The 144,179-nt window shown below is 40.7% G+C and overlaps 2 protein-coding genes and 1 long non-coding RNA gene across 6 annotated transcripts in view; 2 read left to right on the forward strand and 1 right to left on the reverse strand.

Annotated features, from left to right (window-relative positions):
• CCKAR (cholecystokinin A receptor) overlaps window positions 1-20,481 on the forward strand; it is a 24,738-nt gene extending 4,257 nt beyond the window's left edge. The window contains exons 2-6 of one of the 2 annotated variants that reach the window (XM_035553624.2): window positions 13,348-13,637; window positions 14,364-14,615; window positions 16,601-16,862; window positions 18,349-18,476; window positions 19,122-20,481. In XM_035553624.2, the coding sequence (XP_035409517.1) occupies window positions 13,517-13,637; window positions 14,364-14,615; window positions 16,601-16,862; window positions 18,349-18,476; window positions 19,122-19,645 (1,287 nt within the window). In that variant the 5' untranslated portion in view covers window positions 13,348-13,516 and the 3' untranslated portion in view covers window positions 19,646-20,481. Of the gene's footprint in view, window positions 1-12,343; window positions 13,638-14,363; window positions 14,616-16,600; window positions 16,863-18,348; window positions 18,477-19,121 lie in introns of those variants that run through there. The other variant, XM_035553615.2, reaches the window with a different exon arrangement.
• Window positions 20,482-38,068: 17,587 nt separating this feature from the next.
• On the reverse strand, window positions 38,069-94,335 carry RBPJ (recombination signal binding protein for immunoglobulin kappa J region). Of its 3 annotated transcripts, none has more exons than XM_035553646.2 (11): window positions 94,249-94,335; window positions 62,871-62,909; window positions 59,997-60,092; window positions 49,879-50,044; window positions 48,605-48,779; window positions 46,976-47,113; window positions 46,651-46,763; window positions 44,296-44,436; window positions 40,693-40,848; window positions 39,913-40,016; window positions 38,069-39,801 (listed from the first exon to the last, which is right to left on the reverse strand). In XM_035553646.2, the coding sequence occupies exons 1-11, from the start codon at window positions 94,266-94,268 to the stop codon at window positions 39,486-39,488; spliced, it is 1,464 nt and encodes a 487-aa protein (XP_035409539.1). In that variant the 5' UTR covers window positions 94,269-94,335; the 3' UTR covers window positions 38,069-39,485. The 3 variants fall into 3 exon arrangements, with proteins under 3 accessions (XP_035409539.1, XP_050566606.1, XP_035409532.1); XM_050710649.1 differs by lacking the exon at window positions 94,249-94,335 and adding an exon at window positions 70,258-70,348; XM_035553639.2 differs by lacking the exons at window positions 59,997-60,092; window positions 62,871-62,909; window positions 94,249-94,335 and adding exons at window positions 52,125-52,167; window positions 52,788-52,998.
• LOC118251503 (uncharacterized) lies at window positions 93,019-110,098 on the forward strand. The gene is made up of 3 exons (XR_004779835.2): window positions 93,019-93,393; window positions 109,103-109,145; window positions 109,224-110,098. It is a non-coding gene; the product is annotated as an uncharacterized LOC118251503 (long non-coding RNA).
• The last annotated feature ends 34,081 nt before the right edge of the window (window positions 110,099-144,179 follow it).

A 144,179-nucleotide genomic window follows, 5' to 3' on the forward strand; every position in this document is an offset into this window, starting at 1 on the left:
TATCTTCTTTCTATTTTTTTTAATTGTCATTAGGAAGGATTAGTAGGCTGATTGGTTTCCTTGTTCATTACATTTTCAAATAGAAGATTCAGAAGTAAATAAGCGAAGAAGACACAGAAGAGAAGAACTCCTGTAGGGTTTTCGTAATTCTTTCCTGATGGTTAGGGTTGGAAAATAACCAGATACAGTAACTGTTGAAAGCAGCACACTAAGTTGGGTCACAGGGATCCTCACTTCCATCTAGGAGTGTTCAGATATCCTTCACCTTGACTTCTGCTTCCTTAACTTGACATCTGTCCTGTTGAAAAGACAGCTAGAAGTGCCAGTAAGATAAACTACCCAGGGGAAATGCTGAATGGACTGAACATAGCAAGCAGAAACCTTCATAAGCTTCTCATAGTTCCATCACCACTGACGATGCTTTTCTGTCCTTGTATGGAAAAATGCTTTCTTCTATCGAAAGGGAGCACAGGGGATTCAATAAATATCTTAGCCAACTAAGGAATGGAGTCTCCTCTGATAGATCTCAGGCTGTGGCAGAGGCCTAAAGAATCCTATGCCAAAATACTTAGGATTGTCCTGTATTAGTCCAGAAGAGGTTAAGTCAAAATGTAAAACTGAGCCCTAACTTCTATACACAGCTGCTCCATTTATATATAGGAATAGATTTTAGCAGAAAATGGTCTGAGAAGTTTGAATACCAGAGCTGCCTGTTACAGGAATTGTTGGGCATGCACAAAACAGAAGTAAATGAATAGTTTTTACTGTGGAAATAAGTGCATAATAAGAATGTGCACAAGAATTCAAAGCAACAACTTGAAAAGAGTGGAACAAGGAGGTGGAAGAGCAAGCACACGCAAAATGCAGCTCTGAATGCATTTTACAGCATTCAGCACAAGCAAAACCAGGCAACTTGGTTTCAAATGAAGCTCTGCACATTGAAGGCAAAATGTTTTTAATATGCAAATGCAGTTTGGTTTTCTGTTTTGCATCATTTGTTAGAGCTTATTAAAGAAATCTTTCCAATGCACAATGGATTTGCTAAATTAAAAAAAATAATAATAAAAGAAATAAAGAAAAGAAAAAAAGAAAAAAGAAACAGAGGCACTATGTTAAAAAACAAAAAAAAAAGTGTTATTTTGTTAATCAGTGGGATACAAGACTGAATCTTGCAATCTATATTTCAACATATTCCCAGAAGCACTGGGAAGGAAACTAGAAGGCAGCCCTCCATAATGCTGAAGGGCTGAAGGAAGGTTGAAATTATTTGTATTCATAAGAAAGAGAGAGAGAAAGAGAGACAGAGAGACAGAGAGGAGAGAGAGAAAGAGAAAGAGAAAGAGAAAGAGAAAGAGAAAGAGAAAGAGAAAGAGAAAGAGAAAGAGAAAGAGAAAGAGAAAGAAAAAAAAGAAAGAAAAAGAAAAGAAAAAGAAAAAGAAAAAGAAAAAGAAAAAGAAAAAGAAAAAGAAAAAGAAAAAGAAAAAGAAAAAGAAAAAGAAAAAGAAAAAGAAAAAGAAAAAGAAAAAGAAAAAGAAAAAGAAAAAAGAAAAAAAGAAAAAAAAGAAAGAAAAAGAAAAAGAAAAAGAAAAAAGAAAAAAAGAAAAAGAAAAAGAAAAAGAAAAAGAAAAAGAAAAAGAAAAAGAAAAAGAAAAAGAAAAAGAAAAAGAAAAAGAAAAAGTGAAGATACAAGATATGAAACTGGTAAAACAATTCAGCAAAACTGTACAGATTTGCCCTAGCTGAGCTTGTCAGTTATTGCCATGAGTAGAGCAGTGTAAGAGCAGGAATACCTACTGTCAGAAGGATAACTGTGGTACATTAGACAGCTAAGGTAGAGAGTATTTTACAGCCAGATTTTCCCTGATCCAGCTCCAGGAGTCCACACCACTGATTGTCAAGAGCTTACCATAGTCCATCCTCCTCAGTGGGATGTCTCCCTACTCTCCCTAATTATTTTTATCATTAATTGCTTTTCTTCTTCATCAGAAGGATCCCTGCAGCCAACTTTCCTACCCACTGTTTACCAAAAGACATATTTTCCAGAGCAGATGGGACAAAAGGTGCTCCCCAGTTTGAATAAATATGTGGCTACACACTAGTGGCCAATGTGTATAATAATTTCTGGTCTTTGTCTGAAACTGCATGCAGGCTTGCAGCCACAGAGAGCTGCAGCAGGGTAAATTTCTGCTGGATAGTGTGTAGTATCAACCTAAAATATAGCAGAAAAAATCCTCATTGGGGTTGCTGAACAGCAGGAGGACCCACTCACGTATGAAGCTTTTCATTTAAGTTTAATTAGATGAATAATAAAGGCAGCATAATAAGGATTTAGATGAATGAGATGCCTTTCTCCCCACATATGTACTGACATGCAGAGAAATAATAACAGGAGAGGACACCAATTCTTTGAATGAAGCTACTTTCAAAAGGTAGTTAATATTTTTCCCCAAGTATATCTGTGAGGGTTTGCAACAAGAATATGAACGGGACAAAGACTTAAAATAGCCTACAGAGCAGGTATGGTAAGGGATTTGGAGAAGAAAATGACCCAGACATATTTACTACATCCCAAATCTGCTCTATGTAAATTTACATATTTGTGTATATTTTATAACCATATGCTCACTTAGAAAAACACTGGCCCTGTTATAGAGCGGTTTAGGGCACCAAAACCCCAAACCATCCATAACCATGCAATGGCTTTAAGTTTCCGTGGGCTCTAACTGTGACATGAGTTACTATTTTAAGATATATATATATGAAGTAGTACCTTATGCTGTAAGGTGCTACTGGCTTTCATAACTTTATACAAGCAGTGCAAATCTTGGAGGCCTAACTATTTGTTTCCTCATGAGAAGTGGAAGTAATATTTAGTAGCTGCTCAAGGTACTGATTGCAGCTCAGTTGCATGACCCAAGGGACAAACACTCAGGACTTTAGGTGCCATTTGCAAATTCAGAGTTTTGGTTAAGTTCATTTAAAGGAGAAGAAGATGCACACAGATAGAAAGGGCAATAGCTAAAGAATCACTCATGAGGGTGCATGGAATAGGAAACAGAGGAGGAGAAGTCATCACCATGTCACTAACTAGACCGGCCACCACATAATGAACAGGGTGATGGGGAAAAGAAGCAAGGAAAAATCCTGTTTTGTTTCTCACTCCCTTTTAGTATTTGGGGAAATGAAATTTTTGGACTTCTTGGTAAGTATGCAGGATTTCATCAAAGAAATATCAATTCATATTGCCAGTTTCTTCTCAAATGCCATTAAATCTGGAAGGCCTTGAATATTTAGTAACAGACCAGAAGTACAAAAGCTTCTAATCATTTTAGTTTGGATAATGTTGTATATAGCCTACGACCTACTCCTACTTAAAACAGAAAATCAAAATATATTCAGCAATTTGTATTATGATCTGATTTTTTTTAGAATTGATTTGAACATTTCCCACAGAATTAAATTTTAAATTTCCAGCATTCTCTATATAAGGTCTTTGTGAACAAGATTTTCCAGCATGAAACAGCTCATTTTAACAGCTAATGAAATATATGGTGCTTTCCTCTTTATTTTGCCACAGCATCTCCATTTGACAACTAACAACTTTTATGAGCAAACATTAAGAATTAAGTGAGGACTTTGGGGAGGTCTGACTTTACAAGATATAAACTTACAGCTGACATTTCTGGCTTTCTTCACTGAACTGCAAACAAAATTTAAAGAGATAAGATCACTGTAAGACTATGGTTTGAGCAAGACTATACTTCTGGTACCATCAGGTTTAAAAACACGGTGAGTGAGACTAGAATCTGGGAACATTTTACTAGCATATCACTTTATATGAATATTTTCGTATAAATATTTTAAAATCCTTTGCTTGTTTCCAGCAACTTCAATAAACAAAGCTTATAAAAATAACATACTGCCACAGATCTTTTTCTAATGGTTTCATCAGAAATACCTTTCCCACTCATTTTTTTTTTCATCTTCCCCATATTGCAGGATTGTAAAATGAATACTTTAAATTAAAGGCAAAATACCGAGGAGAAATTAGGTATCCAAGAAACAATGCAGTATCCACAATTCAAACTGTGACTGTTCTACGTTGCTTTGTCTATGCAAAGCACACTTAACACCAATGAAGGTGATTACAGGAAGGATGAAACCAGCACGCGTGCAATTGCATACATAAAATAATGACTTCAGACACAAAAAAGCATTAAAAGAAATCATCCACATTAGCTTGAAATACTCAAATGTTTGTAAAAGTAAAATTGACAGTACATCAAGTAAGTGTAAATTTTCCATATATAAGGATTACATCCCAAAAGTCCAACTTCCAATATGTTTGTCTGATTTATAAGCTGCTGGATATTTGGGGAATACCTAAGCATCCCAACTAACTGAGGATTTTGCTGTAGCAAAAAGTGAGTATAGAGGATTCTGGGCAGAATTTGTCCTTGGGCTTTTGCTTCTCTCCTCTTCTGAGAGTTGAATGTTCTCCTTGGCATCTTTAAAGCAGTTTTGTAATGTAAGCAAAGGCTGAACAATGAAAATTAATTTAAAACTTACATGCTTTCAGTCACATTAACTCCCTGCACAATGTAATATTGTATAAACATGGGAAAATAGTCCAAACTAACTACAGCAATTGTTCCTTGGAGTGTGTTTTCTTAAGAATTATATAGACAAAAGCATGGCAAGACCAATAATTCTCTCTTGTAACAGCCCATCTGTGATGCAACTCTGGAAATTACTATTTATTTTCAGTGTTTGAATAATATTTTGAAGTGACTCTCTATGGAAATATTATCAAATACACCCAGAGAAACTTAGTACAATGGTTGAAATAAATGCAAGTATTTGGCCTCACTATGACCTGCCTCTCTCTCAGTTTCTCAAAAAATGTGACTGACAGCTTTCTACATCCAGTTGTTGGACAGTGTTATATCTAACAAAGAAGTCAAAAATGCAAAGATAAGTTGGCTAATTTGCAAATAGATGTAAAAATTCCAGAAATTAAGACCAACAGCAGAACTTCAGCTGGTGCAAGCTGCCTTCCCTCTTAAAGGTCTTCCAGTACCCCCTCTTATTTGGTTCAGTAATTAGTGCTAATTGTCAGCTAGCAGAGTTCCAGTTATCTGAATTAAACAAACAAACAAACAAGCAAACAACGACAACAAAACCAAAAACAATGGCCTTGAGATTGTCACAGTAAAAGAACAAGAGTCAAAATATAAAATTGTATACAACAAAATACCTAAGAGTACCATGAGCCTAACATGACACCTTACTGTTACCCTAGGAGTCCAAGAACTTGAATGGGACCGTTATCTCACAGTCTAAGCGAGTACCTTCCAACCCTGCCATGCAAAATCATGATGATGGAAAAACAGCAAAATTCTAGCAATCACATAATCTTTTGTTTTTCTTTTTATTAGATCAAAATTCTACTTGGGTCAAGATCTTTCAGGGAGATTGCATTGTTTCTTTGCAGGGATTGCTGGTAGGGGTTATGTAGGGATATGTTGTAACCAGTGGTAATGGTAGAGAGGCCTGCTAAAGGAGGCATATTTTGCAGTATACCCTAAAATTTTCAGAGGACTGCTACTCATAGAAACCTTATGATTCTTACAAAAAATGTAGCTTTCAAAAACTGCTGTAGTTGATTAATGAATTCTTCTTCTTTAAGTGTATTTTTCAATATTCTTCCAATAGAAACAATATTTCTCTTGCTAACCATAGCTTAAATTCCCTTTAGCCAAGGGTTATATGATTCTTTGGGAATTTAGATGGCAATGAACAAATTCAAATAGTATTATCTTAAAGGTATTTATCATCTTTTACAGAAACTGATAGTCCTCCAAAATGTAGATGTCATATCAGATGTCATGAAACACAGAGTAACTTCTCTCCTGAGATAGTAAGACACACAAACTTTGTATTCTTAAGTTAGACCTCTGGCTTCAGACATAGCGGTACCAATTCACTTAATAATATATCACCTGACTTTCTCTATTTCCATTTTCATTTCATAACATCTCTGCTTTTCCGTACTAACCGTACAACCAATCCTTTAATAATTTTGTCAGTGTTGTGAACCTAACATCTCTTTAATTCTGCAGAAACTGAGAAATCTATTTGATCTTAACATCATGAGTATAGCATGGTTTCTTCTTAGAAGCACTTTCCTGTGCTTCATTTTTTTTCATCCCTAAATTGAAACTCATAGCATCCGTGGATAACGTAAGTAAATTCTTTCATATACTTCTTTGAGGTCTGCTAATGAACAGGACCAAGAGCAGAATAGTAGTGACTATTATGGACTTCATTTGAGTCCTAAAAAGAAAAGACTGTAGTTCTTGATTGTTACATATAGAGGTTTATTCAGCAATCTATTCAGAACAATTATACAATTATCTTGCAGATATCATGACCCATGGGTTTCACCCTTACATTGTTGCATTTGGATAAGTATTATATAAACTTGTCTTAATTGCAGTTATTCTGAAACCCTAGTAGGACTCAAGGGCAGATCACTTTGAAAAAAACAACTGAATGAAATACACTTAAAATAACTGTAATACACTTAAAATAGATGTGTTCCTGAGAATTTCACGTGTTCCTCAAAAGTGTGGCCTAATTCCAGTCTTCTTGTAGTTTATATCTGTATGAGTAATTCCACAGAATCAGTGGCCTTATGCCAGAATAACCCTGGCAACTGAGGACAGAAGTAGACCATGACTTTCCATATATATTTATTTTAATTCATTTATTTTATTTCATTTGCCAGGACAAAAAGGACCTGGCAACAAACTCAAAACTGTCTCTAGGTATGAGACAAGACAAATATAAGCTTTTCCAAATTCATTATTTTACAACTATTTTACAACTATTTTTTGTTTACATTTGTAACATTATTTACAACTATTTTAAATAGAAACTGGAGTTTCTATTTAAATTAAGTAAAGATCTTTGGCAAATTAATTACAAAAACAGAGCAGGTGCTTTTTCTTCAAGAAAAAGTATGAGGCAACTGTAAATTGATGTGGCTTGACTGTGGATGAGAAAAGTATTACACAAGTAGCATGAGAGAGCATGGTAACTTTTTTGGCTAGTAAGCTAGTGTTTTCATTTTTTGACATAACAGGGAAAAAAAAAAGACTAGGACTAGAATTAAAAAAAAAATTAGATCCTTTTGCTATCATGAGTTTTCAGACCCCCTCTTCTTTGAATACAGGAAAAAGTATTTTTGTCTATGTTTCTCTAAACTATCTGCAAAGGTACACTATGGTACAAAAATTATTAATTATCAAAGCCAATTTTATTAATAAATCAGTGTGGTAATAAGGCAACCCACTCAAAGGAAATTCTTGCCTAAAACTTCCAACATCCCAAATAATGGCATGATTAAGTTCAAGCAGGACAGCCATTTAATTTTTGTTTCTCCTAAATAATAAAATGACATCTATGATTAAGCAAGCATTCCATTAAAACAGTCTCCCTTTTTCTTTATCTTAAAGCTTGCAGGGAGACAATGAGAATGATAATGATCAGCATGAAAGGGAGTGATCTATCATCCAATTATCCAAAGATAGTAGAGAGAAATGTTGTTAAAAAAGCAACTCAGAACTGTCCAAACATTAAGATTATTGGCTGTATATTTGAGTAAATCTATGTGAAAAATGCCTAGAAAAACAAAACTCTTTGATCTTAGTTTGTCTCATGCAGAAATCCACTCCAAAAGGAAAGTCAAGAGTTCATAGCAAATTCTTACTCATTTAGTCTGGCAATTTAACCAGCAGATACTGAATCCAGCTCAGCCCAGGACCAGATGGTATTCATCCAGAAGTTCTAAAGGAAATAGTAAAATTATTAAACATGATGTGTATCCTCTTGCTTACAACTACATTGTCGCCAGAGAAAAAATTTTTGCAAATGTGATGCCAATGTTTAAACAGGGCTCCAGTGGAAACCCGAGTGATTAAGAGCCAGTCTGTAAAACTGGCATCCACAGGAGGAAAACTGGTGGGTACTGTAGAAACAGATAAAAATGTCTGGACACTTGGTCTACGCTTTTGTAGAAGAAAACCACACCTTGCAGATTTAGAGATCTGAAGTTGTGAACAAGATGATCCAGTTTGTTTAAACTGTGACTATGTAGTTGTTGGGATTTGCTTGAGACAGCAGTCCCTCACTTGTTCCACACTTGCTTTTGGCTGAAATTAATACCTCTGGAGTGAATCATGGCTCACTAGTTAACCCACAACCTTTCATGTCTCTGCCCTATCTGGTGCCTCTCACCATACCACCCTCCATTCATTTGCTCCCTGCACACTTTGCTACTATGACAAGAGGCTCCACAAAGCAGACTGCATCCAAAGCAGTTTGGTCCATTTAGCATTTCTGGTGACAACATGGAGCCTCCTGGCACGGCTTTAGGTCTTGTTGGCTTTAGGCCTCTTGGATGTGCTTAGGAAGCATGCCTTGACACTGTTAATGGGCCCGTTAAGGCCCAACCCCTGGACAGCTGGGGCTGATGCTCTGGGTTTACAGAGCTTCTTGTACTGAGCTGCAGCCCAGGCCAGGCTCAGCCAGCTGAGAGCACAGTGGTTAGTACTGCTGCTGCTGCTGCTGCTGCTGCTACTACTACTACTACTGGGGGGACTATGTAGTGATATGGACCACTGACAACCAGCTGCATACAGACTCCCATCGGTGAGGAGCATTATGCTAAGTCCTCTACAAGGGAAAAGTCTCTGACACTTCATCCTTTTCATCCTTTTCCATGTGGCGTTTTGTGGCAGGCTTTTTGTGCACAGCCTGGCACTGCCACCACTAGTGGGCTTGCATTGGCAGATAAGGGATGAAGCCATCCGCTCACACTGTAGTTCAGGACAATAAACCTGAAAGATGTCACCTAAACTTGCACATCCAGAAAAAAGAAGTTGCAATTCAAACATGGATCTGGATTTCTTGAGTTCGGGAGTTGTAGGTCCCTTATAACTCAGGATATTCTATGATTCCCCCCAAAAGGCACGCTTTCCTTAGGCTGGCAATCAGAATAAATTACTTGGCAGCCAAGTTCCTGACTCCCATGATCATCCTGTGGGGACACAGCCAATAAGCCATGAGTAACTAGTAATTCAGTGGTAGCTGTGCTGCTGAAGATCTTAATAACACATCAATGGCAGCCCCAACTTGTATGCATGCTTTGGGCTTCATGTTTTCTTTCCTCAGCATAGAGCATTGTTCCCTTGTGCTATGAGCATAACCCACATTACTGAGCTACTGTATCACTTCTCGGTTTGTGTCTTCATTGCTTCTCCAGCAGGAGCTTCCAAAGGGCTAGGATGGTTTAGCACATTCAGCAATCATTGTTCACTAACAGTCCTGGAAGACTTCTTTGGGATGAGGGAGCAAAGCTGGCATGGATTTGCATGCCAGAATTATGAGAGAATTAGGAGAATTATGGAAGTGGGAGTTCAGCAGCAATTAAAGAACATGGACAAATAGGAGACCATTGGTCTGAAACGAAACAGAGAACAACATCATTAAAAGATTAGAAATAAAAAGTAGGAATGAAAAGTAGGTGTGAAAAGCAATTATGAATGGAGCTTCACAGAAAGCTTTGCTACAGCTGTTCATCACTTTCATAAATGCAACACAACATGGGAAAAGGGGTGAGATAAAAGAGTTTGCTGATGCTAAATCATTCAAGGAGGGGAGAAGCGAAAGAGGACTTTGAAGAGTTGCAGAAAGCTCTTTCTGATAAAACAGGGTGAATAAAAATCACTGCCAAGTAGAAAACAATTATAATTTTTCATGAATAGAGTAGAGCTCTGAAATAGCTATTACTATGCAGAAAAGAGACTACTGAACTTACAGTAGATTCTTTCTTGAAAATGTCAGTTCAATTCTCAGTAGTCATAAGAAAGGCAAATAGGATTACAGGAACTATTAGGAAAGGAACAGAGGGAAAACAAAACAAAACAAAACAAAAACCACTAAAAGTCAATATGACATTATTTAAATCCTTGGTTCATCCTTATGTGATAACATCTGTGAAAGACTGTACATGAATTAGGAAAGGTTTAGACCTGGGCGACAGTGCTCATGTAAGGTGTGAAACAGCTCATTTACAAGGAATGAATAACTAACCTGATGTTCTTCAAACATGACAAAGTCATGACAGGTATGAAGAAGCTGCCTTCAGAATGATAGTTCACTGTCTGTCTTGGTACAGCACGGGACAATAACCTCAGTGCCATCTCCTCGATAGCACTTCATTTCTGGAAGAGCCCCCAGTGATTCCCCTAAATTTGTTTTCCCTCCTGATCACTAACTGTGTCTCCCACAGTGTCTCTGTAACTTCCCCCGTATCTCCATTCGCTCTGTCCCTTTCTTTTCAACTGAGTCCTGGAGCCCAGCAGATGATAAGTTCACAGTCTCAGTCTATATCTAACAACATAAATAAAAATTAATCTTTCTCTTTAGATATTGCTTCCACATGGTACAGGAATAACTTATCTACAACTCATCAGAACACCAGCAATTAACCCCCCACCCCAAAAGTACAGTGGTATAACCAGTGTAAAAGCTGTCGCTGAAAAATTAATGGAGAGAGAATCCAACCCCAAGCAGAAACGCATCTGGTAAAAAAGTAATCAAGGTAATTCTGCTAATACCAGTCAATACAAATGAAACTGAAAACACATCCAATCATTTCTCTAATGCAGATCTAATAGAAGGTGCCAGGAATACAGAAAGATCTCTCCCACATTAAGAATATGCCCAGAACAACAGTTTGACATCTTGCTTACAGAAGGACTCTAACTGCATTAGAGGTTATTTAATTCAGTAAAGGAATTGGTAAACACAATTACGAGCCTGTGGTTTGCAGCAGGTCAGACCATTATAATAATTGAAAATAATTATAATAGCTCCTTTTGACATGCAAAAGTCTCAAACCAAAAAAGTAAAGGTCAAAATCATTTTGATTGAATGTTCCTTTATGCCAGCTCTAAAATGTGAAGACTTTAGTGAACTGACTGGCATACAGATGCGGAAAGCAAGGTCAGTACCTCAAGTGCAAAGCAAACCTTAGAAAAGCAGACATATCTACAAAATTTGGGCTGAGATTGGCTTGTTGTTGATTTTTTTTCAACAGGAAGTAATTTTCAAAAGAAAGAGAAGTTGTTAACAGGAAGTTTTGGCAGGTCAGACTAGACTTTCTGCCTCTCACTCTTGCCTCTGAAGAAGAGTGAAAAAGCAATCTAAATTCAGCAGTTTTTTTTCCAAAAAGCATCTGTGACTTCCTGTAGATTACCCCCACTAAATCAGCACCTGTCTTGGCTGCCACTTCAGATGTTTGGGATGTTAAAATAATTTGAAATTGACAGAGAAGATGTTCAGGAAATATGGGAATAGTTCAAAATAAATACAAAACTAAAACTGAAAAAAAAATCTGTTTAATTAAATGTTAATTAAAATTAAATTAATTTGTCATGTAATAGAGTGGTTGATTATTAACATCCATCAATTTAGTCTTAAAAAAAAAAAAACATAAAAAAAAAAGCTGAATTAGGCAGCAAAGAGAAAATCTTTTTTTTCAGAGACATTGGTACCTAACACTCAAGCTTAATGGGTCAATCATTGTGAAAATGGAAACAAATTTCAACTTTTATTTCTTCAATATAGTTTTTTGAGATTCACAAGTAGAAAAATAAAACACATGTTATTCTGGATTAATTTCCTACCAGTATAATATAAATTTGAAACTGGAATTGAATTCTGCTGGATTGAATGTTTCTTTCCGATGAGACAGCTACACATCGTATACCCTGACATGCCAGCTTGGGTCTGTTTTATCTCGGTTAAAAAAAAAAAAGAGAGAGAGAGAAAGAGACCTCAAGAATAATATGTAAAATAAAATGAAATGTTATAATTAAGCTGCTAAAGAAAAGGGAACTTAGAAACTGGAACTTTTCAATCTACTCTCCCTTCCAGTCATGGCACTATAATTCAAGGTTGGAGAGACTGGAAAAGAAATCCAGGACTTCCAGTCTTTGTGTTATCAACGTTAAGAGGTCTGTGCCTATTATTAAGGACCTGAGATTTGAACTGTGAAATTTGTTTTCAATTGAGTAATAGCAGGGATTAATTTATATTATTAACGTACTTTTCCTTCCTTTCTTTCTTTCTTTCTTTCTTTCTTTCTTTCTTTCTTTCTCTCTCTCTCTCTCTCTTTTTCTTTCTTTCTCTTTCTTTCTTTTTCTTTCTTTCTTTTTCTTTTTCTTTCCTTCTTTCTTTCTTTTTCTTTCTTTCTTTCTTTCTTTCTTCCTTCCTTTCTTCCTTCCTTTCTTCCTTCCTTTCTTCCTTTCTTCCTTCCTTCCTTCCTTCCTTCCTTCCTTCCTTTCTTTCTCTCTCTCTTTCTTTCTTTCTTTCTTTCTTTCTTTCTTTCTTTCTTTCTTTTCCTTTTCTTTCTTTTTTTTCCCCTCCCCATAAACAAGTTGTATCCTGGAAGTCAAAAGCCCAGGACTTTGTGCAACACCAGAGAGGATGGTGTTTATGTATTCACAAAGCAGAACCCAGAAGAAAGGGCTTCTTTTAAGCAGTCAAGATTGCTGCATTTTCACTAATGCGTAACTAATGTGCAGTACTTTATCAGTTCATCAGGTTTACAAGTCATATACAAGTCTTTGCACTGAAAAATTGTCTAGGCTTCTGCTTATATGACCCAACAATCCTAGTGACATACTTTTCATAAGGCTTGATCCAGGAACACTGAAATTTGTGAGGCTTTCTGCGGCCTTACTGGGTTTTGGATCAGGCACATACAAAGCTTTGGTATGAAGTTAGCACTTCATTAAATGAGCTAGAAGTAGCAGCTCTTGTTTTCCTGAGTCAATTACATACCCAGTCTTCAGTTTGCTCTGAAAAATGTGAAGAAAGCAATCGCTTTCATGTAAGGCGTGCAAAATCTTCTTGATGTTTTTCCCTTCTGCGCCTTTTTATTCAGCTCCTCTGGCCATTTCAAATGTTGTTGGTTGAGAGACAGATTTATCACTCTCATCTCTCACTGGTTGTGATTTATTGGCTGTGGAACAGCAGCATCCCTCTGAGAAATATTGCAGAGATGTGAGCAGAAGCAACCTTGCAAGGGGTTAACGCTGTAATGTTTTTCTGGTCTGTTTATAATCCCAACAGTAGGCCAGTAGCAGAAGAGGGTGGATCTAAAAAAGTACAGGAGGGGATGTGTGCTTATGTGCATATGTGTGAATAGTGTCTGTGTGCATGCCCTGCTCTGCTAAACTGCCTCGCATGCCACTGACATAAATCTGTTTTCAGGCTGACCAGGGTGTTCCTGACAGATGGTTAAAGAGCTTACTTCTCGCACTGCCTCTCTGGTATTCCTCCTGAAGACTTCATTCAGAAAGATATTGTTTACTGAAAGAATGGGCAGATAGTTACAAGCCAGCCCTCTTCTTCCTAGAAGCTAACCTGTGGATCCTGAAGGATGGAAATAGTTGAAGCGAGCTTACTTGAGAACGGCACCAATATCACTGCTTTCCTGTGTGATATCCTCTTGGAAAATGACACTTTTTTCTGTGCGGATGATCCACCTTATTCTTCTAGAGGTATGTATAGAAAGTAAATCTTTTGGGCAGTTTTAATTCTAGCTGGAAGATAGAGAAACAGCCACATGAGGCTTTTGGGCAAGCAGGGAGGTGCAACATCAACTGGTTTTAGTATGGTTTAGTATGGTTTTCCAAGGTAAACCTCCAACCGGAACAAAATTCAGATAGAATGGAAAACTGACAGTAGCAATATTGGGTACAAAATGTAAACGGCTCTAGTAAGGATGTGGAGAAACACCGTTTTGACTCTTTGAGCAGTTCCATAGCAATGGAGTTATCTGATCTGATAGTGTGTATGAAAGTGCTTAAATATGAAATTATAACACCGTGAGGCTAGAAAAAAAATCATCCGTATATTAAAATGTTTTTGATTGCTGTATCATTTCTTACTTTTGCATAAAGGAGGGATTTCCATGGTGATTGAGCAGTGCACATAAAGTACTTTGAGCAAAACGTGCTTTTCAGAAGTTGTGTTTAATTCTCTAGGAGCACACTGTATTGCGTGTGTCCAATATTAATGTTATGCAACTCAGGTAGATCAAAATAAATTTAAGAGTTTCAGAACTTCTGCAGTTTTTATACTGATGTAAAGACATAAACCTCAGCAAAACTAGAAACTGACAGGCTTTTGAAAGGCTTTACCTTCTGATTAAAGAATGAATCAATATAATAGCCATCTGTGGTCTGTATACTTCATACCTGATTTTTCACTGTGACAATTTTCAGATTTGCACCAGATAATCCGGATTCTGCTGTACTGTTTGATATTTCTGCTCAGTGTTTTGGGGAACATTCTGGTAATCACAGTGCTGATACGAAACAAACGGATGAGAACAGTCACTAACACGTTTCTGCTGTCACTGGCTGTCAGCGACCTGATGCTCTGCCTCTTCTGCATGCCATTCACTCTCATTCCCAACCTGCTGAAAGATTTTATTTTCGGGAGTGCTGTTTGCAAAACTGCCACTTATTTCATGGGTAAGTCTTGGAAGTTTATACTTATTTTGAAGATAAACTAGTGAGATATGTGTGAGAAGGTCATTAAAGACCAGCGAATCGCTGTCTGTTTCCACCTGCCATTGAACGTTTACCAAAATCACCAAGAAATGACTTTGTAGGGCAAACCTTCACGGTTCTGGTTTCCTCAGCATGATCCAGCAAAACACAGAGGTACCCACTGAATTTTAACTACACAGAGAAGTGTTTTACAGGACTGGGTTAGGTGAGAAGCGTTTCGCATGATCAAGCTGTAACGAGGAACCTGGCACGTCTGCTTGCTTACCCATCACTGACAGAGCTATTTGCAGTATCTGGATCAGCCATCAGAAATGACAGGGCTGTACAATCTCACTGAAGGCATGTTTTGCCCACAGATTTTTTTGTAGCGGCTATACATGAAAAGGAAAAAAAAAAAAAAAGTCCAAAGCAGGTACCCTCTGCAGAGCTGGAAGTTAGAGCAAGGGCTTTTTAAGAGCAGAGCAGGTCTGATCAGAGCTCAACAGGCGACCACAAAATGCAGACTGTGCAGATGCAGGTCTTGCAGACTGACTTTGGGAAGTAACACTTCTGTACGCTTTGCTGTGCCCCCTCTGGTTGTTAAGGTCAAGCCAGGAGTTTCAAAATGTTTGTGCTATGGATGTCTGTGTAAATGACTTTGTCACAGTTCCAACACTTCTTGTGGGTTTCCCTTTTTCTTAAAAAAGAAAAAAAAAAGAAAAGAAAGAAAAGAAAAAAGAAAAAAGAAAAAGAGAACATTATGTAAAGTTTTTGCTACCTTAGAAGACCCCCAGCTACAGAAAGTCAGGTTTGCCTTTAACCTGCGCCCTTGAGAACTTTGATGTAATGTGAAAGTACACACCTAAAGTGGGAATGGGAAACCAACATCTTTTTGTAGATAAAACCAGAAAAGCTAAAGGCCGTGTTTAAACAACTATAATGAATTGCTGCCATAAATACCATAAAAATTACCAAAGCATTGTCATCTTTCTTTTATTTCACATTGTGCAGATTTGTAAAAAAGCAAACAGTGAAATATTTCTGAACACGCACATTTTAATTATGAAAGTGTTTTATTTTAAGAATCATAATGTGAATGTTTCCCATTAGCAATTCAGGTTAAGAAGTCTCTGTTGACAGGTAGACACTAATATTGATTCTACCAACTATGCTCTTAATTTTTAGTTTTAAGATGCAGGACAACTAGTTTGAAATTACAGATAATTTGTGTAAAGCAAACTAATATTGCGGTATTGTCCCTTTATATTTTGACTGACAGTGAAGCATTCCTAATAATTGTTACATGGAAGTTCATTCAATGAAATGAAACATTGTGACAAAGTTAAGCAAAAATGCTTATAATTTTTCAGTGATAAACTGGGACACCTCAGTGACAGAAATGCAGATCACTGCATTGTATTTTATAACAAATGAACAGGAGAAATTAAGGCTCTTCGAGGACAAAGATTCAGCTTTATGACTTCATTTCTTCTGCTTTTTTAACTCTATTAGCATCTATTTTTTAAATAAAATTGGTAACATTTAATTCTGTTAAATGAGGAAATCAGATCACCGATCAAGCCAGACACATAAAAAAATAAAATAGACTAGTAACTATGAACATTTGTGCTAAAATAATAACTAACAGCATAATCCACTGTTTCAGACGCTTGTTTGAAATGAAGTGCTATTACTGTAGTGTATAAATCACAGTAATAAAGAGAAGAGTTAGAAAGAAAAGTGTCTTCTTTCCCTGTTATCAGAATTTTGTGGGGTTGTTGTGTTGTTTTTTTTTTTCAAATGACTCTTTTCTCTTGGACCTGTAGAGTCAGAGAAGTGTATATTTATATATTTTTATATATAGAATATATATATTTTATATAGAGAGAAAGTTAGCAAGATTATTTGAAAATAACAAGATTGTTTAAAAGAAGAAAATAACTTTTTTCTTTATTTCATACATACAGGTATCTCTGTAAGTGTATCTACATTCAACCTGGTTGCCATCTCTCTGGAGAGATACAGTGCCATTTGCAAACCTCTACAGTCCAGGGTCTGGCAGACCAAATCTCACGCCTTGAAAGTGATTGCTGCTACCTGGTGTGTTTCCTTTACTATCATGTCACCATACCCAATTTACAGCAAACTGGTACCTTTTACCAAGTATAACAACAGCACAGCAAACATGTGTCGGCTCCTTTGGCCAAGTGATGTCATTCAGCAGTCCTGGTAAGATATAACTGACTGTTTGCAAATGCATAATTATCTAGTGGAAAACGGGATTTCACGGTAGCATTAAGCTTATTGAAAATCAAGTATTAACCTTCAGCAAATATTTACACCTCTATCATGCTTATTTTAAAAAGTTAAAAAAAAAAATCTCATTTTTAAGCTGCTTACATTTTGACTCTTGTATGACTTTTGCTTCCACTCATTTAAGTGTAAACTTAATTAAACAGTATTTTCAGAGAAATCCATGATTAATCTTAGAAAAACACATTCAAGCGCCCTTCCGTGTGCTGCCTTGGACATTATTTTGTTTGTCTGAGGGTCCTCTGAAGCAGAGAGGTGGAATATGAAAACTTGGAGAGTCTGCAAATACCCTTCTCGAGGACTCAGCCTTTTGGTCACTCGTAGAGGACAGGGACAGAAAAGTGAGGGGGGAGACAGTGCCCCAAGTCCTACCTAGGCAGAGTGAGTAAATAGTAGCACTATCAAGCAGCAGTATTATTTAGACATTGTGTCCTTGCACGATGACTGAACTCCTTAACTGGCAGTGAGAAGAAGAAAGATTTATTTATTTTTTTCTTGGCTCCTGACGGTCAGTTGGAACTGGGAACAAGATTACAGTATGCACCACTCCAGCATGGCGTACCCCCAGACACAGTAAAGTTGCATTTAAGTTTTCAGTAGTCTCAGGAATTCGCCAGTATGAGCGCAGGTGGGGAGGACGGTCGCAGGGCGAACTTCCCTTCTGCACGGCACCCTTGCAGACTCTCAGCTGTGCAAACGAGTTTGCACCAAAGCCCCAGCGAGCAGGAGAGATGTGGGATCTTGAGGTGTCTAAACAAAATGATTTCCCCAAGTAGTATTCATGTTACAGAAGCTGCCTTTGATGAAGTCAGAACCTGACGGGCAACCGAGCAAAAGGCGCTCCCTGCACAGAAGGGGCTCTGCAAGGCCCCAGGGCTGTGAGCCCTGGCGGTGGCTGCTCTGTCCCTCCTGTGCGTGCCACAGCCCACGGCCAGGAGATATGCACACACCGAACCTCACTCTGGTAGTGATAGCCAGAACCAGGGGCTCCATCGAGGGTCAGTAGCTACCCAAGGTGGCTTCTGCAAGGCAGTTTTTACACCATTCAAAGCAGCAGGGCATCCAACACTGGTCTGGTTACGGCAGGGAGCCCCTTGTGGGCAGAGAGCCCATCTCCTCTGAGGCACCCACCTCCCCGGGGCCACGGGAGGCAGGATGATGGGTGTTTTGCAGCCATGAGAGCTTTGCTCCTGCTGAGCTTTTCTGGTGGAACAGGGAGGAGGAAAAGTTGAAAGCTTCCGATTTCCAGGGCTGTCAAAATGAAACCTCATATCAGCATGAAAAAAAATGTCAGCAAAATCTTGAAATCCCCCTCCCAAGATTCTCATAAGGAGAAAAATTATTATTTTTTTTTTGTGGTTTGCACTATTCCCTGGTCACTGCCTGTCTTTTGATTCCTCAGGTACACTTTCCTGCTACTCATACTCTTTCTTATACCTGGGATTATAATGATGGTTGCGTATGGCCTAATTTCTTTGGAACTGTACAGAGGAATAAAATTTGACGCCAGCCAGAGAAAATCTTCAAGAGGTAACAACACATCTAGGTTATTTCTTTGTTAGAGCTTAAGATGTGAGCAGTTACCTTGAGGCTACTATACGGAAAAATTTCTACTTGCAAATTATTGTTATAGTGACCATATGGCTATGGTCATGAAAATGTCAGACTCATTTATTTGTTGATGGAAGTGATTCCATTACTCTCTAGCCAATAATTCTTCACCTATGGCTTGTTTGCAAAAACACCAGGTGGGATGCTTTAAATTCCTAACTGTTATAGATACATCAATTTTTTTTCTTTTTTTTTCTCTCTTTTTTTTTTTTTTTTTCTGGCTATGGATTAGGACCATTTCTGTCAATAAATACCATTAAAAAAATTGTCAAATGAAGGTAGAAGTGTAGAAACTTGAAAACTATCTTCAGTACATACTTGAGCAAACAGTGTTCTCACTTCTTTTGCATCAATCTGTGCAGAGTTAAGACGTGAGAATATTGGGGGATAGAGGACACAGCAGCCAATATATGACCGACACAAAATTAGGACGGTGCTTTCTTTGAAGCAGTTGTTCAGCCATAAATTATGTATTTAGACTTGGATTCCACCCTTCTTTTTGTATGTTGAAACATTGGTCAGAAATGTTCTGCCATCTAATTAAGTGCTACTTTATGTGTACAGAAAGGAAAATAAGTACCAGCAGTGCCAAATACGAGGATGGGGACGGATGCTACCTGCAAAAATCCAAAAGGAAAAGGAAAGTGCCATTGCAACAGCTCTCTGCTCTGAGCAACAGCAAAATAGACAGGGCAAGAAGCAGCAGCTCTTCTGCCAACTTGATGGCCAAGAAACTCGTCATCCGCATGTTGATGGTGATAGTGATTTTGTTTTTCCTTTGCTGGACTCCCATTTTCAGTGTAAATGCCTGGCGCGCCTTTGACACCACCTCAGCAGACCTGCATCTCTCGGGAGCTCCCATCTCCTTTATTCACTTGTTGTCCTACACTTCTGCCTGTGTGAACCCTATCATATATTGCTTCATGAACAAGCGTTTCCGCATGGGCTTTCTAGCCACTTTCACCTGCTGCGCTAAGCAAAAGCCTCCTGCAATAAAAGATGTTGGCGATGAAGAGGAGGGGAAGACAACACGGGCTTCGCTCTCCAAATGTTCTTACACACACATGAACGTACCTGCACCCCCGTGAGCCGCATCAGAAGAGGCTGCAAGTGCCCTGCAGAAATTCAGGTGGTTATCGTCTGGTGTGGGAAAGTGACTGTGGCATCAGCTGAACATGATTTAGTTCTGAGGTAATGAAACACTTCAGCTGACAGTAAATGTGGTGAGAATTGAAATGAATGCTATCCTTCTCCGAGCTTTATATCACTTTCCTTTCAAAAGTACAAAGGAGAAAGAGGGCTCTTTGAAGATAAGGGACTTTATACAAAGCCTTAAAAGGTGGTCATAAATTTATTTGTCATAAATTCTCCTGTAATAAAACTGGCGTCCTTAACATCAACAGTTTAGCTCCATTTTCAGCTGCAGTTCTGAGTATCTCTTAAAATTTCCGAGATGCTAGTGGATTCTCCTCAAACATAAATACATGTATTACAGTGTTTACTTCAATATCTCTGCCTTATAATCAAAATCTTTCAGTTACATTTGTAGTATATTTTTTCACATTGTTTCAGCTGAACTAATATGTGTTGAGATCATTCTGCTGTCACAGTCAATTAAAAGAATTTCGGTGTGGGGAGAATGGGCTTGTCCATGTGAAAATAATGCTTTTATGTAAAATAATTTCATCCTTTTTTTTTTAAAATAAAATGAAAATAAATATTGATGACTTTAAGTGTGTATGGAATGCATTCTTCACTTCGGCAATAACCTATTATAAATTTAGATCATTTAATGTATTTTCCATTTAAATAAAAACAAAACAAAACAAACAAAAAATGTAGAACAAGCACAAAGAAGCAGCTTTCTTCCCTGCAGCTGCAAGCACCCGTGCATTCAAGGGGCAGGATCTGAGATGGACCCCAAAGGCTGACATGGAAATTGTCACACTGGGAAGCAGAGGGATACAGGCAAAGAGATGCGCATACAACAGACGTGGCACTTAAGACCTGTAACAATGCCCATGGTAATAACACATTTCGCAAATATATTCATAGTCACTCCTATTGCAGTACTGCACACGTGAAAATAAAAGCCACTAGAAAAGCAGAAAGAGCACAAAAAATGAGCACAGACTGAAAGACTTTATCATAAAGTGTACTTTCTTCCTAAACTTTGGAACTAATTTCCCCAGCTATACATATATGTAAACAGACTCAACACAGAAAAGTCTTTGAATGATGTAATTATTGCTGCTTTATTGAGCAAGGAATTCAGTCTCCTTACTGTGTGGTGTATAGGTGAGTGTGGGTGTTCAGATAATGTACTTTGCTCTATGGGGGTAGGCAGGAAAAGTTATATAATTCATTCTGTTTTGTGAAAATATCCCATTGGAGATGCTTCAATCTTCTGGCTGAGTCAATATCATTTAAGTAAATTTGTTATTAGACAGAGATTAAAATTAAGCACTGCATGGAATGTAGATGTGGATATTAAATATAACCACTGTCAAGGTTTTAATCAGAAAAATCTGATCTCTTTACAGGATGATTTTGAATTGGAAATGTAGTTTGAGTTCCAAGCACCCAGAGCCACTTTCTGTACCCAGTTATTGGCCGAAGTGGATTACCCATATAACTTAGTACACAACTTTAGCTATTAGGTTTTTTTTTTTTTATCCAGCTTGCCCACAGACAGGAAATTAAAATAAAATTCTAAACAGTATTTATGCAAAATCCATAGAAACAATGTTCTGCCTGCCATGTTAATAAAACAGCGCTGTTCTTGGAACTGCGCTGAGACTACCGACATCTATCTGACCTTTTGCAAACCACTGAATTAAATTATGGGATTTAGTTCATAACAATGAAATGAAATGAAAAGTTTACTTCACCTAAGGCTGCACGATGAAACCCTCTACCAACCTGTCCTGCCTATCGAAACTGAAGGAACAAACGCAGCTGCTTTTGGATTTATGTGGAACCACGAGAGGAGGAAAAAAAATATTTAAAAAATATTTTATACCATTTGAACTTCTGGCTTTATTACAGGACATAGTTGTAAAAGTTATTTACATAAGAAAAATCACATTTTAGTGATACACTGGACGTGAGTATTGCTGACTATGTGCTGTATACACAGACAGCCTCCTTCACGCTTCTGTATCCACTTTAAAGAGCAATTTCTTTTTTGCAGGAGTAATCTTTCCAGTACCTTTAGAGCCTGTTGAGCAGTATGTGCACCGCTCACCCACTCCCACTGACTCAGTCCGAGGACAGTGGTTTCGGATGAGAGGCAAAAGACATTTTTGGCAATGCCATAATCAGACCACAGGTCCCCTGCAGCCTCCAGCACCCGTGGCTGAGAGGAGCAGGGTCTCTGATGGATGCCCCACTCGTCACTGTCAGGGAACACAATTTGGAGGGGATGACAGAGGCAGGTAGGGGAAGATCCTGATGGAGTGACGGTCAGGAGGCAGACAGGGAAAGGTAAGAAGCTTGCCAGAAAGGACACGTTTCCATTTGCCCAAGGCTGGCTCTGTGCACGTGTCGCCCTTCCCCTCGATTGCCCCCTGTGCACTTTTTTTGTATCAGCTCTTTGACGTAGCTCCCAAAGTCATGAGCCTTAAGCCAGATTCTGGCAAGGAGCAGGAATTAAGTTTTTAAATAAAATATTACAATCCAGCCATTTTGTCATCTTCTGCCTGGTCTCCTAGAACAGAAGACTTCAGGATCTCTGCAATGTGCATGCATCTTTGTGGCATTTTCCCTGGCTCTGAAAGGTGTCATTTCTTACCTGGAGAGTCGTGGAGTTCTCCCAGTCCCTTTAATTCAGATTAAACATGTAGTTTCCTTATTTTAGCATCATTAACTTTTAGGGTTTGGAGGGAGAGATTCTATCATAACACCTTACTTTGACAATTGGTAGCAAAGGTATCAAAAGGCAAGCTCTTTCCCAGATGTGGCACACAAATTGGAAAGCAAGAGATTCAAACAATATATTTCAGATGTAGAATGCCCATAAATCTCTTAAGCCTTCTTCTTCTTCCCCTTTCTCCCTCGTTTTCTCCTCCTTTTATCTTTCTGTTATCTCTTCCACCTGCATGTCACCATTTTTTTCTGTACCTTTCCCAGTCTCTAGGCTACTTTCCCCCACAAAGTGCTAGATTTTTTTTTCCCCTTTGACAGGTTTATTTCCCTCCCCAGATTTATTTCCCAGAAAGCACTCTCAGCTTCATTTCTCCCCTCGCCTCAGGCTGATGGACTCCCGAAGCACATCGTGCCAAGCACCTCTCCCTCCCACGACTGCGGAGTCCCTGCGCAGCCATCCTGCAGCCACTTCCCACAACCCTACGTGTGCTCCCACGTCGTCTCTCTTGAATACCAGATCCCTGCATGCTCCCACAGCAGCACATCCTAGTTCATAAAACAAAAACTTGGTACTAAAATAATACCAAATCCTCCTTTGCTACTTCTGTCATTATTCTTGCAACCTCTGTAATAATGTGGATAGAAAAAGGCAGGTGCCTAAAAATACAGCACTTAGTGGGGGGCAAATTATGAGTATATTTCACTGTTGCTCAGGCCAAATAGAGGTCCGTATGCTCCGAATTAAAACCAATACACAGGTATCGAGCTGCAGCTACTGGAGGTTTACATCCCTGTCACACGAGATGTGGCCCCTTTTCTGATGTAGCCGCTTTTGGACATCGTGGTGCCACCTGCTCCTCCATCCCTGCTGCCCCAGAGCCTGGGAGAGCACAGCCCACAGTCATGCACCACGGTTTATCACAGCCCTTTTACAGCTTGGAATAGGTTATTTCAGGCAGGACCAGACAAATAGACAAATGTTCACATGGATTTTAGCAGCATTTGACACTATTTCCCTTAAAAGCAGGAGCTTGCACAGCCCACACTCACAAATGCACTTGGGCAGAAGGCAGACCTGCAGATGGCTGCCTTTCACGGGACCTCTTGGTTAGAGGATGCCAGGAAAATGTGGATGAACAACCGTGTGCCAGTGTTCTGAATTCAAGGTACTCTGCTATCAAACCTTGCTATGTGTACGCAGAGAAGAATGTGGTGGACATGTGCTGGCTGTGATCAAGCCCTCTTGCAACCTCATGACTGCTATGGTGAATACAGTTTTTAATGCTTTTCCTCAGGAAGCGTTCCTCTTGCAAGTATTTGTTTAGGTGCTGAGATAATTTTAATAGCTACTCATCCCCTTTATTTTCTCAGATGCCCATTTTTCCACAGCTGATGCTTTTTTGTACAAATCAAAGTGCACAGAATTTCATCAGACTTCAGGACTAGACTTACTTCCTCTTCCACTTCTCAGGACTTTAGTAAATATGACTTCTTTTTTTTTTTTTCTCAGTCTAAATTGAATGGATGGTGAGCTAAACTTATGGTTCCTGATGGCAAAACATGCCTGTTCTCTAGAGGAGAAAGAAAGATCAAAATGAATGGCTTTGAGTAGGGATTATATGAAAAGAGAGCCTTTTTATTACAGCACCTTTTGATTTCAGCATCACAGACAGGGTAGTAGAGAGCATTTAAAAAGCTCTCTTTTTTTTTTTTTTTTTTTTTTTTTTTTTTTAACAAAGTATCTATTTCTCTCATTTAAAATAGGACACAGACCAATGAAATCACACTCCCCTAGTGTGTCAGCAGTGTAACTGGTAATGTCACATTTCTGACATACAGGTCAGCAATTTGCTCACCCTCTGACCATGGTTTTGCTCTCCATTTTTCTGTATGTGTTATTCATTTCCGTTAAACAGCTCCAGCTTTTTATGAACAATCCATCTCTGACCCCAGCAGCCTCCACATCATAGCAACGTGTGCCTTAAAGTGGTTTATTAGAAGGCCCATTTCTAGCACTACATTTTTATTTTGCCTCCTGCAGTGCTCGTTAGGCTACCTTAGGTACCTACCAAAGAAGAAAAATGCAAAGGAAATGTTCTTGAACTGTAAAGTTCCTACTTTGCTTGCCTAATGGCAAATCATCCCTGCTTGGAGTTATTTATCTGGATCTCTAGAGATAATTATGGCACAAAGAGTTTTCTTTGTCTCATGCCCCCAGTTGTGTAAGAAAAGCACCAATTTTGAGCTGGTGAGGTTCCAGTTTTCCACTGTACTGAGAGACGAGAAGAAATCATCTTCATTATCATCAGCAGGTAGCAAACATCAAGTAGGAATCATCACCTACGGGGCAAACACTATTTAATTGATTTCCTGCTATTTTGGCAGTTACCAATTGTTTTTAAAAATCTCCTGCTAGAATGAAGAAATGCTACTTATGCTGAGTTTGATTTGAAATGGTGAATGGAGCCCAGCATAGCTCCTGTGAACGTCCTCCAAACACTGGGGTTACAAAACAAGCGTGATGGGCAGCCAGGAACCCCAAACCATAGGAAAGGTGAGGCGCTGCTCATGCTGCTAGCTTGCTTTCAGAGCCAGAAGTTTTTAAAAAATGCACAGTGTCTCCAGTCCTTGTTCTGAGACTATTTAGTGACTGCTGAGAGGCCTAGCTCATGGCCAAGCAAAGGATGACACACTGAGCTGAGACCACAGGAACATTGCAATGAACATCACCCAGGGAAATGACAATACCCAGGGGAGAACTCCTCCGCCACCTGGGAACGGTGTGTTTGCTTGTACAGAAAGGCGGACTCGCAGGATGGTTGAGGCTGGCAGGGCTCTCTGGGTCCACCTGCCCCAACCCCTGCTCACGCAGGGCCACCCAGCGCAGGCTGCCCAGGCCCACGTCCAGGCGGCCTCTGAAGGTCTCCAAGGAGGAGGCCCCACAGCCTCTGGGCAGCCCGTGCCAGGGCTCTGTCACCTGCACAGCACAGAAGTGCGGGCTGGTGATCAGATGGAGCCTCCTGTGTGACAGTTTGTGACCATTGCCTCTTGTTTTGGCACTGGGCACCACTGAAAAGAGGCTGGCTCTGTCCTCTTTGCATCCTCCCTTCAGGTATATCAATACACTTTGATGAGATCCTCCCTGAGCTTCCTCTTCTCCAGGCTGAACATTCCCAGCTCTCTCAGCCTTTCCTCACAGGAGAGGTGCTCCGGTCCCTTGATCAACTCGGTAGCCCTCTGCTGGATGCTTTCCATGTCCCTCTTGTACTGGGGGCCCAGAGCTGGACCCAGCACTCCAGGTGCGGCCTCAGCAGTGCTGGGTAGAGGGGAAGGACTACCTCTCCTGACCTGCTGGTGATACTTTGCCTAATACAGCCAAAAATACTGTTAGCCTTCTTAGGAGCTTACAAACCTGCCGTGGGACTTCCCACACCTGACCTCTTCAGCATGTCACTGCTAATCCGAAGGCAGGTGGGGAGTAACCAGAGCTGCTTCCTTTCTCTGAACCTGGCTCAAAATTCAGCCCACAGCCCTGTGTTCGCACTTACCACGACTGACTTGCTGTCTTTATGACAGGGCACAAGGACAGCAGCCTTCCCCCCCTTCCCTTTCACACTCCACGTGCGCTAGGTCCACTGTAACACGCCGCTGATTGCCCACCAAGGGGGCTGAGGAACCCGCTGCCCCCCTGCAGACAGGGCTCTGGGCTCATGGAGGGTCAGGGCTGGAAGGGATCTGCAGGAAAATCAGTAGCGAGTTTTCAGCTATTAAAAGGGGTTTTCACACTGGGTTTTTAGCAAGAAGAAAGCTCGTCTAATATCAAAGCCCTTGCTGGGGTTGCAGATCTAGGAAAAGGATCCAGAAAACAGACTCGGTGCCCTTGTGTTTATTCAGAAAAGAAACCTGTTTAAATAGTGTCAACCAGCTGAAGCAAAACAATACAGGCCAGGGGAGACTATCAGGCAGAACTCTGTGTTCCCTGGTATTTTTCAAGCATTTTTTTCCCTTTTGTATTTATTTCTTTGCTTTTTGCAAGCAGTGGAAAGTAAAAGCTGGTGGAAATTCGAAGACCATTTATTGAAAGGCAGGGCTCTTCACGAGACACCCAGTGTTTGCTGACATGCCCCATAACTTCTCTGCTGCACCGGTTTGTCAAATATTTATTGAAACCTGGACAGACTTTCTCTGCTGCGTGCTGGAGCTGAGGTACACAAGGCTCCAACCCCGGGGGCTGCAAAGTGCATGCCGGGGCTGAAAGCACTCATTTGCAGCAAGGATAAAAAGGGAGATTTGAGAAGACAGCAACTGGCCGACAGAAGGAGAGAGCCAGCAAGCCAGACGCCCCAGGCCAGGGGACAGGCGCAGCACCACCAGCAAGCACAGCATGCCTTATTGCTCCTGTACCAGTCAGGCACCTCTCATTTAAGCAATTTAAGTAATATTGTCTCAGCTTTGCTGTGTTCTAGTCTAGCTGATGGTCTTAGAAAATAAAGTGCGGTGTTCCTCTGTCTGAAACACCTATAGCTAAAACACTGTGCATCCATAGTGCACCTCCCATCTCATGCACCAGCCAACACAGACCTCACTCCTGCTACCAAAAAGAACCCCCCCCCAAAAAAAAAAAAAATAGAAAAACCACCAAAGAAACACTCAGAAGAACCCTGTGGTGCTCACATTTATTGGCCAGCAGTAACTGAAGCAGGCTACTGGTCACTGGCACCCTGTAAATGAGCTTAAAAAGAACAGCTCTCCGCAAGGAGAGGCTAGGTATTCCTCCTCCTGCCCGACCTCCAGCTTTTTGCTGAAGCTCCCTTTCTCTACAGTGCTGCCGTGTCCCCGTGCTGACGACTGACAGTCTGTTGTACGTCTCCTTGCTACCAGTTGGCTTCGCTAGACAATAATTTCCAAATCTACTTGTTTGCTTAGACTACAGTGCCGTGTACATTCAATTACTCTGCTAACTCCACCAAGAGCAGCATGTTTTTAAATTAATATAAACTTACCAAAATGCAATTTTATAACTGATTCATGTTGCGTCTGCACTTCCTCCAAATTTAGTTTGAATAATGTTTTCTAATCTACTACTACACAAAACAAACTGAGGGACTTTGATATTATTTCCATATGCCTCTGGGCTCACATGCAGCCATCTGCGCAACTTCAGACTCTGCTGCAGAGCCAAGAATTATTATTTACTTACACTTGTCCTTGGTCCTCTCCAGAAGAACATATTTGTGCAAGTGCTTTTGAGTGCTTTCCTTTGTCTGTGGGATCTCTCCACCTGTGTGATCAGCTATCTTAGATAGCAGGCAGAAGGGCTTTGAAAAAGGGACTGGACCTGTAAAGGATACATTTTTGCTTACTTAGAAACACTTTTTTTTTTTTTTTAACTGCAAAGTTTCATATCTGGCTTGAGGTCCCTTGGCTTTGTTTCATAGCTGTAACACGAACTCTTTGCCCTCCTATAACCAACCTCTGATTTTGGATTTATTTATTTTTTTTTCTCCATGTGCAGTGCATCGGATCTAATGCTCTCACCCACAGCTCTCTCACAAAGCTGCTCCCCGCAATTTTGCCTGGATATTTCCAGAAAATTAAAGCAATTGCTCCTGATGCATTTTGATGAACCTCATAAAACTCCAAGACCCATTTTGCGAACATTTCAGGATTTCCATGCCCTCTCTGACAGGCTACCTTTCTAAAACATTGGAACATTTTGCACATTTGTTTCCTTGCATTTTGGCCCCTCAGCTCTCTCCATGGTGTGAAGCGAGACGTGAAAACTCATCTACCTCTTCTGCAGTCACCTACCAACAACACTACAAATAACAGGAGACAGATTTACTTTCACCCACCACAACACATTTGATAGCATGCTTGATATATATGATAACATATATATTTATATATGAAAGGGAGGCAGAGGTTTATAGCCAGCAGGGCAAGACTGGACTAAATTTTTGGCATCTGATGTAGTAGAAGCAGCACTTTCAGACCACTGAACTAGTAAATAAATTGCATCTCCACTTAAATAAGAGGGAATTAGTTGAAAATGCAGACATGTAACTGTCATTTGGCCTGGTGAGTAGATGAGATAGTTTGTGCCTGCAACAGAAATATTCAGAAATGGATAAATCTTGCAAGAAATGTCCTAAATAAAAATGCAGTATACTTGAGGTGGTGCTGCTGACTTGGAAACCCTGCATGCTTCAAGAGCTAGTTCTGCTTCAAGTCCTGCCTGGGATCAGTCCCATCCAGTCCTGCTTGTGCCCAAACAGCAGCTGCTGCAAGCGATCTGGGGCTGACATCTGCAGGTTCTGTTGTCGTCAGCAAGAGCTTTGTCTGGGTAAGGACGTCACAATAAAGCAAATTTTGTCTCCTCTCTGGGTATCTGAGAGGAGATTGTGTATTAACTTTCAAGCATTTGTTCCCACTGGTCATAAATGCATCAGTCCAGAGCCCTACTCAGGCGTGTCCCGTGGGACTTTTAATTCTGAGCCCAAACACCCACTGATGAAAGGACCGGGAGGGCACTGAAGCTGAGAGTGGCCTCAGCCTTGAGCTGAGCTTTGAATGGAGAGATGCAGGACTATTTTTTCAGGTTATTTACAGCAGATAGAACAGCTTTTGTGTTGTAGTAAGGTGCCGGAGGGTTTGTATTATCTACAAGAAAACATTTCTTCCCTCAGTTTCCTAATTCATTTAAATTTTAGCTCTGCCTCTATGCTGAGAATCCTGCATCTCTCCATTCAAGTAAGACCATCTCAGTTGGTCTTACAAAAATAGCAGGTAGAAAACCAGCACGTTATCGACGTATTCCTGATCAAACAGCAGCCAGGGGGGTTCTTCTGGGCAGCAGCTACAGTTTGAAGTGCAGGAGCACTTTACAAGTCAACTTCAGCTGGGAAATTAGGTGAAATGAGAGTTCATCAGGAAGTTTCCTATTTAACCACCTAATCAAAAACATTTTGATGGAGATTTTCTTTTTCTCCCAAGGGAAAAACCTTCTCTAGTCCAAAACAGAATTTGTGGTTTAAGAGGAGGGAGAATCAGGTTCTTCCTGATCCTGCTTCAGAAAAAGGACTTAAAACTCAGCTTGCTCCGTTCCAGAGATGGATCCACTAAAGGGTCACCTGGAACACAGACTTTACAACCTTGCTGGTCTGAGGTTTTAATCAATGCCTATGAACTGTTCTTAATTTGGGGAAAAAAAAAAAAAACAGGGATTTTTTTTTTTAGATGATAAATCCCCACAGCAACAATTATTGTACTTCAGCGGGATACAAGAGCTGGACTTGCATCCCAGCTTTCCATACAAAGTATGTCGAGCAGACCTGCTTCTTTTTCAACCCAATTCCAGATACTACTTCCCCTATGGGGCCCAGTAAGGCACATCAAATTGGTTAAGATTAGGTAAACTGAAGATGATCTCAACTTGGATGGCACATGCCTGAGTTTTCCCAGTAGACGCCTGGTACATCACTTGGTACTTTACACCTGAGCTTCTCGACTCTTTACACATGGCAATTAATGAATTGCTAGAGAACAACAGATTTTCAGTTCTGCTAGTGTCCAACAGCTTATTACATTGTTATTATCAATTCTTATTACTATCTGTTAAATTATTTTATTTTCCCATATTTTTCACTATTTGGCTTTAAAATAAAGTGTTTGGTAAATTCTGAGCATCAAGCTGACACCTTAGCTGATACTGGCAGAGGGATTTCATTTGTCATCATTCATCTGTTTGAACCAACACCATTGCTGGCCAGTGGGGGGAAAAAAAAAAAAAAGCCAAAGTACTGCCCTTGTCTATACGAGAGGTAACTCTCAGACTTTACTGGCTGCATCCACTACACTCGGTCCCTTATGACTCACGTAACTCCTATCAGCCCTGAAATTTCCAGCAATCTGGTTTAAAAACTTGTGTTCCCATCTGCTGCTACCTCTCTCCTTCCTTCTTACGTAATAACTCGCCACCACTTACGTTTCACTGAGGTCTAAACTCATTGCTTCAGCCCACACGTGGGGCCTGGCCAAATGTCCTTAAGTCCTTTGCGTCAGGACAACAATAATTGCGTTGGGTCTGTGAATTTTCTGCACCAGACTCATGGAAAATGATTTGGACTGAACTTGTCATACTTTTACAGAACTCATTTCACAAGCTGGCTAGCATTTAGACATTCTAAAAAGAGAGGAACACTTTCACAGATACATAAATGATGTACTAATTGAAAAAAACAGGATCAACATCAACGTTGTTGGTGTTCACTTGAATACGACCAGCTGCAAAGAAATTGCTTGTTAAAACAGGATGAAAGGGCAAGTGAAAGAAAGTTAGATTGTGATATAAGATGGAACAGATTCATAAACTTTTCTCAGATCCCAGCAGATGAAAGGCACAACACTACCCGTATCTCCTAACTTTCCTCAAGATAGCTGGAGGAACCAGCTGCAAAGAGATAATATTGACATACAATTTTTAAAAGCTATGACTGCTGAAATACTTAAATTTTCTTCTTGCTGTGAAAATAATCACACACAGGTACTAAGTCAGTCTAATCTATTGCTTTGCCATCATAACTTCCTGTGAGAGGATACTTTTGTTTTGTTTTCTAATTTAACACATTTCTATTGATAGCTGTTGTTTTCTATCAGTTTACCTATAAGCTGACAGTAAAAAGTTGTGCAAAAGGATCATTTTATCAAAAATTATCATCACAAGCTCAATATTTCAAAGAAGTCCAGGGATAAAGACAACCAGTTCATAACTTTTAAGATTAAACCCATTATGTTCAGGACAGCTTGGATAAAGATCAAAGTATCTGAAGGCAGAAATGCAAAACAACACAAAGTCCCACCACATTTTTGCTCTGAATAGCACAAAATTGTTCTTAACTTGAAAACTGAGCCATTTGTCAGAAAGTGCACATATATTTGAAAGCTTAAACAGTCACCTCTTGGATTTTTCCTCCCAAAATAAGGAAACAAACTATCCTTATCACCCTTACTGTTATGTTAAATAAAGAATAAACCATTTTTTTAGACCATGCTGTTTGATTTACAAATCTATTACATCTCTAAGGTAAAGCTGCTCGCCCAAAAAATGATTTAGAAGTCTAAAACTTCTGAATGTGCAAAATTGGCAAGTCGACCCCAACACCAGCCTCACGCACTGAGCTCATCACTTCAGGCAGAGCCCAAACTCCAGATGGCTCCTCAAATCCAGGCACGCAGTAAAAGCAGTATGAGTGGCAAAAGGATGATGGTCAGAGCAGATACATGGCCACACGAAGGTTAGCCCACGTCAGGCCCCTCAGAAATTATTTAATCAGCCTGCAACACTATTCAAAACTTTGTTATTGCTCAGCTGCACAGCACAGAAACAAGGTATTCATTTGGAAAAAGGATAAACCAAACTCCTACTCGATCAAGTTGCCTCCTTTGTCAATACAAGATTTAATACTTTTTCTAGATTTTTTTAAAAATGGCTTCGTATGGCATTCTGCTCTGTATTAAGGCATACTGTTAGACTGTAGCACCTGTGCTTAACCACAATTCTTTTTCTCAATCTTGCAAAAAAGAATCCATAGAATTATGTTAAAATGTTGGAAATCCTTCTTGAAAATACTTGCTTTCAAAAGCAAAACACAGAAACAATTTATCAGAACCAAGATGAACACATTTTTAAAAAATTCAGACATTTTTCTAGCCTAAGGATTTCTTTCATGAAAAAAAAAAATTATATATATATATATATATATACACACCTGAGTCTCACACATTTTTGACATTTCCCATTTACGTTCTTTAAGACAGCAAATTCAGTCACCATGAACCCTCCACCTACTCTCTTCCAGTTTCTACAAATACAAATTGCTGGCAATGGGAGCCAAAATGGGATTTGAAGCACACCTAGTTGAGAACAAATAGAAAAAGTACAACTATGGAAAAAGACAACATTTAAGATGTTATAGTAACAAGTTACTGGGGATGACAGGTGACAGGGGAAGCTAGCAAGCTAACAAACGAACCATTTATCTTTTGGGGGATTTTTATGTGTTGCACGGGACACATTTATGCAGGTAAAGAAATAGAGTTCATGCTGAACTAAACTGTGCAACTACATGCACACTGAAGTATCATGCAAAGTTATTTGGAATACAACAACAACAGGAGGTTTGAAGCCACTTCTGTCATATTTGCCATGTGCTGTGAATACACCCATGTGGATCTCAGCATCTTTTTAGCACTTGCCATTTCAGAGCACAGCTACCTTGGCTGGATTAGCTCTGAGCAGATTATATACAATTATATCAAAATTAAGAAGAAACACTCAAACATCAACTCACTAAAACAAAAAGTCACTGGGCTCCAAACAGAATTGAACACAGATTTCAATATCCAATAGATCCAATTAAGTGTTTGTGGCCAGTTGGCTGTTAAAACAGACAATCCCCTGGCAGAAAACGTACTATGTATAGGTCTGTGCGTCCATCCCTAATACAGTTGTTGAAATTATGAAGTTCTTGAGACCCTGATGGTAGGGTCTGCATGGCTGGGTTTAACAAAACCCTTCCTTCTTTAAGCATGGCCAGTGGATTACAGCTTATTGTAAAAGTCTTAATGCACCGACACAGCAATGCACGAATGAATGCAGCTGCCATCGTTTACATGATGAAGGCCTCATGCCAAGTGACTCATGAGAAGCTACACTATAAATTAAGAGGGAGGAAGGTGGGGAAGGCACTTGAATGACACAAAGTCCCACCCTTCCTGTGGAACACAGCAGGGGGGATTCGTAGAGGCAGAAAGCAGCAATTTCCCAGTGGACAAATCATCCAACAGAACAGAAGTACTTTAGTTAAAAGCAGAGAAAACGTAAGGTTTTAATGAACATAGATGAGAGAGCACTATGACAGCAAATGCAACTAAAAGATGGAGAATGATAAGCAAAGAATTTTTAAATTCACGGGAAGATTCACAGGCACCCTTGTACAGATCCAACTCACGCATCACCTTCAGATCCTGCAGATCATTAAGGGCACATCTCATTTTCATTCGATATACCTATAAGCAGCTTAAAAAACAAATTATCATTTCTTCCTCCCTGATAGCACAGGAGTAGAAACAGCAGAGAGATGGCAGACGTAATCTCCGAAGCCATAGTTCACCTTACTTTCATCGCTGACTCATTTCTCCTAAATTATGCAGCAAAATTTGCACCTTCTGAGAAGAACTGCAAACTAATTAAGGAGCTGGAAAAGTACACAGGAAAAACAAGGGAACTGAGCCTAAAATGCAAAGGCAATAAATAGCGAACGGAAAAGAATACAGCAAACTTTTAACCATCCTTTTCCATACTTGAACAAGAGATGCAGAACCTGAAAGATGTCAAATTCAGAACACTATCGCCTCTATTTCACTGGGTGCAGGCAGCTCACGGTTTTTCTTCTACACAGAAGCAAGACTTCAACTAATTTTCATCATACATAATTAATATTAAAACCAAAAATATTTTACAATAAATGAGATGTACCTTCTCAAGCTTCTGGCCTCACGCTAAACACGCGTTACTGGATATCAGAAACAAATATTCTTTACCTGCACACTAATTGAGCATATAAAGTTTTTTTGTTTACTTGTTTTTTTTAACCCTCCTCAGAAGGGCACAACACCAATCCAAATAGGGCACTGTGAGAGGTAAACTACCCCTCCCAACTTGGTAATCCTACCTGTCCCAGTCCTGTAGTTTTGAAATGACATATTCCATGTAAACCCCTAAATGAATCCTTACCTCTAGCCAAATAATTTCATGCTATTCTCCTTTTAAACTTCTAATATGGATTTTAACAAGATGTATCGTTGACACTACCTACACAGCTAATTGCCAAGGTTCAGATGAAGACATTTTTAAATCTGTACTTGTTAATCTAAAATGAGCACCATCCCACACTATTTCTTCCAATTATGTCAACATTGAAGTTTAGCAAGTTACTGTTCTTTTTACCAAAACCTCAGAAAAGATCTAATTTCTCTCGTCTTCCAGAAAAGTCAGTTTATCATTCCAGCATTGAACTGCAACGGTTTTAAAACAATTTTGAAATACAATCTGCCCATACTGTCCCTGTTTCAAACAGACCAAATTTCTGTCCATTTTGTGTCTTAACGAATTGAATTTACCTTTGCAGATGTTTCAGAAAAGCATCTGTAACTTTTCTTTACGGTCAGAAGGATCTGCTTATGCTACCAAATCTTGTCCTCTCCACATCCTAGCCACCACGTATGGCCCCTTTGCAGTCTAACAATTAAACTAGTACTTTTTCTACTAGTTTAGTACAAAACTAGTAGTACTATAATGGTAGGTTTCTGCCATTCCGAATTATCTCACTGTTGTGCCCATTTCCCTTCTAAGTCTCAGAAACGTTGTTAAGCCATCATGTGCTTGGAAGCTAGAGGAAGGTGTAATTTCTAGTTATTCCTTGTAACCCTCCTAGAGTATCCTCTCAAAACAAAAAACAAACCAGCTTGCTGCATTTCCACAGATCTTATTAACAAATAAATATCTGGCAGTCTGCAAGTAAGAAAAGGATGAAAACAGACCAGGTGAACACTAGTTGCAATAATAAAGCTGCTAAAGTTAAACAAACACAGTTCGTTTTTTCTTATTTAATAAATAATATCAAAAAGTGAACCTTTTTTGTTACATTATTGGAAAAAAAAACAGTTTCTTATCTAACTCCAGCAATTGTACAAGCCATAATGAAACAGATTTAGTTTGGAAAACCAGCTTTTTGGGTGCACATTCCATATCCCGTGTAAGTGGAGTCCAGCGTGCATGGCCTCACAACTAGTGATGACTTTTCCACTCCTGGGCTTGGTCTTCTTTTGTGTTGTTCTGGCTCCACGGATGACCTCACTGTTCATGCGCAAAAAAAAACAACCAAAAAAAACCCACATCCAAAACAAACATATTCCTTGGTTAACATTGAAAAGAGCCCACAAAAACGTGGCAAGGTTCAACACCTGACCAAGTCATAACTACTTTTATGATATATCATCGTACAGATGTTCAGTTATGTTTGTCACATCAACAGTAACATGGCATTTTATCTTTAGCCTTGTAGAAAAAAAATGAAGCCTGATATTATATGCACATATACACACACACAGTACACTTGACAAAAAAACACTTTTATGTGGTTTACATTTCACTTTTATTTAATCCTCAAAACTGCCCATATTGCAGGGTTTTTCTTGATGAAATATGGAACTGAGCAATTAATTCTACAAAATTATGGTAAAAACTTGCTCATTTTTCTACCTTATTGCTAAGAAACTTTACAGGTGCACAGTTTGTAAAAATAACCCTTTTAAGACTGAATGCATACACATGCTACAGGATTTAAAAAAAAAAAAATGACATTAGCATAGCACCTCCGTATGGGGCAAATGCAGTGTTGAACACAGACAGAATGCTTACAGAGTCAGAACTGTTCGTTTATTTTACAGCTTCTAAAGGGAAGAAATTGTTCAGTCCTAAAAGGGTTAAGTAGAAACCCTAAGATACTTCTTTTTCTAACAAAGCTGCCACTCAATCCCACAGTACAGTGCTTGAAAACAAAGTCAAAAGTCTGGCACAGGAAAGTATACACATTTGTTCAGTACTCATAAACACAGCTGCTTTTGAAAGAAAGTAAATAATATGGTTAATAATTGAAGAGCATCTAGTTTCAAGATGGACACCTCTATGGAGTCTTTTAATCTACAAGTGGGTAGCTTACTTTTAACAGACACTTTGTTTCACTTGGCATTAATGTTTTTTATACGGGGAATTCACAGATTTATGCCTTGAGTTCACGTCTTTTCAGGTAACCATTCTGATCTTACAAGTCTGTGCAATGAAAAGAAGTACAGAATATCATTATTAACACAGTTGTGGGATGCCCTCAGGGCACATAATTAGGAAAAACATCAGCAGCAGGTTATTAAAGACTATGCTAGTGTTGAATTCTGAAATGCAGTTCCAAACAAAAGAAAACAAGAAAAGGCAGAGCTAAATTTGAGCACTTAATTTGCTTTTGCGTCCTACAGTCGGAACTAAAACAACATTCTGAACACAGACTCAGTTTCTATGTATACAGAATTAACAGCAGACTTAACAACTAGACTTGAACAGTTATAACTGTTTCATATTGAAACACTCTAAAAGTAGTTTTATCAAAATGCTGAGATATTGTTAATATCATGAAAATTGGTTAACAGCTCACAAGGCCAATAAATGTAACAATAACACCCCACAGGAAAAGGTTTCAGGAAGATAACGTATCTGAACAACTGGACAGCTGAACAACAGTAAGGACTTGGAAGACCATTTCTGTACTACAAAATAACTACTGGCAACAACAGAGCCACAAGCCCAAGGGAAAAATGGGGTATAAAATAGTCTTGTAAGCACAACTTAATAATCTGTTTTTCACCCACTAGGCTGTAGTGTGTAGAACAGCAGAAATTAGGCTAAGACGTCAGGTTCTTTACAAGTCAAGGAGTATTATAATATATCTATTGGGCGAAATTATTGCAAATAAAGAAACTGAATATAAAAAAGTATTGCATTTATATGTAAAAATTTTTAAATAATGAGTATAAAAGCAGGTGTCAAGTTCTGAAAAGCTATCTAAAATATTCTCTGAAGGTTAAAAGGCTTGTTATGGTTTGCCTACTGTGTGTATACCATGGTTTGTTCTTGAATAGCCTTCTAAATCCGATACATGTATCATGTATTTTAATTCTGATTAATGATGAAAATCTGTGGCTCTTGATTTAAGCAGTACTGTACGATACTTATGTGCTTTGAACAAAAACGCTGAAATGATTCCTGCCACAAAACAATTAACATGAAGTTTTATAGCACATACACAAGTAAACAGGTTTGCAAGTAAATGCCAGTAAACAGTTTAAAACAGAGATAAGGCCACAATGAATTCTGCCCTTGGTCACTGAACAGAGATGAGGTGAGGCAGTATTCACTAGTGCTAAGAACCAGCATTGTGACTATGTCGTGGGAATAAGTTTCATAACACAGAAGAGCAAATATGAAGGCCTGTGGTAGAATACAAGCACATTTTGAAAGGACAGTGGCACTGATTTAAACTATTTAGCTAAACATGTTTTACAACGGATTTTTTCCTTTAACCACGTCGTTTTCACATGTACAACAGCGCACTAAAGCAAACAAGTAGAATGGAGCGTCGGAGTACACACACATGGTGCAGACGATGCTTTAAAATGGTGTGGGTGTTGGAACTGGAGTAAGTGGTCAGACACAAAAACTCTGTGAAAATGGTCAACAGGTAATCTTGAAAGCAATGCACTGTAGGAAGCCACAGGTTCACATTTACACAGTAGTTGTGGCTCATGCTTCAGGGTACAGAAAAGGCTGAACACACCATAACATTTGTATTTTGGCTTTTAAAGAGGAAGATCACACTATCAAAACTTGTCCTATGAGTCTATGCCTAGTTCTGTGACTACAAATGAACTACTGGAATATATTTTCAAATACAAATGAAACAGGCAGGTCTACAAGGAGGGATAAAACATGGCAAAGTCAAAATGAAAAACAAACACAACAACCAACAAAGTCAAAGTGCAAATGAGCCTTAAATTTATGATGGAGAGAAGACTTGAACGTTGCACAAGCTGTTGGCAGGGAAAGAGAAACCCACAGGAAACAAGGATGGGAGGAGTTGACATCTTCATAGTGCTTTTGCGATTTTCTATTTGCCCATTTCCAAGTAATAAAATTTACTTCTAGTTATTATGGTATGATCACTTCACAATGAAAGCACGTTCTCGATACAAGTGTTACACTGAAGTCTGGCCTAATATACCGAACAGTATGATGAAAAACATGCTTTTTGCGATTCTCAGTGATGAAGGGCATCACCTACCAATCCCATTTGCAGTACACACTTCTCGTGATATTTTAGTTACATGCCAACAAGACAGAAGACATGCTGCCAAATGAAGTTATTGGGAACATTCCATTTTTGAAATAAAACATTTAACTTACACTTAATACAAATTATGTACAAGATTAGAAAAACCTGAACAGATCCTGAAACATTTTCGGATGCAATGACTGTGAAAGGAGAGGGGGAGTAACCCAGTAACAACCCTTCAAAAACACCAACGTATGCCTGTGACATGAACAATCATTAACATGACTGCTTCAGATGCCACTAAAAAAAACCTCACGTAATGTTAGAACCTCAGGAATTATCACTATAAATACATATTTTAAAAAAGGAAAACAGAAATAACTATTAACAATGACTGAAAACAGAGCACTAAAGTTAACATACATTGCATGTATTGCAGGCAAGGCAGAGGCATTTTTTAAAGCTTTTGCACAGACTTCATATAATCTTAAAAAAAATATGCTGGCCTTTACAAGGTTCTACTTGCTGAAATAAAAACAATTTCAGTTCATAAAAAGTCACAAGACTTCAGTTTAAAAAAAGGAACAGTTCCAGCCACAGACCAAAAATATATATATTTTTTTAAAACTGGAAGAGTATGGTAATTAGATTATACAAGCATGGTCAGGCTTGGAACCTGAATATACTTCAGAGCAAAAGCTCAGAGGAAAAAAAATATAAACTATTTGGTAACAAAAGTGTACTATATGTTGTGATACAAAAAAGGTATGGTGAAAATGTACCTTTTATACTAAAGCTTATACAAGTTCCTTGGTCCATAAAAACTATGTTGTGTTCATGTTTTCTAGTTTGCTCAACATGTATCCCAGCCACATTTTTATTTCTTGCCCATTAAAAAAAAAACAGCTGAAAAATAGATTTTCAATAAAGTTCTTATGTTTCGGATCTATTTTTTTTATTGTGGCTTCTATATTTAAGATCAGCACTTGCAGGTAACAAGGTTCAAAATAATATCACCTAAAATGGAAAGGTGTTTTCCCATGAAACCACAAAAATTGTTCAGTTCTCTTGAATGTAGCACTTAAAAGTCAGTTAAAGTCCAAACAAACAACGGTAGTTAGGAAACTACAGTTGCTGTAGATGATGTGACGTTGGTTGGATTTGTGCTGACATTCGTGTAACTTCCCTCGCTGTTTGCAGTTGTTTCACTGGAAGCCATGAGGCTAGAGTTGGCTCTGAGGATTGCTCCAGCAGCACTGCAGTGCGGTCGTGGCCCTGGTTCCGGTGTGTATGTAAAGGTAAGGCTGGTGGAGTAAATTATGCCATCGTTACGGACCAAAGTTACTGGAACTTGGACTGGTTGACGGACCCACCTCCAACCCTCTCGAAATGCAGAAATATCTGGAACAACGCATAGCATGCTCTCTGCACATCTGAAAAACAGGAGAGTCAACTGAGTATAACAACACTTAAAGAATGAGTATACACTATGGAAAGTATCATGTAAAATGTAGCCACTATAAAAGCAGCAGGAAATACAATACCTGTACATGGTTTCAGCTTCCACATCCCCAAACCAGACACGTAAATTTGGAGTGAAGTTCTGTCCTGTAAGTTCCAACATTGCTACATCCCCGCCACCATTCAACTGGAGTGGGGGTGAGCAAAAAAGAGAAAACCCACAAAAAAATTAATAAAGACAAGAAGACCCTCAAAAAAACCTCACAGTATATACAAGAACTATGAACAATGCTGTTTCTATTAGCTGGATGAAACTGAAATAAACAGACCTACACAACTGAATTGTAAAGTAAACTCATCTAAAAGATACTGCCAAATAATTTGATATCCTGAAGGGATAATGACCATTTGAAATAAAAAAGTGAAAAAGGCTTTGAAAACGAAGAAAAAATAATCTTTCTCAGAATATGTTAGGAGACCAAGTTTTTCAACAGTGGGTAGCTCATTTCTTAATAAGGTTTCAGTCTGCCTCCATTTGATGCATAAATAACTGTTTTAAGAGTTAAAATCAATTTCTAAATAAACAAAAGTCCTAAGGATATCACCATCATAGTATTTTAAAAAATAAAACTTTTAATGTACAAAATAGTATTAATATTATTCCTGTGACGGATATGCTCACGTATTCTGAAATGTAGCTGAGAAAAATTACTGCAACATAAAGCAATTTTACCATTTATAAAGCTAGCATGAATGTTCTCCTACAGTAGCCTCCAAAGGTGCTATGAAGGTGAAATCAGCATGACAAAAATAATCTCACATGAAAGAGCTTATAAAAATAAGTAAATACATAAATCACTTACTTGAAGACTTTCTACAACAGGCACAGGTGTCACTGGAGCATGGACCGGTCCCATCCCCTCATAAAATGTGTACTCTGCTTTATCTGTGCTAATGATTGTCCAAGAAGCTCCGTCATTAATCATTTCTTTATTTGGTTCTTTTGGGCATGGAGTGGCCTTAGAAAGAAAGTTTGAAAACTGATCTGTAAAATTGTTTGACAATCACAGAGCTAAAAAGCATCTCAGTCAGTAACAGTGTCTATTAGTTCAATAACACATTTTCCTGTTTTTTCTCTAACAAAATACACTAGGGAAATAGTCACATACAGTTCAACAAACCTAGCAGAAACGCAAACTTCTGAGAACATTTTAATTCTCACCTATGATATAGCCACCTCTCCAACCTTCTTGAGTTGGATTTATTTAATAGGGTTCATTTTAGTTCATCTTCCCAAGTTTTAACATTATTCAATAGCCATTAACAAAACCTACAGCAACTAAAAGTAGGTATTTTAGTAGGACCTTGTGTTAATGACAAAGTGACCAAAACAGCCACAGACTGACCTGGAATACTTTTCATTGCATGAATGTTACCTGGCCAATTGCCAAGACTTTTTTTTTTTTTTTTTTAAATTTGTTCACCTATAAAATGATGGAAAAAATAAGCTCATATTTCAGTGTTTGTAGAAAGACGTGGGAGAAGCTGAAATGACAACCTTGCAAATGGTTATGTTATGCTACTTTGTTATGGCAGCAGAAGCCTCTCCGAACAATTCCATTATCTAGCAACCAATAGCGCATAGGTTAAACACAGAAAAAAAGATGGACTGAAAAATTTTAAGTTTAATACCTAAATTCTGTTTGCTTCCATAAAGCTTTAAGTGCATCTAGGTATATAACCATAGACTTTACTCTTCAGAACTGGCAGATAAACTTCACAGATTAGATAAACTAGCACAAATTGCCTAGTTCAGATGAGCGGAAGTCAAGATCAAAGCTGAATTTGGGTGGACTCTTCATTCTGATACGATCAGGTTAAAAAACACTGAAAATAGCTTTCAAGAAAAGCCTGCAGTGATGGTAGAAATACACACCTTCCCCAGCTCAAGACTCAAATGATCTTTTTATTAGAAATATATGATGCTTCTAAATTACTAGCCCAACTTTGAAAGAGAAACTACTGTATACTGTTTTGACAAAGGACATTTTCCATGCAGGTAGACTACAACTCCTGTTGGCATGAATGGACTAACATGCTTCAACCCGTAACAAATAAAACCAAGGATATCAAAAATGAATGAACCTGTACAGCATCCTTGACTTGTCCCTTCAGACCTGACTCAAAAACGGGAGAAAAATGCCACAGAATTTTTCTGACAACCCTGCTATGTTGAAGAATCATTTCAGGAACATGTTACTCCTCCTGTCACAGAAATCCTCAGAAGACTACTCTACAAGAGAAACATTTGTCTTTGTCATTTTCAAGTGTGGCAATTTACCTTCAGGCTCTTTTTTGTTTTTCCCCTAAACTTTCCTAACCTTTTCAACAGGCAGCACCAGAAGGTCGAAATGCTCTAAGGCCATGCCAAGTACCTCATGAATTGTCTAGTTTCACATGGAGACAGGATGGGAAACAAACTGCACAACATTAATAAAGGAGAAAATTCCCCAAGGACTGGTAAACGCAAGTCAAAAGGAATCAAAGCGATGGACTAAATGGCTACAAAATGTTACCAAAAGGCAGTCAGGGATGTAGCCCTTAATCCTTTTTTGTAGGTTCATGGTGTACTGCTAGCTTTCTATAGCCCTCCTGCTTTAAGCCTTTAGTTTCTCTAGACTGGGCTATTTTCAGTCATCCATGACAACTGCCACCCTAAAGTGTCAGTTTTTGTTTTTTTCCCCAGTGACCACAGACTGTCTAGACTCCTGCTACAGGAACTATACTCAGCAGTTAATGCTCAGCAGGTGAAAGATGCCACACATGCCTTTTCTACTGGTCTTGGTCTTCCGGTCCAAAGGAAGAAAGAGATAAAACAGGATAAAACAGTCTCTCCTGCCACTGGCAGGAAGAGTTTATCTTCTGTCTTGATTTCAGTTACCAAAGAGTGATAACAGCCTGATGCGCAACTTAACAGATGTTATTAAACAAATAAAAAAAGCAGGCACCTACTCCTCTAAAAAAAAATCGTAAGAGTGGGTTGTCCTTTTACCTCGGCTCTACTCTCATGGAAAATTCAGAACTCTTATCAGACTGGGCTCTGCAAGTGTTGCATAAACTGTGGAGTGTTAGGATGTCCCCGCAGTCCCCTGGGCATTTCCAGGATATTGAAGTAAGGCAGCTGTCACAGAAGCTGGAGTTGCTTCTTCATTCAGCCCTTCCCTCAGGGTAGTTTGAGAAAGATCAAACAGCAAGGCTGATTCCAAGTCACTGCAATTCCTGTTTCATTGCTTTCTCTTCTTCCTGACAAAGACCCATTCTGCTTTACGAGAAAGTACTTTAATAGATATATTATCTCTGCTATCCACTGGGGGAAGAACCACCAGACGTGGCCACTTGTGATCTCTAGGTCATGAATGTTTCCTGAAAACATGAACAAAGCATCTCATATTCTTTCCACTGTCCCGGTGTATGATAGGACAGAATTCAATTGAGCCTTTACCAATCTTTCTGGTCCCTTCCCTTAAATTAAAGGAAATCTTTAAAAAGTTTGCTTTCTACTTTCCTGCTTCTACCTTTCTTACCCTGGATGCCAGAGCTCTTCTACTAAGAAATTCCTGAGTCTTTCCCGAGTGTGGCGATCTTCCTGGGGCACGTTATCTCTCAACTCCCCTTTGCTATTTGAGCTGCCCTGGATTTTTAAAGAGAATATGTTGCAATACTCAGATGGGCTTAAACGTGATGGCAGTCTTGTTATTCTAATGGTAATTGCCATGCTGGAAGTCTGCTAAAAGCATGCTAACATACATGAGACTAAACCCAGTTTGTTGGCATATGAGCTGTCAGAACAATTGCACACTTTTTTTTTTCTTTTTACAGCTATTCCTTAGGGTTTATTCCTGTTAAAGTAGCTCATTAGGTATATTTTTTCCACCTGCTGGAGAAATATTATTGAAGACAGAGATGGCTACATTCTTTAGGGACAAATCAGATTTCTGTGGCTTTACAAATTACCATGGTCAACTGCCTTAACTGTCTATATGTTTATGCTCTTAGCCAAGAGCAAGACAGTGCAACACTGCTAAGTATATCATGAGATATGACTATGATGAACTCTATTATGTCCTATTTGCTGTAAGCTAGAAGTGGGCAGACAAATAAATAGCACAATTCCACTAGCACATCAACTTGTTAAGTCACAGTACTCTATGTTTCCATTTCTTCCACTGAAGAAAACAGAAATTCATTGTCTAGACAGGCATGGAAAAGGTTATGGTGAAAGAAAAAACGTATTTTGGAAAGAGAAAGATAAGATGTGTTTCTTTCCATCCTCTGTCTTTTCAAAACAAAATATTAGACTCATTCAAAACCAACTGCGAAACTGGCACTCATACACATTTTGGGAATATCTGGGAAAAGTCTGCAACCATGCTTCTCATCTATTCAAACAGGTTTAAACAACTCACTTGAAACTGGATTATTCTCTCCTGGGAAAGGCACAAATACATTCTCTCAGTGTCTTTAAGGTAAAACGCACACTTATGGAGCTGCGATACTGGATCATCTGCATCCAATAACGCTGTTTGTTTATCTACTTTTCGAATTATCTGTGAATGAAATTGTACATATACGTTTAGGACAATTTCTGTACTTCATTACGTTGACAATTACATACGTACTATTAGTAAAAGAAGTGAAAGGTGGTATTTTTCAAGTTTCCATGCCGCCTGTTTTAATACCAACATCAGATTCATGATTCCTAATACTTTTGTAGAATACAATATTGAAGTGACACTCAGTACTACTGCTTCAATGTGTTGCATGCATATATATTTTACATTTTTCCCCACTCTTACAGCAAAAAACAAGTGCAGGCTTGAGCAAAATCTACTTTTGTTCCATTTCTTGATACAAAAAAACAATAGGTCAAGTATTAACAGGCTTCTGTCTGCAGAAGCACATGCTTCCACCACCAATAGCATCACAAACATTATGGCAGACTGGCTAATGAACCAAAACAGCTGAAAATAAGGATTTACTTTAAAGGTATTGAGATGTCCTTAAGTACAGTTTTGGAAACACAACTATCATAGTATATCTTAACAGCTGGTCATTAAATATCACTTAAAGGAAACTGCAAAGAACAATTATTCCTTACAAGCTGACAGTTCTGTGCAAAAATATATGCTAACTTAATTCAGAGCTGTTACATTTATAAAAATTAAGTTTTTCCCTTACAGACAGTGGAAATGTGTAGCTTGGAATTTTAACTTCTACAAAAAAGAGTAATACTTCATGTCATGCAACATCAGCAGAAGCAGCAGCCATGGTGCTTGAAAATTTCTAAACCAACAATTAGAAAGCCAGCCATGTCCTCTGGGATTTCTAATGGTAATAAATGGCATTATCAGCAACACAATTTTCAAGGTTAACTTGTTTCTTCAAAGTTCCTCACATCAACTTACGCAATGTCTGCAAGTTCCCTTGAAATTGCATCACCTTCAAATCACTCTTTTAAGGTAACATTTTAAATGTTTTCAATAGCAAACATAACAGAAACCTTCAGCCTGATATGTTTTAACCTGCAAATCTATTTCTACCTACAAATAAGGTTTCTGGAATCAAATGATGGCATCTACTTTAGGCAGTAAGAAAATGTTAACATGATGCCCACAAATAAAATGAGATCCCTCTTACTGAGTTTCACATGCGCTGAACCAGATCAGTAGTAACTGGGTCTGGAATTTTTTTTGTCAGGTAACAGGATGATTTTTTTTTTGAGATTTATTTATATTATCTTTTTATACCATTTAATACAAGCAGTCTATCTTATTTTTTAGCTGAGTTTGATATTAGGACAAAACTTCTCATTATAGTCAGAGTAAGATACCTCTGGGAAGGGGAAGAAAAACCTTCCTGCATAGAAGGTTGGTTTTATATTGGCATGTTTAAAAAAAACCATTTCTAATTAAAAGTGGAATTAGCAAAATCTTGTATGAAATTCATAACGGTCTGACAAACCACAATTTCACAGAAGATCTCATAGGAAGCATGGTTTATTACTAGTCAAAAAATTCCACTTAGGATGGCATTAGGTGCAGAAAACAAGAGAAAAAAATTGCAATTCTATTTAAATTTATTTATAAACAACATTACTGTGTATCCATCAACGAAAGATTTCTTGGTTCACAAATCTTAAGTTCTTATAACCAATTTTGTATCTGTGACAAATGGTTGAAAGTTTCTAATTTTTTTTAGTCATTCTAAATGTAGTTGCAATGTTACATATTTAATACAGCATTAGTAAATGAACAAAATGTTTTTGCAAGATGTTGGTATAATGATGTAGCCTTAGAAGTACATACTAGGTTTTGGTTTGCTTTTAGTTTCAAATCAGTAGACTATTTTAAAATCTGCGCTGAACTCAACAAATGCATTGTCCTACAGGTTGTAAAGTCTTTACTCATCTATTCAATATTGAAAGTATTTTGCTAGACTGTGACCTACATTACTGTTTTTAAAATAGACTTGTATTTTCTTAAGGACAGCTTGCAGATTAACCTACTTTGGTAGGTTTGAATTTTGAAAAAAATAATTCCCTGTGCTTAATACACAAGCTGTTCTTTACTTACAGAATTAATATGCAGATACAAAGATAAAAATATGCTTTGATTAAAATGAATGCCATTTTGCATATAAAACACATACTACTAAAAGGAAACATATAAAGCCAGAATTGTAAACAATGCAAAACGAACTATGCAATTACACTAACTAACCATCTACAAATTAATTATAGCACTGGAGAAATTAAACTGTACCAGTCTTGGGAGTGCCATGCCAGTAACTGAGCATACAAGTTTGACAGTCTGCCCATAATGAATGTAGCCGTCTCTCACTGTGAATTCTTCTCCTTCTGATTCATCATCATCCACTGCACGAAACAGGAAGTTCCACATTATTTATTTTAATAAATGTTTTTCTTGATAAGAGGAAAATTTAATATCACACTATTACATCAAATATACACTCAGTAACAAAACAAATCTGAGCTTGGGCAATTAATAAGGAAGAAAAACGCAGGACGTTTTTGTGGGGATGGAGGGAGGGAAAGTTAAAAATATATATTCCTTCATTTTTACTTACAGAGGTGAATGTAAAATGCTCCCCACTGTTGTGAACTGGCATGGAAATTACCGCCTTCTACGTGCAAATATCTGGTGCTAACTGTTTGGGATCGAAGTCTATTAAATAGTGCCACTTTTGTCCCTGATGCAATACATACTGCAAGGAATACAAACAGACTTCAGATTATAAAATGACTTTGCTAGTACACAGGAAAGTAAGAAAAAGTCACAAATACAATAAATAAACTAATAAATAGCGGAAATCAAGAAATAACTCTCACTTACTACTTAGATTACAAAATATTTGTGACAGACCAAAAATAGTCACAGAATTACAAGTGGGAAACATATAGGGGCTGTTCTCCAAAGGCATGCTAGTTCACAGAATTATGCCACTTGGCCAAATTGGCCAGTGCTTGCCAGCTGATTTTTTTCTTCTGTTCACAGCTTTCAAACAAATGATTATTTGAGCAGAAGCTTTAGCTTACCCTTGAGAAGTACTTAAATTACTTTCAGTGATCATCACATGTGAAGTATAAAAAAAATTATTCTTACAAATGACAATCAATTCAAAGGAAGACAGACACAAGTATATAAAATTGTAACCATGCAACCTGAAATTCTCAGATCTGAACTTACTTATCGCTCAAAAGGGAGAAAGGATAAGTCTGCTCCCCTAAAAAAAATTCAGCAGCTATCATTTTGTCATGAAAACAGGCACGTTTCTTTTACTTGGTTCACATTTACTACCGAAGGATGCTTGGTTCATATTCACTGTCCATCAACACTATCTGTCTGAATACAAACTCAACAGTGCATACTCTGAGCCCACGGGTGTGAACTGCACAGCACCAGACCGCCTTTAGTCATGTGGCAAGCTAGCGCCCCGAGATCCACATTCCATAGGTGAATGGGTTCCAGCCCAACACAGATGGAAGAGCCTTTTAAAGCACTAGTGAAGAGAGAGAAAAACAAACAAAAAAAAACACGGCATCTCTTGAGGTGCTCCAGTGGTATGCAGGCAAAAAACTTTGGAGAAAAAGTAAAAATGCTCCCAATTGTACATTAGCACCAGAGATATCTTTAGTTAAAAAACATGGTAAGCAAGTAAATCTGGGTGAAATATCACCATACAGATTTCTTAACTAATTATTGATTAGTGATCATGCAAAATATATTAAAAGTAAAACCAATATGAAATGGCATGAGACAGTAAGAAGGTGGCTGTGACGTGAAGACGCACAGTGTGGGTAATGTGTGTTACTCTTACTACAATATGAAAGTTACCTCTTTGCTACTGGTCAAAATATCCTAAGCACCAGATCAAGGCAGCTTAAGGGCTTCAACAGCTTAGAAAGCTGAGATAGAGCATTTTATGCATTTGCTGACAAGGATTTCCTCCTCAGAATAAAGTTTTTTGGCGGACCTTTTATATTTACTAAGTAATTGTGACTGCATAAAACCCAACAGTATAATCTACATTGGAACACTTAAAAATATAGTCGTGTACAGTTCTAAAGTAAATTAGAAAAAACAAATTGAAAATTTTGTTGTATTTTATGTTGTAGTCAAAATCTCAGAACACATAAAAAATGAGTAGGAGGCAAAATGAATTGCTACATAAAGAAAAGAACTGTAGAATACTTACAGTCTGCATTTTTCAGTGACTGTTTCTTTTTAGAAGGCTTGGAGATGACTTTGATTCGTTTACTGAGGAACACACCGATGTCATCACTATTGCCATAGAACATTTTTACTGATAACATGAAGTGCTTTCTCTTGTCTGAATCTGATATGTATAACGTTTTGGCAGTGCAATAATTCTGTAGGTAAAAACATACTATTGTTTCTTTTTTCAGATTAGCCCAGTTCAAGAAGCTATACACATCATTGTGAACAAAACTGGAAACTGACGTATTATTTTCTAAAGCAGATCAGAAATTGCTTTCTCCATCTCTTCCCCCTACTGACAACACTTGATTTTTTTTCCTAATTCATATGGAACACTTCCATATGGACATTTTCTATGAACTACTGCTTAGCTTTGTGAAGTTTAGCACCTGAGTTCAGTACTTTAATTTCTTTCTAAATACCCTTGCTAAGGCTAGAAAGCAGATGATTAGAGACTAGCTGTATCAAAGCCACATCTGAGTGGGTGAGAGCACTACTAAAAATTACATTCAAGTAGAGCTATAAAGGCAGTACAGCAGACATGCACAAGAAGCTGCTTGGGCAAAAAAATGCACTGAAACAAGCTTTTCTTGAAAAGATCAGAGAGGATTGGGTTTTGAAGTGAATGGAAAGTTACTAATAGCTAAGCGTCTGAACTAGGTGACAGCAAGAGCTTAAAAACCTCAAGAACTTTTATGATCCTTCATTTTAAGAAGTGAGTACTCAGAACCCACACAAAAACAGTGTCTATCTTGGCATAACAAACATGTTTCTGAGAAATTATACTATAAACTTTAAAGCTGTAACATCTTCAGTGGGATTCTGTGAAATCACGTGTTTAAGCTACAATGTACATATGGTATGTATTTTGCAAAAACTCCTTGAGTTAGTAATTGCTCGTGGAAGCAACTAACCAGATTTCAGAACAGTTTAAAGAATCTGTTCAGACCCAAATCATCCATCTAATTGTGGTGACCTAGTCGCTGGCTTCCATGGCAGCAAAATAAAGAGTAGCGGTTCACTGACTCTGAATCAACAACCTACAAATGAAAAGTTAGTACCTTGCTATGATCCCATGAACCAAGCCCACTGACTGAGTCGTCCTATATTTTTGAGGTATTTTTTAAACCACTTATGCAATATCTGCTACAGTGTAATGAAAGTTGCAATAAACCAGTGCATTCCTTGAAAGATGCACCATGCAGTTATGACATCCTTTGTGGTAATCTGAATGTTTTATTACACTTCTACCTTTCCTTCCAAGTTCAGCTGCTGCATTTCTTGGTCGCTGTTTCCTATCCCAATGAAGGCGCAGGGTTGTGACTCTTGCTCAGTACAACCATCCCGTTCCATTTGCTCTTTTTTTTTCTTCCATCCACTGCCCATAAGATACACACATGGAGGGGGACAAAAGAACCTGAAAATGAAGTGAATTATGACATTACACCCAATTTTTAAGAAAAAAAAAAACAAACACTGAGACACAAACTGTTGTAGGCCCAAAGCTTTCTCAGTCAATTTACACTTTGCATTACAGTTTATACATGCATGCACTTCATCTGCATTGAAGATTTCCTAAAATGCAAATCAAAAAAAAAAGAGAAAAAGCAAGGAAAATTAGCATTAGATGCACTGTCACTAAGCATCTTTCCAGTTCAATGACAGCTAACAGTATCTCTATAAATGAAAACACTTTTTACCTTTACAAAGGGGAAATACTCTTAAAGAAAGTAGAAAGGCCTTAAAAGTGATTACAGTGTTTTGCTTTTGTAGGTGGTTAACAGGATTAAGACATGCAGGACTGTTCTAGAAACTAATTTAATGAACAATTGGTGATTACAATCCCTAAACATCTTGGGTTTCATCATTAGTAAAGGAGGGAGTTTATTTTATCCAAGCATAAATCTCTTTTAGGTGATTTTACATCTTCATCAGTAATCATAAAAAACAAGATTTACTCTTCAGCAGCACTGACTGAAGTCAGTCTAAATGCTATTTAAAGCATCAAGTTCAAAAATAATTGCACTATTACAATACCATGTATTAGTCTTGAAGTTTCTGCAAAATGTTAAAAAGCAAATCCTATTTGCTTTTGTGTTGAGTTTAGCCAACAGCTGCAGTGTTTTTATCATCACTTATCATCACTTTATCATCAAAGTTGAAAAAGCAAAAGAACTACTAGTATATGCTAGTTATGGAGGAAGCTAAAGAGGCATGAAGGGAAAGGATAACTGAAAAAGTTTCTAGTTATTCAAATTGGAATATAGTACTTAATTTGGCACTTTTGAAATCCAAGAAGGACTCCTACCTTATTCCTGTAGGTAGGTACAATTTTTTGAAAATTTGGCCTGGAACAACTAAGTTCATAGACAATTTTTCTTAAATACTACAATAACCTTAATTAGTGTAAATCAGATTTAGTATGAAATCAAGCTTAATATACTTCATCACTTCAACTATTCAGCACTATTACCTTTAACAGCGATAAAATTATTTTAAGTAATAGACTTCTAAATAGAAGAAACCAAAATCCTTCATTAATAACAATATAATAAAAATGTAAATAGTAAGGACCCATACAACTAAACGTAAAGATTTGTAACTATTTCAGTTAAGACATGCAAATTAACTTATATTCCTTATTAGAGAAGCAAAAACAAACAAACAAAAGAATACACATAAAAAAGCCAGCTTTTAAAAGCTTATCTTGCCAAATAAACTCACAGTCACAAATTTTCACTTAAACTTCTCGCTCTTTCAGAAACACATCAAAACTGATGATATACCAATATACCATATAGCTTAAATATTTAGGAAAATCTTTCGAAGTACAACACAAACTCTGCTTTGAAAAAAAAGACTGCCTACAAAAGGGAATTTGTAGAAGGCAGATTCATATAGGAGGTCAAAAGATTTGCATGTTTGAAAAACCCATGAAATTAATTTGTGGAACTGCTCACACAGATTGCTTTTTAAACGTACTAATTCAAAACCAACAGAACTAAATGATCTATTCCCTCCATTATGATAATCCACTTCAGCAGAGACATAGCATAACTATTTTTTGCTCCTTTTATTGCCTTCACACTGTTGTGAAGGATAGAAATTTTGATGAATATGGAATTGGGAGCTAATGGAATGCCACTTGTAGAAGTGAAGTATTCAAAGTTTAACAACTAACATGTTTTTTTGCTTATTGCATCAGTGTTAACTATTTGCATTTCATTTTTGGCGGTAATTATGGGTCAGATGAATACAGGGATTTTTTTTTTCTTCCAGTCAAATATGCAGAACATTAACACAGCAGGTAAAAACTTGCCAATTTGCAAAGCAGATGTTTCCTGATGAATTGTCAACTTGAAAAACTACACAATAAACTGCCTCAAAAAAAAATGTAACAGCTTCACAGTAGTGACACAAAGAATACTTCCACTAGCCCAGCCTTTAATGAAAAAGCTGAAGTTTACTGTTATCCGACATTAGAATGCATTACTCACACTTTACTGCTGTAAGCAGAGAAGTTCTGAATTTTGAAGATCACTTGAAATAGAAAGAGCAAGTGGTAATAAATAACTCTTATGTGACAGCATACACCATATGTACCACCTTTTGGCTTATTATATCTTTGCTATCTTTTGCTACCTGACATCTGTTCCAGCTTTCTTTGTGAAGACGCTGAATGATGCAGCAGGGAGTATTTAAGACCACCATGAGTATCTCAGACACTAATCCCCTTCCCTTCCTACTAAGTTTTCTCCTCAAAACCAGTAATGCATTTTCTACTTTTCAATTGCATTTATTTAAAAGAATTAGATCAGCGCAGATTACATGACTTCACCTCCCTCAAATGCTTCTTTACCTTAAAGGAAAGATGACCTTAATAACCTTATGTTTGTAATGACAATTATGTTAAATACGTCAATATGTCATTATGTCAACTATGTTCAATGATAATGGTTAAAGTCACAGAAAGGTATTAAAGTGCAGGGTGTTTACTTTCTGCAGAACAACCTTGTTTATATTCCTTATATTCCCAGCTCTAGATGTGAATACAATAGTTGTTGTTAAAAATCTATTCTGAGGATCACCTAGTGGTTGCTGTAATTTCTGGCACGTTGTAGGAAAACACACAAAAAAGAAAACAAAGCAAGAAATAATACCTTTAGCATTACACTGAGAAAATTCTGTCTGCAGGCATGTGATCATATTTAAAGAAATGTAGCGATATACACAGACATGTATGTGGGTGGAAAGGAAAGGAGGAGAATGGTCCTGTTTTTGATAGACTGGCACGGGGTCAAGCAGGGCAATGATTATGCCCAAGCGGTGTTCAGGAGGCCTGCTCTCCTTCAGCATCCCAGACGGACCACCACCGTCTTGTTTCCCCAGCAAACAATGCTTTTCAAATGGGGGCTACGAACCAGCTCCAAGGTTAGGAAATGTCATGGGGTTTTGTTTGGTTTTGCGAAACTGGAAGTAACAGATGCATCTATTCAAGAGCTGATATTTTGGAAACACACCTGGATTGGCAGAAAAAAGACATCGCATAGTCAGCTTCTGAACTGTCAAACTCCAATGACAATCCAAGACCCCTTCCGAGCAGAACAGTGTTAACAGAAGCACTCCCCCAACTTTGTGATCAACAGTTGTAAGCTATATCCAATTAAGAAATTATATACAGACTAAAAATTGGTATCAGCATTTAACAGAACAATACTTAGCAAAAAACGAAACCAAATTCCTCAAGCTCTGTATTACAAACAGGTATAACACCATGAAGAAAGCATCACACATTTGCTTTTCTTCCTCATGTAGTCTTTTTGTCTATATTACTGGTCAAAACACCTGAAAAAAATCCCAAACTTTTTTCCTATCTATTTGCATTTCAGCTTTATTCTAAACCAAGTCCTTTACATGACTACGGCCGCTAGGTGGCAATAAAGACCTGTAAGAAAGAAGCTTTAACCCACCGATGAAGAGAAAACAAGCCACAACAATTACAGCTCTTTCTAAATTGAAACGGAGAAAAACATTGGAAAACTTTGGATTACTGAACAAAGAAATAAACCTTTAACTCAGACCATTTTAAGTCAAGTTTCAACTAGAAAATGAGAGGAAGGAGTGAGTGACCATGATTTCAGTGGGTTTTCTTATGTGTCAGCCTTCAGATACAGACAAGTACAGCACGGGGGCTTTTCACTTCTTCAAAACCCCAGGAACCCACGTAGAGAAAAGGTTAACTAACAATTTTCTATGCAGAAGTGTGAACAAAAGGCACAAGAATCCTCCTGTTCCTAATTTTCACAGAGTATTAAAAAATGCGTCTGATATGTATAAACTAACTGCTAGGAAGCGTTTCTCCTTAACAAACCATTTCCCATATAAATAGGAATGTAAACATTTATGATGAGAGGCTGGCTTTCAGATAACTGTGAAATGGAAAAAAACGAGAAGGCAAATCGCCTCCCCAGAATAGTTAATTTAGGTAATTTCCAGTGTTACTGATGGGGAAAATGGCAGGACAATGCTTGGTGGAAGAAATGAAACTGCTCCTCCTTCAACAACCTTTGATTTACAGGGCCTACCTCTTTTTTCTTTAACCACAAGCTAAAGTAAGACTGAGTGGGAGGCAAAAATTATTCTGAAGTATTAATCTGACCTATAGCAAAAAGAAAATGATAGGTGTTGGGGGGAAAGGCAGCTGCCTCTGGTTCTTCTGAGCTTGGTCAGAATTTTCAGTACAGAAGTGGAAAATCACAGAGGATGTGATTTCCTCTTTGGATTTATGACATTTTCTCTTAATACCTCTTCTCTGTGCCACGAATGGACTGGTAATTCCTTGCTGAATGAGCAGTAAGACAAAAAAGGGCATTCCTCCACGAGGTAAACACCTAACAACTTGATCTGGAAACCGCACGAGATCTGATCAGCTCTTTAAGCTCGTTCATTACTGGAGTGTAGCAACCAGGAACAGCTTCATCGGACAAAACCCACTCCACGCTCGTTAAAGCCTCATGGCAAGGTGCAGATTCAGTACCCCCTACTTGCTGATTTAAGGCACAGTGACTGGCTGAACCAGGAAAATATTTTGGGATACCAGGTTAAGTATACGAAGTACTTTCAGCAACCTAACCCCACAACACGCAGTTGAGAACAGAGTTCTCGTGGACACCTCGTTACTCAAGCAGAGGCTGCCTTCCCTGTGATGCCCCAGCTTTGCACCTTCCCAGGATTTGTGACTGGTGTCACCAAAACGACCGGCAGTTTTAGATTAAACTAACATTGGCACTGATGTTAGCCAGGAAAGATCAGAGAGAGGATCAGTCTCCTAAAATTAAAAGGCCTCCACCATTTGCCTTCTTTCAGTATAATTTCATTTCAACCAAGGAACGGACACAGTACTACCAACTATATTAAGGCTACAAGCGCAGAAACGCAGTACAGGAAACAGAAGCAAGCTGTTACTCATTTCTTCTGACACATCCAGCCCACCAGACTGGAAACCGAATGTTTTTTCACGGCAAGAACAGCAAGCTGAGGTGTCTAAGGGAGCTCCCCTTTATTCCAGACGACTTCAAGGGAGGAACAAGATAATTTCTAGCAGTTTCTGAGTCTTGACTGCAACAATCAAAAGAGGAATAGGAGGAGTCTTTGGCAGAACCTGCAATACTGTTTTTAATCAGACAGTTGCCCAAGGAGAGGGCAATATTCCCTCAGCCCCTTCAGCCAACTAAAGCCGATCAATACAGAGAAACACGGTTAGAGAAGCTACCCTTACTGAACCTGCCAAGAGAGGAAGGGGCATAAATTAAAATCAGATCAGGTTATGACATTGCTACCTAGCTGTGATGCACTCGATGCTCTTTTAAAACCACAGGGCTCTGTTCCCTAAGGTTTGCTTTTTTCAAATATCCAAGCCATCCATCCCTCTGTTCATCTTTTCAAAGTCAGTGCCTTAAGGAGGATTTAGAGGTGTTTACCACGTTTTCTTTAACTCCGGGGTGCCATTAGCAGGGAAGTTTTCCCTTTGTACCCGTTGGTCAATTGGGCCAGGGCAGGAGGCTGTCAATTACCCACCCTGCTCTGAGCGTGCAAACACCCAGCAGTCTTCTCTCCTTAGGAGCTGGATGGACTGACAACATCCACTAAAGAACACAACACAACAAGAAACAAACTAAAAATAATTGGGTGCTAGAGTGCTGAGGATAAAGAAGGGGAGCCATGAAGTAAGCCCTAGAAAAGGCTACGCTCTCAACAACAAACACAGTGCAGTGAAGGGGAGTGTTTGAGCAGGAATTACAGAAGGTCCTTCACCAACAGCCGTAAAACAAGATGCAGCTAGAACATTTGCAGGCTAATCAGCAGTGATAATGTTTAAACTGGAACAGCATGTAGCCCACAAGTACCAGCCTGGCCCTCAGCCTCTGACAAACATCATCTTGGAATCCAAAACACTTGAGTCCTTCAAAGTGTTGAATGTTCACACTGTTCAAACTGCGTCCCTTGTGCTAAGAAGGACCGACTCTGAAGAGAGAAACCTCAGTGAACAGGAAGTATGGAGGGAAGGGACACGACAAGCACAAGCCAAACACCCACACTCATTAGGACTCAACATCATCTGAGCCTCTGTCAGCTGAATGCCTTGAAAGATGGCAGCCATCCAGCAGGAAATATTAGGCAAGAAGTCTTTAATTCAGCTCAAGTCCAGCACCAGGCTTATAACCTCCCGACTTCTTCATTAAATTAAACAACAGGAATTCCAGAAAGAGCAAGGCTACTAAGAAAGGTCCACTCAAAGAAGAAAGAAGCCTCCCTTCATTAGCACGCTATTATATAGGGACGAGTATCAGGAACACCCTCAAACTGATGCAGAAAGTCTCCACCTACGTGGTAGCAACCTGGAGCTGTCTTTCTGTGAGGACACTTAAACCAGACCGTATCATGAGAGATCTGTGCAGTCTACAACCAGCTTTCAACAGAGCATTTCACCATCTACTAAACCTCATCAAAACAGTGAAAGGCAGTTATTGCACCGGACTTATAATTATGCCATGCAAAGTTTAATAACGATAAATATCTTCCAACACTTCACAACAAACAAAGCTTAAGGAGTGGAACAAAAGCTGGAAGGGTGGTGTTTTTTTTTTGGTTTGTTTTTTTTGGCTCTATATTTCTTTATTTACTTAAGAGACATGTCATTTAAGAAATCATTTTGTAACTTTTTTTTATTTCCAAACATAATGCAATATACCTTATTCTTTATGGATCAAAACCAAACCAGTCATACCCATGCCGTACTGAAGTCCTGTGGAAAATCTGGCGTTTGTCAGTAAAAACAGGTATGAGATAGGTCTATAAAGATGTACAGAAAACAACTCTCTTTAGAAATGGCGTTTACTATTAAAAAGGATGAAAACTTGATTAACTAGTCGCATGAAGTAGCCTTAAAACTTCACTAATTTTTCCTCAGTCCAACAATACAAAAGATGAAAGGGCATTTTCTGCTATGAATAAACCAGAAGCAATTTAAAAATTCAATAAAATAAAATAAAGAAGCTAATTAATCATTCCGTTGCACAAAGTACCTTGGGGGCACACAAGGATACAAGGATTTAATAACTAGAATTTTTGTTTATGCTGACAATCTAGATAACAACAGGACATCATTGCTGGTGCTTACAGCCTGGGAGCTAGCAGAACAGTACCAGAAATAGTCTAGAAAGTGGGTTAGTAACATAAAAGAGGTTTTAACTGAAAAACGAATTATTAGCATGTATTCCAAACACCTATTTCATCCCTGTACCAGAATGGCAATCAGATCACAGAATCATCCAGGTTGGAAGAGACCTCCAAGATCACCTAGTCCAACCTCTGACCTAACACTGACAAGTCCTCCACTAAACCATATCACTAAGCTCGACATCTAAACGTCTCTTGAAGACCTCCAGGGATGGTGACTCAACCACTTCCCTGGGCAGCCCATTCCAATGCTTAACAACCCTTTTGGTTCTTGTAAGAAGTTCTTCCTAATATCCAACCTAAACCTCCCCTGGCACAACTTGAGCCCATTCCCCCTCGTCCTGTCACCATCATATTATTCTGTAACAAGCATCCAACTGTTTTCATTCCCAGCCTTCTTTTGCAGAGCTCTGAAATCCTGCACACACAACTGACACGCTCCCATTTTTAAGCAGTGAAACTGAGATACCTTTCAGGAACAACCACGGCAGTGCTGAGTTAGGCAACTAAACCGCACCTCGCAAAATCCAGGTGGTAGAAGAATGCCTAATGTTACTTTGCAACTATTTCAAGCAGTGAGAAACCAATTACTAATTTACAGAGTGTTACCAGTACTCGAGAGTTTAGGCAATGCATGTGCCAAAGTGACTTTCACAGCATCAAACGAAGCATACACACATATCCAAGGCAACAGAAACTGTCAGCAGACGATTTGAAGCTCTGCCCTGTGTTCTTCATAACACTTCTTCAAGTTTTCCAAACAGCAATGGAACATTTAATAATCAAAACAATGTACTTTATCTTCTTATTTTTCTCCCTTCTTCTGATGCAATTTGTTCTCCAACCTAATGAGACACAGGGCAGGTTTGCAGAATGTTCCTGCTTTCACGAGAACTGCTCCAGCCCCGGGAGAAGAAACTGACTGAAGTTACAAGCAAGCCGTTTCGAGATTTGCTTTCATATCTGCTGGCACACACCTCATTTTTCTGGGACTAATGCACTTAATTCCTCTGCAATGAGCCTTAACTACGCAACTCTTCAATGACAATAAAATCTGAGAGGAAAACAGACTGAGGTATCTATATTGCCATGGTTAATCTTTTTGGCTGTTAAATTTGCTGCAAAGGGTTGAAGTTATTTACTGCTGGTAAGGCCTTGCATTACAACTCTTTTGCAGGGCAGTGAGCAACAGAGGGCTGTGTAGATAATACACAGTAGAGCCACAGCACACTTGCCTGCTTTTGTGCCCTTCCTCCTGCCCTGACTTCCCATTTGATTCTCATCAAGAATCCCAGAAAGATCTAAAAAGCACTCGGAATGAGTAAGCAAATGGAGCTGCTGAACCAACAGAATTACCCAGGCACAGAATATTAAAGAACAGTTTGCACCTCCATGACCCACAAACATCAGGAAATGTGTTTTAGATTGGTAGTACTGAACAGAGAACTTCATAGGCTTAATTCTACTATATTCCTGTTTACTAACATTCTCCTAGGAAAACGAGTTAAAATCTCCAATCTCAAAGCTGTAAAAATCAGTGATGTAACAGTAGTTACGCAACAATGGGGGAAAAAGGCTGAAACTTCAAACCCATTAACTTGCAGAACGTGCTCTTCTGTGGTGAAGAAACATTAAAAATCCAAGTATCTGAAAACTCCTATTGAACACTGCACTATTTATTTTAGTGAAATTCAAGGTAAGAAAGTTAACATTTATAATTAAAGGCTAATAATATAATATTTCATCCTAAGAGGACTAGAATCTGTATATCAAGGATCACCCTACTTGCTTCTACCACTCACGCAATAAAAGCATCATACAGAGAAGACTACAGGAAATTCACCTGTGCATAAAAAGCATTCATCCTCACATCTTTCTGTAGGGTCTGTCCCCTACCTATTATTGTAAATTGTACTGTATTGATTTTTGTCACAGAATGTTTATCATAACCATGAGGTGAACAATTTCTCTTTTACCAATTTGAAATTACTCGGGAGAAAACTTCTCCACAAATAGTCACCAATAATCACCTTCTTTACCCCAGGCTTAAAATGCAAAGTTTACAGTTAGACATATTAGATGTTTTAATTCACTATAAAACACTGAACTATTAATAATGGTGAAAACATTTAGACTTTTTTTAACATATTTGATTGAAAGTTAGTCAATAAACTGAGGTCATCATTAAACTAATCTGCAAAAAAAAAAAGTTAAATTACGCCTCTGATCATTATGATGTGTTCTTTATGTTGGGATAGGATGGGACGGGACATAAAAAAAAAGCATCCAGCCTTTCACCCAGTCTTCAGTTCTCCCTTTTAGAAAGCAAAAGGTACAAGGAAGAACCTCCTTGAACATTACATTATCAATGGAGCCATTTCAGTTCAATGGAAGAAAAATTCCACCCAGAGAACCTGTTGGCAGGAACAGGCATCACTATGTCGAATGCCACAGGTTTGCAGCATGTTACATATTTGTATGATTTATATGGACACTTCTGATTTTATTTAAGCTTCTTCGGATTATAGAACAATCTGAGGGATTCTACAATGCATTACACACCAGACCACACACTACAGCTTCCCTAGCTGGGAGCTGTGGAAGGAAGTCAGCAAGGAAAAGAGACTTACCTTTTTTCATTTCCATATGATTTCTGCGCAACTTTTGCATGGAGTATTAGCACTGTTTGATCACCTCGCTCCTTTAGGTAATTTCGCATTGCTTCCCTAAAAATTAAAAGAATAAATTTTGAAAGTTCTTTCGGTTTTGGTTATAATTACAATAATCCAAAGGCAGCTTTAGGACAAAAAAAAAAATACAAATGAAATTGAAAACAACAACTGTTAGTATACTAATAGGGTCAAGATAACTTGTTTTGTTTTCTCTGACAATTGCACAGCAAAAACAACAAACTATCTTGTATCAAGTTAGCAGTGCAGCAGTGGTTTGTGGTCATTTACAGCTACTACTGCATTGTCCACAAAAAAGGATGTTTGTGATATGAAATCATCTCAATGCCCATCACTGTAACACATTCAAAATCTGACTTTGTAAAATTCAATCCAAATATTTGATTAGAACACCATTCAATATTGTCTCTTTAACCAATACAGTTTCTGATGATAGCAACAAATTGTTCTGAAATTTTGTTTAAGCTATTAACTGAATCAATACTTCTGTCATGTTTATGTTAGTTTTCTTTTGGTTATGAAGATAAGAAAAAATTTAAACTCTTTATTGTTTGATCTAGTTTTCTAGAGAAATCTTTATTTCCTGCATACAATCAGGCAAAAAAAAAAATAGATTTTTCTATTGTTCATCATCGCTGTAATGACAGAAGTCATAAAAGCTGTAATTACCTCAGACACACCAACAGCCATTCCTTGAGAGAAATAAGAGAACAATACACCCTATCATTCCTCTGTATAATAATCTAACTGCTCATTAAGCAGCACGCCAAATTCAACACCCTAGGGTTTAGCTGTGTCAAAGTGCTGACAGAACATTTTGAAGTCCCTGGAGGAGCTTTTGCAGGTTGAATGCCCACCAATGCACTCATCTTCAAAGTCATCGACCATACAAACAAATTATGAATTTAACAGGAAGCTATATAAAGAGATGAAACCTTACAGAAGAGGGATTTTTTTTTTTATAACTGCACCAAACTGTTGAACTCCCTTTAGACAGACCTGTAACACCAAAATAAACTGACATCTTGGCTTCTCTGTAAAAACATTTCCAGTGAAAAAACACGGAAGACAAAGGCAAAATTTTGTTGACGACACCTTTTCCAAAAGAAATCCCCCACATACAGTTTCATAAAGGAAAGTCGATGGGGTGGAGGCAGGGGGAAATGACAACAATCCAGTTTTGCTAATGATGTGTTTTAAATTCTTGCATTTGCCATGCCTCTGTAAGACAGTGATCAGTGTGCTAGATTTTCTATGAGAACAGCAGCATGTAAGAGCAGAGAAAAAAGACAAATTACTGTTTTAATTTGAATTAACTCAATCTATTTACATTTGACACTGGTAAAACTGATGTTTATCCATGACAATACAAATTGTAAGAACTGTCTCAAACTGCATGAACACTTTATTTGCAATCATTGTTTACAAATGTATTTTAAGCCATACAATTCTTACACCTTCTAATAGACTAGCTGCATTTAAGTAGGTTAAAAACTTTATCTGACAATTTGAAATATTCTATCACAATATTCTATCAGTTAGGTTGCTTGCTTCTAGCCCCTCGTATAGAGGAGGTTTACAAGCTCCTGCTTTGAAGGATGGCTAGCAGCTCCCAGATGCCTACTCTATAATCAAAGTAAGAAGTACCTGACACATCTAATAGATGAATCCTGCACATGAAATTTAGAGTTGCTATATAAACGACTACGTAGTTAAAATACGTGAATAAATAGTCATTAAGTTTGTTGTTTTTAAATCACAGAAGGTAAACTCTATCACGAACTTCAAGGGGATACTAACAGGTGTTACTGCTCAAGATGGAGAGCAGTTCATGACTTCAAACAGTATCTTTAAATATCCCTGAAAAGAGGTAGGTCAACAGGAAACAGCAGTGTTTGTTCAATTAAAACTTATAAGTCATTTCAGATCACTTTTGCATTGAAATGAAGTCTAAGACAAACTAACCAGAAATGCAACACGACAGATATATCCCCAACACAAAATGCAGACATTTTTCCCACCGTGCTTTACACAGTTTCATTCAAAACAGAAGTAGGCCGCAGTAACGGTGCGTTTCCATGTCTTTATACAGCAATAACATCACACAAAACTGAAAAATTGCAGATCTTGCATACTTAAGAGGATTTTAACACAGTAGCTGCTGTTGATGGGGACAGTTTGTGGCAGAGAAAAATAAATATTTGCACTGACTGTGTTACTACAGTTTGAAAAATGTTGACAGCTTCTAGCATAAATTCGTTCCTAGAGAGCCCAGAAGCAGTTGAGGCACAGTACTGCACGGTCACATGAAACACTTTCCAGAACGAATTGACTCGATGGTACTATTTCATGTCATCACTGACTGCTTAGGCTTCACCAAAAACTGGTTAAGACCACTCCTGGACAGCACCACGTTAATTCTGCTCTTACCTGCAGCGTGACAGCACTAACGGAACAGCTGCATTTTGCCAGTACAGAACGCTGTTTTATATGACTTCACAAGTCACTTTCAGGCAATAAAAGACATCTGGCTTACCTGTGGTTATCTAAAACTAAGCAGATTCACATCCTACTGAAGTCAATACAATTTATTAAAAGGCATTTTGAATATCACACTAAAAACAAACAAGCCACTGGCTGTTCAGAGTTTTCTTCTGAATGCTAACTGCATACAATAATCACATTTTTTTTAAAAGCTTTGATGTTTAAAATTCTAGGGTTAGCAATTCAAGCTTTTTAAACGTGGAAATCCTTCTGGGGATGAAAAAGGAAACTTCTGAATATTCCTACAAACAGAATTTCTTTAATGCTTACCTGGTAAGCCGTTTCGGTTGAGGTCGCTCTCCAAATTTCCTGAAAAAAGAAGAAGTTGCTAATTTAAAACAAAAATGTCTAGTCATAATTTCGAAATGAAACACTATCCCAATTTTACAATTTCTGAAAATGTACTGGAAGATGGGATATTTTCTTTGTCGTTTCCTAGCTTGATTGCTATTACAATGCCATTCATCTTGCAACAGCTCCTCCCGCAATAGCAGAGGCATTTTTTATTCAGAAGACTAGATAGCTTTCTTTGCTGAATATCTACGAAGTATTTCATTTACACTAGTTACTTTAATACTAAACAAGTCTTTCATTTACTTTACGCTTATAAAAAATGCCTCCAGCAACTCACTCTTTTTCATTGTCTTTTCTGTTAGAGCCACGTCTACTTTTTCCCCAAATTACGTTGGAAGATTTACGATATCACAGCTACGTAGATAACCAGAAGCTCTTTGCATTGACCAGAAGTGCCAAGAAAAAGCAGTTATTACCAACAGAAATTAACAGCCTTAGCTCTGCGCTAACGAATCCCAGCAAATTCTCCCCATTGGGCTTATTTCTCAAAAATCTGTTTCTCTTTACGGCGTAAAAAGGATGACAACATACTTCATATGTGCTGGTACGGAATTATACGAAAAATCTCTTGTGAGTTGTAGCAAAGTACAAGCCAGAAACACCCTGGTATACACCGAATGTTGTTTAGTCAAAGTGTTTTGAGACAGCTGTATTTCCTCCAGTGCTTTCGCTTGCTCGTGAGAGACAGTACGCTCTTTACACAAGCCTTAACTAACATCAGAAAATGAGTCTACACAAGGCAGTAACACTTCTACTAAGAGAAAACATCCTCAGATTAAACCAAAATCGTCAAGTAAAAGACCTGAACAAAAAAGGACGGCTGTACACAGCGATGTACATCTGCTCAACCTGGTATGGAAGTACAACCACAAAATAAAATGAGGACAAAGAAAAGGGGGAAAAAAGGCACTTATCGGCTCGAAGACAAACTTCTAACAGGCTTAGCTTAACACTTTTCTATCTAAAAATAAACCGAGGCAGAAGAGAGAGCGCTGCTGCTGTCAGTGCTCATAACTATCGCTGCGCCTTGCCAAGCCCTTCGATAAGCAGGCATATCTTTCCCTTCACGCTTCCTGGATAAGGGAAAAACCCGCCTCTAATATTTCCCTACAGCAGCAGTGGAGGCTCCCTAGGACAATGAGGGCCCGCCGGGGGAATTCCTGGTGGCGTCATTTAACCATTTGTGCAGCCAGGCCGCCCGCAGCTCCTCCACCACAGCCTGGGGAATTACTCGCGGCGTTTCGATTTCATTTCGGTACTGCTCCAGATGTGCAAAGTGTAAATACGCAGCTCATGTCGTTTATAGCGTTGAGCAAAACAGCACTTTGCTGAAAGGGCAGCGACAAGATCGCTCAGCAAGGTTTTGTTATTATTCCACTTTGGAGAAATTTGCCTTGTGAAGTGCTGGTGGTCCACTCCATACAGAGGAATCAAATAAAGAGGATTAAGCCAAACGAGGTTGCTCTTCTTCCAGTTTCAACAATGAAATATACATTTATTTTTCTGAACGCGCTTAAGTTCCTTTCCATTTTACTTTGGTGGTGTTAGTGTATCGCTCGTGTTTTGACTTACTTTAACTTAAAATGCAACCTGATAAAATTCTTGCTGCGAGATTTGTTTTTGTGTGTTTTGAGTTTCAAGCTCTATCGGACATGTACTTCATTTGGATTTTTCTCTGTGGTACACGTGGCTGCGTTGTCACAGTCGTAGGGCAGAAAGTAAGTACAAAACCCGCCAGCTTTGCACCTGGGCAGCAGTACCGGGTGTCTACACCTGCACAAGCCGACACTCCTACCAAAACGAAGTTATATTCCCAAACCTTTCCTCTTCTACCCCGTCTTTTCAGGATCTGCCTCACTCCACCTCCCAGGCATGCCCTCTTATTCGAACAAAACCCCGTAGGTTAGCTGCCAGAACCATACTCTTTGTTTCAATCCCTCTGCACCTTTTAATTCACAAAGAGAAAAATGAAGAGGTGCCAGCTTGGAGCAAAGGAAGCATTACACGACACCTGCTTGGCCAACAGATCCAGCCCAAGAAGAGGCCACGAGCACAGCAGAAACCACGCAGCCCACAACATTCCCGGACCAAACCAGCCGTTCTCCAAGGCAGCATGTGCTGGTGCTACCTCTGGGCGCAGCAGGTACCGTCCCCTCGCAGGTGGGCTTATCGCTGCCTAGTAAAGCTGTACGAGCAAAAGGCATCTACACGGAACAGGTGCAATTACTTCAGGAAACAAAACCCATCCTCTTGGCCCTGTACCAACAGGGCCACTTCAGAGGCAGAGCGAAAGCTTGGAGGCATTCTGGAGATGTGCAGTGTCCCCTCGCAGGCCCCTGGCTGAGTCAGAAGTTGAACTCGGATCACTTGATGCTGGGCGCAGCACCTTCCTAAACCACCTGGCAGCCTTCCCCAGCCTCTGCCATCCACAAGAAAGCTCATGGCTTCGCTGGAGTCGACTTGGGAACACACGCAAATGCTACCTGTAGCAACACGAACCTTCTGCAGAGATGATGTTACATACAAGGCAAGGTAAAACAGGAGGAAGTTACAGACTCACATTTACTGAAGTCCAATTTTTGACACGCTAATTAAATACAGCTATTGCTTCTTTAATAACGTCATCTTACAGAATCACAGAATCTCCTGAGTTGGAAGGGACCCACGGGGATCATGGAATCCAACTCCTGGCTCTGTACAGGACCACCCCAAAACCAGACCATGTGTCTGAGAGCATTGAACTCCAGCAGGCTCGGTGCTGTGACCACGTCCCTGGGGAGCCTGTCCCAGTGCCCGACCGCCCTCTGGGTGCAGAACCTTTCCCTAACCCCCAGCCTGACCCTCCCCTGTCCCAGCTCCATGCCGCTCCCTCGGGTCCTGTCGCTGTCCCCAGAGAGCAAAGAACTTGACCAAAGACCGGTGGTCGCACGCCTCATCCTTGACATCAGCGATCAGCACCTCCCTGCACCACCTCAGCATCTTTTCAAGAATCCCATGAATGTTATTCAGAACTTACAACTCTTAAGATCTCACCTACAAACGACTCCAATTAATAGAAACTTTGACAAGGATAGCTATGATATTTTAGGAAAAGTTAGTGTTATTCTTGTACAGAAGCGCTATAATTATAAATTATTTAAATAATGTGTACATGAATAATGTTGATCACCACTGCATTCTTAGACATCCAGTAAAGAACCTCTCTAGCCCATTGACACCACTGGTCAAAGAGGTCATAATTCAAGAATTAACAACTCAGACATGATTATGCCAGGGCACTGTCCTGCCACACACCCAAAAGACTGAATGCTGCCTGCCGTCCACTGAGAACCACAGTGAAAAAAAGGAATCTCAGAGTACAAAAAGATACCAAGAAAATTAATAAGCACGATCAATAGTTCTCAATAGGCTCAAACTCTTTAGGCTTTAGTGAGAGAGAAACCCTGAGAGAAAAGTGACAAACGGATGCAACAACCTGCAAGAAAAAGAAAAGGTATGCAGGATGTGAAAAGAAGATGGTTATTATTTCTCACAAACAGGAATTAGGAAATCTCTCTAATATCTCCCAATTTCATTCTAAAAAAAGATTTTTTGTTGCTCTACCAACACTTGTTTTTTCAGACTAAGCTGTGAAACATATTTGCTGCTAGAGGATGCTGTGGAGGCTGAAAAAAGGGCTTAAAAGCTTATACAAAAGTCTGGTACAGAACTCTGTTAGTTTCTATTAAACATAACGACCTATTTTTTTCACAACCTTGTTCTCAGGAAACCCTAAACCGTGGTCTAGCAGCAGCAAAGACATCACCAGCAATAAAAATCCGTCAACATTTGGAGCTGTCTTTGATTCTTTCCTTGGTCATCTGTTGCTGACGGCCGGCAGGCATGGCCCAGCACGTACACCCCCAGGAGCCCGACTATTCCGCGGCAGCTGTTGCATCCAGGGCACCAAACTTTCAGTCGCATTGCAAAACTCAAGATACACAAAAAAGACAGGAAAACTAAAAGTAGCACATGTATTACATTTAATGGTTCATTTGGTTTGCTCTTTCCGTATGTTTTCAATTTGCTGTCGATACCTGTATCACCAACGCGGCGTACAAGGACCAGTAACTGCCACGCAGAAGGCTCTTTAATGTTTGCGATGCCAAGACAGACACTCTGGAAGTGCAAGAAACATTTACAGTTTCGTGCTAAATGACAGACAGCGTATAAGCTATGACTGCAGTTATTTCAAGCTATTTGACATGTTGAAATATAAGCCAGTTCAGTTTTGTCAGCATTACCTGACAGAGCTTGCAATATTTTTCTCGTGTAGGCTTTTCCTGGATTTCTCTGCTCTGGGATTTCTTTTTGTGTTCAGCATTGCTCTTACTCCTCTTTGTATACATCTTGAAAATATGCAAATTGATGCATTAAAAATGCACAGGAAACAAAAGGTATCACAGACCATTTCCTCTAGCGGTTATAAAATAAGCTAAATATATATAATTTGAAGTCCTAATAAGAAGTAGTATATAATTATATCTGAATGCCCTCTCATTTCCTTATTTTTTAAAAACTATCCAAGACTAAGCACTGCTTCAGGTGTACTGTACTGCAATGCCAGACACACAGCCAAGCTGCCATGTCAATTCACAAAACTGATTCAGTGCAAACTGTATTTCACTAACACACCGCACTGCAGACAGCAGTGCGAGCGCTAGGCTCACCAGGACCACTTGCTGTTGTAGCTAGTTGTGCCGGTTCCAATAATTCTTTTCCCAGTCCTATATTTTCTCCAACCAGTGCTCTGTATCCTATTACTTTATCTATTTTACTTGTCCTCTGATACTTTGCATAAACTAATTTCACTTGCATGTTCCGCACTGTAGGAATGACTCTGCTCGCACATCATGTCCCAAATCACTCTTCTTTTCAAATCCATCCTTTTCATTTAGCAAGCCCCGGTTTGCCATTCAAACTTTTATTCAAACTTTCCTCCGTTCACGGAATGGGAAGAAAACGTACTCCTTCTACCTCTTCGCGTGCTGTACCTGCCTGCCTCTCAAGTAACCCTGGACATGAACAATGCGCTACCATGAACCTTGTAAGGACACTAACTACTCCTGCTCAATTTTTTAATATTCTCGGGTTAGGTAAACATGACAACACCAATGGTAATTCTCAAATGTTTTTTGAATGCCAAATCCTATTAGGAATGCCTCACTCAGATACAATACACGTTATACTACAGTCTCCTATCACTGTGAGAGTGGGAAGTTCCATCATTGCCAACATCTGCATAAGAGCACAAAGAAAATTGATCAGTTACTGTAAGCATCTACTAGCAGTACCCAACTTCTTTCTGCTACACAATCTTACTTTCTGTTGCTAAACTTAACTGTTCTGGCTGAACACTTTTTTTCCCCCAATGACTGTGTGTTTCAAGTCAACTTTGGAAGGAAAAAATAAATTAAAACCAAGGCAGTTTTGCATTTGCAAGAACTATAAAAAAGAAATCCCAGGCTGTCCCATCCTCAGCTTCGACTGAAAATTGGTGGTCGCTAAACTGCTGTAGCATCCTCATGCCTGGAATATGAACTTCACATTCTTCCGGCACTGGCCTTTAGCCAGGAACAACCCTTTCACAGTCCCTGAGAAAGGCCATTCACCTTTATTTGCTGAGCTCATTAGCCTTAAAAAAATCAATCCACAGCAATCAAGTAGAGGCAAACTTCAGCAATTTGCCTTAAGAATTCTGTCTTCCCTTGGCCTTTTGGCGTATAGCATGAGTATCATGGATCTTACTGTAAATAATGGTCTCCTGAGAGGCAAAAAGCAAAGGGGAGCTGTCGGATTTGAAGACAGTAGGAATAACAGCTGAGTGGAAAGAGTACGCTGGTGATGCCAGCAGGCAGGGAATACCAGGAAGAGCAAGAGTTGGAAGACATGAGTGGCAGACTAAGGCTGGCTAGCTGAGAAGAATGGGCTGGAGAAGCACATTCTGGGAAGTGAGGCACCAGAAACGCTTGATTAAAAATAAAAGCGAAATACTTGACTTATCCTGAAGAATCCCAAAACATACAGCGGATATCCACGTGTTGATATCTGAATAAGCACCTCTTTTTGCCTTACACAACCAGGAAGGGATCTTCATGGTGTTGTGGGGTTAGCCCCGGTAGGCAACTAAGCACCACGCAGCTGCTGGCTCACCTCCCCCCACTCCCAGTGGCATGGGGGAAGAGGAAAGGACGAATAAAAAGCAAGAAAACTTGTGGCTTCAGATAAAAAAAAAAAAGTTTAATAAATGAAGAAGTGGAAGAAGAAAGAAAACAAGCAACGCAAGGCAATCACTCGCCACCTCCCGCGGGTGGATCAAGCTCGGCCAGTTCCCCCCAAAAGACAGCTAACCTCCCTAAGCCCCCTCTCCCATTTATTGCTGAGGATGACACTTCATGGTAAGGAACATCCCTCAGGTTAGTCCAGGTCATCTGCCTGCTCGTGCTCCCTCCTGGCCTCTTGCGAGCCCCCAGTGCACTCACTGCAAGGCAGAAAGGCCTCGATGCCGGGCAGACCCTGGTCAGCAACACCTAAAGCAGGGGGGTGTTAGCAGCAGTGCTTTGGTCACAAACCCAAAACACAGCACCAGAACAGCTGCTAGGAAGAACACTAACCTCACCCCAGCCAGACGCAGTAAATAGGATAACTGAAGGGAAATCGTGTGCTTTCTGCATGGGAAAGGAAGACTGCTCAGAAGGAAACTTTCCTGGAAAAAAAGTTATCCCACAGCTGTTTAATGCAACAGTTCCGGCTCCTTCTCCTGAAGCAGAAACCTCCCAATGTCAGCCATAAAATATGGCAATCACTAATCCAGGACAGCATAAGGCCCGGAGCCTGATGGAGTGGCAAGTCCCACTTGCCCTAAACAAAGCTGTCAAACGAATGGGCTTTGAGACACGCACAGCGTACTTATTAGGGGATAGAGATGATTAAGAACACTAAATTAAACACAGAATAGAGTGACTAAAGGAAGTTTTACTTCCTCAGAGGAGGTCTGAGGGAAACAATGCTTGAAATAGGAGGAATCTAATGAAAAGATCTTCAGATTTTTATAGCATCTCCAGAGACGTTTCAGAATACACTGCCCAAGTCAGAAAGAAAGAACAAATTCCAACCTCTGCTCTCCAACAACATGAAGTGACAATGAAGTCTGATGAGAGGTTGAAGTTACGTGCCAACAGCTCTACATCTCTGATTTCTGGGGAATAGGTGGTATCCCAAAAGCCACTCATTGTGACAGGGTGGGGAGTGAAGAAATACTAACATGTCAGCCACTGCAGGTACGCTGTAGTTGGGAGTGTGCTAAACGAAAACTTCTGTCCTTCCCTTGATCCCCGTTCTAAAAGCAGTCTGCTGTCAGATGCAACCGGCTCCTGCAGTACAGCCACGTACATCTGTGAAGGAATGTGAGGAGTCTGGGGCTGGACAACGAGACAAAAGCCTTTTAAAGAAAGAAAGAATAAAGAAGACAAGTAATTTGCAGGCATTTTTTATTGTTTTCCCTCAACTTAAAATCAACAACTCCAACATATCTGGAAAGGCAGAAAATCTTTCAAATATAAGTTCAGCCTTTAGCACAGGACAGCTAGTCATAACAGGGCCTACCACTTCTACCCTAACAAACAAAAATAATCTTCACAGAATTCTTTTCGAGTCGCTGTGTGGTCAGTTATCACAAGCCTATTAAAAGTTGTGTACAGAGTTCGCCAGGATCGTTCACTTCGCGGTGCTATTTCGAGGCTTACTGAGCTTGCTGAGGTTACCTAAGAGCTGGGGAAGTGAAATGCTAGGTTTTCAGTCAGTTTTATGTTTAAAGTCTGTATAGAGGATTAATACAGAAGTATCAATTTTCAGCAGTTAACTGAAACATTTGTTTATTTTTTTTTTAACCCCCCTTCAGCTGCTGACCATTTCCAACTTCAGAGGATCCTGGAACAGTTTGGGTTGGGAGGGACCTTGAAAACCACCCAGTTCCTACCCCTGCCACAGGCAGGGACACCTCCCACCAGCCCAGGCTGCCCAAGGCCCCATCCAGCCTGGCCTTGAGCACCTCCAGGGATGGGGCATCCACAGCTGCTCTGGGTAGCCTGTGCCAGTGCCTCACCACCCTTACAATGAAGAATTTCTTCCTAGCAAAAAATTTCTTCCTAATTTGATTCAATTTACTTATAGAGAAATTAGGGAGGTACTGAAGAAGCACAGAGGAAAGTTCATACTCAGACTTCAAACATGCTTAAAATTATCAGAGCCACAGATTACAACAGCGTCCATGTCCAGGACGTACTGAACAGATCTCAGGAGCCATCCCTTCGTTGCCTGTTGGTTAAAAACACTTCATACGAGTTAAGCAGTACACTGCAATCTACATGGCAAGACAACTGTTCTAGATCAGCCTCATCTCGTTTTTACAGATTTCTGCATTTGCAGATTTCCACATTCTCTACTAAAGTTAAATTGCAACTACGTTATAAGAAAAATAATTTTTTAAAATTTTTTCTTAATGTAAATGTATTTTCTGGTGCATGTACTTCTGTGAAGACAAGATGCAAATACTGAAAATATTTCTGCACATTCACCTACGCAACCATATTTTCTCATAAGCATGTTGGAACACAACTCCCAAGAGAAAAGATCGTCTAGGAAACAACGTCCCATCTGGTGGTTCGCACACACAAAATGCTACGTATTGAAAAACGGCCATTTGTGATCCTGCACAAGCTTGACTACCAAACTTCATACAGTAGTTTTTTCTATGATTGGTCTGTGAAATACATATTAAATATATCTGTTGATTCACACCATGTTTAATATATCTGCTTATGTATTTGATTTCTGTGAGTCCACCTCATCCCCCTCTGATTATTTGTAATGAGGCCGGAAATAGGGTATTGTTATGAATTGCCAGTGGCAAATACAACTCAAAAAATAATGCTCTGGAGGTTTCATACACACGCATTCGTGCTCAAATAGAACATTTCACACTTTCACATGGATGAGGGTAGTGAATGAATGAAAATACAAATGGCTGAACCAAGACCTCCAGAAGGAGAATTTCATCTTCTCCAAAACAAAATGTGTTCACTGTACACAGGTGAGATTGCTAAGGGAAACAGAGAAGGTTGTACTACCAGTAACACCCAGTGCTAAACAAACAACACATCAGAGGCACAAACTAACCAGAAAGAACCAAAATAAACAAAATTATACTGTCAAAAGATGAAAATTCTTCTCGCAGCCCCTCTTCAGCCCATGACTCCACACATCCTGAACCAGTCACAAATTCGGAGCAGAGTTCCTTTGCCCAGGCTCACCCACCCCAACATCCCACACGTGTCTTTTCTTTGCCCTCCCCTGATCTTTACAGTTTGCCACAACTTAATGCCATGCAGCCGAATACGACCCAACCCACACCGGGAGCGTTCCTAACTACTGTGGCTTCTTTATCTGTGCAGCATCTCCAAGAAAGGAGTTTTTAAATCCTCAGGCTACTCGCGCCCTAAACATTTTATGGTCTTCTAATATTTCCTCTGACTTCGCAGAACCACAGTTGTTGCTGCTGTGCTACTTCTTCAATAAAAATACTGCCATGGCTGGTATTCAGTCCTGTGAAAGGTGCATCAGACACTGAAGGTTATGCAGATCCATTACTTCGCAGCAGTGTGTGCATCTTGTTCTTTCTTGCAATGAACGTACTTGGACTCATGTAGTAAGACGCATCTAACTAAGCCACAGATAAATGATGCATGTCAGGAGCTCTTACTCCTTCCATAGCATCACACACGTGAGGTACGGCAGCTGCTGAAGTGACATCTGTCTCCCTCCAGGTGCAACTCAAGAGGAGCACACGCAGCCGCAGAATCGCACCCGGCCCTCGGCTCGCTCTCGCTTTTGCCTGCCCGCAGCACTTAGGCCCTGATCCTGATCAGCTGTCTGCCATTACAAACGTTGCTATAAAGACTTTGTCCTGAAGATTAGGAGTTTAACCTACTTTTAAAATAAACCACGGCTTTCACATCCACACATAACGTACAAACAGCCAACCTCAGATAACCTGCTTTGAAATACTACTGACCCAACGTACCCTCTCTTTCCTATCCATCCTGCAAAAGGAGATAAAATAAAAGCCCCACCAACTGAGGACGTTTAAGGAATGTGAACAAGGCTAGCATTCCTGCTGCTCCTGAAGTCCTTTCCTCCCAGGAACGAGCGGACGATGGGCAGTCCAACTGCACTCTGGCCCTTTGGCAGTAGGGAGCAGCCCTGAAGTCACAAAACCAGGACGCTCTGTTGATCAACACACAGAATGTTCCCTCTCTCCAAGGAAAAGACAAAAAAAGACCCACCTGCTCCAGGGTGAATGCCAGCAGCCACGCACTATCACATCTCTGTACTGCATGATCCTGCGCTGCTCCGGCCTGCGCTCACAGAGCCCTCCAGCACCGGGAACATGTTCCGTGTTTGAAGCAAGCCTTCTACTGTACAGCGCTATGTACACTTTTGGCACCACGTCAAATAATACTGACATAAATACAATAGAAAAGGCTCCGGTTCGGTTAGTCACGCCCTCTCACTGGAAGTCCCTGGTTCAATTAGGAACTCCCTCTCCCTCTTCTGACCTGCTTTCATCCTCCCACGTTGCTTTCGTTATTGTCCTCTCTCTTTTCCAATCCCCAGATAAAGGAAATCACAGAGCTACAACTGCAGTCGACAGCTTGCACTGCTATCAGCAAACAGGCCGACTTTTAAACAGCTTACAGAAGTAAACAAAGTCCCTAGTTTATACTAGTCATACACATTTGGAGAAGAAACTCCATCCAGTAAATTACTATAGCTTCACATGATTCTAAAAATCAAAGGTCTGGTCCAAAATGGACATCATTTTACTCCAGACAGGACCCACACAACTGTGCCACAACAGTAAGGCAAGCAAATCAGTAATCACAGCCTATTTAAGAACAAGAAAGTGACCGGAACTTTTTCTGTAGATGTATTTTCCCTGCTTTGATTTTTGCTTTAGGTACCTGTTGCAAGAAGCTACACTAACTCAAAAATCTCAGGTACACTAAGTAACTTCTCAAATTGATAGTTGATAATAATCAACTTAAAGCATGCAAATAAAATGGTAGGATGGTGCAAAATGTAAGAATCATCACCAAAAATGACTATATTTATAAAGATTCCTTTAAATTCGCATGCTACTAATTCTTTTTGACTGAATTCATAAAAATGTTGGCTCAGAAGTTCACTGGAAACTGGAGATTAGCACACACCTTAGCAGCTGCAAGGGTTATCAGCTTGAAAAATCAGTAAGCCGACAGAATCTCTGTCCCTAAAACAATATAATTTGGCTCAGCTATTGTAACTGCATGGGGAATGTGCACTGTAAGACTCATTAATGTTATCTTCATTCACTCAAAAAAAAGTGACCGTTAAGAAAAAGGAAAATAAATGCACATAGTTCACAAAATTAGCCACTAAAATAATGGTAAACTGCTAAGGTATGAAAATAGTCTGAAGCGTGGTCCCACATTCACAGCTTTCAGTGACAGCTCCTTTGCTGAGTGTACACTTACAAGGATTCTTCTTCTCCCTCTAGCCCCATAAATTTCCCCCTGGACTTGACCTTGCGCATCACCTGTGAATAGATATTTCACCAATGAACTTGGTTTTTATTTCTTAAGAAAGTGATTCTATCTCCCCTACTAAACTGTAATTCAAGTTATCACCTGGCCTTTAAAAAAACAAACAAAAAACAAGTGACTCCCTTGTCTTTTAAGATATTAGCTTTCTAAATATTGTAAAAACACAGCTATTGAGTAGTAAAGCAATGCTTTTTACGGCCACTATCTGCCCATAACTGCAATTACGATTTAGTCTAAAGCAAGATTTTTTTATTACATAAGGAATCAACTTTACTAAATGTACTGAATGTTGCTTCGGATGCCTCATTACTTGACAAAGGTCACGATACTTTTTAGACTATGTTTCTGCCAATATAGGAGCCCTCCTCTACACTACAGTACCTGAGGCTTTGCACGACCTTGGTTTCAATGTTTGAATGCCTGCAGTGTTCAGAGAACAGTTTCCCCTCTTCAGACCTTCCATCCTTAGCTGGGAGATAAGCATTCATCTTCTGTGCAGAGGGCACCTTGCAAAAAAATATTAGTGAAAAAAGCACAAAACCTAAAGGTTCCTGGTTTTCTCTGAATCGCCACTGTTCGCTGTAATGCCAAAAATACATAGTAGAAGCAGAAATTGTGAATGATTTGCAAGGAAGTGGTAAAGAGCCATATTGAACTTACAAAGGAGGAAGATCCTCAAAAAGCCAGCCTAACCTCACTAACCATTAAGGCAAATCCGTATTTCTTCTGAACAGCTCGTAAGGACACAACAGGTTCCTGACAGGGACAGTCGCTGGTCAGCCCCAAATCCCTGACTGCTGTTCTATGAGGGTAACAGGCAGTAAGTCTTCGCTGTGCCTTTCCTTACCCTACGTAGCCACACAAGCAAAGGAGCTTTGTTACTTCAGCGACTGCTTCCTAGGCATAACAACAAGAACACACCTAGCTGGCTCCCAGGGGCTGTGTCCCCAGGGGCAGCCCCACTCCAGCCTCTAGCTGCACCACCTGCAGCGCCCAGAGCTTCTCTGAGCGCCAGTTCGGCCCAGTCTGTCACACCACCAGCACGCTGGGAAGCGGGAGAGGGACGGGGACACAGAGCCTTTTGGTTGCAGACAGCTGGTCAGCCACCTCCACAAGCTCTAACAGAAACCAAAAGCGATCCCACAGAAGCAGCAGCTACGCTTGTTTTCCCTTGCATTCTAGCAAGCCTGTAACTCTCAGAGAAAAGAATTGTATGGAAGAAAAAGCACAGGAGAATTCTGTTACCTATAAAGTTAAAAATATATATATGCTATATATATATTTTTTTTAGTGACTCAAATCACTCGTTTAAAAAATCAGGAAAGAAAATTAATCCTCTTGCATAAGGAAAATGACTTGCAAAAATGTCTTTATTATATTTCAGAGATCTTACTGGTAGACTAACACTCTCAGTACAGGTTACCTTAGAAAAGCAGAGGCCTGTTGCCCCAGCTGCAGTCAGAACTTCATGCAAAATGCCAGCTAAGTGTGCTACATCTAACTCTAAGGTTTAAGAGGGCCAACTCTGACAAAGCCTTGCTGTGACAGCGCAAGTCACTGACACCCAAAAGGCCTCTCCCACCTCGGTGCCAGGCCAGGGTGAGCAGACGCAGAGCTGTGTCCCAGCCACGCCACCTCACAGCTGCGCTGCGGCTTCACAGCAGCCGAAGGCCCTGCTGCCACCACACAAACCCGGGGCTTCCTCGCGGCCACAGTCCCCTACCCTTCCTCACCCAACTCAGCGCCCGTCACACCGCCCCACGAGCTGGCTAAAACCAGTGACCCTGCCCAAACACCTCTGGGCAGGAGGGAGACGGAGGGGCAGCAGGAAGGTAAATTGTACTGGGGGAATGCCAACCACCACGCGATGCGGCCAACGGGAGCGCTGAGGGGTCGACAGTGTGCTGTTAGAAAGCATCTTCCCTTCAGACCCATTTTTATGGTGTTTTAAATTATGTAATAAAATATGATTTGTACGTTCCATTTACTGAATTTATCTTGTTTCAGGACCTGTAAGCTCTGACTGGGATAAAATATGCAATGCTCAGCCCACCAAAGGATAAATTTCAAGAGCCATTTATAAAAATGTTTACTGTATTTTCATACTTCTAAACAACACCTGGGGGAAACAGGGACCATACCCTAGCATCTCCTTCCTCCAGCAGCTCTATCAGTTGAGTCAACTTCTTATATTTGAAAATCTTTTATTTCTTTTAAACACTATTCTTACTTTTTGTATCCTCTCCCTTCATTCCCTTCCCCCCTCCAACTTCCCCACCGCAGCAATCCTTCAGAAAGCAACATGGAAGCAGCTCCTCCTATTAATTAAAAGAAAATTACTGCAGTTATGTAAGCTTACTTCTCTGCAACTGTGTCTCATCCCCTGCTTCTAGATCTGTAAAACAATTATCAGCCTTTAATCAGAGCACAGGTATCAGCTCACAAGCAGGTTTTCATGCACGCAGCGTTCTCCAAATGGTCAAATAAAATTTGTCTCCCCAGTAGATGCAAGCGATGACACAAAACCTGGGAATACACACACTTTTTAACAAAACCCTATTTGGCACCAACCTGTTTTACAAAATTACAGGTTTTCCTAGATTTCAGACGTTTTCTTGGTGCATCACCCAGGAATTATGTGGTTACATCAACATTAGCCGGGTGCAGTTGCACAAGGAGCTGTCACTATCCTAGAATTAATCGATCTCAAGTATATTGTTTTGTAATTAAGCTTGTGAATACATCGCCCCATGAATATAACAGCAGCAGCAATAAACACATCCCAGAGAAGAGGGAGAATTAGAGGCTCTCTGTCACTGTCGAGGACAGCTAAATCACTTGGAGGCCATCCTTCATCAGCAACCTCTCCCTGTGGTTGCGGTAGCGCTCTACAAGCAGGGAGCGTTTTATACAAGCAGAGCGTTCTTACGCCTTTAAAGTCACGTAACTAGTCCTTCATTTATACTTCAGCTACAGCCCCTGCACTAATTAAGCGTTCCCACAAAGAAAAGACACAAATTCAGGTTCCCATTTAACAAATAGTTGACTTTTGAAAGAAAAAGAGAAAACAGGGCACGTATAACAAAAAATGTTATTTGTTTAAATAATATAAGCCAGAAAGGCCTTTCACTTACTGCTATTGTTGATTTCATAATTCATTTTTAAAACCGAACTGCTAGAGAAATATAATCTCTGCAATGCCTTATCATCAACTACAGTAATACTTTTTATAACCGTTATTGCAAACGGATCAGTGATCCCTGAAGAGGACAATTAAACTGACACTCCAGAACCACGGTTTTACTCCTTATCGCAGTACATTTACAATAATCATCTGAAAAGTTTAGATTGTGTGGCCGGGATGTCAGCAGGCTAACACCTTATTATCCTTTCTTCTGGTATTATGGCATTACAGTTCTCGTACACAATTATACGTGTTCTTCTTGTGCCAAAATAGCTTTCACGGGGTATTTTTCATAAGAAAAAGAATCTGCAGAGCACAAAATGCAAAGCAGTTATTATTGTCCATTTTTTTAAATGGAAATTGCGTGAATCATACTTAATTCAAGTAGGCTTGCCTTTCAGGTTTGTCAAGTTTAAACTCCACACAGATGCAAATTACTGCTAAAACTTCTCCCTGCATCTTAATGAGGTACATTATAAACTATGAAGCCAACTCGAAAACAAGAGCATTTTTGACAGCGGTTTTACTCGAGCTAGGTATTCTAAGCAGTTAAAGGACTTGGAGGGCAGGAGGAAGCTGTACCAGCAGCACTTGGATTCTGCCTGATCCCGAGCCTGTGCCTGCTCCAAGCCTGGTTTCCCAGAATAATGCTTGTGCTGGCACAAATCTCTGTGCGAGGATTTGACTGCATGATAAGCGTGCCTAAGCAGCGTTGCGAAGACTCCCAACTGCTGAGCTCTGAACCCAACCTCTTTTCAAAACATTGTCTCATCCTTTCAAGTACGTTCAGGCCAGAAGGGAAAGTAAATTGTCAAAACTGCGTGCAAGTGCTAAACAACCAGATTTAAGAAGACATTTTAGTTAGCAGCTACCACTGTCTCGCTTGTATCTTGACTGGTTTAATGATGATAGCCAACAAGGGATTGCCAAGCGCGTAGAGCATGGACTGCGCTCATCGATGGCGAGGTTTCCTTTCGGCAATTCTGCCTACTGCTGCTTCAAACGGGGCCGACTGGGCTCGCCAAGAAAAACGCTAATCATGGACAAATGCAATAATTAAGGGTCAGAAATCAGATAGAGAAGCCGAATTCCTGAATTCCAGTACGCAGATGCTTGTGCAGCCAAGATAAATGAACAGAGAAGCCTCACTCTAAGCAAAATCACGGGGTGACCTATATTGGGAGTTAGGGCTCAGAATTCAGCAGTGTAACAAGACAGTGCCTTCTTCCAAGCCATTAATGCATGCTGGAAAACAGGGCCATGCTAACACGTCCACAGAGCAGGCTTATTAGTCTACTAACGGCTAATAGTCCTTCGTTGCTTTTGTTTCCCAGCTTACTAAAAAAATGAACCTCACGCTATGAATCTGATTATCCATCCTTGCAGTAACTTCGGAAGCCCTAATTCAGTTCTGACCAAGTTTAAAGAGCGGAGAAGAATTAAGCTGCTATGAGTTTTACAAAAACTGGAGGCTGGAGAGACATTTCCAAAATAATGATGTCATTGGAAAAGACACCCAGAGCTTGGAAATCACGAACTGCTTCACAGCTGGTCACTGTGCACGTGCCCTTTGGACAGAGGACAAGCACGTGCCTTCCCTGTGCCACAAGCCGCGCTCTGCCCATGAGCGATGAAGGAGCTCATGGTATCATCCTGTAAACTTTCCTCACCATACAAGAGGAAGCGTAAGTTCATTAGTCCTGCTGTTTGCAGAACAACTTGAGGACAAAAAACCCCACCCTGTTCCTTGACAATAGCATATGCAAATATAGTCAAAACAAATGAAGAACGTTGAGAACGTCAATTTTGAAGTGCTTTAATTATCTTACAGAGTTATGGGAAACTTTGAATATTATCAGCATAGCATTCATGCATACAGAATACTCTATCAGTGTTTCATCGTAGAAGTCTTAAATTTGTTATCTACGTGCTGTTCAGTCAGGCATAAGAAATATAAAAAACAGTTAGCTATAAAGTCGGGTTATAAGAGGGTCTCCGGAATGCTAACAGCAGCAATAAGCTATGAAATGTAACTTAACTGTTGAGTTGCACACGATTTTAGGGACGCTGCCCTAAGTAGATTTTTAAACAAGAACCATGGGTTGAATACTAGATTTATGACTATAAACCTCTTGGAACAGGTATGAAATTGTTATGTTTACTAGCCTGAAGAAAGCCTAAATCCTGGTAATTTGAAGACAAACACCAGAAAAGTATTTCACTGCCTAATTTAAATTTTTTATTTCCCCAGCGGTTCACAGGTTGTTGCAATTGTGTGCCAAGTTACCTACCCTGTCAGCTACGATGATGCCTGTTTCTTTAAATAGATGGTAGTGCTGTGGAGACAGAGGAAGAACTACAGGACTGCTTCTGTGACGAGGAGGACAGTGGGAGAAGTGAAATGTGAGCTGCAGGTTTGGAAGCCTGAGGTATCTTTCACTTCTGTTTTGTATTTTTTCCGTATACACAGGAAACTCCCTTGGGGGGAGGAGAAAGAGCAACTTCCCTACAGCTAAACACAAGAACATATGTAAAACAGTCAAGTCGCAAGTCTTCAATGTTTCCATACCTTAATAAAAAAGAATGAGGCAAAAATTTCAGAAACTGAGATAGCAAAGTCTAATTTTCCCACCTCCAAAATGTCTTCAGACAACCCATGTGGGAAGTAGTAGGAAATTCAAGAGAAGCAGGACAGAAAAGAAGAGCAGAAAGCCTCCACAGACACACGTGCATCACCACCCACCTCGCCCTTGCACAGCTCAGCCCCTTCCCCAGCCCTGACCACTGTCCCTCTGTTTCCCTCGGTCCCCCTTTTGCTGCTGCAAAGCAGGAGAGGCAGTGAGGAGGAAGAAGGGCAGAGCTGACACTGACGTTGAGAGCCTTCTGCTCCCACTGCTGTGGGATGTACGAGTTACACCGATTCAGTACAGCCCAGGGTCCAGCAAGCCACGTGCTGGTCTCCAACAGATGGATTAACTGACAGCTGAGGGAAAGTAAGAACCAGACAAGCCTGACTGGTACTTACCCGAAACGTTCTCCCTGTCTATGACTATTTTCAGTTCAGGGGATTTCTGGACCCAATGCTGATGCCAGGAATGAACGCAGCCTTTATTAATAACTGTGGCCTCACATGGTCCAAGCACGCTGTAGCCAGCAAAGGATGTGTTTGGAGACCAATGGGGCATAGAAGAGACCAAGGGAGTTTCTGCTATATTATATGTATCTGCTATAACACAGTGCTACGCGGGATGTGCAGGAGAATCCCAAGGCACCCGGGCGTTATCAGCATGACCAGCCCTGAAAGGTCACCCCACCCCAGATCTAAAATTCAGTTCTGACACGCCAGGAAAGCCAGTGTCACACCGGAGTGACACTTGCAAAGCCTGCAAACCGCACGGCTTGGGAGCCACAGATACTCCCTCCTGACCTGACCGCTGCGCTGGGATGCCACGGCTCAGCCAGCCGGCCAGCGCCACGTGGTAACACGAACCCCTCAGCAACCAAAAGGGAAAGCACAAGGAAGCTCCACTGGCCACGTAACTGCTTTTCAGAAAGCTCATTTAATTACGTAAGAAAAGAGAGCTTCTGAGAGTGCCGGTAGTTGTGCTTTGGTCCCATGCAATACAGCCCCAAGCTTCTAAGCTTTGGGAACGCAGTAAGACACGTTGCCTGCGCACCACTCTTCACAAGGCACGAGGAACACAGAGCCTGTGAGCTCCAGTTACCCCAATTGTTTTGGGGATGAAAAACTAACACAGTCCAGCATTTCAGGTAAACTACGGCCACTGCTGGAAGTGTGCCGAACCCGTATACCACCCTCCAGATGGAGCGTGCAGAAGCTAGAGATGAGTACAGGCTCCTTACAGGAATGAGACCATGCCAAGATCCGGGGCACTTTGAACTCAAAGTCCTCAAGATGTTTCTAACAGCTACCGCTAACTGTAGGCACTGTGTAGCACAGATTCAAGAGGAATGAGACGGAAAGGCAAAAAGCAAGTGGACAATGCACTGAACGGCCTCAGGCAGAAGAAAGTTTAGTGGATTCCATTACAGATATTTGGCAAAGGAGAACCTGATAAATGACTCAACTCTTCGGAGAGCAGCGTGAAGTTACTTTTGGCTTCCAAGACAGAAATTAAGAAGGCAGCTGAAAAAAGGAAGAGGCCACAGTCACAAGGAGCAATGGAGATCTGGGACAAAGCTTAAGCGCTTGCTTCCTGTTTCTACAATTATGATCCAGTGTTGCAAGACTGAATTTTCAAAGGTTCCTTTTATCGAAGGAGAAAGGTTGCACACATTGAGGCTCGCTGGTCAGAACCATTATTCCGTTCTGACGTCCGCAGGACATCCCTGTTTGAATTTTCTCGCCAAATAACAGTGGAATGGAGGAATGCTTTAAGCCAAAGGGCTACGTGAGCTGCTTAACCAGAGAGTAAACAGGCAGCAAGTTCACTGCTGAAAAGTCAGGGACCATTGCTGCACCCCACCTTCAGTGACATCTCGATGTTAGCCTCTAAAATGAGAGGATTTTGTGATGCAGCAGCAGTAGGCAAGTTCATGACAAGTGCATCACAAAATCTACAAGCTACTGAAGATTCCTTCTCTGATGAGAACAAATGCTGAAGAGAAATATTTCAGTTGAACTGTTGGTTTTTAACCTGTATCAGAACACTCTGCATGAATACAGTTTCTGTAAGGTTCTGAAAAGGTATTAGGAAAAGCAAAACTAATGTACTGAAACAGTGAACCAGGCAAAAAGAAAGATGCAATTTTATTGAGAAAGTTACACGTGATCTTTTAAGCCATCCTAAATTAGGAGAGATGTTGTGTACAGTAAATATTAATTCAAGATTTATAACAAAGCTGTATAACAAACGACCTGAACTGAAGCTTATCCGCATGCACGCACCCACATTTTGGGTACTGCTTAGCTACAGAATTTAGCTTTCAAAACCTGATCTCAGCTTCACTTTGTTTACTTTCAGCATTTCAAAAGCAATCCTTTCTCCCAGCTCTGTGGCTTTAGAAATGCATCATATTAGTAAGAACAAGGTGTCCCATTCCTTCCCAACTTTCAATGTATTTCCTACAAAGCCACTAGCAACTGATTGCAGCAACTCTCCATTCATTCAGCTATATTTTATCCATCCTTGGAGGAGCAGGAAAATGAAGTAGTAATAGCTTCCCAAACGCTTCGAACGTGGTGAGGAGGACTGCAATATGCCAAAAGACAGGAGGTAAGTGAAAAGAAAGAACTCTGAAATAAAGTGATCCTCCACTATTTCTACCCCCCGCCTTCACATCATTGATTTTTTTGTTGCTTTTCCTTTACAACTTAATTTTCCTCGTTGCTCCATATCCATATTTTGTCTCTTGCTACAAAAGATATTTCAGGTTCTTGAACCTGTCTTCTCCCCAGTCCTCCCAAGTTCTGTGAATGATGGCAATGGACACTTCAGCTGGGAGATGAGCAGCATACAAGCACTCATTAGGCGCCTTTTCTCATGATGGAGGACACCAATCTGGGCAAGCTCCACGTTCCCAAAAGCAAGGAACAGGGTTTGGACTTGACTTAAAGCAGACAGTTGTTAGCATATTATATTGGTTGAGTAGTAACAGTGACTTTTCCACTGCATAGATAATGGCGGTGACGCTCTAAGCAAACCCTAAGTCTTATAGGGCCTGTAATAACAGACCTGGGGAGAAATAATGACCGTGATGGATCCTGAGTAGGGAACAGTGCAGTTGGGAAGTCCTCTGGAAGTTCTGCTCTGAACAAAGGCAACTGGACACAAACTGCCCAGGAACAGAGAGAACAGGGCTTACAAAGAAACTTCACAGAAAAAAAATGGGGAGATAAAATATTCTGGTGTGATGATCCATAAAAAAGGGTATGTAGGAGCAAAATGAATTGAGATCTGGTCACAAAACTCAGGAGAGAACAAGACTGAAAGTAGCTAGGTAAAAATAATTAAAGATATCTCAATATCCCATATATAAAACAAGAGGAAACATTGACTGAGTCTGAATTCAAATTAGAGGAAGAGAATGTCAAGCAGTGCCTATAAACATTCTTCAACTAATTTCAAAACAAACAGGAGAAAGCATTAGCTGGGACAGCAATTTGGACACTGCTAGGGTAGTAACTTTCATCTTAGGGAAAAGGCTGCCATTACTAAAGGAAAACACCTGAAATCAGGACAATACACAGGAAAATACTGAAGACAACAAATGTTATCACAGGTGTAACCAGTAAAATCTGTATTGAGAAGGTACATGAAACACCAACGTCCACAACTTGAACCCTATGCACCAGACATCTAGTAAGTGAAGAAGTCTCTTATCTCTCCAGACGTAATACCCATCACTGCCTAATAACTTCTGGAAAATGTTGGTCTGGTTTTTGTTTTTGGTTGTTGTTTTTTTTTTGAGAACTGTTCTAACTGAAAAAGATAAACTTCCAAATTTGAACTGATGCAATCTGACCTTCATGACTACACAAACCGATGAGTCAAACAAGTCTCCTGCTAACTTGAAGTGCCGTACAGCAGTAAGGTGAAACAGCAGAGAAAGACTTTTTTTTTGATCGTTTGTACAGTACTGCGTGGTATTAAAAAAACTAATTCATCCAAAAAGTATCCATATGAACACGGGAAATCCTCAGGGTATGTCCAGAGAGTTTTCTTGTACATTTTATTCCCATATGAAAATTCAGCCTAGATTCAATGAACACTCACACTGGCTTCAAACTCTGCCTCGACAGGCACCTTCAGCACATCTTCCGAGGTCAGCTTTCACCTCCTGCTGTCTCCAAAGCTCCATGTCGATGCTGCAGCCAGTCAGAAGGAAGAACAATTTTCCTTCCAGCTCAAGGGATCCAACAAAACAAGTTGTCTTCTACTTTCTAGTAGCCTGTAGCACTTGGACATGGCTGTAAGCTCCTGATCCATCTTTCCTTTGCTATCGCCCGAAGTATGACTTACCCCTTCAGCAAGCTCGCTGTAAAACTTCCCAACGAGACCTTTTTTCAAGCATCATTTCGTAACCATTCCTTTGTTTTGTCTGTTAGCTATTGTGAAACACAGGTATTTTGCCCATTGCAAATAAAAATACGGAAAGTTGTGACGTTTGTTTTAGCGCGGTTCTCATGTTTGTTTTAACGCAGTTCTCAGTATTTTGAGAGTGTTACTACCAAAACATAAGCACTGCAAACACAGGTTTTATTTACTGTGTTATCAAAACTGAACACTAACTTGGCCAACACTGGTATAATTAAAACACAGGGAAATAAGTCTTTATGCTTTAATTTTCCTACTTCTGCTGACCTTTAAAATCAAAATACACTTCAGAGCTGGAGAATTCCCTCTTTTCTTTATACAATATTCATCTGTCACACTTACCCACAAACCATTACATTCACCTCCACACCCAGCAGCAAAACACTTAATACTGGAACTAAGAGCCACCCTTGTACGTTCAGTGCTTATCCAAAGACCTCTCAAAACCTAGCTTTTACATCATTTAGCATCACCTGTGCTGACTGACACAGCTTGTCACAGTGTGCCATGTGCCACAAGCCTCTTCCAAAGAGGAAGCCTAAGCCCAAATGCTTATTATGATTGACTGCTCAGCACAGTTTATTGACTAAAGATTTGTAATGCACATGTAAACAAAACAAAACCAACACCAACCAGGCGATCTTAAAAAAAAAAATAAATTGGAATGCAAAAAGGAAAATAAGAACACCCCAGGACTCAGTGCTGGCAAAGAAGCACTGAACAGCAAAAGAAAAAAGGTTGGCCAGAAAAATACTTGGACAGAAAAGACACATCCAGAATAGTTTTGCTACATCCCCCTCACTTCTGGAAGATATTACATTATTAAGGATTTTACTAGTCATCACTGTATATCTACTACAAAACTAAAAGAGCGTGAAAAGAAACACACACACGCAGCATAATACCAGGCTTTCAATACAACTTTTTCTTTTCTGAATTCTTACGCTCGCTACTGAAGCCAGCGCTGGCTGGCTGAACTGGAAAGCAGGAAAGGATTTCAAATTTTAAAAATAAATACCTATACAGAAAAATTTCTTCTGGAGCATGAAGGCATGGCTCCAGCCCACCACAGCACCACTCTGTCTTTCTTCGCCTTTCTGCGCTGGTCATGCCCCATCCCTTCCTTGTGGTGCAGTTACACCAGAGCAGCGCCTCCCTGTTCCAGTATCCCCCACTCTTACCAAGACACATTTATGATGGACGCGGTCACACTTCATCTTCTTTACCACATCTGTTTGTCAGGCAGGTTGAATGCCTAAGGAAGTGCGATGCCTTCCACGCACCTTTCACTCTGCGACCCAGCTGCAGCAGGGAGGAAGGCACGATGCCACCTGCCGAAACGCAGCGAACCCATCAGGGCAGGGCCCCCAGGCACACGGGGCAGCGAGAACGGGGCCGGGAGACACTAACTGAGCTTCCACCTCTCCACCGACCCTGCGTCTGACCTTGGCAAGTCACTGGCTTTCTGCACTTGCTTTCTGATGTTCAGGACACGAAGGTCTTTTACGCAGACGGCGGGAACAACAACGACAAGATAACCGAGTAAGTTAAATTATTATTTATTCCGCTATGCCAGGCCTTAGATCCCTTCTGCAACGGCACGAGCCGAGAACGAGCACAAGCACCTCGGATTGCCCAGACCTCCAGTGTGAAGGTCCCCTCGCGTCAAAACACCGGGGACAGCAGCAGCCCATCAGCAGAGACTCCCCCCTACTGTACCAAAACCTGATAAAAGCTTCGTTTCACGAATTGTGCTGCTGAGCAAACAAGTTCAACCTTATTTTCTACACGGGCAGTTCCTAATCTACAGCTTGCGAAAGCAACGCTGCCTGCGAGACCCTCTGCCACTGCTCCCAGCCAAAACTGAATTACAGAGTTAAAATAAGAGCTGCCAGGAAAAGGAAAGCAGGATATTGCCCAGAGAGTATTTTTCACTCTGCGCTGTTACTATGGCCCGGCAAAAATTAGGGACCAGTATTTTACACAATTCAGTTCCCTCTGTCAGGCTTAGAGAATTCTGAATTTCATGGCTGCCTGATCAAGTTTCCTTCTGATACCAGGCTTCCTGGTAACCTCCCAAAGCACCACACGCTGGAAATATGCCACAAGTTATTAAAAAAAAAACTCAGATGAAATAAATGTTCTACAGACTGAGCAATCTTATCAAGAACAGCAGCAGAAAGACCGTTGTCTGGCACATACTGAAAGATGCCCACGTTTTTCTTTGCTCCTAATGGAAAATAAAATAAAATTAAATATTTGTGTTGCTACTCAAGTAACTATAACTAACGAGATTAACGTCGACTAGGACCCGTTGCAATACGTACTCCTGACTCTCGCCACCAGACGTAGAACAATTAAATGAAGTAACAGGTGTAATCTCACATGGAGCAGTCAGAAAGGACCACCTGCCAACACAGCTCGTTGCCTTTTACCACACGTGCTCTGGATTTTGGACGTGCTGCCTAAATGCCTCTTCATACAAGCCAGTCGTCCAGTTGCAACGAAAAGGAGGTAAGCTATACTTCCATCCCCCCATCTTAATGCCTTCACGTCTTCCAAGTAAAGCAACGGCAATAACTTTAAACCACTCATTACAGAAATACATAAATTCAGCAAGAAAGTTTTCAAGACTTACTCACATACAAAGACACGTTCAAAAAAGAGCTCGACAAACTTACTGTAGGTACATGCTGCAGACCGAAATTTTCAGATCGCTTTAGAAAGAATAAATCATGTTGCAGCATCATGTCATTCACTGAACCACCTGAGTAACTGGAATAGTAAAGCACCGGTATAACTAGTGGTAAAATGTTATAGATAAATCAAAATTTTCAAAAATTAGAAAAAAATGAGACGGGAAACGAAAACTGTTATCCTTGCAAAGTTACAGCCTCCGCGTGTTGTAAAGATGTAGAAATTCAGTCTTAATCAAGGGATTTCTCACACTGAAACCCCTATCTTCTCTCTCTTCTTGGTAACAGAGTTTACCGCCACAAACACGTAGTTTACGCATTTACAAGCATGAAGATGTGTATCGCTATCTGGTTAACCACCGCAGCAGAAGAGTACCGAGTATTTTTTCAGAAAACGAGATTATTTTAAATTGCTTACTATATCCTGGCTCTGCAAAGTGGCCTGTGATGTCACACACAAACAGGCGATGAAAGAGTCTCTTCAGGTTGGGAAGGGTACTTCACATTTAAAAAAAAAAAAAAAGAAAAGGTAGCAACCACAAAACACACATACACACACACACACTCGCACGCGCGCGAATTATGAGTAAAAAGCACCACAACACAAGCAGAACCCCAGGAAATGAGATAATGTCAAACTCCGAGCTTCGCGTTTACTTTTCCACTCCTCGGTAAGGATATAATGATATGGAAATTGCTACTTTCTATTAATAATTTTCTCTTGAAATTTATCAGCTGTTTCCTCTTCTGAGCTTGTACGCTGGAAAGGAATGACCATAACGCCGTATTACTTCCTTGCCTCGTATGATCTTACTTAGTTCTTTCTGCAATTACGTTCAAGACAAATACGACAGCTGTACAATATTAGATCACAAGCATTTTACATAAAAATGAAACCTCAGTGAGTTCAGAAATACGATTTTGCATCTGTAATTGTAAATTTGCCTTGAAATAACACACTTAAAAGGCATACGCAGTTGTGCAAACAGAATTAATTTCATCCAACAATGCAGCTAGTGATGTTTATCTTTTTCCCCTCTTTATCTAAGCATACAGGAAAAAATAAGCAACCCTTTAAATGCAGGCAGATGCTACAGTTGATTTTTTTTTTCTTTTAATAGCTCAATAATGTAAACTAAAAATAAAACAAAAAGCACTTAGAAGTACGCCTTCCCTGGGAAATGCTCTTGGGAGGCAGTGATTCAGCACATCCCAGTGCCACACAGGTCAGCTAATAACGTGCTTGCAATTAACAGCCAAAGCATTCAGGGTGATCAGCACTGCCAACAGAGAAAGGATGGCCCCAAACTTTAAAATTCTGCTGACATGATTTGCTCTCCACATGTGAAGCTAATATGTGGGATCAACTACGTTCTCCATTCCCAACAGACGTTGACATGCATTGCCTAAGACACGATACTTGTGTTAAGCACGTACTTTACACATCTAAAACTACAATTTCTCTGCTCAATTTTACCAAAAACCACAGAATAGCTATGTAGTGCACCCACCTTAACTATACTCTTTATAATGTAACTGTACTCTTTTAAGTAACTCCAAGAATGAGTTCCTAAAAGCTTTTTTCCAAGCCCGTGCACATGAAGGTGCAGCAGGTCTTTCAGAAAGCCTTCACAAGCCACTGCTGCTGCAGGCTACTTTAGCTTCTTTGTGCGCTCTTTTTAAATGTAGAAATCGTTTGAGTTCCTAATAATGATAAAAAAAACTCGAATGAATTACTACTGCAAAGTAGAATGTAGCAAGTCAGAGGAAAGAAAGAGTATTCTCTCCCACTCACATATCATTTGTGTAATTCATAGTAGAGAATCAGAGCTCTCTCTGCACAGAGATACTGGTAAAGGATTCTGCCTTTTAAGTAGCAGTTTAAAAAGCCAACGCATTTTATGCCTATTAAAACAGACTACAGCCTATTTCTAGAGAAATCAAGCTATAAAAAGAAAGATGATTTTCAAAGCTTCCTTGTGCCATACATCAACTACGATAAGTCCGAAATGACTAAGAGCTACTTAAAACAACGAATAAACAATGGGAGCAAAACCCTAATCGAGAGCTTAACGTCATAAAATCGCTCCTGCCGAGCCTACAAGCGGTGAGAAGAGCATTTGTAGGCATCTCAGAAGAGTCTCTCAGGAACATAGTGCTCACAGAGATTTCCCAATAGCCAGAACGAAGATGCTGACATGCCCCTTGATAATGATTTAAATGTTAGTCACACAAAACCATCTACTCATTTGATTGTAAATGAGTTTCTCCCAACAACCTTTAGCACTCATGATGTGCGCGCACACAACACAATAGCCATGGTTATGCTATTACTCAAATCTTAATAAGCACTATGTTTAAACCTCCAGCAACAGTAAAAACTGTAGCCCGAAGATCCCATTCCTTGGATCCTACTCCTGCAGTCCACATAATCCATTCTCCAGCCCCTGAGCTCCACGGACACCGTTCTCAGGAAGACCTCTCGCAGCCACCGCCGCGACGCGGCTCCGGATCCAGGTGCAGCTCTTATCTCGCCAGCCCTGCCGATCACCCGGACTATCAGCAGCGCTTCTTCGCCGGAAATATTCTCCCTGACTCCCTTGGCCCCGTTCCTCTCGTGACTCAGCCCTTATCGTTCTCATTTTCCTTTCAGCACATCCTTCTGGAGGAGCATCCCCATTCACCTTTACTGTTTTATGAACTACTTAGCAGCCTGTCTCACATCCCTTTCCTTCCATTCCCCTCCACCTCACCTAGCACCACATGAAGCTGCCGCCTGCTTGCCAGCAAATCAGAAACACGCTTTCTACGCCGTATCTGCAGTGTTTGACTGAGCTAGCACCTTGGCTGGCGCCACCGGTCTCTCCGTCCAGATGCCTCGCTATCAGCTCAGCCCCAGCCCAGACAAAACACGGGCCTTACGGGCTCTGTCACTGCTCCACCCTCCTTTCCACCGCGGCAAGTCGCTGCCTTTCGGGACTCTTACAGCATCAGCCCTCAAACCGTGGCTCTCTATACGTCCTCAGACCTACAGGTTTTGAGACCCCATGTCGCTAAGATCTGCCTTTAGTAGGTTAAATTTTATCCTGTGACCACAACAGCTCACATCCCAACTACCGAAGCACCCTTCCAAAACGCAGAGCTGACCCTGCTCTATTTACTCTGAGCATCCCTCTCCAGCTAGCTTTTCCAGACCGACGTCAGGTCACGCAAGTCCTCCTCCCCTCCCATCTCTCCAGCAGCACCCGCTCCACCCTCTACTTCCAGACCCTTGCTGGTGAACCCCCTCCTCACACCGCTGACCAGGACGCAGAAGGGGCAGCTTTCAGCGAGCACCCTGTCACGTTTCCACCTGGTGCCAAGCATCCTCCTGGGCCACCACAGGTCTGCGGCGTCTTCCCTCACCCTGAAGTCGTTCGGCGTTCAGGGAACACCTCTTCGCCACCCAACTTCGGGGTGACTAATTCAGGCACCTAACAGCCTGGTATTTAGAAACGTGTTACTAAAACACTTGTCTACAGAGCCGCTGGAAAACCCTGTACCCGGGAGAAGCCTATGCAGTTGTTATTGTCTTTTTTTCAGGGTTTATCTGAAAGCTGCTCGAAAAATAACCCAAATACCGTCTTGTTTACTGCTATTACAAAGGTTTTCACTGGTAATTGAGTACTCAAACTTATGGCTAGCATTTACCATTTTTATCTACCCTCTACAATTTTTTTTTTTTTACTTGCTTGCTGGTACAGAAATCTTTGCAAAGGTTTTTGGCAACAGCTTCTTGCTTTTTTTCTAATATTTTACAGACGGGGTTGTCCCAGACTAGAGAGCGAGCCACAGAAGAGACCACTCCACTTTTTAAGCCATTTTAAAATGACTTAAAAATAAGTTCTTAAGAGCAGAGATTCTGTCACATTGTTGCAATAGGCCTAACACAGCAATTTTCAAGCTAATCAAGGCCTAAAGGCATTTTTGTAGTATCAGTAAATATTTAAACAAAGCACTTCACACCCAAAATGTGCAACTCTAGTTAACTAACATTTTCATTAATTTTGCCATCTTAAAACATCGAGTTTCCCTAAACTGCTCACAAGCCAAAAATGCTCCACAGAATCCCCAAACACTATCCTACCATTGCAGCCCTAAACTATCCACCTTGTTTAAAATCGCCTTACAAACAGTTCATTTTCAGTAACTGGCCCCAGGCTTCTGCGTACCTTATTAGACGCAGTTCTGATACCGTGGGCTTTCAGCCATCCTGTACGCGCCAGCAGTTTTGATCGAACCGCTCCTCGTGATGCAAGAAGCGTGCAACGTGCTGCAGGTAACAAACTGCTATCGTACCCTGACTCCCCCCAGAATTACTCTAGTAAATTCATACTATTCCACCCAGCACTGCACAAACCATACTTTAGGCTTAGGCGTGCAGCTTTCGCAGGAAAAGCTGTGTTTTCACACGCAGCCTACGCCGGCTACGGAAAAACCATATGCTTTATCTCAACGTTCGAGCACCCATAAGAAAGGCACGCTGCTCAGTCAAATACCAGGCAGTATTTGGGCACTACAGACTTCAGTTACAGCTTTTTAATTTCAAGCACTTTTTTTTTTTTCCTGCTTAATACCCAGCTTTTGCAGAACAGCCAAGAAAGAAAAACCATTTTTACTGACTACTTGGAAAAAAGTCAGTTACTGGAGTATCGTCAAATTGTGTCGGGTGTGCTAATGTACACAAACAGCTCAGCATCACAGCTGTAACCCAAAAACAGCTCATACATAAAAACCCCAGGCTCCTCGATGCAATCTAGCTACAACGTTGACCGACCTTAACATACTTCTTTTTTATCAATGTTAAAAGTAATAAACAACAAGAAAACGAGACAACATTTTCAGAGAATTACTCAACTTACAGGTTTTGAACAGTAACTTCAGGGTTAAAATCCAGAACAGTTTTTTGCATTCTTGTTAAAATGCTTTTTTAATTTGATCGCCCATTTAAAAAAAAAAAGTACAGCGTCTGTTATTCTCAATATTTTAACGTATTTCCACGAAGGCTAACTGTAACGTCATAAGCACGAGAACATTTCTGACAAGCCTGTAATAATCAATAAACAAAAGGAAATGGAGCCCAAATATTCAGATGAGTAAACTAACAGAAACGTGGAAAAGCTTAATTGCTAACTAGGACACAGACTACTACTTGCAGCAAACTTTAAAAGCATTTCTTTCCTTCTTTCAACTCTAACCTCTAAAATAGCACACCCCAGGAACCATAACAAATAAGACCAGCTTCACCAAAGAACATTTAATTGGGAAAATGTGTACGAGCCGCAAGATGCCTTTATCAGGAGAGAAATCAAGCAAGAGCTTCGATATAGTTTTCGACAGACAAAAGCAAGGAATTGGAAACACTGCTGCAGCCAAACAAAACAACAAAATACCATAATGCTACCTTCTCCACGAGAACAAAAGCATCAACCACCAACTCCACCCCACCCCCAAGCAGGCTGTTGCGCTCTCTAACCACATAGCCCATGCTGGAGACAATGTAATCCCACGGGGAAGACAGAAGGTCACAGGCACGCTGTGAAATCACAAAATAAGGTCCACTTTTTAGAAAGGCTCGACGGTGCTTTCACCGCTCACAATGTCATTTGGAACAAACAGGTGGAGCGCAGACATGGCCTGCTCTTCTCCTGCTGTCCCTTCCCTCGGCATATAGGAGGTTACACGTGTCCAGCGCGGTCCAAAATTACGGGCACGGCCTTTACAATAAGCAGGAGAACTCAAGATGTGGCAAGGGTTGCAATACTCAGTGTAACACTGCAGGTGAGATCGGACGCTGTGTGCCAGCGGCGTGTCTGTTATTATCCACGGGCTGTAGGTGGCTACGAGGGTGTCGCTGGTTACAGTGACACGCACTGCAGCGGGCTAGCCACGATTAGCTATTACCCAGCGTGGCTGAAAGGGTCTGCAGCTATCATTCATTGCGATCCACGGTGGCTTAGTGGGGCAGGGAGCCTGCTCCCCTCGGCCATGCACCATTAGGAGCTGAGAAAGCCCAGCAAAGCCCAGGGAGCGGGGAAGGGGGACGAAGGGGAGGCGAGGAAGGGCAGTTTGGCCCCGTGCCCCGAGACAGGAGCTGCCTGGCCGGCAGGACCCGCACCCTGCCCGCACCCCAGCAGCTATGCGGGGGCCCGGGGGCGCTGAGCCCGGCCGGGGGCTGAGGCAGGGCAGGACCGCGGCTCCCAACCTGCGGCCGGGGCAGCAGCCTGGGTGCGAGCGGAGCCGGGCTGCGGCATCTCGGGGGGGCACAACCGGGCCCACGCCACCCCTCAGGGACCCGTGAGGACGAGCCCCGAGCCCGGAGCCCCTCAGGCGGCGCAGCCCGGGGGGGGGAGGAGGGGGGAGGAGCACGGCCGGGCCGCCTCAGGGAGCCCGGGGGCAGCCCCGCGGGCCCTGCCCCGCGCCCCGCGCCCCTCAGAGCCTTGCGCCCACCCGGGGGGGACCCCGACGGCGGGGGCTCGGCTGGCCGGGGCCCGCCCGCACAGCCCCCGGAGGCCGCCACCGGGCTCCCCGAGGCGGCGGCGGGGCCGGCGGCGGGCGGGGGCCGGGCGGGCGGCGGGCGGGGGCCCCCCGGAGCGCGGCGCTCCCGGCGCGGCGCCGCCGTCCCCCCGCACTTACCCTGTCACAACAGGCGCCATCTTCCACAAACTCTCGCCAAAACTCCTACTCTCGCGAGAGCTGCCTCCTCCCCCTCCCCTTCCCCGCTCCCCTTACGCCTCCCCTCCCCGGGATGGCAGCGCGCATGCGCCGAGGACGGGGGACACACGCGCGCGCGCGCGCGCGCGCGCCGCCCACTCAGCGCCCGGGCTCTCCCCTCAGACACAACAGCCCCGGCGTGGGAACCGGCGAGGTCTCGCGAGAGCGCGCGGCGCTGGGTAGAGGGGAGAGAGGGGAGTCTCGCGAGAGCTGGGTGGTGGGGATTCCCTCTGCCCGCTCGTGCGTCTGGCTGCCCGGCGGGCGGGGCGGGGCGGGGCGGACCGAACCAACGCGGGGAGAGCGGGGGGGGGGGGTGGACAGCGGCACTGCCCGCAAACCACGCGGGGCGGCAGCAGGGCGGTGACCGCTAGCACGCCTAGCAGAGCCTCCCGGTAGCGGCGGCAGGCGGGGGGCTGGCGGCTGCCTCCTCCTCACCACCCCCTTACCCCGAGCTCCCCCCCCGCGGGGGGCGCGGTGGGCCCGCCCGCCGTGTGCCGGGTGAGGGCTGGCGGCGCGCGCCGCGCCTCGAGCCCGCGGCAGGGCCCCGTGGGGTCCCGCCGCCATGTTGGGGCTCGGCCGGCCCTGGGGGTGGTGAGGGGCTGGGCTCGGCCGGGGGGGCTGCGTGGAGCCCCCGGGGCTTGTCCGCCACGGGCCTGCCCGGGTCCGTCACCTCAGCGGTGCGGGCTGCCGCCTAAAGCCTAAAAGTCCGTTTCATCGCCCTCCATAGCTCCACGTGGGAGTGCACACCAAATGTTCCTTCGTTCCTAACTGTTCAGTTCAAAATTCTCCTCACACAGAGCCCAGAAACCAGCCAGAAAATAAATTCTTTTACAAACCAGGGGTTGGAGATCGGGCTTCAGAGGTGTGGGTACTCCAAGGAGTGATCCCATTTCTTACATAAAATCATCACATTTTTGAAAAATAAATTTTAATACAAAGCCTATTTTCTTAATTTTGGTGTCTTCTACAACCAAAAAGCATAAGAATATAAAATCATAGGATGGCCTGGGTTGGAAGGGACCTCAAAGATCACCCAGTTCCAACCCCCCTGCTATAGGCAGGGACACCACCCACCAGATCAGGTTGCTCAGGGTCTCATCTAACCTGGCCTCAAAACACCTCCAGGGATGGGGCATCCACAACCTCTCCGGGCAAGATATATTTGTTTAGCAGGTAATTTTGGAGTCTGCTAAGTCCCAGACCAATAAAGTGACTCTTGTACTGACCTCTCAGAAGTCTCAGTGTGGATGATGTAACAAGAAGGTATCTGCAAAAAGAAAGGACCTGGGTGTGCTCCAACATCTTGACATAACAAAATGAGAGGAGCCTGATCTTGGATCCACTTAACAACATGACCATTTCAAGTCCATTATAGGACTGTCTGAAAATTAATCCCTTTCTGACTTGGATTCTATCCTATCCATTCAACCTCTTCATGCCTTTAGTATAGCATACCAATTTAACTTCAAATACATATTCAACATAGATTTAAAAATCCCCTGAGACTCCAAAAAGTGCATCATTTTTATTACTTCACCTCCATACCTCTGCAGTTTCCCAAGGTAGGAAAAGCGAGAACATTTTCAGTAACACCATTAGTATGATGTCTTTCCTAAGTACACTCATACTAATTCAATGAATGTGTCAGATGTATAAAGGCATGCTCTAAGAGATCGCTTGGCCACCAGGTTTACTGTAATTCTGCTCACTGTACAAACAGCTATTGTTTGCTATTATCAAAGGCACTTTTCCCCATCATGATTTCCCCTTCTGAAAGGAGTTACAAAATGACGTTGATTGGCTCCAAGGAGCCATGAAGGCGCAGCTCTTGTCAAAAGCACGATGCATACTGGAAATCCTCTGTATTGTTTTTGAAGAGCAACTCATAATCCCTTTGGAAATCTCTTCCTAAAAACATCTTGTCTTTTTTTTTTTTTCCTCCAAGGCTAAAGAATGATCTCAGCTCATGCTAGCTCCGTTCTGTTAAGAATGGTTCCTGGATATTTGCCATGGCCTGTCTCTAGATGGTCATTTTCTGGGGCCCCTCTTTTACTGTGTTTTGAATTGAACTGGAAGATCTAAAAATACAGTACACAATAATATGCCATGTCTAGACTCTTAATATTTTACAAAGAAGTCATTTTGACTAATAATCAAATTAATTGGATACTGGAGCAGGTATATTATTTTGAAGAATAATAACAGAAATGATTGTAGTCCTTTCCATCACTGACAGAGGTACATTATAAAACAAACGAGCATTGATTTTTTTCCTTTCTTTTCAGTAATAAACAATCTGTAGTGCAAAAGGCCAGGAATACTGTTCACATCAAAAACAATAGCCTGAAATTATGTGAATATATTGAGGTGGAAGGAAAGACAATAAAACCATAGAGGTGTGTTTAGTTTCTCTTTCTTTCTTTTTCTTTCTTTCTTTCTTTTTCTTTTTCTTTTTCTTTCTTTCTTTCTTTTCTTTCTTTCTTTCTTTCTTTCTTTCTTTCTTTCTTTCTTTTTCCTTCCTTCCTTCCTTCCTTTTTCTTTCTTTCTCTCTCTCTCTTTTCTTTCTTTTTGTTTCTTTCTTTCTCTTTTTCTTTCTTTCTTTCTTTCTCTCTCACTCTCTTTCTTTCTTTCTCTCTCCCTTTCTTTTTCCTTCCTTCCTTCCTTCCTTCCTTCCTTCCTTCCTTCCTTCCTTCCTTCCTTCCTTCCTTTCTTTTTCTTTTTTCTTTCTTTCTTTTTCTTTCTTTCTTTCTTTCTTTTTTTCTTTCTTTCTTTATTTCTTTCTTTCTTTTCTTACTATTGTTCATGCATTGGATTTTCTCCTCATTGCTAAAAGTTCTTATTTCACATGGTACAGTGTGTGCAATTTCAGTTGCCTTTAGTGGAAACTGAAAGCATCTCATACCTCAGTGAACTAGGCCCCCCTTTCTGATCTGTAGTGAAGGTAAACACCTCCTGAGCTGAGGTAGGGGAACAAATATAACTACAAAGTTTGCAAGATTTAAATTTTTGTATTTATTTACTATGTAAATCGGCAGTCGACCTTTCCAATAGAAGGTGATTCAAGCCGTGCCGAATTCAGTGGCACAGCTCTGAATGGAGCCCCTGGCTTCCACGAGGATGTGGGGACACCTGGCTCGGCGGCACCATGGACACAGGGGCTCCCAGTGGGCACGGGGCCTCTCCTTTCAGGAGGGGGCTTTGCCCAGTGGGGTACCCACAGTCGTTAGCTGCCTTTGGAAAGGGAAGGTTAAAGAAGGAAATGGCTGTTACTCTTGTTTTGTAAACCCTGGGACAGGGCCGCCTCCTACTTTTTTTGGTTCACTGACACGTACAGGTGTGGACAGGGCCACGTCCATAGGTCTGTCTGTCAGTGGTCTGTCCCAGGTCTGTGCTCTGTGCAGACACCTAGAGCTTCACCTGGGAATTCATATGGCCCCTCATTCTCTCAGGACTCAGGGTGGAAAGAAGAGAAAAGACAGGGATCAACAGCCAGCAAAGCTGTTAGGGATCAGGCCCTCTCTGTGGTCTTTTGGCACTTCATTTTGGCTGTCAGGTGGCATTTAAGGAGTTGCCTTGCACAAACAGCCCGGCTCTGGAGCAGAGGGCAGGCAGGATCGGGGAGCACTGGGTGCAAGCTGTAGTAAGAGGCCTCAAGATTTCAACAGCCTGCTCGACCGGTCCGGAGCAAACTTTCTCCGGCTCAGCCCTGACTCTGTGCTGCCCTGAAGCTCTTTCCTTTGGGCACAGCACTAGCTAGCACTGCTGCCTGCCCTCCTGCTCGGCCACTGCCCCACATCCAGATGACCTGTAGGCAGGTTAGGGGACTGCAGATCTCTTAGGGACTGCCCCCACTTCTATAGAAGTACCCCGTGTCTGTTACGTGCTTAGCAGTGAGTCCCCTTCCCAGTCGAGTCTCACTTCTCAGAAAAAATAACTCATAGCATATCCTGTAAAATCCTAGCTATTTATAAAGCATACCGACCTTAAAAACATCATAGGCAGTAGATTCACGCAGCTATCTGAATCTGCAGTTCATTGTAAGTAACAGGTTTATCTGTAGATGCTGCAGTTTGTATCTGGTAATGTAAATCACACATTCGAGTAGTACATGCTATGATATAACCCTTCTGGAATTTTATAAGCACAGGATGTACAGTGTGGTTTAACCGCGTGTCTAGGAAAGAAAATAAACAGGCAGTTGCCCACAGAGCATATCTTACATCTGAACTTCTGTGCATATGCCAGCTAAAGTGATCGCCTTAACCGCTAGCTGGACAACTAGATGTCAGAAGTGCCTCCGCTGTTTGAAATGGAAGCTATTGTTCAATGTAGCTCAGAGGATTTGCAACACTGTCCTGAGGACGATAAGGATGAAGAGGAGGGGTAGTTAGCAATCTTAAACGGGAGCATTGTTAAATCGTTCTCACTTGTGTGTCATAATCTCAGCAGCCCAAGGAAAAATCGTGACCTGCATCTTAATGCCAGCTAGGTCATAAGTGTGCCCTTAGCACGGTAGCTCCTGAAAGCTACGGTCAGGCTTATGCCTCTCGAGAGTGCCTTGCAAGCAAGTACAGTCCCTCCACCGAGCACTTCTAGAATCTAAAGGCAAGATGCAAAAAGTGAGTATAACAAACAATAGGAAGGAAGAGGGGGAGGGAAGATGAGGTTAACAGTAATAACATCATGTGGTTATGTAGGTTAACAGTGTGAAGGGTTTGATGACTGACTTCTGAAACCTTTTATTTTTAAATATTTTTCTAAAACACCCTCTGAAGACACGTTTTGTATTGAATTAAATTTTGCGTCTCACCCCACCGCAGAAAAGTACCTCCAGTTATTTTCCATTGGGTGAAGTTTTTCTCCAATTGCCTGTAAACCACCCTGCATATCTGTACTTCTTTCAAAGAAACAGCTGCCCATGTCTGAGCCACCCGTGCGCAGCGCTCCTCTCCACTCGTGCGCGTGCAGGACGCCCGTCCGACAGATTTTGTGGCACCTGGTTATCGCCCTGGGCCACAGCTCCTTCTGTGGTGCCCTCAGCCTCCTGCTCTTCAGGCTGCCCTGCAGATACCTGCTGCAGGTGAATCTGAATCCGATGGCATCCTGGAGGCTGGCAGTGCCTGCCCGCTGCCCGGCAGCATTCCCAGCTGCCTTCAGCTCCCTCACTCGGGCGTTCACGACCACAAGAGCTGGCCAAGGTGTGATCCGTAGGGCCCCACCTTTGGGCTGCTGCGACCCGGTGCTGCTGGTAAGCACACGTACCCACCCAACCAGTTCTCGGATTCAACCGCAGCGCACAGGATTACCAAGTGATTACCGCAAAGGAGCACGGCAGGATAAACTATATCAAAAATCTCTTCCGCACTTCCAAAACACGCTGGGGAACATATTGTTCCTTTTGTGTACGGCCCTTTGACGTTTCAGTGGAGTGCAACAAAGGTAAATTAATTGCATCCCACTGAAATCAAGAGGACAGGAAAGCCTGAACTAGTCAGTTAGACTATGAATTATTACAAACAAAACAAAAAGGAAGATTTAAAGGTTATGACACAGCTCCAGATGTTTTATCAATTTTATTCATATATAAATACAAATTAAGTTTGCAATGTTACAGTTCTGAACCGATGTGGAAACAGATGTCTGTGCAGAAAAAGTACTTAACCAGAGGCACTGTCTCAGTTCTGATGTTTTCGTGATGTATATTTTAGTGTACTGGCTACGCTGACAGAGGCACGCTCACACCCAAGCCTGCAGTTCGGTGACTGAGAGAGGATTTTTTCAGATAGTCCGCTCTCCCATTCATGAGGCTCTCTGAGAAAGTGTATTCTGACATGCATTCTGACATGTATTCTGACATCCTTTACCTGCAAGTAAAATGTGTTTGTGGAAAAGCCCCTAAAGAGTGAAAACTCGTTGGTTTGACAAAACGCGAAAAAATAAACACAAACTCTTGATTATACACATTTTTCTCCTGTATTTAGTGCTCATGGGAATTTCAGACTGACCATAAAAAGGTATTAAAATAAGAGCTCAGCAACCTACTCTGAAATAAAACCACAAACTGCACATAATGCCTTGATAAAACTACTACTGGAAACCTATTTAACATAATAATCCAGCCCGTTTTACTATGTACTAGGAAAGTCTGGGTCCCAGTCATAACCACATGCTATGTAGAATGGGAGGAAGCATAGGCAGAAATCCTTAACCTGTAATCCTCCATACAAATATGTGCACACAGGAATTTTCCTTGCAATGGCTAGAGGAGAGTTAGGAAATTGCTTTCCAGAGTGCAAAGCTGGGTACCGCATACATGCTATTTTGAGAATTTAGCAGCAGCTAAGCCTTATGCTAGTCCCGTATGAAGAAGTTAAATTAATTTTGCATGTTTGGTGGCTTATGGAGAATGCCTATGGCCTCGGGCTATGAAGATAATACTTGGTTTTGGTCTATTTCTCTATTTAAAACATTGAGGAAGTTAGACATTCCTGAAACAGAAGATTCTTTAAAGTATTCTAAACATGTGGTCAAAGAACATGTAATCCTAAAAAATTAATTCTCTTGTCATACTGCTATCTTGGATCTATTTAGATGATTTCTTTTGTCAAGAACAGTCACACAAATTTTAGCTGTTGTGAACGTAGTCTAACTTCCATGCCAGTCTCCCCCAGAACATCGGTTTGATCCTCTGCTGTTCTGTAGCCCTTCCTCTGTAATCCCCTCTCCTCCCCAGTCTATTTCTGATAGTAAGTGATGAAAATAAAGTCCATACAAATTGCCTGAGAATATTTCATTGCGCAGATCCAGGGTGGCTGACACTTGTGAATAAGATAACCTTTTGATTTTTTTTTCCTTTTAGTGGATTAGAAGTGACCTTTTAATGCTAAAGTTCATTAGTGCTTGGATATCATATTGATGAGCTTTGTATAAATGAATGGATGAACAGATAAGTCAGAACTAAGGTAATGAGCTTACGGCTGTTACGGAGGTAACTGCAGCCATGCCACTGATGCTATTTAAAGAATTTCTGTATGCTATTTATTGGCAGTCTTGGTTCAGAAGTCACTATCACTTCTTTGATCATAACCAACGGTATTTTGTTTTTACTGTTGTAGCTACATAAGTTTCTAGAAATCCAGATAGATGGCTGTTCTTATTACTCATGGCTTCATTATCAGTTTGTTTTTCTGCTCATTACTGGCACTGACCTTGCCAAGAGTTATGCACATGCATAATTTTACTCATGCGATTAGACTCATTAAAGCTAATGGGATTAGTCAAGAAAGTAAAGCTACTTCTGCCTAAGTGTTTGTCGTTTGGGGCAGATTGACTAGGAACAAGATCAGGAAACTGGAGAGAATTCAGACCAAACAATATTTTTCCTTAAAAGTCACAGAAAGGGAAATTCAAACAATTTTTCCTTAACCCAAGCCTGATAGGTCATGAACAAGAGATGCCGTTGTTCTCAAGCAGCTTTCCAGGTACTTAGCCTTCAAGGTCAGAGCTACAGATTGCCACAGAAAAGTTTTCACTTCTGAATTTCCTTTACCTTGTATGCCTTTCAACTATGTATTCCCCTTTCCCAGTTTTGACCTGCGAAAAAGTTTTTTTATACTTATTTTGTCAGACACAGCACAATTCATCAATTTATGCAAAGGTGGTTTTGCATTGGAGGTGAACAGAAATTTTCTAACATTGGTTTCTCTTCAGAAAAGGGTGGTTTGTCCAAACCGAAGCTGGTTTCAGCAAACTTTACCAGGTCTTTCCTCAAGTCTAGGATGAAATTTCTACTGAGAGGTAATGAGAAATATACGTCCCGGCCAAGAGCCCAGCAGCAGAGGCTGACTGTAACCCGACAGCTATGTCACGATGCCGCAAACCAGGGGAACCCAGAACAGGTTTTGCTCACACAGAATGAGGGAGATTGCCTTGAATTAAACAGCATAAAAGTGTCTGTTATCTCAGAGGACTGGCCTGACAGCTAGGACACGGGCTTGTAGGTTTAGGGTCTTTTGTGTGAAACCTTCAAGAGATGTTTATTTTGGTACAGAACAGGGAATAGACTGTGAGGACGTTTTCTGGAAAAAGAAATCCATTTCTTTCCCAGTACTTCTGTCATACTTTTGTACCTCATTTCGAGCACTGCGAGTCTGCCTGTCTGTGACCTGCCTGCTGAAAGCCTCGCAGAAGCATTAGCACAGCCAGAAATACAATATTTAGAGAGCAGCTGTGTTCCAGCCCCTTCCTCTGATAGCCGTCTTGGCTTGGACTGAGAGAGGAGTGGCAGGGAGCAGTTATTCTGTCTGTTTTCTACCCCAAGGAAATTCCCTACCAGATTGCCGGGACAATTTTATGGCCATCGGAACAACAGACCAAACATACAGTGAGTGATTATTAACTCCGATTTTGAACAAGCTGTTATTCTTATTTGTCATTTTTGACCTCTGGTGAGATGTCCCACATACAATAAATTATAAAAAATCTGGCCTCTCGCTTAGAAAAACAAATGCCAACTGCCCTGCTATCATTCTGAGGCAATAAATCTCCCCTGGCCTTGGAAAAAAACATCATTTGTGGACTTTCACCCATTTTATACCTTTTTTTTTTTTCAAAACAAACACTTATTTTGATTCCTGATAAATACAAACAACAATGAAAACTGAATAAAGTAGTGTAGTCTGAAAGTCAAAAATCTTAGTGCATACTGACTCCCGTCCCCTGGCTTTTTCCGGGTAGAGGTTAAAAAAACAGGAAATCCACCACTACCAAGTCCAATACTGGGGGTGGTGGATGTTTATGACTATTATTCCTTTTTTTTTTTTTTTTTTTTTCTCCCTAGGCTAGCCACTGAATTATGCCCCGATGCACACAATTTTATGAACGCTGGGGAGAGCCATGTGGTGCTCACGCAGTGCTTAATCTTGATGAAGTCCCAGCGCCCAAGGTTTTACGATTAATGGCAGAGGAGGAACACCCGAGTGACAGTTAGGGTTTTGCCAGTTTGTACTGTATATACAGCTGTTGCTGCACAGGGGAGGGAAACGCAGGGTCTGGCTGTCTGTTCCAAACAAAAAGAAATGGCACATGCTATTACTTCCAGATCATTGCAGTCCCTGCACCACCATCTGCTGGGGGTCAGAGCAGTTGTCCGGGTCGGCGTCAGTCATGCACAAACTCAATGCCTTCCCCGGCGCTGCGCCCAGCAGTACATATTTACAAGAACAATAAAGCGAACCTGCTCCCCGGACACAGGCACCACAATGCTCCGTCACATTCGGAACAAAGGGGCACAACGAAAGTTGATATGCATTACAAAGGGGGTTCTCCGGGATCACAACTTTGTGATTTCAGGCCGTAACACAAATTGAAGCGAAGAAAAACTGTCACCGATAAGCTCAGACCTAGGGATCATTGTGTTTGTAATTGACGTAGCAGCTCTAAAAGGGTGCCTGGCTCTCCCCGTTTCCCCCTTCCCTTTTTACAAAGTCCTATGTAAAAGATAGCTGAATGGGGAAAGTTTTGACAGTAAACGTTAAGCACTTTGATATATTATTCTGTAACAGCGGCCAGAGGATCGCTCCCACCTTCCCCAACTTGCCTCTGCCCACATCTTTTACCAGGGTTATGCCACGCGCTGGGGCAAGGTGCGGAGAGCCCTGAGCTGATGGAAAGTGAGCAGCTCCTTGAAACAGGGCCGGTACCACTGTGATGCTGAAACCAAACGAGGAGTTTTAGCATCTCTTCAGCCCAAGCAACAGCTAGTGAGTAACTCATTTCTTCTGCTAAAAAGGGCTGCTTCAGTAACACCAGCGTGACACGCCGCCCAGGACTGTGGGGTGCTGCCGGCCCTTCTCTCAGTGCTTTCCTGACCCCATGGCTGAGCAGGGACAGGAAGCCTGTGGTTCCTGGAAGGGGACGTGGGGCTCCTTGCTGCACGCTGAGGCGCAGTGCGGAGGCACAGAAGCAAAGCCCAGCTTCTCTCCTCAACCTGGGCTGGTTTGCTGCAGGGTTAAGTCCGATGTCCCTGCACTGGATCAAAATGGAAGCGGTGGAGCAATGGAGCTCGGAGCAAAGACGTCTGCATTGCTCGTGGCAAACTCAGCAGTGTTCATCCGATTTTGGTCTCAGCATCAGTATTATTAAAGCAGGCAACAGTGCCAGCATGGGGTAAGAGGCATGGGCAGCAGCCCCGGAAAGCAGTGAAGAGGGCAGGTGGAGCTAGACCCAAAATATTTGTTAAGTGAGGCTTATTGCCAAATAACTAGAAACCATGCTGTACTAGCGAGAACTCACTAAGGACTGCTGTACTCTCTGCCTCACATAGCTGCAGTATCTGTCACAGCGCTACCACATACATAATCTTTGACATTTCATCTGATAATTAGTGGTTTTGGCACAAGCAAACCCGATCTTGTTAGGTCCTCTCCTCAGTTGTTTTCATATTTTAGTAAGCTCCACTCTGGGCATTATTTCATTAAGCCTCTTGAGTGCGTGTAACATTTGAAAGCATTCTTGGATGCACTCACTTTGCCTGAAACGTAACGCGGGGCCGGAGACCTCCAGGTAGCTGCACCCACACGCCTTCCAAACCCCACCTCCTCGGCCTCCCTGGCACCAGGACACCCCGCTGCCAGAGCAGCAGAGCTGGTTCTGGAGCCCGCGGGGGGAACGTGGAGCAGCGTTTGCTGTGTTCCCTTGGAAAACGTCACGGGACTCGGCTGTGTGTTTGTAATTTGAGGGCACTTACCCCGAGCTGTTCAGCACTGAGCTAAACCGCGCTAGTTCATACTGCAGCGAGGCAGTCTTTGGGGTGGGATCAGAATGAAAAGAAGGATTTTTTAAATCACAGCACTGAGACTGAAAAACCACAAGAATAGATACCTCCTGACCTAATGAATTAACTTTTAATATAAAAAAACAAGCTTTTACCAAGCAAACAATTGAATGTTCTCATTGGTACTCTTATTTATGGCATGTTCCTGCTAAACTGTGCTCTTTGATGAGGAAGCTGGTGAAATACTCCTTCCTCCTCCACCGTACTGTGGCATATGCAAAAGACACGGTGCCCTGCATGAGCCATATTCTTAATTTCTACTTCATAAAACTGTCATTGTGTGAACAAGAGGGTTCTGTTTATTCTTCTTAATTGCCTAGATAAAATGAATGTATATAGTGCACGCAGTTAGGTGCTACAGCTTAGGAGTCAAATGCTGAAACCACACAGCATCCAGAGGTTGCAAACTTTTTGTTTAGATTCCTAACTAGGAAACAAGCTATTGGGAATATCTAGGCCAAAATAATATTTTTTTTTATTATTTTTTTTTTATGTTGCCTCTTTATTTCATTAACATAATCCATTATCTTTGAGGCTGCAGGTAGTGTTTTTATAAAGACCAGTTCTGTGAGTCACCAGATCGCAGGGCAGTGTAAACCCAATCCAGATCAGGCACAACGAGGTGTCTGCTGAATTAGCCAGGGCACATAATGCAGTGTTTATGCCAGCTTTGTTCTTTATGCAGCCTCAGTGACAGCTATGGGAGAAAAGGCGGTACTTGATTAAACCTGAATTGTACAGGGGCAAGTTTTTGCCTTTTTGAACAAATTTAATCCAGTGCTGCAAGCTGTACCAGTTGAGTACATTGCACCAAGAGGTGCTGACATTTTTGATCTGGGATTAACTCCTGTAACTTTGGATTTACTGCCTGGTGGAGCCTTGGCCTGATTTTTGCTCCCAAACGACTTAGATAGTGTTTCTTATATATCTGCCTTGAACTCATTTACAAATCTGCTAACCTATCTTCTTCCAAACCTTGTCTCTAGATTGCCTCTGCAATACTGTCTGCAAGAAACTTCTAATGCCTAATGGCTAGATAAATGACCATTAGGAAATAATGGATTCATGAAATATAATTATGTAGCTTTACGTAGCAATATTTTAGTGATTTGCAGCAGGCCTAGGGCATAAATACGATTACTGTGGACTTCTGGTGCTTTTGTCCTCCATCCCTTCTCACTGCTTGCTCTACCCACTTAGAGCATTGTATTTTAGCCTCTTGAATTTGACGGATTGAATAAGTCTTTGCAGCAGTATTTCCAAAGCTTATAATACAGGGAGTTCCCCAGCATACTGGAGATTCTTAAGACTTCAGGAGAGAGAAAAATATATTCAAAGCTTTTAATATTTAAATATATTTCCCCCCATTGTTTATAGTTTTACTTTTCGTAGTTATAGAAATCTTCTGAAAAGGACTATTGAAAGGGTTGTCTTGCTTTAATCAACTTAGTAAACTTTTGTTTTGTCCTTTATGTTGATTACAAAAGAAGCTGACATTACTCCATTTCACTTGCACCTTTTAAGCCACTGCGCTGGGTTAATGGCTGCGCACAACCTCACAGAGCCACAGAACCCGGCCGGCTCATCAGCTGCTTAAATGCTGCTGCAAGAGTAGCACAAGAGAAAAACGTTGTCTGTAAGGTCCTATAGAAACTCTGTAGCTGGAGAAGTGAACTGCAAGGAGATGTGGCAGAGCCAAACTGTAGATGGAGAGGAGGAAAAAAAAAAATGAGAAAAGGGGGTGGAAAGGCAAAGGGAGAGGCTGTTGCTTCAGTAAGTAGAGAGGGATGGCTGAGCAGGCAGCATCAGATTGCTCCCAGTCCCTGTTCTGGCACTTGCGGATCTGTTGAATATAGGCCAGAAGGACATGCTGAATTTGTTGCTCCCGTGTGCCAGCCTTTTCTGCAGCAGCGAGAGAAACCAATCAGTGCTGCTTCAAAAGCAGCTGGAAACTGAGAAAACTCTGGTCCCCTGCTGCCTGGCAGTCTGCAGGACGGGGTCTTCTCGGTTTCCAGCCACTACAGAGGCTCCATTGACAAAATGTGTGCTGCATTTGAAGGAGCACAATGTGACAATGAAAGAACCTGAGAGAGACAAAACAAGAAAGAGGGGGGAAAAGAGGGAGGAGGGAGAATTAAATGGGAATGGGGGAGCAGGCTAAAGGGAGGGGGGACAAAATCAAAAGAAAAATATGCTAATCTGCAAAAGTGGTGGCAAAAATAGATCATAATTGTCACATTTGACACTTCTTAACGTGCTTTATCAAAGAATATAGCTGAGATGGCAAGAATTGAGAAAACAAATTATTACTTTGCTAATGTTAATCTCACCGCCCCTCTGAGACAGAAACAAGCTTATTTTAGTCCCCCATTTTTACAGATGTTCTTATGAAATACAGACAAGCTGGAAGGCATCAGGTCCCCTAACAGACTTATAGAGGCACTGCAAACAGGGGTTCACATCCTCATCCTTAGTTTCAGAGAGAAGTAGGTAAGAGCTCTGCAAGTCAGGAGGCTGGCATGTCTTTCTGTTGCTCAGAATAACTGGGAGAGAAAAAAAAAAGCCACCCCAAACAAAGCCATTTCTCCTTTCCTTTGTAGTTCATTAAATCCGCAGAGAGAATATATGGCAGTGTACAAATCGGGGTGCTGCTGATAGCTCAGATCGAAGCAGTGTGGCTAGAGTTTTATCACGGTGTGCCTGGCTGTGTCGTGGGACACCTAAGAGGGGCATCCAAGAGCTCAGAGGAAGCATGTGTCGTAGTGTTTTGGTAATCTCCCAGCTGACCCTATTTGCCATGCTTGTCCAGAAGGCTGGGAGCACAAGAACTGAATTTTGTTACGAAGCAACTAAACTGGAAGGATCTTCCTGGATGTCCCCACATTGCTCATGGCCTTTCAGCCCACGGGTCCAGCTCTAGCTGCTTTAGAGTAAAATCCATGAAACACATACAAGAGTGAACACAGGGTCTTCGGCACCAACAGTTCCACTCTAAGTATCTGCAATAAGCTAGGAATAACTTGGTAGACGTGCAAAAGAGAATATTGCTTGGGAGAGAGCACTAACGTCTACAGATTTTCTGGGAATTCCTGGTACTTTCTGAAGGGTCAGAGAAGTGCGCCATAAAGATTGAGATCAAGTAATACAAACGACGATTGCAAATTTCAGAAGGTATGTCAGCCATGAAATGAGAAGAGGATAAATCCTTGATTGCCCACACTGGAAGTGGGTAAGCTCAATTTGCCTGCATTTGCCTGTGAGCACCCTGTTGTGATCATTTTAAATGAGTGTTGTTTATCTTTTTTTTTTTTTTTTTTTTTTTTATTTTTTTTCAGCAAAGGAAGGCTCCTGCCCTGAAGACAGGATTTTGAAGTTAACAAAACATTTAAAAAATTTTCTCCATTATCATTCAGGTTCAAAATAAACTGCTTCCTTTCGCTCTATTAAGTTGGCATTTACTTTCAGTCTTGGGAAATTACTCTCTAAAGTAGGTCAAAAAAATAGTTGTTTCTCCAAAGCAAATTTAATTTGAGCATGACCCATGGCATCTATACAATCCCCAATTTTTAGGTCAGTGTTGAAGCTGTCTTTCTCCGTAGGAATGGTACGTAGTGTGGAATGAAACTGACTTTTTCTGTGAAATTTTTGCTAGCAAGTTAGTGTGTCATAATTTTGAAAGAACTTTCAGATGCTTTAGCAGTTGTAATATTAGACCATCATCCTGTGTCCATCATCAGTTATCCTGCATTGGGTAGTAGTTTAAGAATGGGATAGTGTTTACTTTATTATGTCATCTGCTCAGTTCATGCGTAATAGAAAAAAATTAATATCATATTTTTGAATTTAGCATTTCAGGAGTTTCCCATCTGAACTCTAAGTTTATTTAAAATAAAGGTATCTTGCTTCAGCTGTAAAATTTTAGCTGCACCTCTTATGTTGTAGGAGGAGGTGATGGCAAGGGCTGCAGAAAAATAAACATATAGAGGTAAGTTTTATAATATTGTGCTAAAACCTACGTTATGATTCTCAGGACTTATTTTCTTTTTTTGATTATGTCTCATAGGCTGGCTTTGTCTATATCAATGAGTAATTCATCATAACAGATCACCATACTGATGTAGTTAATGCTGAGAATCAGCATGTTTGTTACAAGCACTTTGCGGATTTGAACTTCAGGCTACCTTTGACTCAATCCCTCGGACTGGCTGTTCTCACCATACAAGCAGTTTAAAGCTGTCCAAAGGCCCACTGGCTGGTTTGGACTCTTACATCCCCACTGGAGTTTGGAGTACGTTTCCCACGCACTGGGCAGAGCTGCGGGGTTGGCTTCCTCTGCAGGGAACCTGAGCTGCTCTGTGAACTGAACCAATGAGCAATAAATGGGTGTGATGAGGGATTTCTTTCAAAACTGCACTACTGCTCTGAACCAAAATGCCGTTGTATATATAACTATATATATGTTTGTGGTTTGGGGAAGATACTGCGTATTTTTCTGCTGTATATAAACCCAATAATTTTGCATGATAATGCTGGTATACCTTCTTGTATACATTTCTAGCCAGCAACCTCTAGTAAGTTCTCTATGTTTAATGGTGCAAGACAAAAGCCAACTACACTGAATCACTGTGCAAGCAGATAAATTCTTACATACATACTTTACATGCAACTCAGAAGAGCAGATTTTATTTTATCAAGTGATAATAATTGTGGTCCCCACATAAGCAATATGAAAAACTGTTTTCCAAGCTGTGATGAAATAACTGCAATGTAAATTGAGGAAGTGTTACTCCAAACCTCCAAAAAAGAGAAAGTGATGTGTTTGCCAAACCTGGAAAAGAGACTTACTGTCTGTGATCAAAGGCAGCACTGCTCTACACAGAACTTATGAGAACACAGAAAGGGTGAAGGAAAAAAAGGTCTGGAATCATGCAAGTTTCATTTAGAGCAATGTACTTGAAAATTCATTCACTCAAATACTGGATATTAAAATAAATGAGTAAGTCCCTTTTGTCTTCTCATCTGGAAAAAAAAAAAAAAAAGACAATAGTACTGATCACTTCCCGTAGCTAACCAGCTTTCCCTGTTACTGTAGTTCAGGCAGTCTGCGTGAAAAAGGACACAGATCTAGTAACTTAAAATGATGGTACTCGGGATAGTTAAGTACCTGGTATTTAAAACTCACCCACATTAAAAATTTGATTTTTCTGCCAAGATCAACCTTTCTGTTTCATCTTTGCTTTTATCATGGACTTCTGTTTTTGCTTATATTTTGGGCAATGAGTACAGCACATAAATATATTTCAGGGTCTCAACAAAAGAGAACATTTGCTTTCCAACTCATTTATTTTGATACTTAATCTTGAAAAGCAAGCTGTGCATTCTAGAGCTCCATGAAAGGCAAAGTCTTCTTTTTCTAAACTTGTCAAGGAAAAAGTTATCCCAAAGTATCAGTCAAAATCTAGAATGTATCAGATCTGAAGTCTGAAAAAAAAGTAGTTAACTTTCATTTGTTCTTACTCCTCTCTACCAGAGGTTATTAAAAGTAACATTAGAAATGCAGACACAATCTACTACATCAACATATTGCTCATGAGATCGGAAGTCAGAACTCCCAAATGCTAATTCTGACTTTGTCAATGATTTTCATGTCTCTCAGGTTGTTACTATTCTAGGTTTCCCACCCGAGAAAAGGAATATTAATGCTTCAAAAAGCACAAGCAAGAGTTTAACACAATAATTTGCCTTTTCAATTTCTAGTTTATTTAAAGGAATCATTATTACTTTACTCTTAAAACATTTATGCAAATTTTGTTTACTACTGCTGTCTTTTTGCACTGAATGTTTTGATTTTGAGCAGTAACATTCATCTGTGTAATTTCTGTTCCCTTTTTGGGTTGCTGTAACTCAAGCAAATTTCTAGTGTGGCTGCTTGTACAGGCACAAAATCTAGTTTCTCTTAATTATTGTGTATATGATTTTTGCATTTGCTCTCAAGTAATGATCAGGCACATTTTCAGGAGTACGTTTCCGGAAAGCCAATAGAAAGTGAATGGTATAAAAGCATTTGACTGCTAAAAAAAGAGAATTCCTCTATTGAGAGAGAGTTGTGCTCTATTGGCTCAGCTCTAATACTCTTGAATTTCTTCCACTGGGTTCTGATCCATAAAGGGATTCAGTCACTTAAAATAGCAATTCTGTCCTAATGTTTGAAGTAGGTGTTGTTAGAGCTGCACCTCAGCTTCTGTTAATAGAGGGCACCCACATTTACACTGCTGATTATACTCCCAGGCTGCCTTCCTGCCTTCAACGTCGCTTTGCTGGCTGCAAAAGGGAATGATGGCTCCTAAAACCATGGGCACTGCGGTAAATCCAGGCAAAAATGCTCAGCTGCCATGGAGGTGCCTGATCTCAATTACAGCTATGTTATTTTAACCCAGAGGCTCTTTTGGAACCTGTGGATTTGCATTTGCACACGTTCAGAGCTGCATTTGTTAACTTGCTGCTCACTGCCATCGAGGCCCAGCTGATAACACCAACTTCAGTGCAACGACACCAGGGCTCGCAGAAGGGCCGAGTTTTGTAGGAGCGACAGCAGCAGGAAAGATTTTTTCCTTGTAAAAGGTAGAAGTAGGAATTGCTGCCATCCATTTTTGTGAAATGTCCAATTTGGTCCAGTTTCCTGCCAATAAAATTTGGAGAATAGTGTCCCAAACTGGAATTTTCCTATCCCCAGACCAGAAGCGGAATTTACCCAGAGAGCTCTGAGATGCTGCTTCCTGGGGAGCTAAGATGTTGTCAGGCAGTTGTGGCTCCAAACTCCTGGCAGGCCACACGCTAATTAAAACCTGCTTCTGGAATGTCGTTTTGCACTTCTGCCTCGAAATGTCATTCTCGTTTAGGAAACTTACAGAGACATTCATACTCAGCTCCTTTCTGAGTTTGAGAGGGCTCAAAACTACATTTTCAGCCTCCTGGACTTTCTCTACCTCAGCACATCTCCTCTCTATTTCTCATTCTTGTCCTAGAACAACAAAAGTGAATTTGTTTCCTGATCAGAAGACACTGTTGTAAAGCATGCCACCTCATTTTTTACCAACTAGGACTTTCCTCATAGTCAGACATTACAGATAGCCTCAAATTTAGTTTTTAAGTTGTTTTTTTTTTTTTTAATCTGAACTGGAGGTGGTCCACAGGGGTGTCCAGATAGGAGACCTCAGTTTAGTCCGATGAAAGATCAGGACCTGTTTGTAAAAACTGCATCTGGATTTTGAACATCCCCTAGGGGTTTCTGATTTTCTTCTCTCAATGTAGCACAAAAATGTAAAATATCTTCCCTTCCACCTCTGGTCTGGAACGCGTTTAGAGTTGCAGGACTTATGACAACTCCATGTCTCAAACAAATGTCAGTCGTTCTAAATTTTATCTCTAAAGAAAGCTTGCAGAACCCCTGAGCAACTGTTCATGGGTGCCCTGATAAGTCATTGAAATCAGTACTTCTTGTCCTCAACCATTATGCACCCTACTACAGGTGAGTACAGAGAGACAGACGGGGCAGGCTTTTACTGAAGCATAGTCAGTCTGTACAGATTCATTAGAAAACAGGCCCAGTGCAGTTGATGCCAAAAGAAAAAGTCCAAAGCATGAAAAAAAAAAAAAAAAGAATTACATCATTTCCTTGTATCTTCCCTGAGGACAAGGGATTGGAGAGTATGAGTCAGTCTGAAGAAATGAAATGAAAACAGCCCAGCTTTTAGTGACTTTTCCTTGTGCTTACCTTATCGAGCAGAGCAGGCCATCGAGAACAAACAGTACAAGTCTTACCACTTGCTAGGTTTTAAAATAGGAGTGAAGGTGTGCACATGGATAGTTTGGCTTTACAATTCCCTACAAAGATAGAGTGGACAGGAAAATGTGGACTTGAATATGGGGCAGCATGGCCTTCTGGGCAAAACCTTTACATGAGGACCTGCTGCCTACTGTCAGCTGCAAAGTAGGTGGGCTCTGCAGCTAGTGGGTGAAGTGTTTTCAAAGCTCCTCAGATAGAAGAACACCTTCCACGTCCTTTTAGGTGCTCAAGCCTCTGCTTTCCAGTCTACAATACAGAGCTGTAGGGAGGATGAAGTAGCGGAGGACTTACACACTGCTTTCTTGGTCTAGGGAAAGTACATTTTGTCTGTGTCTTGTGACTTATCACTTTGCCATTTCCTCACCTTGCTGACTGACTGACCTCACAGTGTCAAGTATGCTGGCAAATGACATTTGATAATGCAACCTATTTTTCTGCTTAATAATTCAGCAAGTGAGAATTATCTGGATACTAATGAACTTCCGACTGGGTCAAAATGCTATTGTTCACTTCTGTGTAAAAATGCCCAAGATAATGAAGGATTAGTTGCTTGAGATAGGGGTTCATTTGAGAGTATTATTTGTAATTCCTTTAATATCAAGGATATTCACAAGGTCAGTGTCTCTAAGAAACTAGGTACATGTATGACCTTTTTATTTTTGATGTGAATCATAGAATATCCTGAGTTGAAAGGGTCTCACAAGGACCATCAAGTCCAACTCCTGGGTCCCCAGAGGACCATCCCAAAATCAGACCACATGTCTGAGAGCATTGTTCAAACGCTTCTTGAACTCCAGCAGGCTCAGTGCTGTGACCACTTCCCTGGGGAGCCTGTCCCAGTGCCCAACCACCCTCTGGGTGCAGAACCTTTTCCTAACCCCCAGCCTGACCCTCCCCTGTCCCAGCTCCATGCCGTTCCCTCGGGTCCTGTCGCTGTCCCCAGAGAGCAGAGCTCAGCGCCTGCCCCTCCGCTCCCCTCGTGAGGGAGCTGCAGGCCGCCATGAGGTCTCCCCTCAGCCTGCTCTGCTCTGGGCTGAACAAACCAAGGGACCTCAGCTGCTCCTCATATATCTTCACCTCTAGGCCCTTCTCCTTCTTTGTAGCCCTCCTTTGGACACACTCTGCTAGTTTTATGTCCTTATTATATTGCAGTGTACAAAACTGTACCAGTGCAAAAAAAACCCAACCAACCAACCAAACAAAAAAACCTCTAAACTTTTATTTTATCCCTTATAAGTTCCTAAGTTTATCTATCTTACTTACAATCTACTGGTTCATGTATTATTGTGCTGTGGTATGTGCTCCACAGCCAGCACATGCTACACTCACAGTCTGAGAGTGCTAAAGGTGCCACTTTCAGTGACAGAAAGAATGGCAATTAAACAAATTACTCTGATAGACATAATTCAGTTATTGACATTGGTTGAGAAAACCAAAAATGCAATACAATGTATTTTTTTTTTTCATACTCTCCAAAGTCAGTGACATCGTTCAGTGGTCAAACCCGGAAAGATCCAGGATTGTCATGGACCCTGTCAGACCAGAGCTTCCAGTGTGGAAGACCTAAATAGCCAATCATGCGCCTAAGTTTCACTGTCCTCCAACTCCTGAGATTTCATTTTAGAGGGAAAGGATTTGGAGTCTCCTCTTGCCTGTATTTTTACCTTTTTATCTTTTTATTTTCTGTTTTTCACTGTTAGGTTCTGCAGTCAATTCTGTCATTTCATATCGTATTCCTCCCCTGCTCCAAATAGATAGTCTGGCAAGCACAAAGACATTGAAGTACTACAACCAAGTTAAGAGTGTGTGTAGAAGTGATGGAGGATTTAGGATGAGAAGGTGGAAAAGAACTACCTGGCAGTATATGTATAAGTTATCTGAATAGTTTTGGACGAAAACATCCTGAGGTTTGTTTGATTTTATCATGGTCTCAGTTTTCATTTCAAAATAAGTCCCTCTGAAGAAATATTTATGCCCATACTGATGCCTGAGCGTGCAGTCTGGAACAATAGCTGTGAGTACCGCTGATCTGCATCATGAGGTTCAAAGAGAGATGTTCAGTAGCTCAGGGCTCACTGACAACCTTATGAAGTGACTCTGTGTGCCAAGACAAGAGAAATGTGAAGACCCTATTAAACTGAACCCACTAAAGCCTTGGCTTTTGGAATAATTGCTAAGGCCTCTTTGCCTCCGTCAGCCTGTGAGAGGAAATGGGAATGAACTGTAGGATGGCCGTGAGAAGCCAGAACCATGCAAGCTTCATGTCACGCTGTGCCTTGGGCAGAGGCTTGCTGTAATCTGACCCTGTCCTCAGCATCTCTTTCCCCGAATTGCAAATCATTCCATTACCATCATGCTGTTTTACCATCATACAAATGTGAATTTACCCTATGACAGAACAAGTCATATCTCTTGATGGAATAGATTTCGCCATCCCGTCTCGTGTGTGTGCTTTATGCTGCAGGTCCTACGTAAGCCTAAGAAAAACCTTCTGATGTGTACTACTGATTGTTTACATAGGTTATCAGAGGGGGGAAAAAAAAAAGAAAACAGGAAAGGAAAGCTGGCAGCTGACACTGCCAAGAGACCTGGCAGTGTCTAGAATCACATTCAGATCATTTCCAGTCAATAGGCTCTGTTTTCATTTAAAAAACAAAAATACAAAAAAACAACACAAAACCCTTCCTAGAAAGTTGCTGCACTGTTATTTTTTCTCCATTACAGTCAATACAGAGGAATACTTGTACTGACTCCTGTCCTCAGACCCGAAGCAGGCAATACCGTGAGATACTTCCAGGCAGAAAGTGGAAGGCATGGCTTGCCAATAGGTGCGGTAAGATACGGTGGTTTATACAAGCTCAACACAAGCAATGCTGCTTGGAGCTGTGATCACAGTTCTGTGCGATAAAGGCCTCTTAATGATAATGAAATCACAGACTTGTAATGCAAACAGAAATCAATGCCAAAATAAGAAGGAAGAATGCGATAAAGCTTAGGACCTAGGCATGTTTCTCATCTTCAGGTCAGGCTCTGCAACAGGGCTAGAAAAGACGCATGCTGGAGGACTAAGAATCCAGCTGCCTGCATTTCAGATTTGCCTGTAGCAGCGGGAACATTTCTTTCACCAGCTCAGCCAGCCCTCAGAGTACTCTTCTGAAACTAAAATGTTGGAGAGAATATACTAATGCAGTTTTAATGAAAGTCCGACTCAAATTGTGTCAGACAACAGAAATGTGTTTAAATTTGTGTTGTATCAGCCTGTCTGTTATCAGCACATTCACATGCACAGACAATACAGGAGACTTTGTTAGGGTGAAATCAAAGTTGCAAACTCACATCGGTATCTCAGGTGCTCTAATCCCTGCTAATCCAGGCTCAAGCTTCAGAAGTCTTTGGCTTTAGATATAAAACTATTCCCATAAAGTTAAGCATATGAGGATCAAGACTGTAATTTTTGAAAATGCTGACTCATTTTCTAATAAAAACTTGCCTGAAGAAATGCCACATAAGCAAAACTTGGATTTAAACTTCAGCATCAGCATAAATATTAGACATTTGTGTTAGCATCAGCCAGAGAGGAAAAAAATAAAAAAAGAAGGAAAAGAAACTCAAATGCAAGTAATCACAGTGACAAGGAGCTCTAACAGGAATACCGTGTGAGAAGATGCATCAGCATTTCTTTTGACATCTTAGTCATCAGGAGCACAAGGATGGTGGTTGTAATGCTGTAGAAGTGGTGGTTGTAATACTGTAGAAGCAGAACAGTGATAAATTCACTTCGTGTTCTATTATGGTGTCGGATTCCAGATCCAAAACACAAGGATTATCTCCTGGCATCATAAGCATGTAAAAAAGTGATTTTTATTCCACTTTCAGTTATAAAACCATTAAAGACAGGAGCACTGCAGGGTTTCTGTTAAATTCTACTCACTCCCATCAAGTACGGATATTTTACTGAAATGACAACAAAACAAACAAACAAAAAATTCCCCTTTTGAAAAGACTATTTGAAGGCAATTTTCTAATCAGAAAAGAAAAATGAAGAAAACAAACAATCTTAGTCTTTTCAGAAGTTGTTGACATGCAGGAAGATACGCTATTTGCTTTTTGCATTTAACTGAGACACACTCAGGAGACTTGGGATCCTAGTTTTACTCTGTCATCCCTAGATAAGAGAAGACCAAAGAGCACCTATTAGATACTGGAGCTGCCTACAGGCTACAGTGTATGTTACTTCCCTCTGCTCTCCAAGGCAACTGGGGTATTTTATTTCAGAGATACTGACTGTTAGATCACATGCTTCAATACACCAGTGCAATACCAAGAGCTGTTGATACAGGGAAAACAAAGCAATACTTGTAGGCTGAGATGTCAGAGAGATGACAAAAGCTTTATCTGAGAAGGGAATCAAAAAAAGAAAAAAGAAAAGATGTTATTCAGTCGGAACTTGTTGGGAAACTACTAGTTTCTGCTGTTTTTTTTCTTGCCAAAAGGACAAAAACGTTTTCTCCTGAAGGCTGACAATGGTAGGACATTGGCATGCAGCAGTTTCATATCTGGAGGTACTCCAGGCCAATGAAAGTGTAAAAGAAGATAGCCTTGAAATAAATAGACATAGGTGCCCCAATCTTCATCAAGACCTAATCCTGATCTGAGCTACTTCAGATGCCAACAATTGTCTGTGCCAGACTCCCAAACATACCTTTGTCAATGAACTTTTTATGTGTTTGGGAGAAGGGGGGAAACGTTGAATGAGTTAACTCTGGTTGAGGAAATCTTGGTTCCCTGTTGCAGGCTGAGAAGGAATATTTTTGAGTTTAGCTCTTCTGCAAGAACTGTCTGACTTCTTTCCATGAGAAGAGTAAAAGTGGACCAACACAGTTAATCATTTTACAGAAAAGCCTTTGCCCACCTTCATTTCATGCTCATGACTCCTGCAGATGTTAGGCACAGTTTGGCTCATAGCCAGCGCATGGCAGTGGCAGCAAAAACTTGTTTCCATTAGTTTCTTTATTTCACTGTTTCCCTTATAGACCTGAAAAGAGATGAATCAAAAATAATTGCTTGCTTACAGAGTAATAGTGACTTGTTCATTAAACCTTGTTGGGGCACTGGATGCAGGCACTTGAATGATCTGGAAAATATGAGAAGAACTTGGCTGGGGAACAAAACCAGAGCTGATATGTGATAATGGCAAAAACAGGAGTAGAAGCTATATAATGCAAGTGAATTCCTATTGAATGCCTCTTTGTCTTGCTTTAAAGAAGTACAGAGAAGCACTCAGGATGTACAGATAACCAGTCAGCGTTCCTCACTGCAGAGCTGAAGGAAAGAAGGAAATGCTTCAAGGGTTAGTGCCTGGCTATGTGGAACATTGCTGGGTTGAAAGCAGTCAGCTGGAGTTCATCGCGATACTCTCTCAAACCACTTTATCACAAAAATGTACAGCAATCAGTAAGAAGCAGCCGCAGTATTTTTCCCACCAATTGTGTTTTGTAGGCACATGGGGAGACAGGGAGAGAGTGTGGTGTTCATGTCAATAAAGAGCACTGCATCAAATAGTGAGATAGGTCTGTGTTTAAATGATGTATCTTGTGGAAAGGGAACAAAAAAGGAACTGTGATGGCATGTGAACATCCTCTTGCCTACCAGTTAGTTGTTCTGCTAAGCAGTAAGGGCAGTGTTTCGTATTTGTTCATGTGCAGAACATGGAATAAAAAAAAAAAAAAAAAAGGCAGGAATAAAGATGAGTCAATAAACGTATGGAGGCCTCATCCAGGAATTTCTTTGCATCTGCCTCCACTGCTACACTACCAGCTAGGGAGAGCCTCCAGAAGCATCAGTCCTGCTTCACAGGCTGATCAAATAGTTTGCTGAAGACAACATTTCTCCCTCTTACAGAAGTATGAAGTTAGAAGTTCCCAAGTATTGTGTCTTAAGAGAAACTGATATTGGTTGCTTTCAGAGATAAGAGGATTGGGTTAACCTTCAACCAAGCCCCACACGAGTGCAGTTTTGGCACCTGTTTTCTATTTATACCGATTTATGGATCTGGGTCTTAAACTGAATCATTTTATTTCAGTGTGATGTTTCTTAATGTTTTTGATATACAGCTTTTACCCTTTGCAGGTAAGGGTAAAGGTGTGTGGTGTGCCACCTTACTCTGCAGTTTAGATTCAGGAGAACAGTCATACTGCGGGTTATATTCCGTTCCCGGGTCAAAGTGCAGACCTGCTGTCATTGCATCCTTTGAGCAATGACATTGAAAAAATGAATTATAGTGGTAGTAACATCAGTGGCAAAATGACCCAGTGATATTTCTGTTTCAGGTAAGTTCTTACGCTGTTGTTCTTCTACTAATTCACTTCCAGGTGACACAGGATGTATAGTTAGCTCTGACCCAGTTATTGGACAGAAAATCCCAGTCTTGGCCTCAGTGAGATAATTAAGACCAATAGAAAAACCCTATTTTGTAGAGTTAAAAGACATAGGATTGATGGCATGAAAACAAATGCCTCTTCTGGCATTACAGAGATATGTTTACCACCTCTGTGAAATTGTGATACAGTCTTTGTTCAGTCTGAGTCATTTCTACTTTCCTCTTATACTTCACATCCCTGCGGCCAGGATGGAAACATTGGTTCAGAGGTCAGCTAGTCAGTTAGCATTTATTTCCAAATAAATAAATAAACAGTTTTTTTCTACACATTTGTCAAACCTGAAGTGCTCCCTCACGGTCCTGATGGACTGCAGCCACGTTGCCGTAAGGTTTCTGTCCGGGAGCCCACAGCTCCAGAACAGCCCTCCTACACGAACAGTCCTGAGGCTGGGGGTTTTTTGGGATCCTACTAGAGCCAGAAGCAAGGAAGCCTTGGAAGCCCTGGCTTTAACTTTATTTTGGCCTCCATCTCTACAGCAGTCAGCTTGCAACCCCAGCTGAAGCCAAAACATGCCTGCTTGCCAGGCGTCCTGCCACGGAGGAGGCTGCAGAGGTTCGCTGCTGATTCAGGCTGACGTGGGCTGAGGGTCCCAGGGTTTCCAGGCTCCCCGTCCAGCTGGCTCACCAGGCTCCCCAAGTCCGCCTGGAGTCTAGAAGCCATGGCAGATGCTGGTGTGACTCCTGTTGACTGAACTACCGCTTACCCCCGACTGGCAGTGACTTTCTCAAAACTGCTGCTCTGATCCTTGCAGAGCACCTTCCAGTTTGGAAATTTTGTATACTTGGATTTCCAATTTTATTTTCACTTTGCCTGCTTAGCAGGAAATTTCACAGACTTTCCCTCCCCACTTTAATTTGCACATAAACCAGTTTCAAAATGCTGAAATGTCATCGCTTCGGATATTCTGGGGTATGGCCATTTCCAGTCTAAATGTTCGTATTTAAATTCCAAGAAAAATATAATAGTTTCAAATGGAGAGACTCTCCCAGAATGTAGCAGATTGCACAGGGTTACCCTAGGAGATGAAAAGATAGAGTTCTGCTGACATGGTCCACCTTCTTTATACTAAAATTTGAGAAAGTTCATCCCATGAAGGGATTGTAGCCAGGTTCCACTTTTTTCCCCCATTTTCTTTAAGCTGAACAAAGACACTGGACAATGCTGAACAAGATATGGAAATTCACAAAAGTCATTTTTGCTCTCTCCGCAACTCTGGTAATGTCTCTGCCCAGCTGTAGAATCATCAATAACTTTGGGAAGGCAGGAGCTGTAATTTTTAATGCTCTTCTTTGCAGGTTGTTTTGTAAAATATCTCCTTTTAAGGCTGTCAGACAAGTGCCTAATTGCTCATGAAAAAAACTTACTGCTGATGCATAAGGAAAAGTCCATGGCCTCCTAATTCTTAAACTTCCTGTGCTCCTGCAGCTGAACAATATAGAATTGTGTTGAGAAGGAAAGCACATTCCCAGTGGTACCTGTCTGAGTTTGGGATTACGCTGTCACTTAGGGATGTGTCTAAATGTAGTTTTAGAAGGCTCCAACGCTGCCATTTGCCTGAACATGTAGTATGGCGTTACTACATCCTTTTATCTGCCTTCTGCAACTAAAATATATGTATTTTTAGAAGCTTAGATTCTTGGGTACTAGTGTTTTGAAACCAGGAAGCCCTTGTGGCCATTGTGCTGGGTCAGATGAGCAGAAGAAAAAGAGCAAAGCATCAGTGCTTTGTAACTACCATATCTCTGTGTGGTGATTCTGAAAAGTAAATAAATAAAAACAGCTTCCTGCTTTAGCAGGAAACTTCCTGTTATTCATGTAGTCCTCTCTGTCACCTAATGCAAGGTGTCAAGTTTATAACTGAAATGCAATGCATCAAGTTTTCTACTTCCAAGAAGCTGAGCCAATTCTGATTTCCACTGCTTCATTCTTATGGGCACTGCTGGGAGTGGCATGAACAGAAAAGCAAAATGAGGAAGTTTCTGGATGACTATTTTTCTGCTAGAAGTTCTCATTATTTTTATATTAAAAGGAATTTTGTGAGTGGTGAAAAGAGTCTCTTCTGTAATTTACCCACAACATCCTGTATATGCTTTCAGCACTATTTTGCCTCCAACTGAACCTCCAACATGAACAGGGTCTTTAACCCTGCAGATATTTGAAGTTTCAAGGCTACAAACAAGATAGAGTAGAACATGATTTCTTTTGCATGTGTTCAGGTAGAACAGAAGAGTGTGTTATAACAGAATGGTATGTGGCACTGTGAGACTATGTGGCTAAAAATCAGGAGACTGTGTTATTTTCCCTGCTTCTTTAATATTTTAATTTTCTTAGCAAGTGTGTTCTCTTTATGTATTACACCTTCTAACTCTTCTATCATAGATTAAAGGCTATTAGGGAGTGTTTGTAACAACAGGACAGGAAATATAATGTGGTCCTCTTACTGCAAAATTAGTCCACTGCTACAGGCTGCAACTGAATTTCCAAAAGTGGAAGCATGGAAATGGGGACCTGGCACCATGGGCAAAGTGCTGTGTTACAGGTGCTGATCCAAGGATCCAAAACCCCGGAATCACTAACCAGCAGGTGTCTGTGTGGGGGCTTTTCTTTAGGGAATGGAGGTCCTAACACCAAGCAAAGTATTTTTCTTGCTCTTACCACCATAAGAGGTTAGCTTCTGTCAACAGCTGTGTACAGGTTCCTATCATTTTAAGTAATAAACAACAAGAAGAGCATCGAAAGGCCCTGCACAAGCAAGTGTTTCCTGCAAAACCCTCTCTGTCATCTCTTCCCTCTCCCTTGGCACCAATAGATGGAACAAATCTTTCCCACTTACAAAGGTGCAGTAGGCTTCTTTGCAGGTTGTTTTCATTGCCTCTCCCCAGTGTTTTGGCTTTTGCAGCAAGACTGGTTTAATTTTTCAGATCTGCTAGGATTTGGTCTGCGTGTCTGGCTTTCCCTTTCCTGTGTTATTGCAGACTTGTGCCCTTCTTGCATACTTATTGATGGGCAGCTAGATAATGATACTCAAGAACTTATTTTTGTCTTCTTTTTTTTTTTTTTTAAAGATTTTTTTTTCATGGTAGAAAAAGGCGTTGAAATTAAGTTTAAAAGCCTAGCATTCACAAGCATTGGTTTTGTTCAAAATCACTTTCAATTTTCTCACTTTAAAATACAAACAACCGGAACCGTTATAACAACAATGGTGTCATAACAAGTCCCAGATTTCTTCATTGTTTTCCAGCCTGCTTTTAATTGTCTGAGTGTTACAAAAGTAAATTCAAAAGTTTTGAATTAGCAGCATTTAAAAATCTCTGCAGGTCTGGAACTAATCAAGCTTGCACTAATATTAGTTCTAAAAAGAAAGGGCATTTCAAAAGCTATTAATTTGTGGCCACTGCAATATTGGCATTAAGTTTTGACCTGAGTTGACTGTGTACAGAACTAAGGAAAATTATGTATGACGTTAAGAGAGAAACCAGGACCATAACTCAAGAGAACAGACAATGCTAGATGGGATCAGAGAAGTAGAGGCTCCTGTTAATGTAAGATCACTGAAGAAATCACAACCATATTCCTGTAAACAACGCATAAACAAAGGTGCCAAACATATGGCATAGGTGCACTTTTGAGAATGTGTGTGAATGAAAGTATCACTAATTCAGATTGCAAACGAGATGGGAAAAACTCCATTTGAACCTGTGTAGCCACCTGCCATTAACTAACCTAAAGTCAAGTGAAAGTTATTGTGTGGCTCGACAGACAGAAGGGAAGATTACTGAAAGCATTCAAATGAAACAGCTGAGCTTTCTTACTACAGCTACAGAAATAAGGCATAAAATGAAAGAATAATCAGGGAGAATTTGAACCTAGTAATCATTAGATCAATAAAAAAGAATTCGTTTAGGACAACTGGGAACTTAAGAATGTAAAAGCAAGCACAAAAGCGATGCTTTGGCCAGGAACGTCTGGACAGGGAAAATAACTTTTTTTCTAATGTCAGCAGAAAACTTTGTCTAAATGTCAGCAGCGAGAAGTAAATGTGAAATCGTCAGCAAAAAGAAACATTTATCATTCCTGAACTTCCATGTCACCTATGGCAATTTCTGGGAACAAGATTTTCCACAGGGAATATTATGAATATTTACTGGCAATAGATTTCAAATACTTTTAAACATCTCCCTGAAAACAAAATATGTCATTGAATGTCCACTCCAGAATGGCTTTTTGTATCTGAGAGGAGAAAAAAAAAATGAACACCTACTTTTGAGCAAGATTCAGGAAGATTTTCAAATAATACAAAGACCGAAGAGGGTGGGTTTTTCAGGTCTTGCTGTAGAGATGCAGTTGGTCCTAAAATGCCAAATAACTGAACCCTATGCAGTCTTTTAAGTCATTGTTCATCACAGTGAAGCAGTTATGTAAGAGCCCATTAAAAAACCCTGAATCAATCAGAACAGGTAGGCGAAACCCAGACCAGGTCATGTGAAACTCTGAGGAGAGCCCAGCACAACGCAAACCACTCCATCTACAAGGCGGCGTAGTTCACCCTAGCAGAAGACCGGGTTGCCCCCTGTCAACCAGTCTGGTCAAGAAGCCCCTCACCTGCTGCGAAATATCTCTTCTGACCAGCCCAGGGTAGGAGCTTATACTCCCACTTCTGGCAAGTATTTATTCATTCTGTGGGATTGGTTAGAGTTCTGGCATGAGAAGGGCCTGAGATGAAAAGGGAGATGAAAGACTCAGGGAGATGAAAAGGGCCTACTATGTTCTTGGATGGAGAGCTGACTTTGGTAGGATGGAGGAAGGGGTGATGCTGACAACAGTCTCCTTATCTTTGCTGGCCGTAAAACAAAACCAAGTTATTCCTAATAAAGAAAATATGTTTCACCTGCAGGTAAAGGGGTGGGTAAATATTTCTCTGACTACTAACATCTGAGAGGGATGCTAGTTTTCAAGCTACACTTAAAAGTTAGAGCAATGGAGCTTAATAACTCAGGACCTAGAGACAAGGGGCTTTCTTTGAGATTTTTTTTTAAATTATTTTTTATAAACTGTGAAACTAGCTGCACAAAATGTATGTATTACCACAGAGTCTATGCCTAGACTATTAAACCCAAAATTTAAATCATGGCATAGTTTAAGACCCCAATAATGCAAAATTTCTGGAAAAACTAGAACCATCTTCTGTGAGTGTTCATCAGTAAACAGCACAGACTCTTATTTTTTCGGCATAGAAGAAGACCCAAATAAACCCAAAGGGCTCTCAGAATAACTAAAAATACAATACCCATTTTTGTACCAAATTCCCGCCCTGCCATATGCTAGGATTTTCATTTTACATTCTCATGATCATAGAATCATAGAATATCCTGAGTTGGAAGGGACCCACAAGGATCATTGAGTCCACCTCCTGGGTCCCCAAAGGAACACCCAAAAATCAGACCATGTGTCTGAGAGCACTGTCCAAATGCTTCTTGAACTCTGGCAGGCTCGGTGCTGTGACCACTGCCCTGGGGAGCCTGTCCCAGTGCCTGACCACCCTCTGGGTGCAGAACCTTTTCCTGGTATTCAGCCTGATCTACTGGACTACATAATCTGTCACATTTTTGACGGAGAAGACTTCTAAAAGCTAAGTTAACCTAAAGCGATTTGTACTTGTTTTGCCATAATTGGAGGCACTCCTGTTTACAGAAAAATACCCCTGAATTTTAAGAAGACATCAAGAAAATGGCACAGTCCCCTGTTGTATACAGGACTGCCATGTAACACACTCAGTAGGGGAGAATTCAAACCACTGTCTGTTGTGTCACAGGGCAGGAACTTTAAGACCTGTCCATGCAGAGGCACAAAGAGGATGTGCTACAACTCTCAGGAGACTGTTGTGGGCTACTGAAATAGTAAAAGTGAGGAGAAGGAAGTACTATCACTGCTTATTGCAACAAATAAACAGGATTCTTAGCAAATAGGCATGTAGGGATTTATCTTAGGAGCTAACATCGAAAATCATAATCACTTCCAACCACTTTACCCTCAAGCTAGGAAAGCAAAAATCCTAAATCTCAGGAAAAAGGAGCCACAGAGTACCATGTAAGCCTTTTGACCATCAGAGAGCCACACTAGGGCTCCAGGAATTTAAAGGCTATGAAAATAAACCCAACGTTACCATTCAACATGTAAACAGGAGTCTTCATCATTACCTAAATGTCCTGCCAAAGCTAGAAGCAATTCTAATATTTCAAGAACACCCTGATGATGCTACTTGGAACTTGAGATTGCTACTCAAACCTTCTAAAAGTAAAGTTCCCATTTATTGAGGTTTCTGAAGATAAGTTGAAAACTTGGCTTTTTGCCATACAGCCTACCTGAATACACGTTATTTAAAGGTCCTATAGTGCCTTTCATAAATGAAGCCCAGACTTATCCTTGACTGGAATTGTGAAAATCTCTTTCTAAGGAAGATAAGCATTTGCATTGCTTCTTCTGGGCTTGCATAGTTCTGGATATATTACTACCATGGAAAATTCAGGAACATTACTGATTCTGTTACAGAAGAAGGAAAAGGTTAACCAAATCTCATGCCTATGCAGTGATACAATGGATTTATGATTATAAAACCCAAGCTCATGGAATTTTGAACCCAACACAGTTTTTATTTTGCTGGATTAGAAGAGCAGACATTTTATCAACACACAGGAGATCCTGCAAATTTCATTTGATCATACTGCATAATTCTCTTTTCCTAGTTTCAAACTGAATTTCAGTGATTCAGAAAATCTGAAGTGCCATTTTTGGATACAAGATTTGTAAAGTACTTTTTTATGTACACATATATCATACACACATACCTGTGTGCCTGCACCCATGTTCCCTTTGCTGTCATTTCACCATTAAGTTCTATGTAAAAACAAAGGATTTTTTTTGGATGGTTTTCTAATGGCTTAGAATACCCGCTGAGGCTGAAAACAAGCCAGAGTTTCTGGAAACCTAAATCCACTCATTTTAATAGTTTTTAAAATCCTTGGCGTTTAGCTTTGAACTTTTACTAAGAAAAGTTATATCTTATAAACAATGGCATTTGTTGATTGGATGAAGGACTAGATCAATATTGGTTTTGGCAACTTGTTTTGGCTCTGTTTGCCTGAAGAAATATGCTGGTTGTGGTGTTAAAAAGTTATGTCAGTTCCTTAACATGTGCCTCTTTTTCTTGGAGCACTGCCTGAAAATTAGTTTCCAAAGTTACTTCCAGAAGTTAACCTAGAGGCTGGCCTCCTCAGCAAAGGAAGCTACACAAAAAATACTGGAATATAGTCTATTATTGTGAGCTATCACTGTGTGTGAAATAAAACAATTAAAGAAGAAAGATTAAAGACATATCATAAAACAACGTATTTTTGTTTCACAGAAGTACTAAACCATAGGACACAATTTTCATTTCCATTAAGTCTGATTTACACCATTCTTAAATTATGCTATGCAATTTAAAAGGAGCTTGGAAGTAAATAAGTAGAATGATAGCAACAAGATTTTAGGCACTATGGGAATAACCTAGCCGACACACAGCAAAATACAAGCCACATGGTTTCCGTGAATCAGTTCCTGATTCAAGGCCAGTGCTATGAATGAACAAAAATATATCTTTGAGGGAAAATGTGCCATTTTGATTTCAAAGTTTCCATTGAGAGGAAACGCAAACTGACAAATTGCTACAATTACCTTCAGAATTAAAATTTTCATCTTGTTTTGATTCGAATTTCTCTCGTTTCAGCTTCCAACCATTTCAGCCCGTGATACGGCTGCTACAGGAAAGAGTCACTTTGAATTAAAATGTCTGTCCCCTGAGCTGATGTTGATGGTTCCTCTCTTGGTATTCTCTGTTTTTCAGCGTGCTGGTTGAAGGTTGAGCTGGCTGAACTCCAGAGCCAGACAAAATAGTCCTGCAACTGGTACAAAGGTACCAATATAGCATTAACACAGTCTCTCATGCTTTTCTCCTTCCCCCAGGTCTTCCTCATGAAAATCACCTCTGGTGATTTTAAATGACTCCCTAATGATCAGTGTAAACTTGATAGTGGCCCTCTACTTTATCTATCTATCTATCTATCTATCTATCTATCCATCTATCTATCTATCTAATCTCTTCCATCTCCTGTATGCGTTCTAGTTCACCCATCTTTCTCCTTTCATGGTGCTCAGCCCTGTGATGTGTTTCCAGAAAGCAATCTCATTACATCCCAGCCTTTCTTTTGCTGTGATAAACAAGACAAGCTCCTTCATGCCTGCTCTGGAAGAGGTTTTCACATGTCATCCAGGAGCCTGCTGGATAACCCATGTTTAAGTCTGAATTCTTGAAAATGACTGAACAAGTTTCTGCATAACATCTTACCAATAGTCTTGGTGAATAACATTAGTATTTTCCTATTTAAAAAAATAAATTCCTTCACCTGATTCATTCTGAAATTAGTTACCCCTTTTTGCATTTGGGTCACTTTGTTCCTCTGCCTGACAAGAGCCTTTTCCACTTTTTTTGTTGTGCCCTGATGAGGAAGGCCACTTAACAACAGAAATTCATGTTGTTTGACCCAGAGGATGGTATTCATCTCCTTTCAGAAAGTACTGAAGTACTTCCAGGCACTTTCAGAAAGTAATTTAGTCCGTCCTCAGAAAGGAATCCCAGACAGGTAGGATGAATGAGCAGCAAAAAGCTTCCATCTTTATATGTTAAATATAGATGTCTTTTGATAACAGCTGTAGTTATCAAAACTAAAGTATTTCATCAACAGGTTAAATGAATAAAGTATTTTATTTCCCCTCCCCTGAAAAGATCAAAACCTCCTACCGAGCATTTCTGGATTTTCTACATTATTTTACATTTTTCTCTAATTATGGCTAAATGGATTGATTGTTGTCCTCTCTGTCCTTACTTTTAGCACTTGATCTTATATATAGAAATAGAAAAAAAAATCATAATTAATATACTTTATTGCCTTGGAATCCTCTTTTACATCATCCTGTTCAGACCAAGGATATTTTATTAATTTTGGACATGCAAAATGATTATTTCTTAACACAATATAAAGGAGACAAAACAGCCCCATCCATTGATATGCAAAGTAAGATGAACATTTGACTGTATATATCTTTTTTTTTTCCATTGTACTGTTCTTTATTAAATGGCTTCACTTTCACTTTAGTGTCAAGTTTGTTTTAGGAAAAAATGTGCTGTTTCAGGTGCTTTATTGTTGTAAATTATTGTTAATGAAAACTGAGTCATGAATCACATAAAACTTAAGTTTATGTTAAAGATGTTAGTCCATCATAATTTAAGTGTCTTGCAGTTAAACTAATGCACTTCTAATAACCTATGAAGCAACATATTCATTCCATAGATCTTTTTCCCTGCTATCATGATGATACAATAGTTCTATGTGATTACTTTATTAATTGCCTTGTGTCAACCTAAATCAGAGGAATTTGTGTACTGTAGTGGGTAGCTGCCTTTGTAATTTTAATTGAGCAACTTTTTCCTTAAAGAGTTCAAAACCACTTTACAAGAAATATTCCAGCTGTACATTGGAATTATTCTATTCAATAAAGGAACGCAGGTAGCACTAGGGTATGAAGCAGTTTGATAGTGTATGTCAGTTTAGACAAACGGTGGAATTCAGGTGGAATTTAATTATGCACTGGAATTTGGTCGGTTAAATATTACTCTGCCAAAAAAAAATACAGAAAATTCAATGGCAGTAGAGATTCTGCAATTGGTTTTGCTTAGCTTTCCTTGATACGGAGAATGTAATTTTGAAAGTCTGCTTTAGCCTCCATTAGCACAAGAACTGTACAGTGATTTATGAATAGGGCTGCTCACGGGCTTACTAGTGCCCACAGTAGAGTTTCTCTGAAGATGTTGTGATGGCTTTTTCCATTCTCCATTCTTTCATTATTCCAGAAAACTTTTCCAGTTTAGACTCAGTTAAATGTAAGTTTTTCATCACCAAATCTAATAATTTCCAGAAAAGGAGAAAAAATCTTCTAAAAGTTAGGTGGCCCTTTTCCTTTCCTTTACAAGAAAATTTTCAGCCACTTTTGTAAGCCCAGCACTTCCTGCAGTCATTGGGAGTCTGATGGCTGACTTTTGATCAATTCTACTTCTGATGGCAGGATCTGTCATCAGTTTGAAGTATATTGTGACAGAAAATGCTTAGCAATTTACAGTAAGTTTGGATACAGATCTGAAATGCTCTAATCCTCTGTTACCTCAAATGCTGATTCTGAATTATGATGAGAGCAGAAATAATTTCCTTATTGCCGGAATTTGTCAGACATCTGTGGGAGCAAGCTGTATAATGGAATTTCAGTGTCTCTGCCTATAACCCTAGGTTGTCAAATTCAATCATTTGAACCCCCCAAAAATTGTTTAAAAGTTCTTTCTCCAAGGGCCAAAAGAGATTTGTTTCCCTTTTTGGTCCTCATTTCTTTTGCCCCTGTTTGCTCAATCTTAATGTATGTTAAAAAGGTTGCTTTACCCGTAATACCAAAATCAATCCACACTTCTTGAGAAGCTCTTGACAACTCCCAGGCAGCGTGTCAATGATACAGCCATTATAACAGCTCCCTCCTCTACCATCTCAGTTGGACCAAGTGGAGCTGTTGGACTTTGTGGGGAAAGACTTTATTTTCTGCTGGGCTTTCAGGGGAGGCCACAGGTCTCGTTTACTCTGTTTTGTACATTTTTTCATTCGATTGGAAAGCCATTTATCATCAAAATTTTTTCTCTTCCTCAAAGAGCATGATTTGCACTCTCTCCCCCAAATTTATCATCCTAATGCATAGCTTGAGCGCCTTCAGTCTATCTCTGTGCATTCTCCTGTTCTTTAACCATTGTTGTGGATCATCTTTGGGTACTCTCCATTTTTTATTTAGATCACTCTTGAATGGTAAAAACAAGAGCTGTGGTATTCTAGAAGCTATTGAAGCAACAGCCCAGTGCAGAGGCTCTTGGCCATCTCACTGGCTTGTCTCCTTGGGTTGATGTTGTGTCTACTGACTCCAGCACTTAGCTCTGCCCTCCTGCTAGGAGGCAGAGAGTAGTCAATGAGATTATCAGCAGTCGTTGAGATCCTTATCAAAAGCCAGCAAGTATGATACATCAGTCCCCCAGCTGTGCAAAGGCTCTGTCAGCCCGTGCAGCCACATCCCAGGTCCCAGTTCGGAGAGATTCAGATGCCTGCTGTATCCCCACCAGCTCTGGGGATGGACTCACGTGCAGGGAGGAGCCAGCACACACTTCAGCCAGATGCTTAAATCAGACAACCACAGCATGTACATGCCCTACAATTTAAGTATATCCAGGGAGACATTCAAACTTTGCTCAAAGGCTTAAAACCAGCTGTATGGCTCTCAGAGAGAAAATAGCTTGAAATACGGATTCAGAAGTCTCCTCATCTTCCAATATGAGATCTCTCAAAGCTAGGCATGAAGGGCAGGCAAAATGTAAATGGCTTCCATGAAAACTGACATAGTTATGCCTCTTTATAGCACCAGGCACAGATAATTTAATTAATAATTCAGGTTTTGCATTAAGTCCTCCTTTCTGGAAAAGGAATACAAAAAAAGAGCTAATACAAGGAATAAAAGGAATACCAAAAAAAAAAAAAAGAGCTAATACAAAGTAAGACGGGGCAGAGTAACAGCGCAGAAATGTTTAAGAGTACATTTAAATACACAATAAGCACTTGCAAGACATCCATTTTGCCCAGTGTATAGTGTCAGCATGCGATGTTCGTGCAGTGCTTCGACATCCTGAGGCACGGGACTGACGGTCTTACGGCTTTATCCCCATCCCTCTGTAACTCCCAAGTAGAGAGGGTTCTTGGTTGGGCTGTGTTGTTTTTAGCTTGAAGTGGAAAAGGGAAGTTTTTCAGATCTTTCATCTGAAATTCACTAACTCTATGTAAAAGAGCAGACTTCCTGGTTCGAATATGGAGCAGGTTATATTCCTCTTTCACTATGACTGTCAGATCTGTGATATAACCTTCACAAACCCACTGCAGAGAAATTCAGACAGATTTTAGAGAAGTAACTTACTTTTACTAAATACAAAATGCCAGAGACTTGCTTTTATTGCTCAAATTTTGCTTTAAAAGTGATCTTAGTAAGAGAAGGAAAATGAGTCATGTGGAACATATATCACGTGTGAGACATCCTACCCACAAAAGGGGAGAGGGAATACAGAGAGGAGTTTTGCCTGCAATTTTAACAACATCAGAAAAATTTTTTCTCTTTACCTTGCAGTATATTTCTTTATTTACATACAAAAGCAGTCATTATGCCTATCCTAACTTCTAATTGACTCAACAACATCCTTCCATCTTGTATGAGCACTTACGGGGCTTTGCCAGTGTGACCTACTGATAGAAACTTCAGTGGTCAAGAGAGAATCATCTAAGTTTCAGGGTAGATCCTGACATTGGGTGCCTCCCATCGCACATCCTGCTATGGCAGCAGCAGAAAAGGGAAGAGGCTGGAAAGCCTTTGACCCAGCCAGCTTTCTGCTGCTTTTGAAGTCTTCTGTAACTCACACAGCCCCAGCATCAGCTGGACAACTCTGTCTTTCCCCTTCCTCACTACTCCTCTGGACTGCTGCATGCTCCAGACATAGATGTGAATGACAGGAGGGAGAGAGGATAAAAGCAAGGCTATGGATAAAATTATGAAATCACATGGCCACTTGACATAATTCACAAAGCTGTCAGAAATGCAGTCCTGAGATGCTAGGCAGGTCTAGTATCCTTTACAAGAAACACCCACATGCTTTTCTGTCTTCTAACGTTTTCCCCTTTACATGTGTGCAAGGCAGGAGGAGGCTATCACTGCTCTCACTGTACACCCAAAGAACTGGGACCCTGAGGTCATAATGGGGCAGCCCTCTTCACATAAAGGGACACAAAAAGCAACTGTACCCACATCTGTTTGTCAAACTGGCCCCAAACTGTTGAACTGCATGTTGTTCTGCTGATGGCCATGGAGACTTTCGCCTACATGAAAAAGCTTTGACTTGGGCTCTTGGGTATGTCAATGGTTCCACTGAAATTATATTGCTGTTTTCATAAGCTATTTATTTCCTGTGAATACCTTGGAAAAATTCTTAGAAGAGACTTAAATTAAGACAGTATTGTAACTTGGCAACATCACTTCAAAATTCATTAGTGTTCCTTTTCTGTTTTCCTTTGCAGAGCTCTGGTGCCTGTCGTCAATAGTCAAGGGGAGAGTTGGGGGCTGTTTTGTTTTATTTTGATTCTACAGAAGAAAATCCTATTGGCTTCAGTGTTTGGCCCTAAAAAATTATTGAATTTCCCCTAGGAAGCTGCAACTTCAGAATATTCTGCGCTGATGCATTTTTAAGTCTGCTCAGATGTAAAACGCTTACATCAATTAGCTTCACTTTTTGAGTACCTAGGACAGAAAGATTTCCCAATTAAAGAAGATATATCCTTTATTAGTCTTTTGTATCTATTGTGATTCAAGCCATACGATCAATGTATTTTCTTTATGTTGTGGATTGCAGAGATCATTCAGCTGTGGTGATTTAACATAGTGCCATGCCGTGTTTGTGCAGAAACATCGCACAAGGGAGATTCCAATGGGATTTTAGCAACCCCCTTCCAACACAGGAATTTTGAACAACACTACTTGGCCATAGGCAAAAGAATTTCCTTTTGGCAGTTTTTCTCTCCAAAGAAAACACAAAAAGTGGAAGTTAGATAGTACTGTTATTAGAGCTTTGTTGTGACAAGAGCAAAAGTGGTGCTCGCAACAGCACAGATACAGCAGCAGCTGACAGACAGCTTCTCTGCTGGATCTTCCCTTTACTCAGCCTCTTTCCCGGATTCAGGTCTTTACAGAGCTAATCCCTCACTTGGACCATGCCTGCACATCCTACTTCCTTTTCTTAGAGTCCTCCATATCATGGGGAGTCTTGGAGGGCAGAGAGCAAGCGGTGAGGCCAATGTTGAGATTTTTCTATTTTAAGTGTTAGTTACTAAGGAAATGCTCAGAAATACTAAGGTTTGCTTTATGTTAAGTTCTCATGGAAGTAAGAAGATGAAGACTGAACAATCCTGTCAAAAAGCCACAAGCAAAAAAAAAAAAAAAGCACCCCACCCATACTTCCGCTTGGCTGCCATCTGAATGGTGTAGAAAGCACCAGAATATAGCAAGTCTGTTTCATGCACTCACTGAAGCCAGGGAAAAAATGTTAATATTTTCTTAGAAAACATGTCAAAATAATGTCCCTTCTGCCTTGGTTTTTGGGTTCCGTTTTCCTGGTTTGCTTTCTTTTCCTGTGTTCTCCTTCCATTTCACCTTCACTGGTGAAAGAACAGAAAGGAAGAAACTTTTTCACTTTTAAAAAGAAAATCTAATGAATGATTATTTCTTTTTCCAAAAGATGTACTCTAGGATGTTATTCTACTGGAAAAATAGTTCTCCATGAATAATACCAGTCAGTTCTGGCCACTATCTGCATTCATGGCTACTGATGTGGCACTGAATATGACTTCACTGTCCACAGAGTCTGATCGATATATTGCTAGTTAACAACCCTTCGGCCTTATGTTCTGACTTGGTTTAAGTTTTCCTTGGATGACAAACTCCAAGGTCTCCTTCTCTGTCTGCTGGGCTTGGTACTTTCAGATGAGACAAATTCCTGTGTCTGAGTCCTGCCAGAGGAGAGCCCTAGGCAGGACAACCTTCCCTTCACTAATATTCCCAAGTCTTTATCTAAACGTTCACATAAAATCAATTTTAATGAGGTATTGTTTCTAAAAGACAACTCTGGGAAACTGTTGAGAAACGAATCTTTGAAAAATCCGAACTAACTGGGAAACAACTTCATTTCATTGTGTATTTCATGGGAGTCCTCAGGATACTTAAATTGGTGAGAAGACTTCTAAACCATTCAGGTGTCATTTTTTTTAGCTCTGTTTGCAAACTTATTATACCCTCAGCACAAATATCAGAATGGGAGCACATTGTAACACAATTTGGCACACATGTAATCATGTAAGAAAACCCACAATAGATATTTCATTTTTTTTCAAGGAAACTACAAAACTACATCAACTGGAAGTAAATATAACGTTATCCTTACAATTTTAATTGATGGAAATTTGAATTATCTTTATCAAGAATTCATCTCAAATCTATTTCAAATGAACAACGAACTCCCTTGGGTCACCTGCTTTAAGCTTTTGAAATAGTGGATGACACTGGCAACCCCATGACACCCTGGAAATTTCCCAATTTTCCAGCACTTCTCAAATGTTTACCAAAATGATGCACCTAAAAGATCTTTTGACCCATTCTTCCTCCTGCCCCACTACTTCCTGACTCCGCTTTTGTCACCAGTTCTTAGTGGCTTTTTTCTTTTTCTATCACACAGGGTGACAACCTCTCACTTCTCACTTGCTAACACCTACCCCATCTGTACATGAATGAGCAGCCCCTTACTATCGAGTTATCTGAACCGTACAGTTAGGTTAAACTGAATGGGGGGGACTTTGGGGAGAGATCAGCAATTAACCTAATTTAAGAGATCCCTTCCCTCAAACAAGGGTCCTTTCCTCACTGCACCAGTTTGTTGTTCCCCTGGCTTGTGCCTGTATTGGGTTAAAATGAGAAGTGGGTGGCAAAACGATCCAGGCACAAGTTCACCTGGCTGAATTGTGGCAGTGAGCAATCTAGCCAGTGAGATACACAGGCAGGCACCTTGCAGTGACAGTCCATCTATTCTTTTGACTTCCCTTCATCACCTCTACACGTTGACTTGGAACTTAGTCTTGTTTCCATTTACTTTTCCTTTATGCTGTACATGGAAAAAGCAGCAGTAGGTCCTTGAATACTTCCCAATTTAAATTAACAATTCTCATGTTAAATTTCTGTTCCTAATTAACTATGCCTCGAACTGCTTTTGGCTTTAGAGAATTGGCTCGTTGTTTTTCTTTAATCATTTTTTCATGCCTTCTTCTGACTGCATAAGGTAACAAAATCATAGAGCACTCTTCCTCTGTTAGGTGGAGCTCCTATTTTAACTCATCCTCTTGTGGGTGCAAGACTTTCTGTATTAAAAGTTGGTTCTTATTTTTAGAATCTCTTTTAAAAGAGTTCTGCATTAGACACCCAGAAAAAGCAAGCTGAAGGCACGCAAGATGATTTTTTTTTCTTCTTAGTGCTACCAAACAGACATCCCAGCCAGTTGCATAAAAAGACGGGGCAGTCTCTAAAAGGTAGACACTAGTTCCTCTTTCAAATAGAGGCTGCGTGCGTAGGGGAGGCTTGGGCTCGCTAGTCCTCTTCAGCATGGTGCACAGCACCTTCTCACCCTGCACCCTGCCCCGACCTGCCTGCTGCCCCACAGACACTCCAGCTCCAGCCGCAGGGCCCCCCTCATGGCACTGCAGCCACACTCATCAGGTCTTATTCATGGTACGCATGGCAGCACTCAGTAAAAGAGGAGAGATGATTTTTGAAATGTGATTTAAGATGAGTAACTGCACCAGAGGATGTTGCAGAGAAGTGGAGCTAGAAGGGAAGCCAACATATTTCGGAGAACACAGACATGACTCAGAGTCACAGGACCACAAACGCTCAAAGTTCTAGTATGTAAAACTAAATATGAAAGACTATTGGCTCTTCCAGCCATCTCCTTATTTTGTCTTTCTTTAGAACACTGTTTATGGTAGTTTTTCCATCAACTACAGGGAATACCAGATGAATTTATGAAAAAAAAAAAAGTGTGGCTTGCAAAACACTGGTTTTCTGCCTTTCATAATGAAGTGCCATTTGCCGCAGGGTGATCCTTTGCACCATGAAGAGGTCATACACACTAGAGGGTGACTATTTCCATTTCAGAGTGTTACTGAGGGAGTGTAATAAAACACAGCATTAAACTTTGAAGAACTTGAGTCAACTTTGACAAGTATCACTTCTGAACAAAAGACATTCTAGTCTATGTTCCACCTACCACGTAATGGCTAATAAAAATTAGGCCATAAGCCTGCTTCCCTCCTTCTCCATTCCTCCTTCTGCTAGCATTGCAATTTACAGAAGCAAAAAGAGGAAATCTGATGATGACATTTTTCTAACTGTAGAACAATTTTTGCTTAGTGTTCCCTGCAGTGTCCTTTGCATAATGTTCTTGCTTCTTATTCCATTTGTAGATGTCAGTAGGAAGAAGTGATTGCTACAAGACTTGGTGTGCCCATGCTTGCTTTTAGCCAGGCAGCAAGTGAAGGCTGAGGAGTCAGTTGCAAGACTTTTAGCAAAGGTCCCAGGTGGTTCCCAGTGCCCAGGCTGAATGCAGTGCTACCTCACGATCACTTTTGTGAACACTGGAGAGCATCTTATAACTGATCGTGCTGAGACTGCTGTGGGAATATATCCTTAACTTACTTCGGATTATTATGAATCTTTATGGAGACAGGCACAAAGCAGAGTAACACTTCCACAGTGATATCTATCAGATGATCTCAAGCTAATTTGCAAGGCACATTTGTGAAAGAAATTCACCTTTAGAAACTTGCCATCCACTATACCAGAAGCCCTAAGACTGCTGGCATATCAACGTTCAGTGGCCCTCTCTGATGGTAGACAATATCAGATTTTGTAAAAGACGATGAAGAAATCTTTGTAAAATAATAATAACTTATTTTTTTTAAAGGAAACTAATTATGATTAGTCACTGGACCAAAACAACTAATCCAAAACAAGATGTACTGCAAAGACACATCACTGTCCAGATAGCAAATGTTCCCTCTGCCTGTTATCTAGAAGACTATATAAAGTCTATAAAGGTTATAGACAAGAAGGCTAAAAATGTTCAGAGAAAACAGGCTTGCTGAATGAAGTGCTGTGTGAGACTGCTGCTACTTGAGGATCCTTTATGACACCGCGGGACTTCAGTTCTCCTAATCCTAAAAGATGACGTGGGCAGACAGAGTCAATGGGAAGGATCCAAAAGATAACCCCATTTCTACTAGCTTCTGTTGACTTCTGATTGATACCCAGCATGTGAGGCTCAGGTTCCTGTTCTCAGCCTCTCCCTTGTATCTTTTCTTCCTTCTCCAGTTTAGTCAATCTTTCTCAATTTCTGCCATCTGTTTAGTTAGTGCTGTCCCAGACTTTCTTTTGCAACACTGCTGCAAGCCGGCAACCAGAAAGATAAATGAGCACTGGCTTTGACAGCCCAACACTAGTGTAAAATTGCCAGGTCTCAGAGTGGCTGATAAGACTTTCAGCCCTGTTTTTCTTTCTTTAGAAAGAAAGAAAAAAAATTCTTTCTCTCCTTCCCAAGGAAATGGTGAGATGGGCTGTACAGAGCTTCCAGTAATCGCAGTGGGCTTGAAAGTTGGTTTTCCACACCTGGGAGAAAGCCAAGGCTCTTCTCTTAGCTTGATCTCTCTTCCCTTCCATTCTTCATCTTGAGAAGCTATTTTGCCAAGTTTTGGTGAACTGACACTTCAAAGTTTGATTGCTACAATAAAACGACACTTTCTGGCAACAAGATTTGTCAAAAGACTCCTTATGTTTTATAGTAGAGTGCCCAAATGATGTTCTGTGCACAATTCAACCTTGTGTAGTTTTTTTGAAAAGAAGCAGCCCTCTAATTTTTGTCTCTCATCAGTCTCACTTAAGACAGCACTCCAGTCTCAGTGCTTAAGAATCAAGTCTTTTATCCTACAACTTTGAAGACAAAACAACTGGAGGACAACTACTTGAAAGCACAAGATTTAAGAAACCAGAACCGTATGACAAAAGGAAAACATAAATGAAAATTAGACTAACTTTTTTCTGAACTTTTGTATTTTTCTGCAGTATTACTTGCAGGGTCTCATACGCATTGCTTAGCATGAAAAAGAAAAAAAAATTGCAAACAACTGAGCTATAGATGGACCTTGAGCCAGAGATGATAAAATGAGGTCTTATTGTCGCTGAACTGGCAAAGCAGCCTGACGACTTCTGACAGCTGAAAATGTGCCCTGAAGCGCACTTGGACCTACTTTAAACCAGGTAAAATGGGACTGCCACTAAAAATTTGGATCTCACCCCTGGTGCAGTTAACACTTCTCTTTCCCACCTTTGTGTCTTGTCTGTATGGTCCTTTCCCCTGCAGACAAACCACAGGATAGCTTTAGCTGGATATGATTCTTGATACTGTTCACTGGGAGGCCTCCCAAGTACATGTGACAGGAATAAAGAATGGGGCAGAACTGGGAAAGGAGCGAGAAACCTGGTAGTTTATCCAGTCAAGGTCACCAGAAGCTGCACATTTCTCTAGAAGAGTTGGGCTATGGGGAGACCTACTTTTTATGTCAATTATCCCTCTGTGCTTTCAGTACAACAGAAATAAAGCATATTGGGACCATCCTGAGAAAACCCATTTTCCTGAAATGTAGCAGATGGCCATGAACTCTGTAAGAGGTGCTTGGCATCCCACAGGCCCGGGCTGTGTTATGTCAAGGGTAACCTGTCTGGCACACACAACAGCAGTGTGTGATCTGCAGCACAGTGCTGGATTCCACTCTCCCATCGGAGCTGAGAAGATTCGTGTACCTATTATTTCTCCAGCTATTGTGAGTGGGAGTTACAGGCTTCAACTCGTCGCTTGAGAAAAACAGACTAATTTATTGACTAAAATAGTATTGTTCCCGTAAAAACCACACACACAAGATGTAAACGCAGATGAATTGTTAAGTAATTTCCAATGGTTTGAAATGTACATGCTCATACCATTCTTGTACACTTTTTTCACCAGAATACATTTTGCACTCTAACAGAGATGCTATTCCATTTAAGTCAAATTTAGCTTCTCTGGTGTATCTTAGAACAGAATTGGAGCCAAGATATGTATCTTACTCAGTTCATTAGACTCTCCAATACTGTAGATTAAATAAGCAAGTATGTCACTAAATCTGTTCAGCATTAAAATGATACAAAATGTATTTTTCTTCTTCCAACCAAATAGTTTTCTTCAAATCTGAAACAGATGGAAACACAGTGAGTTATCTTAGATGAGCTCATCTGGACTTCTGAATGGAATGTCCGACATTTGGTCACACATCTTGAGAAGTGAATAGGGTCTGAACGGGGAAATTTGTATTATCTTATGTTTACTCTTGTGGATAGGCTCATTAGCTTCAGTGGACAACAAGTAAAACAAATGACACACACACACAGAGCAAAAGCATGCAGGATAAGTTTCTGTATAAAATTTCTCAAGTATAGTTCACATTCCCAAAGACAGTTGTCCCCAAAAAGTCCAACCAACACAGTAACAAAGCACAGGAAACTCAGCCTGAAAGTGGGCTAAAAATCTGAATCTTCTATGTCTTCCTTTAAACCTGCTTTTAATGTGTGCCTGGAAGATTAATATTTCTGGGGGCACACTGACTTACAAGTCTTTTATGGAACCAAACATCATGTTGCCATTTGACTAATTAATAAATAAATAAATAAATAAATATAAATAAAAACAGGAATGTAAATTATTCCTTTTCATACTCATGGAAAAAATATGAGGGGAGTTTATAAATGTAGAGTGGCAGATATTAAATTCCCTCATTAAAAACAAACACTTCCAATGAGAACTTACTCCCATGCAGCAATGCTACCAGGATCTACATAGGTTTCAGCTGTAGAATCATATTCTATTGGCAGGTAGGCTGAATGCTGCAGTGAAACTGCTCCTGTGTTGAAGAAGTACTTGTCCTGTCCTTTATTGGCCTGATCAGGCCAATCTTGCCCTACTGAAGTTCAGGAGAGCTTTGCCATTGATTTCTCTGATGCTAGAATTTTACCTTTAGTCAAGAGCCTGAATATGAAATGTGTTGAGCTCCCAGGTCTTCAGGAATGTAAATGAGACCTGTAAGTGCTTAGTACCTTCTCTACGGTATGCACATCTGATTTTTATACTGGTGAGGGCCGCTTCAGGCTAATTTACCAGCCTTCCTTGATAAGATAAATTAGCATATCTGGAACTCCTCTTCATGAGAATTAAGCTGCTTCTAATTTTTAGACTGAACAGGTTTGGTTCTTTACTCTGCATTGAAGTGGGGCCAGCATACTTTAAATGTGCAACCCTCCTGACTCCCTTGAGCAAGGTAGAGGAGTCTGTTCTGAGGCACTGAAGAACAGAAAATCTGTATATCTGAGAGAGAGAGTTAGCATCCATCTGCTTGAAAGTCTCTCCAAACTTTATTATGTTATTTAAAAATAAATAAATTTCTTACCACAGTCCTAGAATCAGGACTCACTTCACTACCTGAACATCACAAATGCAAGCAGAAAGATTTCTAATCAGAATGGGCTGTCTTTTTTCCTCCTGTGATTCCACTGAAGTTCAATATGTATTTTGTATATATTCTTTCCCTCTTTTGGAAGGAGGACAGTGAAAATAGTTGCATTTAAAAAAACTTCAGGCTCACAAGACAGCTTTCTTTCCTGGAGAATTCAGAGGTTTTGTGGTTTGTTTTTTTTTTATCAAAATCAGAGACCCAAGATGTGATTTATATTGGCTAAATTCCACTTTTTTCTTCTTGCCTAATGTTTCCTCCCAGCTGGCCCTGCACCTTTAGCTGCCTGTAGCCAAGAGGAATCACCAAGCATGGAGACTCAAATGGAACTTAAACGGTCTAAATCTGGGCCTTGGTGTCTTCATTTTGTGACTTTTTTTTTCATATCCCTGAGTTGCTTGACAGAAAGTTTGTGGTTCGAGATCTAGGTTATTATCTGAACAGCAGAAGATGAAACAGAATATTCTGAAACATAAATGAACTCAAAGCCGAATTTATCCAGCAGAAATTTTTCTGTAGGACATAACGGACACCAAAAAGAATGAAAAATAGCAGAATTTTAAAAAAAAAAAAAAGGGAAAGGAATCATACTTACTGGAGCTGTGGACATTCTCCAGATAATTAGTTACATATGTTTTGGTTGTGCCCTAGGGTAAAATAAGTTCTGGGATGAGGTAATAAATAAATTAAATGTGGTTTTGGAAATAGTTATCCCTAACTACCCAAAATGTCCACTGCTAGAAAAAATTTGGATGCAGCCGACTTTGGAAATCTGAAAGGACCACAGAAACAATTTTTATAAGAGCAAAAATACTGCAAAGAAGACACCACAAAAACTGAAGTCAGCACATCTCAAATGCTGCTGATTGATGCACTGAGCAAATTTAATTGATATATTTTGGAAATATTTGTTTGAATAAGCTAGGTAATTTGGAAGTGAGGAATATAATAATGTACCCCTACATAAAGTCATCAATTATTGTAGCACCAATTGAAATAATAGCTGCATCTTTTGTTCACAAGGCTAATTTCTGCAAATACTGAATTGTTTTCCACGACCACCACCCTCTTTTTCTTTTTCTCACTTTTTAGAGCAGAAAATGTAAATACAATTCAGCTTCACTTATCATGTCATACATTCATCCACTAATAGGTCTGTTAATCAGCCTTGCTTGCAGTACTTCTAGAGCAAACATTTTAAAATGTTATGGGTCAGATCCAGATTAGGTCCTGTCCTGCTGCAGTTATGAAATATAAAATCTGTTTGACCCAGCCACTCTGAGAAGACAGATTGTAAGTCCTTCAGTAATAACTAGGGTTGTGCTTCGACCAAATTTCCATTTTCAGTAGAAAAGTCAGGGATTTCATATGGATCCAACCACTTTAATAGTATTAATAGTATTCATACTTCTACAGGATCATTTCTACAGGATTGATTTCTATCTATCTTATGCCTTAGGTGACTATCAACAGAAGAACTTTTCAGAGAGACAGTGCCCAGGTCTCCAGCCCCCTGCCATTAATATAGTCACTTGCACTAGAGAAGAAGCTCTGAACATCTACCCTGTGAAGTTCGCAGAAATTTACTCTTCTTTCAGTATCTGTATATACCTATACAAGGCCACTAACAGAATCCAGTCGAAGTGTTTTACTCTAGAGTCAGGTCCTCTCTCATCAAGGCAACTCAAGCTTCAACTCAAGCTTCAACCTCTCTTCTCTTTGAGTCAACAGAGATGTCTAAGAAATGAAGGAAGTACCCAAGCAGCGTAAGAAATTCGGTACTTAACGGAAATCTTGAAGTCAAAAGATATCATGGGGCTGCTCAGAAGAAAAATTCTGGACTGTCAACATGACAACAGAAAGATGAACATTGCTGTACAAGCAGAGGTAGACTGATCGGAGACGAAAGAACTTTTCTCCACACAAAGAGCTAATCAGTCTTTGCTTGGCTACTTACCTCATCTGAAAACTGTTTCGGCTGTGGTAATACTTTATTTCAGACTGACTAAGCTAAACCACAACTTTTCCCCTACTCTTGTCATGAAATCAAGCACTATGATTTTACCTTGCATTATTTACCAAGGTTAGTCAAACCTCATGAACACACACCCAGAAGAGGAGGAAGAGAAGATGGGATTTATGGATAGCTGATAAGAACATATTTCTGATGCTAATTATCAACAACTGATAGGAACACCCTCACAGATTACCAGTGTTGAATCATATCTTACCAACATGTTTTTCTAGAACCTCCTTAAGTATATAGGTTGCGGCAGGGAGATATTGTTCACTTTTTTTCTTATTACCAAAGCTTCCAATGCAAATCTGATAGTTTGCAAGTTCTAGTTTCGTTTCCCTTGTGCTAGTGTAGCAAACACTTTATTAGTCAGCTCTCTGTTAGAGCTTGGAAGGCTCAGGGACTCCCCCAGCACTGCCTCTGAGCAACAGCACAGCATGAAAAAGTTGCTCTGGGACCAAAACTCTTTCCCCATCCTTGTCCAGTACACTGGACATCCATGCAATTATGCTGTTAAACCTTTAGGCACTGACCATTACTTGTTCCTTTGGTATTTGTTCCACATACTTCCAGACTGCTTCTCTCACAAGGTCTCTTTGCTGGTAGCCCTACTTTTGAAGCCTCCCAAGTTTCTATGCACTTATTCCTTTTTTTTCACTGACCCCTTTTTCCTACATATTCAGGTATCCACAGTAAGAATCCTGCAAGCATATAGCTAATGAATCAGAGGAAGAAACTATCCACTTAATGTCACTCATGCTGGATGCCTCACTGCTGAGTTCCTCAGCGTTTTTTTCCCATATGTGAAGTTATTTGGAGTGACTAATGGAGTTTTAAAAACTGTATGAATATTCACCTTGGGCATGAAAGCTAATCCAGGATGTTTGTGCAAGTACCTCAAACCTAATTTTTGTGGACCATCACCTGACTATGAAGAATATCAGCTGAGTGTTTATTAACACTGCCAGAACTTCTGAAAAATTGTTGTGATCATTTCCTATTAGAAAGGTTCCCTCCAGGAGATTTTCTGATGCTTTTGTCCAGAATCAGGTTTGCAAATATTACCCATACCCAAATCCATATCACACTAAATATCTTCAAAATGATCTTTACCTGAAAGTAGTATTAAATAATGATCCAATTCAAAGGAGAACAAGGACCAAACCTACCACAGAAAGGCTACACATCAGTGGGGGGACATGAAGTAATCTGGGAAATATTGCTGGTTTCTAGCCCTGTTCTTATACTCTTCCCAGAGTGCCTGGAGTTGGTCACTCTTCCTAGTGGATTTTCCTCCAGAAGTTATGAGCCTTAGCCAGTCTCTAAGAATGCTGAACACCCTTAGCCCACAGTCTCCTGGCAAAGTGTA

Source organism: Cygnus atratus, chromosome 4, assembly GCF_013377495.2.
Source record: "Cygnus atratus isolate AKBS03 ecotype Queensland, Australia chromosome 4, CAtr_DNAZoo_HiC_assembly, whole genome shotgun sequence".
Classification (NCBI taxonomy): domain Eukaryota; kingdom Metazoa; phylum Chordata; class Aves; order Anseriformes; family Anatidae; genus Cygnus; species Cygnus atratus.

Coding starts and splice junctions, on each gene's coding strand:
- RBPJ (XM_035553639.2), bottom strand. CDS start 52,983: ATGCTGAAGGAGAGCAGGCCTCCTGAACACCGCTTGGGCATAATCATT. Junction 52,168..52,787: donor TTCTCAGTGTAATGCTAAAG/GTATTATTTCTT, acceptor TTCTATTTCAAG/TGATCTTCAAAATTCAGAAC. Junction 47,114..48,604: donor GTCACTGAAAAATGCAGACT/GTAAGTATTCTA, acceptor TATTCCTTGCAG/TATGTATTGCATCAGGGACA.